The sequence below is a fragment of the Saccostrea echinata genome, unplaced genomic scaffold, assembly GCF_033153115.1.
Source record: "Saccostrea echinata isolate AGI-Se365-2 ecotype Australia unplaced genomic scaffold, CSIRO_AGI_Sech_v1 ptg000065l, whole genome shotgun sequence".
Taxonomy (NCBI): domain Eukaryota; kingdom Metazoa; phylum Mollusca; class Bivalvia; order Ostreida; family Ostreidae; genus Saccostrea; species Saccostrea echinata.
In genome coordinates, this window is record NW_026889814.1 from 460,197 (window position 1) to 604,375 (window position 144,179).

At 33.9% G+C, this 144,179-nt stretch overlaps 1 protein-coding gene across 1 annotated transcript; it reads left to right on the forward strand.

Annotated features, from left to right (window-relative positions):
* The first annotated feature begins 15,208 nt into the window (after nucleotides 1–15,208).
* Nucleotides 15,209–101,635, forward strand: LOC133176044 (uncharacterized). Its single transcript, XM_061311214.1, has 6 exons — nucleotides 15,209–15,627; nucleotides 20,450–20,587; nucleotides 42,865–42,982; nucleotides 43,092–43,115; nucleotides 71,404–71,604; nucleotides 97,503–101,635. The coding sequence occupies exons 1-6, from the start codon at nucleotides 15,209–15,211 to the stop codon at nucleotides 97,725–97,727; spliced, it is 1,125 nt and encodes a 374-aa protein (XP_061167198.1). The 3' UTR covers nucleotides 97,728–101,635.
* Nucleotides 101,636–144,179: the final 42,544 nt, after the last annotated feature.

The window sequence follows — 144,179 nt, forward strand, 5'->3', positions numbered from 1 at the left end:
GAGATGGTTAAAAATGAAGTTTGCTTTGTTGCCCAGTGAAAGCAAGCTGGGGAAGAGATGTGTTCTTAGTTGAGCAATTTGTTACGAAAGATTGCCAAGTTACAGTTAGAAAAATAGTAGAGTATCTGAACAATAATATAATTATTAAATCCCTAAAATATCGTTCACTTTAAACTTTAAACATATCAGATATGATAAAAAAAAAGAATGCGCCCATACGTTATCCACATTGGATAGACGACGCTCTTAAGACAGAAGACTCGAGTTGTGATCTTCACCATGCTCATTCCAGGAAAGGAAATTTTTATTCAACTATCATTATTACCAAGATTTAGCCATATCTGACAAATGGACTGTTCATGTTATAAAAAATAAATTGCATAATAAGAAATATAAGACTCGAAAAAATCTTTTAGCTTCTGTGAACAGAACGCTACGGAGTATGTCACCTGACCACCTGGATCATGTGATTCGCGCATGGGCAGAACGGTTTCAGATGTGTATTAAAATTGGAGAGGACTACTTTAAAAAATAATGAATACTGAAACCTAATTTTATTTCTTTTATGGAAGTAATTCAATTAGTTCGCGAACTTTTTGATCACCCCTCGTATGTGTCTACAAAAAAGGGGATGGTTTGAATATCTGAACACTTAATTTTATAACATAGACATTAGTTTGTGTATTTAAGTCATTTCATCTAGTTGTCTGTGTGTGCCTATACAAAAAAAAACTCTTTTTCAAAGTATGTGAAAATTTAGGGAAGATAATTGATAAGTTGATGCTGTAAAGCAATAAAGCAAATAACTATCAAGATATTTTTCTTCATCATACATATTTGTATGCAGTATTACAAAGCCTGGGTTCTCTTGTCAGGAATAAGATGCAAAAAGGAATTCAGATTTTTATATTGGTTCAAGGTTATATAGGGTGGCCAACTTGGCTGATGATCGATACATATGGATATTTTAACTATAATGCTTATATAATCCTTACAGCCTTACAGCCTTAACCCAAAGAAAAGTGTCAGTTTAATATATCCTGCAAATTGGGGGACCCAGAGCCAAGAGTGTCCAGTGATATCTATTTTTAGATCACCTGAATCTATTGCTATCCGTTTTGTCTGTTGTATAGTTCGTTGAATTGTTCTGTGATTGACATTTGAACATTTTCAGATTCTTCTCTGAAACTACTGAACCAAGTCTCCACAAAATTTGTAAAATTCATGGTCTGGCCCAGGGTCATGGGTTAATTCTGGTGCTAGGGCCTAAAAAGATTGTTTGTTTCCTGTAACCTGACTACCAAATCTGTGTTTGATCAATCAACGGATGCTATTTTTACCAAGAATCTTAAGTGTAGCTGCAGAACTGTAGCTCTATGATTGAGAAAATTGAGACAGGCAAACCAGAGAGCTACAGATGCAAGCATTGATAAACCTTTGGTTTAGGGCAACGTTTTTTAATTGTCATGTTTCTTCACTCGAGCATAATTTTCTTTAATTAGATATATATTTAACTTATATTCCCAATATTTAATTTACATTTAAATGGTTTCAAAATGCCCTATTTGGCCTTGGAATGTCAGCTTCAGACTTTGGCATTCCAACATCCATGTTGGGGTCTTGCTAGAATAACATGTCTTGAACACTGTTGGAGGTAAATAAAGTATCAGGAATAGGAGTAAAATATATGGTTAATTAACATGATTAACAGATACATATATCATGATTTAAATGAGGGAACTCACTTTATACTAAAATAATACCCGAGGCGAGTGACAAAAAAGTGTCACCATAAATCAAAGATTTTTACAATGCTTCGATCTTTAGCTCTCTGGTTTCAGGAAAGTGAAAATGAATGTTTTTAATTGTTTCTGTCTGAAAGCTGAAGATTTAATGATGCCGATTTTTATTTTAATTACCGTTAGACTTCAATGAAACCAGTTGAATTTGGGTTGAATGTCAATGATTGATAATTTTACAGAAATTTTCCAAATATTTCACTTCAATATTTGTATAATTTTCTTTAGAGTTATTTTTACTACAGGTAACTCTTGATGGCTCCAAATTTAATCTCTTGAAGTTCTTGATGGCTTGAAGTGAGTCTTCGGTCAAGATTTACTCTTGATCTCTCGAACTCTCAATCTCTCGAAACCCTTGATCACTTGAATTTAAGTCAAAATGCAGACCTGATATGCTTAATCTATTGGAGTTTAAAATTTACCCTTGATACCTCGAAGTGGCTATGTGTATGCAATTAAGCGTTACATACTTAACACTGTTATACCTGGACTTTTAAATGGCCCCAGGTATTAAGTATTAGACCCAGAACCCGAAGAAACTGGATGTTTATTCAAGTGACACTTGTAATGGAAGGTGTATGATAATTGATCATATTTTGGCCACCTGCTCTTGAAATAATTAATCGACTGCCTTAAGATATATATAATTTGAAGACGCTTTGAAATGTAGAAATTCATTATGAGGCTAATTAGACACTAATTTTCAGTCAGTGTCAACATGGTCAAGTTATATGAATAATAAAAATGCAGAAACTATGCATATATAACAGCATTTATGTTAATATGATGATTATTGCAGAACAAATACTTATAGAACTGTTTTTAATGTTTGGTATTATTAAACATATTTAAATTTAAAAGTCTTCGCTACAGTGCTATAAAATATCATTTTCATGTAACGAATGCATAGTTTGATGTTTGTATTACATAGAATAAATAAATATTATGATGATATACAATTTTGGCTTTATTCAGTTTAAAAATTATTCACAACAAAAGTACAATGAAGTATCATTGTTTTATTAAACATGATTAAAATCGTGTGTAAGATTAGCACTGGAAAAGCATTACATCTGGTGAGACTAATTTTAAAAACTGTCAACCAACCCGGAAAATTCTGAACTCTTGAAAACTTGAACTCTTGATCTCTCGAAGATAATTCCTCAGTCCCGTGGACTTCTAAGTATCGAGAGTTACTTAATTGTTGTATGTTTATTTTACCATACATTGGACTAAAATTAACTATCCATCGGACACTTTCCAATGGATTTTCACATAGATCCCAACTGACAGGTTTTTTTTTTGTTTTTTTTTTGCAGAAATAAAAAATAACTCTCAATCTAATTTTTTTGTTTGTAAAAATACAAGTTATTGATATATAATGACTAGAAGTGGATGTAATTTTTCTCTACAAACTAGATTCTGAAGATGATATCCCACGAGACAAAGGCGCAAGTTGCCATATAACTAGCAATGATTATAAAACCTTTGTAAGGTGACATGATGCAAATAAAATTTCTTCACATTAGTGGATCAATATCATCAATTAAATTTAACTAGAAAGCAAAAAGATTAAATTATTTAAAAGATATATAAGTCCGGATATTTCTCTGTGTATAGTATTTTCGTTTTGTATCAATAGTATAAGTAAGATATGGAAGGAAACTTTGGTTTTTAGCAGATGGTATGAATATCAGGAAATAGGATTTTATGCAAAACTTATGATGATATATCATTCATAAACCCTTTAAGGAACTGTTGCATGTTACTGTGCATTCAGACTTTGTTTTTGCTGTGCAGGATTACTATTTATCTTAATAGTCTACACAGGTAATTTGGATTTAGAATAGTGACCTTGAACAGTGTCAACATTAAGAAATGGTCTGAGAAATTTGACAGAGATTTCTTTCAGTCACTTCGAATGGTATATATATAATATTTTTAAGGCATCAATTAATTAAAGCTGCCACCCCAGAAAAAACCTTTAAGCTAATAGGAAAATCAGATACAAGAAGAGAAGAGAACTTGGTTCTATTTCAAAATAATGGGGCACACAAGTAGAAAAAACTAAAATACATAATTTTGTAATACATCAGTTTTTAATTTCAATGAACAATGTTGCCGTGGTTACTAAAAATAGAAATGTCTGTAAATTCTTTAAAAACACTTCTCTTCCTACAGCTATACTTCAATTTCAGTATACTTTGTATACAAGTACACTACACTAAGATACAGAATTCTCTATATCAATTTTTGATTTCAATGAGCAGTGTTACCATGGTTACTAAAAATAGAAGTTCTATGAAATTCTTTCAAAATGCTACTCCTCCTACAGTTTTAATCCAATTTCAATATTACTTAGTTCACAAGTAGACTACACAAAGATACATAATTCTGTATGCTGTAGATCACTATATTTTTGTGACACCTTATTTATGCGAGATAGTTATTTGTTATTTATAAGCAAAGAAAATTATTGAAAGCTGTGGTTATTGTGAAACATACAATCCTTTATATTTAAAATATATGCAAGAATGAAATATTTGTGAGCAGACAGACTCGCGTAATTATGCAAAAATAAAGTTCTTGCAAATAAAACATGATTTACAGTACATGGGGTGAGTTAACCATGCATCGGACACATACCTTGCTTCGGACAACTTTAAGCAATAAACTTTCAGTAAACTTGAGTCTCCCAGTGTTTTACTTGTTTCTGTCTTAAAGCTGAAGATTTAATTTTTTTTAATGATGCCGATTTTTACTATCATGTTGTGATAAAAATACCATGAGAATGGCCTTGAAGTTATGTCTTATTTTACATCATCAAACGGGAGTAACCAGAATTTTATGATTTTGGAAATTTTCAGAGTTGTCGTTCTTTTATTTAATTTTCATGGAACGAGTTGAACTTGGGTGAAATTTTTCAATGATTGATAATTATACAGAAATTTTATAGAAATCTCACTTCAATGTTTGTTTAAATATTTTTAGAGTTATTTTTTACTAGTGTGTTCATTTCACCATACATCGGACTAAAATTAACCAATCATCGGACACTTTCCGATGCATGGGTTATCACTTTCATTTTCATATAGAACCCAACTGGCTGCTGTTTTTTGTGGAAATAGAAAATAAAAACTAAATTTTCAGTTGAAATACATGTTATCGATATATGATGACTAGAAGTAGACTCATTGTATTTCTACAAACTAGAAGGTGATAACCCACGAGGCAAAGGTGTGAGTTGCGACATAATTAGCATTGTAAAGCCCTAATTTCTACAGCATGTGATGCAACTAATCTCTCCACATTTGTGTATCGATATACCGGTATTCAATCAAATTTAACAAGAAGATTAATTTTTAAATAAAAGATAAAAATATTTCCAAATCACTAATTTTAAAGCACCAAGATAAAGCTATGACATTTTTCCAGTTCAAATACCAGACCAGTAGAGCTACAGTCTCATCAGAGACTTCTGGTTTCTCAGTTTGGAATAGGAAACACACTTTTTATTTATCTTGGCCTATATTAAGGTCTTCTGTTCCAGACGGAAACTTTATAGTGATTCCACTGTTTATTATTAAGGTCTTCCATTCCAGATAAAAGACCTTATGGTGATTATACTGTATTTTTCCCCTTTTCCTTGTCGCCAAGATTTCTCAGAGATGTCTGGACCAATTATCTTCAAATTTTCAGGGATGATAGAGAATGAAAGTGCCCCGAGCCTTTTTTTCATATTTGTAAAATTCACTTCTGGTCATCAGATATGTCCAATTTCCATTTTTTTCAAAAATATTTTGTCTGAGTGAGATCTCAGAAACAGTAAGAGATTAAGACACCAAACTTTTATGAGTAATAGATCATGAGGAGTAGGCAAAGCCATTTGGGTTAATGGCATCAACCGTCACTTCCAGCCATCACAGGAAGGAATCGCAAAAATTGAGAATTTCAACTTTTCTTTTTAGCTCACCTAGACAAAGTTGAGATGAGCTTATGCTATACCCCCAGCATCGGCGTTAGCGTCAGCGTCCCGGTTAAAGTTTTAGGAGCAAGTCCATTCCCAAGTAACTATAAGCCCTACATAGACCACACTTGCATGGATGATACATCTAGGGATGGACACTACCAAACTTGCTTCGGATGCTGGATCTGACCTAGGTTTTCCAGATGAGTGACCAGGTTAAAGCTATTGGAGCAGTTATTATAGATATGATGTTTTTTACTGCCTTATGTAAATACAGGGATACTCTTTACAGGTTGTTGGATATTTAGGAATTATCTAGAAATTTTATAAAAACAGTTGTTATTGCATATTCTTCTTCATATATTTTAAAATTTTTGTAATCAATTAAAATTCTCATTCTGTAAGCTGCACTCTTATATTTTTTATAATTTTAATATAATATTTATTATATTTATATATAATAATTTATATATTATAATATTTCTTATATTTCTACCCCTCGGCGGGGCCCTTACTGACTGGTCAGTTTTCTAGTTATCCATATCGTTATTTACCATCCATTTTGCAAAATTTCGACATCTGGTATCTCTGTCTTTGATAACATACACTTTTAATGAGAATAAGGTAGCACAGTTGACACCTTGATGATTACCTGTTATCAGTGGCAATAAAACAGATTATCTACCAATAAACATTACATGACCTCCATTTTTGTGTTGACTTGTCAGTATTTTATGAACCGAAGTAGATAAGAAATCCAGATTTTTTTTCAAAATCAGTAGAAACAACAATTTAAAAAATGTTGGGAGACATGCGGTAGGAATGGTTCAAAATCGGCAGACTCCTGATAAAATTGTGAGAGTTGACAGGTATGGGAATCCATAAGATATGGTGCCAAAGTAGAACATTTTACAGAATTTCCTCAATTCTTATGTAATTTTATCAAATTTGAGATACCTTTCAGTTTGGGAAACAAAGAGCACAACCTTCCCTATTGAGATTTTTATAAATAAGATGCACCTGATACTAGTGCGTAACATTTTTAAATTATGTTGAGAGGCAAAATGCAAGCTTGTGCTCTGTATTTTCTTGAACAAAATGTGCTGTAAAATTGATAAAAATTTGCTTTAATATATGAGAAAGTTTGGAAATTGTCATATTTTGTGAACTTTCTGTGACCTTTATGTATCCAATAACCAAGTACTTAGAGACATCCTTAATCAGGGGCCTGTTACAACGCACTTTGAAAAATTATGCACCTTGAAAAAAAAATTTAAAGTGCATTAATTTTGGGACCATGTCAACGCACTTTGAAAAAAAATAATTTTTTTTTGAAAGTGCGTTAATATTGACCATATTAATACACGTTGAAAAAAAAAAGTGCACGGCTCGGTTAATATTCTTGCAAATTTTAGGTATGATAAATAATTACATGTATTTGTACCTAGTTGGATAACTTTTCGGTGATGACTTCAGGATCTGAGATATATAGACGTTTTAAAGATTTTTAGGAGTTGTCTTGTTTCCAAAGGTTCTCGTAACTGTTATAAAAGGAAAATGGGTCTTTTAGAAATAACGGAGGAATGATTGTTTAATAGCACAGTTTCGTTTCTTTTTTTTTTTCCTTTTCTTTTTTAAGTTTTATCCAGTCTCTAATAAGTTCGGTAGATGTAGGTGTCAATAAGTGCTTTTCGCATTTTTCTTAGGGAAAAGGGAGCAATTATGATTTTTCCATACCATGGAAATTCTCTCCTTCATCTATCTTTCTATCATATTCATCTATCTATCTATTGTGAACATATATGAAACAATGGTTGACTCATTTATTTGATAGTAAGAAAATAAACCTTTAGTTAGCCATATTACTCACTCGACTGAAATTTTTACCTCGTTCACAAATAACTTTTTCTCAAAAAAGTTATGCAGTCAGATTACTTCTAAATCAGCTGTGATTTGATATCATTAAAATGCTAGACATGTCAAATAGCATGTTTTAATTACCATGTAAATGCCCCTTTTTCCAAGGAATCATTGTGGATACATTTTGAATAAAAGTTATGCGGCTCATCTCATTTTTTTCATCTATTTTACGTTAACTCAAATTTACTGAGAGAAATAATATCAATGTCATACCAGTTATGCATATACATATATTTGTGAAGGAAAGAAAGAGAATTGGGGTGAGGGACTTTCTACCTGTCTTCTCCTCGATCTTGATGAGGGTAGATCAATTCATCAGCTTTTTGGACGAAATATAGCACAAATTAATGCTATCTATTACCAGTACTAAAAATATCTTAGTCCTGAATTTTTGTTTTATACGTATTTTTTCAAAGTGCATTAAGTGTCTCCACGGTAAAAAATCTTGATGTACACTCTTAACGCACTTTGAAAATTTTTTTCAAAGTGCGTTGATTTGTCCAAATTTAACGCACTTTGAAAAAAAATTTTCTCAGTGTGTTGATTTTGTCCCAATTTTAACGCACTTTGAAAAATTTTTTCAAAGTGCGTTGCCACAGGGGCCAAATAGGGGTCTTACTGTATCTTGTCCTTTGTGACTTTAATTTGAAAGCATGTTTCTTTGAATTTTAATGCTTGTTTTAATTTAAAACTATTTGCAGTCATTAGCTGAGCTTTGCAAAGTGGACACAGCAGGGACCAGATATCGTACATGGATTTCAAAGAAGGGAAGACAAAATGAAAACTGGTGGTATATTTACAGCATGTTAAGATTGTATCAAAACATTACTAAAGTTATTGCTTGTAGAATAGGGTAATGATTATATGTGAACTGTTTAAAAAATGAAAAGGATTAGGCAACTATATTTGTCCAATTAGTACTTCAACTTAATCTTGTAATGTTTGCACAATCATTAGACCATCTAAAAGGCTGCAATAAATATGCAGTATTCAAGTAAGTTTAGGGTCATTATTTTGGCCCTACATGATGACATTTTCACGCATAGCAAGATCCTGAAAATGCCTATATTGTGTAATTTTCATTTTATATTCAGTACACATATATTCTCAGTTAGTGTGCATTCATGTAATAAGGGGTTTAGGATTACATGGACACTCTGAACTGGGCTACAATGAGTCCAGTGGCACTGGATGATACCCCTGCCTTTGAGCAGATAATACAATTGATGGATACTTTAACTTGACACCTTTATGTAGATCTCTCAGAAAACTGTGTTTTAAATAGGTAAGCTTTTACAATTAATGTAGAGACATCTAAAACATCAGAGGTGGGATCAGGTGCCATGGAGAAGTGAGCATCCCCTGCCCACTGGTCACACCCTTTGTGTTCATTGTCATGGGAAAAACAAAAAATTCCATAGACAATCCAGTTTGAATGGCCTAAACAATTAGTTTAAAAAACGTCAGTCAGCATGTGATTTAATGATAGATTGTATTTGCTGAAAAGGTCACCGTATCGACCATAGTACTTTGAAATTATGAATTTAACTAAGACTGTCGATATTATTGTTTTACCAACTTGTTTGTCATCAGCTTGCCCCATTTTAGAAATTGTTTGTACTTAGACCATGCTCTTGCATATCGAATCAACTAAGAGACATAAGCCCCATATGATAAGGTGATAAGGGTATAGACATATACAGTGTATTGATGAACTAGTTAGTTATCAACTTCTTCAGCCAAATTAATGTGCTTGCAAAGGAGGTGGGTGAACAAGGTGTGCAAAATGCCTATAGCTTCAGATATTTAAAATTAATTTAATAATTTAGTATTTTGAGTAAAGTTCTCATTATTGAAATTTATGAAATTATCACAAACAAAACTTTTCTCAGGAAAATTTTCTCTGCAAAAATTATTCTATTATTGAAAAAAAAATGGTATTCGTGGGGTTCAAACAATAGCAATAAAAATCCTCAACATCATTTTCATTTGAGACTAACATGCTAACCACTACGCTACACAACTCCTGATGAATAGTAGCATTTAAATCATGTTTGTGATTTGATGTTTGACTAAATGAACGTATATGAATGTTGTGTCATAAAAGTGTATTTTTAAGGTATAGTGGGTCTTTGCTCCATATTTTTGTTAAACAAAAAATGTAGATTTTTATGCAAAAGAACTATATACAGTAAGGGTGTATTCCTGCCCCCATAATAGTCAAATTTTGAAAATCTCTTGAAATGAGAAAAAATATTGTACAAAATAATCCAAATTAAGACAATATATTATGAAATTGGAAAAATTAGCTGGCTTTTCTTGTCTCTGTGACATCACAAACTATTTGGATTTCCGTTATTTTTAAAGTAGAGGCCAAAATGCACAGAGTTTGTTTAATTTTGACTATAGTATTTATAGAGCGCAAGCTTGCTCAGGTACCATATTCACATATTTCATTGATATTATCATTCTACACATTATATCAAAAGATCTAGTCTGAGCAGACCTGCGCTCGATAATTTCCAATCAAAATACCGACGTAAAATACGCTATTTTCTCTCAAAATCATTGCAATTTGGAATTTACGTCATTTTATTGACGTCATATCTAACTAATGATGTCATAGTTGATAAAAATATTTAATGCTTTGAAGTCTGCAAATATCCACCTGGTTTAGAACATAATTAAAGATTTCTCCATCAAAGTTTTATTTTGGAGGCAGATACTGGCCGCTACAGAATATAGTCCTTTGAGGATAAACTTTCAAATAAATGGAGTGAAGAGCCACTCATATAGAAAAATTGTGTTATGATATGAGAAAATAATCATTTTTGTCCTGACATGTCTGGTGTCTGTATGGTATTTCATAGGCTAATAATTTCAATCTTAGACTTTGTGAGATTTTTGCAAATTTTGGAGACTTTACTTAAAGAAAACTTTAATGTTAGATAATATATTAAAGAAAATTTTGTTCTAATTGATATTTAATTTTTCACCTTCTTATTTGTCGTACCATTATAATAGGCACATTGCCCGCCTTGTTCGCCCATCTTCTTATAATAAAATTGCATTTCCAGATTTTTTACTTATTAACATATATGCAAAGATAGGTAATGTTAAAATAAAACAATTAGGCATGGGGGTTGTTTTATGACCGCAACATGGGGGGTTTGTACAAGATTAATTTATAATTTATAAATTGAACATGATGCAGTTAATTATGTATATATGTTCCTTCCTGCTCCCGATAACTCAGAAAGGTGCCAGTTTAATTTATTCTGCAAATTGGGGGACCCACAACCAAGAGTGTCCATCACTGTTAAATTAGGGCCCCACTCTATAGGTGTCCTACAGGTATCAGTCTGACTGTCTGTCTGATATCACTTGTCTTGAAAATATTTTCTCCCCCCTTGGCCCACTCTGACTTAAACTTATAAAAGTATCCTTGTAGAGTGGGTATGCAATGACCTTGAACAAATTTTCAGATCAAAGAAAAAACACCTTCATGTAAAATCCTTGTTAAAACCTTGTCTTAATTGCTCCCATTGAGCATATACTGATTAAATGAGCAATTAAAAAATTCATAATATTAACAATTATATCGGTAAGTATATATTTGGGGATCAAGTGTGTTGCTTTATATACCCAAAGTTATATATTTTATGATAAATAAGGACCCAAAAGGATTTGGGTTTCTTTTGGGTCCTTTTTGAATTGGGTCCTTTTTGGTTCCTTTTGAGTCCTTTCGGGTAAATCGACGTACCGTTAAATCTTTATTGCCTCATCGTGTCTCTGTCAACCTAAAGTTTTTTCATCCTTTTCCTTTTACTGAATTTCCCATTACACTTTCGTTGATGAAACCAACTTGTGCCAAAATCATTACCGGAGTTTTAAAACGCAGAGTAAAAGTCAAACCAATGTAGTTAAAAAAAATCACATCTCGGAAAAAGGAAGCGTGGTTCCAGTTTTACTATTTGGTAATGACATAGTGCGAGCATAAATCTACTTTAATTCATAATTTTCTCCTCTCATCTTGAAAGAAGATGTGGCGCCCCTCAATTGAACAGACTTGATTCCCCTTTACAGTTTGGTTGAAAAAAGCCCAGTTGTTCTGAAAAAGAAAAGTGAAAAGTTTATGACAACAATGAGGACAATTTAAATTTTGATCAGAAAAAACTCACTTGAGCCTTCCACTCAGGTGAAAATTAATGAACTTAAAACTTACATTATGGACAAAACCAATCCTAAATAACCAAATAAAACAAATTTTAAAAATCACTATTTTTTTGTCAGTAATTTTTTTTTTTTTCAACGGGGATATTTCAAAGAGGCATGAGGAATTCCAAACAATCAATGATTTATTTTGGTACAATATATGTATATGTATGACTTTGATAATATCTTCTTATCAACAGTTTTCTTTAAAATATTAAGCTAAATGTAAAGTGTGATGGAAGGACAGATGAAAGAATGGAAGACAGACATGACAAACACTATTCCCCTGCCACTATCCCTGTGGATATAAAAAGGTTAACATGTAAATATTTTAACCAATATGACTTCCTCATTTACATGAAATTCAAATTAGTGTTCCACATACACAAGCTAAACACAAAAGCATTCACATTTTATTTATTTTATCTTACATATAATTCTGACTTATTAGTCTGTTCTCAGTTTATGGTCTTGAGGCCAGATTCTTAGTTAAGGTAGCCTAATAAGGATCCCACACTGATGAGGCATATTCGATCAATGGTCTGATCATAGTACAGTACGCTGTTGCCTTTACTGATGGTGTACAATGGCCCAGGTTTCTCAGAAAGCCCAAGGTTCTTGTAGCCTTACCTATATTGGTGTAGGTGTGGTTGGTCCATTGTAAGTCTTGGGAGATGGTAACACCAAGATATTTCCCACTCTCCACCATTTCTAGCTGTTGTCCATGCAAAATGTATGATGTTTGCAGTGGCTGCCATTTGTTGGAGATCTGAATAACTGAGCACTTTTCTGGGTGGAAGCACATCTGCCACTTCTTTTCCCATCCCTCTAAGGCAGTGAGATCTTCCTGTAACTTGGTTGCACCTCTCTAATTTCGGATCTGACGATAAACCAGGCAATCATCTGCAAACAGTTTGGTGTCTGAATTGGTGGTAAGTCATTAATGTAGGTCAAGAATAGGAGAGATCCCAGGATGGTTCCTTGTGGTACTCCAGAGAGAACATCCAGTGGTGAAGATGTATGTCCATCCAGAACCACTGATTGGGTTCTACAACTTAGGAAGTCCTTAATCAAGCGTAGGGTGGTACCTGGCACTCCTTAGTGCTCCAATTTCAGTAGAGGACGTTGGCGAGGGACTTTATCAAAAGCCTTTGAAAAGTCCAATAGTATAATGTCTGTCTGGTACCCATGGTCCATATTTCTGGCTATCTTGTCCAGACTGTTTTGACAAGTTGTGTCTCGCATGATCGGTGGGCACGAAAGCCATGTTGCTCATCACGGAGGATGTTTTCCAATCAAACTGGTCCATAACTGTGCTGTGTACAACATGTCCCAGGAGCTTGCGGGCTATTGATGTTAGGGAGATAGGCCGTTTCTCCCCTTTCTTGTATATAGGGACGATGTTTGCTCTGACCATTCATCTGGTATCTGACCATGATCTAAGGAAAACTGGAGCATCCTTGTCAAATATGCATGGGGCTACGGACTCTGTGTGCTTTCCCAAATTTAGAATTGAAAGTACTTTTTATTCGAAAAACACCCAACTGCATGCTGTTTTAATAATGAGAAAACGGTTGTGTGTACAATGTAACGTGTATATGGCCCGGTTGTTTGATTTTAAATTAGTTACTATAAAATATTGTTTGCTCAAAACAGAAATGTATCTCAGATCATGCATACGAATGTCAGACACCTCGGCCCAACGACACCTCGGCCCATTGACATCTCGGCCCAATGACACCTCGGCCTCGACTGGTCGGCCCAAAACTTAAGACACCTCGGCCCATACATAAGACACCTCGGCCCAAGCAAATTTTTATTGTGAGGTATTATATATTTCCAATCTGCGACTTCAATAAAATTTTGACCGAAAAAAAATAAATGATCAAGATTATTTTTAGTAATAAAAAGACCTTCCACAAGCTACATGATTGACTTTAATCAAGGAATAAAAAACAATTAATTATAATTTGGAAGTACTAACCGATAAACAAACAAGATGCCGCGGCGCATCCTTTGAAATCTCCAGTGCGTGTCATATTGGTGACAATGAGGGAATAATTACGAGGAGAGTTAATTGTGAGACAGTCATTCAGAACATTTACATCTATTTATTTCTTAAGAATTCAACTTACATTAAAAACTAGTTCGAGCCCTGATTTTTAAAAAAAAATATATTATTTTTAGCTATCCGTATTAAACTATGATTTTAAATCAATGAACAAGATGAAACATACGATGAAGTTCAGATCAATGATGCAATTATTTTACGTACTTAAACTATTATTTTATACGATTATTTATACTGACATAAGAATAAACAATAAAATGTCCTTTTTTAAAATATCGATCGTTTAACCGTCAGAAAGAATAATTACATTGATAATAATAATAATTCAGACACTGGATTAATTTTTTATATCATAAAATTCCGCTTAAATTGGGCCGAGGTGTCTTTTATATGGGCCGACGTGTCAATAATTTTGGGCCGACCTGTCAGGGCCGAGGTGTCAGACGTCACGGGCCGAGGTGTCGTTGGGCCGAGATGTCTGTCTACCATGCATACAGACTAAATCCATTAAACAAAATATAAAAATGCATTGTGTGGCATGGTAATACTTTATGTCAACCCAAATCGAAAAAATCCTGAAAAAATATGTTTATTTTAAACATTTATGATATGCTGTCTGTCCTCCTTGATATATATATTTTCTCTTGGCCTTTTTTTTTTTTATATTTATTCATTTTCTGTCATCTTTTCGTATTGTTTATGTACCTCTGACCAGTTTATATGAAATGTATATGATTATGTTATTAATGTACCCCATGTACCATGTGTACTGTTCCAATATTTTGGTTTAATTGGGTGAATAATTTGAACTGAGTTGAACAAAGACAATATATACAAAAATAGTAATATATGGAATGGTTATTAAAATAATTAAAAATAATACAAAGTCAGTAAAAAGGAAATCATTACTAGTAGCAAGGGATAATTAAAGCTAGGATAAGGAAATTATTGGGTAAATCTGGTGCGAATCGTCTTGAAGCGAAACGTCTCAGCACAATGGTCTGTTGGGGCGAACTGTCCCGCATTCTTATAGATGTGCGGTGTTGGTATTTGTTTGCTTTTGACATATATGTGTCCTCATATACGAGTTTTATTTTATTTTAGGAAAAATAGCAACTTCACTTTTTATCAAAGGTATGTCAAAGATATTCAATAATTTTTCCTAAAATAAATATAGGGTGTGCGAACAATCTTGGGTGCGAATGAACTAGGCCTTGTCCACGCCATATTGTGATAATGGAGAGTACTAGTGGTGCTAGTCGTGAAACTACTCCCGAGTCTGTTACAGTAGTTGGTGTGATTGACACGTCTGAAAGCTCATGCGAAATAACATCTGACTCTGATGGTTCTGGAAGTTCGAACGAGTTTCCAAAGTGTACTTCTGCATGGGACTGTCATTTTGTCGACAAACTGGGGGTCAGATATAGACAATGTGACATCTTTGAAATAATCTTAAATCAATGGCGTTTATTTAATTTGTTTAAAGAGGACTATCTTGAAGTTGAAAGTTGTCTCAAAGCTTGTGATTTAGAGGCTAATTACGATTCTTTAGAAGATATACCTGTTGAAAAAGCTTTTGCGCCAGAGGTTCAATGGAGAACGCGCGTTCAAACCCAAGAGAACGACATTTTAAGAGAGCCCCTGGTTTCAAAATGGTAAGGTCTTGGGAGAAAACGGGGAGAAAGAGGTGTGTAAGTCTGACACTGAAATGAATTATTTTGTTTTAAAAAAATAACTCGGTATCTTGTGTTCATGCTAAAATGATGGGATTTATTACACCTGCTGCTTATGCAAAAATTATGGGGTTAATTTCTTTTCATGAAATTTTATTATATATCAAGAGTTCGGCAGTCAAACTATTTAAGACAGTTCTGACCAACTGAGTCCTCTATACAAAAGGTCTGGTGCGGTAAAATTTTGGTGCACACAGACCATGATCATCAGTCAGGGTTGAGACTAAAATCCATCATATTGAAGATATCCCCACACAAACAAAGTCTAGGGGGGTAGGGTATATCTGGGTAATTCCGGACAGTATATAACTTTTTATAAATAATGACATGCTTTCTTGTTGTCGGTTACATACCTATTCATAATCTCAATGTTATTCGAATCTTCTGTTTTTGTTTTGTTAATAGTTTAAAGAACACGACATGATCATCATGCATGTGCGCACAATTTGTTAAATGACTAATAAACTTTATATCACTGTAACTTTTACATTATATTATGAGTCCTTTGATACTGAGAATATAAAGATACATTAATAGTGTAAACAAGATTGACATGGTTTTCATGTGCATGCATGCACTTGCACGTGTGAAATGCATAAAACGACCAACACATTTGGTATAGCCATAATTTTTATATTTTTTGATAAAATGCTTTGATACTTAGAATATAAATATATATTAATAGTGTAGACAAAATGACATATGGTATGCATGCACATGCATACTCGTAAGCGCACGTGAAGTAAGTGAAAAGACTAGCTAGTATACTTGATAGATTCAGACTAGTAATTACTTGATAGAATGAATCTTATAGGGAAAAATTCACCAAAAGCGAGTTGGGGAGCATTTGGGGAACATCTGTAATGTCAGTCCCCATTACAATTAAAACTAGTTTCTCTTGCTTTTGGGCAACAAACATGGCCGTAGAAACCGGGGGGGGGCACAGGGGGGCTGTGCCCCCCCCAATAATTTTGCCGATATATAGATTACTATAGTAAACATAGATAATGTGTGCTTGTGCCCCATCAATAAAAACGTCTTTTTTTTTTGCTTGTCAGGAAATGTCAAAAAAAATTATGGCCTACCTATACTTACCCTTATATTTTTGGGCATGTTACTGGAAACAAATATTTTTTAATATTGCCTAATAAATCCTTTTTTACTCTAAAATGCTTTAATTAAATTGATATCAGATTATTATACCCCCGCAAAAGCAGTGATTGGGAAGGACATCGAGGTCAATGGGACAATGGCGCAACTGTCAAAGTTTTTAATGGGCCATTCTGAAAATGTATGGGCCATCTGTATATTCTGATGGGCCATTTTAAGAAAAAACAAAATGACAAACAAATGTCAAATACGAAAAGAAACACGTTTCTTCATTAACCAAATTTTATTTTTCACGTAAGCAGTGTAACACATTTAAAGGAACTCGGAAACAATATAATTTTCTTGCATTTTGGATAAATAACGTCAAAATTTCAATCAAACATTGGAAATGAGTAGGTAATGTACCTTTGTTGTTCATGTAACAGGAAGCAGTTTTGGCCAGGTTTTAACCTATGAGATTTGTTGTATTAAAATGACTGATTTTAAAAAGAAAGTAAAACAAGCAAGAAAGTCGTATGCAATATATTTCCAACTAACATCACTAAAATTTGAATGCACACTTTTGCGCCACCAATGGTTGATTTAATGCGCCAATTTTCACCTCAATGCGACTATGGCGCGTGGCGCAAGCCCTTCCCAATCACTGCGCAAAAGAAGTTTAGGGAGGTATATTGGAATCACCATGTCCATCTGTCTGTCGGTCTGTCTGTAGACGAGATTTTTTCCAGACCTGTTCTCGGAGACTATTGCATGGATTTGTCTGAAACTTTGTACACTTATTATTCACCATATGAAGGTGTGCACCTGGTATTTTCATCATAATTAGATAATTTTTCTGCATTTTACAGGTGTTTTTTTTTTTTCATTTTTAGCTCACCTGAGCTTAAAGTTCAAGTGAGCTATTCTGATCACCTGTCGTCCCTCCATCCGTCCGTCTGTAAACTTTACACATTTTCAACTTCTTCTCAAGAACCACCGGGCCAATTTTAACCAAACTTGGTACAAAGCATCCTTAGGTGAAAGGGAGTTTAAATTGTTAAAATGAAGGGCCAAGCCCCCTTCAAAGGGGAGATAAGCAAGAAAAGACAAAAAATGGGTGGGGTCATTAAAAAATCTTCTTCTCAAGAACCACTTGGCCAGAAAGGCTGAAACTTATGTGGAAGCATCCTGGGGAAGTGTAGATTTTAAATTGTTCAAATCATGACCCCCAGGGGTAGGGCGGGGCCACAATAGGGAATCCAAGTTTTACATTGAAATATGTAGAAAAAAATTTTAAAAATCTTCTTCTCAAGAACTACTGGGTCAGAAAAGCTGAAACTTATGTAGAAAGATCTTTGGGTAGTGTAGATTCTAAATTGTTCAAATCATGACCCCCGGGGGTAGGGTGGGGCCAGGATAGGGAATCCAAGTTTTACATTGAAATATGTAGAAAAAATCTTTAAAAATCTTCTTCTCAAGAACCACTGGGCCAGAAAAGCTGAAACTTATGTAGAAACATCCTGGGGTAGTGTAGATTCTAAATTGTTCAAATCATGACCCCCGGGGGTAGGGCGGGGCCACAATGAGGAATCCAAGTTTTACATTGAAATATGTAGAAAAATTTTTTAAAAAATCTTCTTCTCAAGAACTACTGGACCAGAAAAGCTGAAACTTATGTAGAAACATCCTGGGGTAGTATAGATTCTAAATTGTTCAAATCATGACCCCCGGGGGTAGGTCAAGGCCACAATAGGGAATCCAAGTTTTACATTGAAATATGTAGAAAAAATCTTTAAAAATCTTCTTCTCAAGAACCACTGGGCCAGAAAAGCTAAAACTTATGTAGAAACATCCTGGGGTAGTATAGATTCTAAATTGTTCAAATCATGACCCCCGGGGGTAGGGTGGGGCCACAATAGAGAATCCAAGTTTTACATTAAAATATGTACATGTAGTAAAATCTTCTTCTTAAGAACCACTGGGCCAGAAAAGCTGAAACTTATGTGGAAGCATTCTTGGGTAATGTAGATTCTAAATGTTCAAATCATGATCCCTGGGGGTAGGGCGGGGCCACAATAAGTACTACAAGGGGGGGGGGGGGAATCAGTTGAAAAACAGTAAGGCCAAAATTACTCAGGTGAGCGTTGTGGCCCATGGGCCTCTTGTTATTACATATTTTTGTCCGGTCCTGTTCTCAGAGACTATTTCATAGATTTGTCTGAAAATTTGTAAACTTATTATGCACCATATGAAAGTGTGCACCTGCTATTTTCATCATTATTGGATAATTTTTCTGCATTTTACAGGTGGTTTATTTTTTTCATTTTTATTGACAGTCATTTTGGGTTTATGTAGGTTTGAGACATAGAATCTAGAACTGCCAGTTGTTAAGGAAGCTCTAAACACTAACAAAAAGTACTTTTTGGACTTGGAGAAAAATATATCATACAAAGGTGTGCATACTGAGATTATTTAGTTCATTTTCAACATAGGGTACCTGCCTTATTTCCGCAGGAAAAATGTTCAAAGACAATGGACTATTCGTGAACAGAAATCACTGTTGTTTACTTAGATTGGGAATATTAATGGAAATGATGAATTCAATTACAATTTTGGGTTTAATATAATGCTAAGAATATTTAAATTTATTACAAATTCTGTAATTAACTGTAAACAACCATTTTTTTCTTTCTTTCTTCTAAGGGCAGATCACTCTAACTGCATAAAACTACCCTTCAAGTAGAACTCTTTAGTATGCAGTGTTTAGAGCATCCTTAAAGCTAAAAATAAAATCAAGTATGAAAAAAAGTTTTTTGATAGATAATCCCTACAAATCCAAGTGTCATACAGTAACCTTATTGAAAAATGTTGCAACAACATTACACAGTTTTTTTTTATTATATAAAGTTTTGTAACAAATTAAAAGAAAAAATTCTTTGTTTTGAACAGTCAGTGACATAGATATGCCTTTTCTATTGTACACAGTGCATTTACAAAGCAGTTAGCATAAATCTATTTGTCCCTTGGGATTAATGAGTGGACATGCATCCAATTAAAGACAAATTAATGAGTTCAGTGTGGGTTGCTGTTAGGGCATCTCTGATCAAGCAGGTGTTATCTATATCTTCTGGGAATTGGGCAGAAGAACTAAAGATCTCTGTTCTCTATCTCTCTTAATTGTAATTTATGTCTGTCAAAATACATAGTAACTGGATGACCAGCCTTTTGTTTTTAAAATGAATTTGATATAAAGTTATCAAGATTAATTTGATTTTGTATGATTAAATATAATGATTTTTTTTTCAACAATCAATTTGCAGAGTGTCATGTCTCACAAAGATGACGACTGCAATTTGTTTTTTCAATGTAATAAAATACAATGTAATTATTAGTATTGATGTTTCATTAAGCTGCACCATTGTTTCATTCATTAAAAATATATAATGAGTAATTATATTTCACTCTAAATGTTTACGCAAATTGTGAACACCTCTTAGATCCAGAAAACATAAGTGATTTGGTACCTTCTCTGAAAAACCCAGTGGGAGGTATTTGTCCCTTTTGGAAGTTCTAGTTTTATACTTGAAAGATATTTAAGGTTAGAAAATTAGATACCATAAGAGCTTCTTATATGTAATTTTTGTTATTCTTGCAGGTTTTTAGGGAAATTGACAGAAATAAACCGCTGCATAGCTTCCATAATTTCACAAATTAAGCCTGGTGGAGTTGTATCGGAATTAAAATATCAGGTTTTGTTTGAAAAAGTGCTGCAGGCTTTTGGTTTAACAACTTTGTAAGTATATATCTATCTTGTTTCTTGTTACAAATTTACATGGTGTTACATATTCATGAAAACAGAAATGAAATGGTTTCAAAATATATTAAGGATGGCAATGGATAACTCGTTAACTGGTTTCTTAATTTGGTCAAAATATAAGTAGTCAATTGCAAAATCTGTATTGGTTTGTAGGCCCCCAAAAATCTAAATTTCATATAAAAAAATGATTAGGTTCATAGACTCTCATTTTAGATATGAGTAGGTAGGTAGGTAGTTTTTTTTTCCAAAAAGGGGGGGGGGGTGCATAAAACTGAAGTTATAATTATAAAAGTTTTATAAACAAGAAACTGTACAGCATTAGAGAAAGCAAAAAAACTCTTCTTTTTTTTTTTTTTGAAAAATCAGACCTGACCAATGACCATATCTGATATCAAGATGCTTCATGAAACTTTGATTTATTAAATAAAATCCAATCGACGATCAAAGGTTTACATAGGGTTGACATAGAGGTACTAAACAAAAATCTGTAAAAATCCTCTTCTCAAGAACAGCAAAGTCATGATTGGTCATATCTATATGAAAGCGTCCTCAGGTAGTGTCATTTCAAGTTTGTTCAAATTATGACCTCTGTGGGTAGGGTGGGGCCACAATAGAAGATAAAACTTATAGGGAAAAAATATCTTTTGAAAATCTTCTAAGCCATGATTTGTCAACAGTCAGGGGCATGATGGAATCAAGTTATTTTTTTAGGTTACTTCACTTATTTATTACTAAACAAAGAAATAACTCATTTGAGTTAATTCTTAAAACGTAGAATGCCAATCAATTTTGCCAAAAAACATCAATATTTTGAGTTTGCTGCTGATTTAAGATGATGTAAGGCTGAGAAAGTTGTAAATATATGTACTTCTTTTAATAGGCTCAACAGACTTCATATCTCCTGAGCAGATATGATGATATAATTATTTATCAAAATATCATGATATTTTTCACGGAAAAATAATTCCATTTCATGATTTTTCAGAGGTCAATTACACAACTTCCGCCAATTTTGCCAACAGTGAGACTAATTTTCCTAAAATCCTTGGATATTACTGTACAATCTCTATGTCTTAAATTTTTTGTGCAAAGCTGTAGATTTTTGTGCAAGAGTTCTAAAGTGAGGTTGGTTAAGGTTTAAATAACTGAAATAAGTTATGATTTGTTGAATTTCAACTTTTTAAATCTTAAAGATAGATTACTTTTACTGTCATGAACCCTTTCCATCTACTTAATAACCCAAGTACAGCATGGATAAAGCTTTTCAGATACCAGTAAGTTTAAAATAATGAATAGTAAAGTATCAATAATGGGAATAAGTTACTGAAGAAAAGCATAATCAGGGAAAGATAGCCCAAAATAATGACATTTAATAACTTAAACAAATTATTTAAAAAATAACTTCCCCTGCGAGATGATCATGAATAATTCATGATTTTCCTTGAATTATTCATGAATTTTATTCATGAAATATTCATGAAATGTTCATGAAGATCCTATGAACTTATTATTGGACATTTTCAAATCATGAATTTTTATTCATGAAAGAAAGTTGATGAATATTCATGAATATATTTTTTCATGAATAATTCATGAAGAGTCATATTCATGAAGATTCATCATTTTAAGAATTGTCCAATAATAAGTTCATTGCATCTTCATGAACTGTTCATGAATAATTTTTAAAATTTATTCAGGAATGTTCATGAATGAATAAAATTCATGAACTATTCATGAATATTCTTGCTTATTTGTATACAAAAATGCAATTGTACTATTCACTTTTATTCATGAAAATGCAAGAAGTCTAATCAAGCAAAAAACTGTAAAAGAAGATATTTTATAATACAGCATCTTGAAAGATTTCACAAAATTTCTGTTTGTTTTCCAACAATGGCAACAAAATGTCTTTAAATGTTTTTTTTTTTTTTAAAGTAAACAACTCTGATAAGTTGATATCCATAATTATATATACATGTATATCTTATTTTACTCTTATTTAATATTTAAAGTGACAAACTAGAAAGAGTTGAAGTATCTTGAAACACTGTTTACAGACAGACATAAAGAACTGATATTAGCTGAATTTGAGCTCCCTCTTCTTTTAATAACAATTAAAAAAAAACAGCATTCAAATGGCAACACATTTTCATAGAATTGAAGGCTTTACAATTGCCTTACCACTTACTTGCAACTTTTTGAATGTTTTGAATTTCTCGTGTACATGTAGTTTATTCCTGGTAAAATTATGAAAAATTTCAAACACGACTCTTTGTAGAATCCTAAACCTTACTTGGTCAAGAGGAGGGCGGGGTCCTTCCTCAGCATAATTCAAAGTTTTTTTTTTTTTCGCCAGAAATGGAACAGTTTTTAATTCCAGTGTAGGAGAAAAGTCTGTTTAGCAATAGGGCAACAGCTTTGAGGGCTTTCAAGCGTTTTCGAGCAGAAATGGTCAATTCCAAGATTCTTCTTGGTTCTCCATTTGGAATTTCCAGAATTTCATCATTCGGATCCTTTGATCGAATATCATTCATATTTTCATTTCTTTCTTTTTGTTTTTTCAAGAGCCCAGATTTTTTTGCAGAGTTTCTTATCTTCTGATCTCAACACATCAACATTGCTTATGAACTGCTTCCCTTTTCCCTACAAGAACAAAGATTTTCTGAAAATGTCCATGAAGATTTCTGTTACATTTCTTAACTAATGAGAATCAACAAATCTTAAACTTTAACATTTTTACACTTGAACATGGTATTATAATGAAGTTTGCCAAGAACATTCACCTAAAAAAATTCATCTATAAATATATAGTATACTCTTTATTTAGCTGAAAAGTGTAGTATTAAAAGCAACTTTTGGTGTGTAATGCTAAAAAGTTACATTTACCAAAACAGATTGACATAAAGTTGCAAACGAAACTGCAAAGGGGAAACTGCAAAGGGGATCATAAATTTACCTAGGACTACAGGTCATCCAATATTAAAACAATGATTCTTAAAAGTTTATCATGGCTTAAACACTATAACATAATTAAATATGAAAAGTACTAATTTGTCTTTGTCTAAAGATTCCCTGGACCTAAATTTATGGTTTAAATCTTCAGTGTCACTTTCTGAAGAAAGTGTCCTATTAAAACAGAATTAAAAGAAATTTTCAGGCAATTTATAACAAAAATAAGATTTTTTTTCCCTTAAAAAAAAAAAGATATTAAAAAGGTAAGTGCAGAGAGATGCTGCAAACAGTTCAAAGGTTACTATTGCATTAACCTGCTTGATTTACCTGTAGTATTTAGTGATGTGGCAGGTGGTGACTGCCTTTCTGTTGCTGAATCAGATGATGAAGCTGGTGCTTTTTTTAAGGAGCAAATTTGTTTGCCTTGAAAATATTTGCTCGAACAGGATGCTATTTAGAAAAAAAATATTTCATTTTCAATGATAGACTATTTGTGTCTGTGTAATCATTTTAATTTGTGAAAGTATAATTATTCTAATAGATTAACTTAAGAGAGCTGAACTGTTTGGCTTACACTTTAAAAGAAACTTTTCATACGTACTGATGCATCCTGAAATGTATGGTTAAGTTCTCCAGTTCCTTCTTTTATTTTCTCAAGATGTTCCTTGTCATCTAGAAATTTACAATAAAACAATTATATGACTTTTAACTTAGAATTTTCATTTTACACAACTCTTATTAGCATCCAGTCTTGGGTCAAAACACTTTGTATGTGCCTTATCTAATCAATTAAAGCACCATTAGATTACAAGTGTAAAAGTGGTCAGGAACCCCACCCACCCACCCCCCCCCTTTCAAAAAAAAATCATACTCTAAATTTAAAAAGTTTGAATTCTTATTGTAAATTTACCAAAATTAGGTTTTATCCCCTTCCCTGCCATTAGCTAAAGATACAGAAAAAAACATATTTTTCTTGCAAGTTTTATTAATTTTAGTTTTATGCATCATAAGCAGATCTAGAAGGGCTAGCAGTTCTTCCATAGAGCAGTCTGAGAGGAAGTTTGCTTATTTCCCTCGGCTGTCATGTTGTAGGTCAATAGGCCTATGAATTTTTTGATAAACTAGCTTATCTATAATTAATGTATGTTACTTTGGTTGGATCCCCACTCAAAGCAAAGTTTGGCAAAGTCTTCATTTAAGAAAAGGCATAATAATTTAACAAATAGAGTAACATCTACCGACAGATATCTGATTAAATGATTAAATCAGTGATTGCCTACCGTTTTTTGTAACTCACCACTAATCTCTGAAGTTATGGCTGCAAAGTAGATTTATCCTCTGAATATATATATTCTTCCTTCTTCGTATTCTGATATTTCCTTAAGAGGCTGACAAAGAATGACTACACTAATTATAATACTTTAACATCGATCCTCCTACTCTATCATTCACATTTCCAACGTCTTGCGCGTTTCAAGTTTGCGCCTTTTGTCTTGACCAATGGAAACTTGGGTTCTTAAAAATGTAAGGCAGAGCTAGGATATAGTTTCGAATTCCCAATATTTTTATTTAAAAAAAATAACAAAAACTATCTGAATATTTTTTCACTGGAATTAAATTTTAAGAATGAATATAATTTTTATCAATTAATGAAATCAAAGAAAATTTTTATGTCATCAATGAGCGTCTTCGTTTCGTATTATCATAACAAATATGGCGGACGAGGGAACGGGAGGACAACAACTATGAAGACGTATGGGAGAATAGACGAAAAAAATACGAATGTGGATCATGTCATAGATACTTCACAACCATGCAATCTGTGTTGTATCATTTAGACACGATGCATGGAAAAAGTATGACTTTTTAACTACATCAATATTTTTGTATGGGGATAAAGCGTTTAACGTTTCGACCTACGAATAGTACGGTACAGTACGGATAAGACATATAATTTTTTAGTTGTAAATAAATATATGACGTACGTGTTTTAACGAAGATTACGAAGTTTTTTCTTAATTGTTTCAGTTTCTCACAGCTTGCTTTAATTTTGACATTAGAGAAAATTCGGTCGAACAAAGTACGTTGCGTCGTGAAAAATAAGATTATTTAAAGCACATTTTCAATGTAACTGGTTAATTAAAATAATAAAGGAACATAGGTAATTTAATAAAAAAAAAATTGCTGGCTATCATGATGCAGTGTTTGTTTAATTATAATCAAAACACGAAATGTATACAGATTTCATGATTTATATTTTTTAGATAGTAGATAAATGAAAAATTATCAGGTCCAGTACAAAGTCTATTAACTAATAGCTACGTAGGTATTTAAACCTACCCAAAGTAGCTATTTCTACCTACTTTTTGCATTACCTGCATTTTGTGGGCAAACGGCTGAATGGCGCAACATGGTGAGTACCAAATTTCTAAATGCAGTCACACTGATGATGAATACAACAAAATTTTGGCCACAAATTGATTACGTCGTAAATTAACAATTTTGCATTAATTACTATTAATAGCTACGTAGGTAGAAATAGTCTTTGGACTGGACCTGATTATACCATGGGCTTGTTCAACACTGCATTTGCATGCAAAAGTTGTATTATGGGAGTTATGAGTGTTTTCTGGCAATCGCTTGTGTCAATTAAGTCTTCATGAAAATTCATGAACATTCATTACCTTGAACTAAACGTTTTTTTCTGTTTTTAAACTGAAAATTACCTATATTCATATATATTCATCATTTGTTCATGAACTACATTTTATGAATATATTCATGAATAAAATTCATGAACCATCTTTATGAACCAGTCATGAACCAGTCATGAATACATCATGAATTTTCATGAACGATTCATCAAAGTTCCTGAAATTATGAATTTCATCTCGCAGGGGTTGTTTCCATGATGCCCTTGGCTGGTCAAAGAAATATGGTAGCATCCTCAGTTAGTGTGGTTCAAGTTTGTTCAAATCGTGCCCCCCCCCCCTCTTTTAGGAATAGGTTGATACCATTCCCTAGCCAAATGCTCAAGTGAGCAGTGTAGCCCATGGGCCTCTTGTTTAACTGCTTTTTAGCTCACCTGAGCCGAAGGCTCAAGTGAGCTTTTCTGATCAAAATTTGTCTGTTGTCTGTCGGCGGCGGCGGCGTTGTTGTCGTTGTCGTTGTAAACTTTTCACAATTTCATCTTCTTCTCCAGAACTACTGGGCCAATTTCAACCAAACTTGGCACAGAGTATCCTTTGGTGAAGGGGGTTCAAGTTTGTTCAAATGAAGGGCCACGCCCTCTTTCAAGCTTGAAAGAGGGCGTGGCGGAGATAATAAAGAATTAGTGAAAAATTAATAGCATCTTTTAAAAATCTTCTCAAGAACCAGAGGGCCAGGAAAGATGAAACTCATGTGGAAGGGGAGATAATCATGAATTCATGAAAAATTAATGGCATCATTTAAAAATCTTCTTCTCAAGAACTGTGCTTGAAAATATGAAACTTATATGGAAGCATCCTCAGGTAGTGTAGATTCAAGTTTGTTCAAATCATGACCCCCGGGGGTAGCGTGGGGCCACAATGGGCGATCAAAGTTTTACATAGGAATATATAGGAAAATTCTTTAAAAATCTTCTTCTCAAGAACAGCAAAGCCATGATTGGTCATATTTATATGGAAGCATCCTCAGGTAGTGTAGATTCAAGTTTGTTCAAATCATGACCCCCGGGGATAGGGTGGGGCCACAATGGGCGATCAAAGCTTTACATAGGAATATATAGGAAAACTCTCTAAAAATCTTCTTCTCAAGAACAGCAAAGCCATGATTGGTCATATTTATATGGAAGTATCCTCAGATAGTGTAGATTCAAGTTTGTTCAAATCATGACCCCCGGGGGTAGCGTGGGGCCACAATGGGCGATCAAAGTTTTACATAGAAATATATAGGAAAACTCTTTAAAAATCTTCTTCTCAAGAACAGCAAAGCCATGATTGGTCATATTTATATGGAAGCATCCTCAGGTAGTGTAGATTCAAGTTTGTTCAAATCATGACCCCCGGGGATAGGGTGGGGCCACAATGGGCGATCAAAGCTTTACATAGGAATATATAGGAAAACTCTTTAAAAATCTTCTTCTCAAGAACAGCAAAGCCATGATCAGTCATATTTATATGGAAGCATCCTCAGATAGTGTAGAATTCAAGTTTGTTCAAATCATGACCCCTGGGGGGTAGGGTGGGGCCACAATGGGCGATCAAAGTTTTACATAGGAATATATAGGAAAAATCTTTAAAAATCTTCTTCTCAGGAACAGCAAAGCCATGATCGGTCATATTTATGTGGAAGCATCCTCAGGTAGTGTAGATTCAAGTTTGTTCAAATCATGACCCCTGGGGGTAGGGTGGGGCCACAATGGGCGATCAAAGTTTTACATAGGAATATATAGGAAAATTGTTTAAAAATCTTCTTCTCAAGAACAGCAAAGCCATGAATGGTTATATTTATTTGGAAGCATCCTCAGGTAGTGTAGATTCAAGTTTGTTCCAATCATGACCCCCAGGGGGAAGGGTGGAGCCACAATGGGCGATCCAAATTTTAAATAAGAATACATAGGAAAAATCTGTAAAAATCTTCTTCTCAAGAACAGCAAAGCCATGAATGGTTATATTTATATGGAAGCATCCTCAGGTAGTGTAGATTCAAGTTTGTTCAAATCATGACCCCCAGGGGGAAGGGTGGAGCCACAATGGGCGATCCAAATTTTAAATAAGAATACATAGGAAAAATCTGTAAAAATCTTTTTCACAAGAACAACAAAGCCATGATTGGTCATATTTACATGGAAGCATCCTCAGGTAGTGTAGATTCAAGTTTGTTCAAATCATGACCCCCTGGGGTCGGGTGGGGCCACAATGGGCGATCAAAGTTTTACGTAAGACACATAGTAAAAACCTTTAAAAAAAAACTGTTTTTTAAGAACAGCAAAGCCATAATTGGTCGTATTTATATGGAAGCATTCTTAGATAGTGTACATTCAAGTTTGTTAAAACATGACCCCTGTAGGTCGAGTGGGGTCACAATGGGTGATGAAAGTTTTACATAGGAATACGTAGGTTAAATCTTTAAAAATCTTCTACTCAGGAACAGCAAAGCCATGATTGGTCATATTTAAATGGAAGCATCCTCAGATAATGTAGATTCAAATTTGTTCAATTCATGACCCCCCCCCCCCCCCCCCAAACCACTTTTATATTAAACTTTTCAACCTTTCAAGACTGAACTGATTTCTGCTTTTTCCTAGCCATAGTGCTCAGGTGAGCGATGTGGCCCCTGGGCCTCTTGTTCTTGTATGTTTCTGCATTCTTATGCATCTTTCTTTCATAGGACACCTGAGTCACTACAGTGACCTATTGTTATCTGTTTTTGTCCATCGTTGTGAGGGTGTGCATCACGCATATAATTTTCAGGGGTGTGCAATTACAGAAATTAAGCACTAGCCCACGGGCTAGTGGCAGCAATAAAGTTACTAGCCCTAAGTAAAAAGTTACAGGCCCAAATGTAGGGGGAATAACAACTAATATTGAAAAAATAGTTTATTGTTGAAAATGTCATTCTTTTTAAAATCAAAGTTTAATTCTCACAAATATATTATGTGTAAAGCACATAACATTTATCTTTCATTTGATTGAGTGTTCGTAAATAATTTAATGAGATATCTGCATGTATTTACTATAAACAGAGGAATGGAGGAAATTCGGATTAGAAAAAAACGATCGTTTTTGGAAGTATGTCAGGTAGTACTGCAAAATGGATAAGATTATGGAGATTTATGAACTAGAGGAGCATGCTGCCTGGAAATTTTTCATTGGTTGGGAATTTAATGCAAAAAATGAGTGAAAACACCGATAGTGATTTTCATGTTTTGCATTGGTAGTTTTAATTTTTACTAGCCCAAGGGGCTACCTCCGTTCAGAAAACTACTAGCCCGACCCCAAAAAATGATAGCCCCGGGCGTCGGGCGATGCTAATTGCACATCCCTGCATTATCGACTTTTTCTCAAAAATCACGGGGCCAATTTTATCCAAACTTGTCACAAAGTATCCTTGGGTGATGTGGATTCAATTTTTTTTCAGATGAAGGGCTACACCTCTTTCCAAGGGGAGATAATAAGAAATAAGTGAAAAATTAATGGCATCTTTAAAAAATCTTCTTGTCCAGAACCACTGGGCCAAGAAAGATGAAATTTATGTGGAAACATCCTTAGGTAGTGTAGATTCAACTTTGTTCAAATCATGACCCACGGGGGTAGGGTGGGGCAACAATGGACTTGCGTAAAGATTTACATATGAATACATAGAAAAAATCTTTTATAATCTTCTCAAGAATAGCAGAGCCATGATTTGTCATATATATATGGAAGCATCCTCTGGAAATATAGATTCAAATTTGTTTAAATTATGACATGACCGTATTGGGTAGGAAGGGGACACAACAGGTGATCAAAGTTTTGGTTAGGAATGTGCAGGAAAGATCATTAAAAATCTTCATCTCAAGAACAAAAATACCATGATTAGTCATTTTAATACAGAAGCATCTGCAGATAGTGTAAATTCAAGATTGTTCAAATCATGACCTCCGGGGGTAGAGTGGGGCCATAATAGAAAATGAAACTTATAGGAAACAAATTAGATCAAATTAAATCTAAATCTAAATGGGGGACATATTAGAGCTTAATTTATGAGTTGTTACTCAATACTAGACTAATTATTTCATTGATCCTGATCATCCAACTTCTCCTGCTTTTGGGCAACAAAGCTTCATCTATCAGTTAATTTTATACTCTATGAATCCTTTTAATTGTTCTTTTATATTCTGGTGACCGTTAAGGCCCTTGGGACTATTATTTGCTTTTAGTATAATCTTATTGTTAAGCCCCTTAGAGTGATTTTTATGCCCCGCCATGAATATGGCCGGGGCATATAGTGTTTGTCATGTCCGTCTTCCGTCCTTCCGTCCTACTGTCCTTCCGTCACACTTTGCGTTTAGCTCTGTTCAAAGCTCAGTTTCAAAGAAACTATCCAAGATATTTTTATCAAACTTCATATGCTGATAGATATTGATGAGGGCTATGCAACTGCATCAACATTTTTTGACCTTGACCTTTCCTTTGACCTTGACCTCACTTTTCTTAAATTAGTGTTTAGCTCAGTTTTAAAGATACCATTCAAGATAGTGTAATGAAACTTCATATGTTGATACCTACTGACGTAAGCTATTCAACTGCATCAACATTTTTTGACCTTGACCTTTCTTTTGACCTTGACCTCATTTTTCTTAAATTAGTGTTTATCTCAGTTTTAAAGATACCATTCAAGAAAGTGTAATCAAACTTCATATGTTGATACATACTGATGTAAGCTATTCAACTGCATCAACAATTTTTGACCTTGACCTTACTTTTGACCTTGACCTCACTTTTCTTAAATTGGTGTTTAGCTCAGTTTTAAAGATACCATTCAAGATAGTGTAATCAAACTTCATATGTTGATACATACTGATGTATGCTATTCAATTGCATCAACATTTTTTTGACCTTGACCTTTCTTTTGACCTCGACCTCACTTTCCTTAAATTAGTGTTAAGCTCAGTTTTAATGAAACCATTCAAGATATTTTTAACAAACTTCATATCCTGATACATACTGATGTAACCTTTTCAACTGCATCAACATTTTTTGACCTTGACCTTTCCTCTGACCTTGACCTCACTTTTCTTAAATTAGTGTCAAACTTCATATGGTGATACATACCAATAAGAGCTATTCAACTGCATCAATATATTTTGACCTTGACCTTTTCTTTGACCTTGACCTCACTTTTCTTAAATTAGTGTTTAGCTCATTTTTAAAGAAACCATTCATGATATTTTCATCAAACTTCATATGCTTATACATACTGATGTAACCTTTTCAACTGCATCAACATTTTTTGACCTTGACCTTTCCTCTGACCTTGACCTCACTTTTCTTAAATTAGTGTCAAACTTCATATGCTGATACATACCGATGAGAGCTATTCAACTGCATCAATGTTTTTTGACCTTTACCTTTCCTTTGACCTTGACCTCACTTTTCTCAATTTGTGTTAAAATGTTGCATTACTAATATACCCTCGGCGGGGCATTCATGTCCTATGGACATATTTCTAGTTATTGTATAGGGTGCTCTACAAATGTTTTATTTATTATATATTTATATTGATGAGAGCTGTTCAACTGCATGAACATTTTTAGCTCACCTCAACAAAGTTAGGGGAGCTTATGTAATACCCTCGGCATCAGCATCCCAGGTTAAAGTTTTTGATGCAGATTTCTTTTCAAGCACTCCTATGCCCTATTTTAATCAGAGATGCATGGAGGATCAGGGTTGGCTTGGAAATACCAGTGGTGGGAATTACCATTGGTAAATACCAGTATTTACCATCCCAGAAAATACTATAGATTTTCTCTAAACTGGAAAATATTGAGAAAAACTGGGAAATACAAAGTTATAAAAGGTTTTTTTTATTTCTCTAATTCATTCAATCTTATACAAAATTTAAAAATAAAATAAACATAAAAACAGAAGATGAATAATATGGAATATGTCAAAATTGCAATTTAACATATTCAGAATGTATCACTTCTCCAGATCCCATTACCATAAGGCCAAACAAAAAAATATGTGTGGTTCCGGTTACACCTCCAAAAAAAATTAGGGTAGGTAGGTAGGGAATTTTTTTTTTTTTTTTTTTTTTTTTTTTTTTTTTTTTACAAAATGATTTTCTAAATTTTTTGCCTGCATGGCGCAGTGGTTAGAGCGTCTGCTATAGAGTCGCGGAGTAAGGAGTTGATCCTTACGTCACAGATTTGAATCCCACTGCGGGACGTGGAGACCTGTCCTTCGGATGAGACCCTGTAAACCAAGGTTCTGTGTCGCAGTAGGTGCTGGCACGAAAAAGATCCCTCACTGCTCAATGGCCCTGAGTGCTGAGTATAGGTCAAAATTTGTAGCCCTCCACCGGCAAGTGGTGGCCTCTCCATATGAGTGAAAAATTCTTGAGAGGGACATTAAACAACAAACAATCAATCAATCTAAATTTTTCTAGATAATACTTATCACTGCTTTGCAAGTGGCATTTAGATGTGCCATGATAATATACTAGTCAACACTGGTAGGGGACAAATATTTTTTTTTCTTTTTTCTTTGGTAAAAAAAAGTTTGAGGTGAACATCCTTTTTTTAAATCCATGTTTTATGAACTTAATGACTTTTATCCAGAGTAATTCTTATTTATTCAAGAATAAATTTAGAACAATAAAATAGAAAATGGAGATAGAATACTGCTAAGAGCTGTCAGAGGAAAGTGACACCTGTACTTTGTACAGTAATGTTTAAAACAAAATAAACCACATAAACAAAGTGACATAGAATCATTCATGTGTGAGAATTAAAAGAAATTAAATATTGTTAAAATTTTAAATTTTTTACAATGAACACTTTTTGCCTCATTGAAGATTTAATACTTTCAAGCTCATTTCTCTTCTATAGGTACTATGTATGTTGACTTAATTTATTCAGATAAAACCAGCGGTCTTGTTTGTCACTTATCCTCATCAACTTTTTTTTCTACTTTCGAAACTTTCTACTTTTGAAACGATCCTGATATAATTTTTATACGTCCGTCTGTCCATCTGTCTGTCTGTTAGCTTTTCTCGTGTCCGGCTCATAACTTTAATACTATTAGGCCTAGGATTATCAAACTTTGTCAGCTGATACTTCTTGCGTAGAAGGTGTGTCGTGCACTAAAAGTAGGTCGTTCTGACCTTTAATTAAGATGCTATGACCTAATATGGAAAAATCCTGTCCGGCTCATAACTAGAAAACTATAAGACTTAGAATCATCAAACTTGGCCAGTTTATGCATCTTAGGTAGAAGGTGTGTCTCGACCTATTTCAAGGTCACTGTGACCTTTAATTTAAGTGAAATTTTAAAAAAAAAACTGTCTTTTTACTATTAAATTACACAATCCCAAAAAATGTAAAAGTGTTGCAGTATCCTTATTAAAAAAATTTTAAAATCAAGAAATACTTATTTTTTTCATTATATACTTCACAGCAATCTATAACAAATATAATGTTACAAGAGAAATTCCACCTCTCCCATGGGTGTAATTATCAAGCTAACTGGTAGAGCATCTCTGATCAAGCAGGTGTTATCTATATCTCTTGGGAATTGGGCAGAGGAATCAGCCATGTTGGATTAAATAGTTTTTGTGGGCTAGCTTAACTTTTAAAATGAATTTAGTGAGAAGTAATTAAAACTAATTTGATATTGTATAATAAATTCATTTGATATTGTATCATAAACTAATTAATTAAAACTAATCATACTCGGGGGGGGGGGGGGGGGGGGGGTATGATATTGGAATTGGAATTAGCATGCTTGTTGTCCATATGAATTGCAGCTTAAAACCACTCTGACATTGAATCTAAAAAAAAAAAAAAAACAAGTATTTAAAAAAAAAGTTTTAATTATGGTAGATAGTCCCTACAAATCTAAGAGTCAAGCAGAAACCTTATTAAAAATGTTGCATCAAGATTACAATTTTTTTTTTCTTTTTATAAATCTTTGTAACAAATTGAAAAAAAAAATCTTCGTTTTCAAATTTAAATTCAGAATGACATAAATATGCATTTTAATTGCACTACAAAGCAGATAGCGCAGATCCATTCATCCCTTGGGAGTAATGAGTGGACATGCATCCAGTTAAAGATTAATTAATGAGTTCAGTGTAGGAAGGCTAGCTGTCTCAATCATTTCAGTTAGAGGATCTCTGATCAAGCAGCTCTTATCTGTATCCTTTGGGAATTAGACAGAAGAACTGCTGGTCAGTTTACAGCATATGTCATTTGATGGCCAGTCTTTTATTTTAAAATTAAATTGGTATAGATTAAGTTGTTAAGACTAAATTGATATTGTTTAATATGATATTCTTATTTAATTTTTTGAAAATATCAACTAGTAAATTTCAGAGCATCATGTCTCACAAATATGAAAGATGTGTGTGTGTGTCACTGTGTGTGTGTGGGGGGGGGGGGGGGGGGGGGCTGCAGATGGGTATTTGTCAAGCTCTAACACTACCAGTTGAGGATCTATAATGTAATATTTGTTATAATGCCTACACCACAGGAAATGTATAAACAAAAATTATAAGAAATGGAAAAATCTTGGAAATCCTTGTATCAAGGTTGACTTGATTTTCTTGCACTCTAAACTGTTCGTGATTATTGAACAATATTTGACGGGCGTATCATGCTGTGGCGGGGCACTTTATTTTAAATAATTTACTAATTAATCTATCTTAAACATTAGGCTAATTCTTGCGTAATCAATGCAATCAAATGATGTTTTCTCATGTTATCTTCCCCCAACTCCCAAAGGCATGTTACCTGGCCAGCTGTCTGTGTGCGTGCAAGCGAGAAGTGATTGTCTATCCTGACTTCACAACTTTATGTGTATTAAACAAAGAGGGCTAATCAGCATCTGCATGTGCTGGTTAAACTGAGCAACTATTAGTGAATCTCGCCACTGTTAGGCATATTTATTTAATTTTGGCTAACAAAAAACAAAAAAAAACAAAACATAACACTGGGAAAAAAGCATGCTGCCACGCCATGCTAGCTTGCTTTAAATTTAAGACTATTAAACACTTGCACTACTTGTTGAAACGATGTTTTGCAAGGAGGCTGCCATTGCTGAAACTAAAACTAATAACGGAGCCGATGATGGAAATTGTAGAAAATTCTGGAAAAAAATAAAAAATTGCCGAAAAAAAGTTTAGGGTCGGGAGTGTAAAATAGGGACGGTCGGGTAACCGGAACCACACATATTTTTTTATTTGGCTTAAGCATTCTGAAACACTTCCCTGGCTGTATAAGACTGAAGTTTTCCAATTCAAGTTTCTTTTCAGTTTTGTAAAATTATTAATTTTGAATATTAAAATTTTATTAACCCAAGAACAAAAAAAACTTGTTTTAATCCTTCTATAAACACTGTAGTTATAACAAACAAGCATGTTGTTTTAACAAATTTCTCTGGATAGATTTGTGCTCCTGTTTTGAGAAATATTTACCTTTTAAGAATTTTCTAAGATCCTTCTTTAGTTACATAAAAACCCAATTGGGATCTTTGGGTTCATTTCATGGATGACTGGTACATGAACATACTGTGTTTAACTTTAAGTGTGTTATGATTATATAAAATGAATTACCTGGAAACCAGAATTTTTTAATTAGGGAGAGTCATGCCTGAGGTATATATCTCAGCCAATACGGTGTACTACATGTCAATATGAATGAAGTATGTAGCTATTTCTTATTTCCCTGTATTTCCCGAGAACAACTAGTAAATCCCGGTAATTACCAGTATTTCCCACCGTCCTGGGAAATATGGGCATTTCCCAGTTTTTAGCTCACCTGAGCTGAAAGCTCAAGTGAGCTTTTCTGATCACATTTTGTCTGTAGTCCGTCTGTCTGTCCGTCCGTCTGTAAACTTTTCACATTTTCAACTTCTTCTCCAGAACCACTGGGCCAATTTCAACCAAACTTGCCACAAAGTATCATTGGGTGAAGGGGGTTCAAATTTGTTCAAATGAAGGGCCACACCCTCTTCCAAGGGGAGATAATTAAGAATTGGTGAAAATTTGGTGTCATCTTTTAAAAATCTTCTTCTCAAGAACCATTGAGCCAGAAAAGTTTATACTTATGTGAAACCTTCATTACATAGTGTAGATTCAATTTTGTTCAAATCATGACCCCTGGGAGTAGGATGGGGCCACAATGGGTGATCAAACTTTTACATAGGAATATATAGTGAAAATCTTTAAAAATCTTCTTCTCAAGAACAACAAAGCCACAATTAGTCATATTGATATGGAATCATCCTCAGATAGTGTAGATTCAAGTTTGTTCAGATCATGACCCCCAGGGGTACGTTGGGGCCACAATGGGGGATCAAATTTTTACATAGGAATATATAGGAAAATCTTAAAAAATCTTCTTCTCAAGAACAACAAAGCCACAGTTAGTGGTCATATTGATATGGAATCATCCTCAGGTAGTGAGATTCAAGTTTGTTCAAATAATGACCCTCGGGGGTAGGGTGGGGCCACAATGGGGGAACAAAGTTTTACATAGAAATATATTGGAAAATATCTTTAAAAATCTTCTTCTTAAGAACAGCAAAGCCCTGATTGGTCATATTTATATGGAAGCATCCTCAGGTAGTGTAGATTCAAATTTGTTCAAATCATGACCCCTGGGGGTAGGGTGGGGCCACAATGGGGGATCAAATTTTTACATAGAAATATATAGGAAAATATCTTTAAAAATCTTCTTCTTAAGAACAGGAAAGCCATAATTGGTCATATTTATATGGAAGCATCCTCAGGTAGTGTAGATTCAAGTTTGTTCAAGTCATGACATCCCTCCTCCCCCTGGGATAGGATTGGGTCACAATGGGGGATCAAAGTTTACAAAGGATTATATAGGAAAAAATCTTTTTGTCAAGAACAGAAAAGCCATGATTAGTCAAATTAATATGGGGGCATCTTTGGGAGTGTAGAATGAAATTTGTTTAAATGAGGGCCCCCGGAGGTATGGTGGGGCCACAATGGGGGATCAAAGTTTTACGTAGAAATATATAGGAAAATATCTTTAAAAATCTTCTTCTTAAGCACAGCAAAGCCATGATTGGTCATATTCATATGGAAGCATCCTCAGGTAGTGTAGATTCAAATTTGTTCAAATCATGAACCCCGGGGGTAGGGTGGGGCCACAATGGGGGATCAAAGTTTTACATAGAAATATTTAGGAAAATATCTTTAAAAGTCTTCTTCTTAAGAACAGCAAAACCATGATTGGTCATATTTATATGGAAGCATCCTCAGGCAGTGATTTTTCTACATCCTCTTTAGGTCCGAATATCGGCCCTTTCCCCTCTTAAAAATTACCGATTTTTTCCCAATTTCTATTGCTTTTTTCCCAAAACAAAACCGATGTTGTTTTTGTTATATTGAATTTTTTTTACGTACGACTTATCTAAAATGGAACGCTATTGTTCTCGGTCATTCAGACTCTTAAATTAATAGTAAGAAACAGCAGATTACGTCGTGTGTTTACAAGACTTAGAAAAACACATGGTCATGTCAAACCTGTTGTATAAATACATCGTAAGAAAGTGTAATGTGCATGTGAACGGTGTAGCATAATATTTTGATACCGCGATATATTGAACCCGGGTTCAATATATCGCATAATATTTTGAACCCGGGTTCATTTTTCGCTGCGATATAATGAACCTCCTTATAAAATATTGAAGCCGGTGGGTTCAAGATATTATGACCATAAAATATTGAGTCCCCTACCTTTTCAATTTAAGAGGAAGGGGGTTCAAGATATTATGACCATAAAATATTGAGTCCCCTACCTTTTCAATTTAAGAGGGAGGGGGTTCAAGATATTATGACCATAAAATATTGAGTCCCCCTACCCTTATAATTTAAGAGGAAGGGGGTTCAAGATATTATGACCATAAAATATTGAGTCCCCTACCTTTTCAATTTAAGAGGGAGGGGGTTCAAGATATTATGACCATAAAATATTGAGTCCCCTACCCTTATAATTTAAGAGGGAGGGGGTTCAAGATATTATGACCATAAAATATTGAGTCCCCCTACCCTTATAATTTAAAAGGGAGGGGGGTTCAAGATATTATGGCCATAAAATATTGAGTCCCCTACCCTTATAATTTAAGAGGGAGGGGGTTCAAGATATTATGACCATAAAATATTGAGTCCCCTACCCTTATAATTTAAGAGGGAGGGGGTTCAAGATATTATGACCATAAAATATTGAGTCCCCCTACCCTTATAATTTAAAAGGGAGGGGGGTTCAAGATATTATGACCATAAAATATTGAGTCCCCTACCCTTATAATTTAAGAGGGAGGGGGTTCAAGATATTACGACCATAAAATATTGAGTCCCCCTACCCTTATAATTTAAAAGGGAAGGGGGTTCAAGATATTATGACCATAAAATATTGAGTCCCCCTACCCTTTTAATTTAAGAGGGGGTGTTCAAGATATTATGACCATAAAATATCGAGTCCCCCTACCCTTTCAATTTAAGAGGGGGGGGGTTCAAGATATTATGACCATAAAACATCGAGTCCCCTATATACCCTTTCAATCTAAGAGGGGGGTTCATGATATTATGGCCATAAAATATTGAGTCCCCTACCCTTATAATTTAAGAGGGAGGGGGTTCAAGATATTATGACCATAAAATATTGAGTCCCCCTACCCTTATAATTTAAAAGGGAGGGGGGTTCAAGATATTATGGCCATAAAATATTGAGTCCCCTACCCTTATAATTTAAGAGGGAGGGGGTTCAAGATATTATGACCATAAAATATTGAGTCCCCTACCCTTATAATTTAAGAGGGGGGGTTCAAGGTATTATGACCATAAAACATCGAGTCCCCTATATACCCTTTCAATCTAAGAGGGGGGTTCATGATATTATGGCCATAAAATATTGAGTCCCCTACCCTTATAATTTAAGAGGGAGGGGGTTCAAGATATTATGACCATAAAATATTGAGTCCCCCTACCCTTATAATTTAAAAGTAAGCAGTAAGCATCCCTGATTCCATAAAAATCAAACTGTTTCTACATCCGGCAGATGCAGCTAGTATTGCAGAGAAATGGCAGCATTATGATTAGCTAGGGTCATAAAAAAGCTTTAATAATTAGTTTGAAAAAAAAAATGATTTGTCATTTATCATGTCAGATTAGTCTATCTTCAATGGCTATTACGAGAAAGATTTTCTCTTATGTCTACCATTATGGCCAAAAAAAAATAAAATGGAAATATAGGTTGGTCACAATTAATGACATCTTTCAAAGATTAAAAAAAGGGTTAAGAATTTAGAACTGTGTCTAATTTGTTACTTTTTAGCAAATAAATTGAATAAATGATGTTACATTTACTTATATACCAGTATTTCATTTTACCTGCCTATTAAGGTTAAATTTCAATCTTTTTGATTTTCCCCAATTTGATACAAATGTCGATGATTTTTCCCAATTGTAAAGGCCCAGGCCCCTTTTAAAAAATGTAGAAAAATCACTGTCAGGTAGTGTAGATTCAAATTTGTTCAAATCATGACCCCCGGGGGTAGGGTGGGGCCACAATAGGGGATCAAAGTTTTATATAGAAATATATAGGAAAATATCTTTAAAAATCTTCTCCTTAAGAACAGCAAAGCCATGATTGGTCATATTTATATAGAAGCATCCTCAGGTAGTGTAGATTCAAGTTTGTTCAAATCATGACCCCCGGGGGTAGGGTGGGGCCACAATAGGGGATCAAAGTTTTATATAGAAATATATAGGAAAATATCTTTAAAAATCTTCTCCTTAAGAACAGCAAAGCCATGATTGGTCATATTTATATGGAAGCATCCTCAGGTAGTGTAGATTCAAGTTTGTTCAAATCATGACCCCCGGGGGTAGGGTGGGGCCACAATAGGGGACCAAAAGTTTTACATAGAAATATACAGGAAAATATCTTTAAAAATCTTCTTTAAGAACAGCAAAACCATGATTGGTCATATTTATATGGAAGCATCCTCAGGTAGTGTAGATTCAATTTTGTTCAAGTCATGACAATCCCCCTCCCTCTGGGATAGGATGGGGTCACAATGGGGGATCAAAGTTTACAGAGGATTATATAGGAAAAAATCTTTTTGTCAAGAACAGAAAAGCCATGATTAGTCAAATTAATATGGGGGCATCCTTGGGAGTGTAGAATGAAATTTGTTCAAATGAGGGCCCCCGGAGGTATGGTGGGGCCACAATGGGGATCAAAGTTTTACAAATGAATATATGGGAAAAAAATCTGCTGCTCAAGAACAGCAAAGCCATTTGTTATTGTGATATGAAAGCATCATTAGGTAGTTTAAAATTCAACCACCCCCTCCCCACCCCCTGTAAACTTTTCAATACTGAACTGATATTTTGCTTTTTTTCCTAGCCAATGTGCTCAGGTGAGCAATGTGGCCCATGGGCCTCTTGTTAAATTTTGCAGCCATTCTTTTTCAAAATGATTAGAGGCATATTTTGAACAATTTTAGGCCTATGATCATCATACTTTGTCAGTTGATGTATCTTGGGTCCTTGGAGTAAGTCAACTAAGAAGTAGGTCACCATGACCTACTTTTTGAATTTTATGGCTAATCTTTTTCAAAAGTAGGTCATGGTGACAATTAAGGTCATTAATTCAAATACTGACATGTTTAGAATCATTAAATCTTGTAAGATGATGCATCTTGGGGCCATAAAACGTATTAATTAAAAAGTAGGTCACAGTGACCTACTTTTTGAACTTTGTCAACTTTGTCATCAAACTTTGTCATTTGATGCATTTTGGGTCTTCGGAGTAGGTCGACTAAAAAGTACATCACCGTGACCTACTTTTCAAAATTTATGGCTCTAATGAAATATTTCAGGTACTATTTGACTTAGAATCTCAAAATTTGTCAGTTCATGCATCTTTGGTCCAAAGAGTAGTTTGTCATTGTGACCTACTTTTCAATTTATATGACTATAATTAAATATTTCAGGTACTAATTGGCTTAGAATCATCAAATTTTATCAGTTGATGCATCTTGGGTCCTTGGAGTACAACAACTGAAAAGTAGGCCACCATGACCTACTTTTGAAAATTTATGGCTTTAATTAGATATTTCAGATACTGATTGGCTTAGAATCATCAAACTTAGTTGATGCATCATGGGTCCTCAGAGAATGACAAGTGATAAGTAGGTCACCATGACCTACTCTCAGGTACTAATCAGAGTGTTTCATCTAAAATGTAGTCTTGACGACCTACCTTTGGAATTTCAAGGCTTTATCTAAATATACAGAATACTTAGAGGCTTCAAATAGAAGTGATATGTTGTACAGTTTATCAGAAGAGTGATTCAAGGCCCTTGGGTCTCATGTTTATGAATGAAATGTTGGAATGAAATCTGTCTTACAAATACCTGTTTGACTAAAATCACATAATGTATGAATAACATGACAATTGCTTATGTTACTCGTTTTCCCTAACCTGGCATTTACCACCCAGTAAAAATCTCTGCCTTTAACTTATAAATAAATAGGGATATAAAAAACAATTCAAATCTGGAAAAATATTCAGTCTTTATAGTATCTGGTATTATTTTGCCAAGTATATTAAGTATTCGCTGGTAGGAATTGCTGAAAACAATGCACAATATTACTTTACCGTCTTCTCAAACTTCTGTCACAATCAACAACCTCATTTTTGGAACATTTTAGTGCAGCATGAACCTGATCGTGAACCCAATCATAAAAAAGAGGAATGCTTAAAACTGATTTACTCTAGCACCTGTTGGTCAAATGTGACAGAATTCAAACTTGATCTATAGTTTGTCACTATAAAGCTACCTAGCAAGTTTGAAATCAATAATTTTAAACCTGACAACATCGTTTTGTAACTTTAATATAGTGCAGTACGAACTCTATCTTGAACTATTATAAAACAAAGGAATATTTAAAACTGATTTACTCTGGAACCTTTTGGTTAAACGTGATAAAATTCAAACTTGATCTGTAGTTTATCACTATAAAGGTACATAGCAAGTTTCAAATCAATTCTCAAAAGCATAAAGAAAAAAAGTGCGGAAAACGAAGTGGGGCAGACAGACAGATGGACGGACAGACTCAGAGGAAACCTATATAGTTCCCTCCGGTTTCACCGGTAGGGGACTAATAAATGAAATGTAGCAGACTTGTGCAGATTCTCATGCAATGTACTGTAATTGGATGTTTATTGTAATTGATTTCTTTTAATAAACTCGAAAAGTTTTGCTAGCTCATCCTGAAATTTATTAAGTTTATCAAGAAAACTATCTTTCCCGAGATGAAATTTTCACTTGCCCCTGGCAATGGGAAAGCATAGTTCTAGACCCTGAGGATGTACACACAACCAGGCTTGCTTCGGATGCTGGATTTGACCTACATGACAAGGTTAATTTTCTGGAGCAGATCTCATTTCCAAGTAACTTTAAGCCCTATATTGACCAAACTTGCAGGGATGATACATCTAAGGATGCACACTACTGGACTTGCTTCGGATGCTGAATCTGACCTACAATTTACAATTTGCATTTGTTTTCCAGGAGCGATCCATTTATAGTTACACAAAAAGCTCAAATCCTGGGTAGAACTACATCATCAAAAGCTGATATTTTGTGTTGTCGAGATGATTTGGTACACCCAGTTATCTTTGTCTGTGAGGTATGTTCCTAACTTTTAGAAGGCAAGAAAATAATATGCATGAGATGTATGAACATGATTGAATTTTAGGATTGTTTGTATATTGTACTTATTAAATATAATTTTTCAGTCAGTACATGAAAACTGTTCAGAGGTGAGATTTAGGACATTTTTAACGATAGTTTTGATTTTATGATGTTGCTTACAGACTAGATGACATAAGCTTAAACTATAGCTTATTAAGAGAAAATAAATTGTTTGCCCACTTTAAGCTTTTTGAAACATATATATACTCAACTTTTCCTATGCCAATGCTTATTGTACAGCTTTATTCTCTGAAAGATCAGTGTGATGCAAATGTCATTACCCACTGAAGTCAAAACTATCGATGAAAGTGTCAACTTTTCTTTTTTGCACATTCTTAACAGAATTTCTGTTATGTGGTTCAAAGGGACTTTGGCTTGTATTTTTATCTCAAGTTTTAAGCAACTTTCTTTAGAATTCATAATGTACAACATTATCATACGCTGATTATACAAGCATATTGTATGATAATTATTCACTACTGATGAACTGCAATGCAAGTGAGGTTCCATTACTGGTAAAGGTATTTTCAACATACAAGTATGGTAGCAATTGGTCCCGTTTTTTCACCCAAATTTTACCGATTTGAGATATGGAATTACTTTTATTAGCTCACCTGAGCTGAAAGCTCAAGTGAGCTTTTCTGATCACATTTTGTCCAGCGTCCGTCTGTCTGTCCGTCTGTCTGTCTGCCTGTCTGTAAACTTTTCACATTTTCGACTTCTTCTCAAGAACCACTGGGCCAATTTCAACCAAACTTGGCACAAAGTATCCTTGGGTAAAGGGGATACAAGTTTGTTCAAATGAAGGGCCACGCCCTCTTTCAAGGGGAGATAATTAGGAATTAGTGAAAAAATAATGGCATCATTTAACAATCTTCTTCTCAAGAACCACAGGGCCAGGAAAGATGAAACTCATGTGGAAGCATCCTCAGGTAGTGTAGATTCAAGTTTGTTCAAACCATGACCGCGGGGGGTAAGGCAGGGCCACAATGGAGGATCAAAGTTTTACATAGAAATATATAGGAAAAATCTTCTTCTCAAGAACAGCAAAGCCATGATGAGTCATATTTATATGGAAGCATCCTCAGGTAGTGTAGATTCAAGTTTGTTCAAATCTTGACTCCCGGGGCGTAGGGTGGGGCCACTTTGGAGGATCAAAATTTTACATAGAAATATATAGGAAAAATCTTTAAAAATCTTCTTCTCAAGAACAGCAAAGCCATTATGAGTCATATTTATATAGAAGCATCCTCAGGTAGTGTATATTCAAGTTTGTTCAAACCATGACCCCCCAGGGTAGGGCAGAGCCGCAATGGACTATCAAAGTTTTACATAGAAATATATAGGAAAAATCTTCTTCCCAGGAACAGCAAAGCCCAGATTTGTCATATTTATACGGAAGCATCCTCAGGTAGTGTAGATTCAAATTTATTAAAATCATGACCCCCGGGGGAAGGGTGGGGCCACAATGGAGGATCAAAGTTTTACATAGAAATGTATAGGAAAAATTTTAAAAAATCTTCTTCTCAGAACAGCAAAGCCCTGATTGATCATATTTATTTGGAAGCATCCTCAGGTAGTGTAGATTCTATTTTGTTCAAATCATGACCCCCGTGGGTAGGGTGGGGCCACAATGGAGGATCAAAGTCTTAAATAGAAATATACAGGGAAAATTTTTCAAAATCTTCTTCTCAAGAACTACAAACCATGATTAGTCATTTTATTCAATTTTGTTCAAATGATGACCCCCAGGGGTAGGGTGGGGCCCAATGGGGGATCGAAATTTTTACATAAGAACATATAGAAAAAATATTTCTTCTCAAGAACAGAAAAGCTATGTTTAGTCATATTGATATGGAAGCATCCTCAGGTAGTGTAGATTCAAGTTTGTTCAAATGATGACCCCTGGGATAGGGAGGAGCCACAATGGGGGATCAAATTTTTACAAAGGAATATATGGGAAATTTTTTTTAAAATCATCGCAAGTACAAGAAAGCCATTTGTTATATTAACATGGAAGCATCATCAGGTTGTTAAGAATTCATGCCCCCCTTACCCCCAGTGGTAATCTTTTCAATTCTGAACTGATTTGTGCTTTTGCCTAGCCAATGTGCTCAGGTGAGCGATGTGGCCCATGGGCCTCTTGTTTTCAATGTACCATATATCAGGTATTTAGTAGCTTTAAAATGATATTTTGTCACCCTTTTTTTTCAAGAATGGCTAAAGATACGAACTGGAGACTAATTGAACAAATTGTTTTAAATATAACTTGTTTCCATCATGCCCTGACTGATAAAAAATAACCTGCAAGTTTAAGATATTCTATTGAGCATGCGCAACCAATGGCAGCAACTTCTCTCAGCTCCTGAAATTTTTCACTTATCTCTGGTATTCTTGGTAAAACTGACCGAGTCTGTTCATACTTCTATTACTAATAACCATCTGATCCACGATCTTTCAAAAAGATCATAATTCCCTCATTTAACATATATGTAATATAATATAATGTATAACTCCCGTGGTGAGCCTCTCACCGGAAGTGAAGAAGCTACTTTCATTTTGTGATTTGGCGATGGAAATAGAATGTGTTTTCGTGAAAGATCTCCAAGATGATGCAGATTAACTTCACGGTAACTTTATTGACACTTTTCCTATTGATTAAATGCCAAATATCCAACTATGAACATTTGTACAATGAAGGAAAAACACAAAATGATAACAATGAGCCGAAGTTACAAAACATCTTGCGATTGTGTTCATCAAAGTGCACACAATTTATATCTACACTTGCAATATCCTGTAACAAACAACAAGGTCCAGTATGTAGAGACAAACAAACACTCATTTATTTATGCAGCCTATTACTGGCGGAATCGTATGCGCCAGAACCGAATTCGGGACCACGACCACCAAAATTTCCATGTGCTATTTGTCATAAAGCAGTAAGATGGAACACACCAGGTGTATGTTGCGATAAGTGTGATCAATGGTACCATCAAGTCTGTATGGCCATGCCAGATCAAGTGTATAATGCATTGTCAAATATCACTTGGGAATGCTGTACTTGCGGTCTTCCAAATTTCTCCAGTTGTTTATTTAATAATTCCACATTCGAGACATCAAACACTTTCTCGTTTATTGACAACTCTGCTCTTGATTCAGAATTAAGCTTCGCCATCAAAGACCAGGGATGCTAAACATAGTGATCTACCACTCAGAGTGCTCGTTATTAACTGTCAATCTATCAAGTCATCTGGAAAACCCGCCCAGCTATATAACATCATTGAATCAACACAGGCTGACATTGTCATAGGAAACGAATCCTGGCTAAATTCGTCAATCAAATCGTCAGAAGTGTTTCCGTCAAACTTTAAAAGTTACAGAAAAGATAGAGATAAAGGAGAAGGAGGCGGCGTGTTTATCTTAATTTCTGATAAATACGATAGTGAACAACCAGAAGAGTTAAAGTGCGATCAAAACTGTGAACTTTTTTGGGTTAAACTCAAAATCACAGGTGCTAAAGACCTATATGTGGGATCTTTTTACAGACCACCGAATAACAATGACCCCGAGTATTTAAATACTCTAAAAGCCTACCTCTCAAGAATACCAACCCAGGGATCACATGTATGGATAGGAGGTGATTTCAACTTACCTGGAATAAACTGGCAGACTGAAAGCGTACATCCAAATTCAGCAAATAAAACAATCAGCGACCAATTTCTTACCATCAGCAAAAACTTCTTCCTAGATCAACTAGTTCATGAGCCTACAAGAATATCCGAACACCATTCAAATATCCTGGACTTATTCTTAACCAACAATGAGACTCTAGTGAACCAAGTAAAAGTTATTCCCGGCATCTCAGACCAAGAAGCAGTATTCATTGAATCAAGTTTAAGACCAATGAAAAAGAAAGTGACATCACGTAAAGTTTGGAAATATAAGAATGCAAACTATACATCATTTAGAGAAGATTTATCATTATACTGTGATGACTAAAGACAATAACAACATCGAAGAAATCTGGACACTATTTAAAGACAAACTCCAATCGCTTATGAAAGAACATATACCACAGAAGACAATAAAGAACAATAAAGACAATAAAAAATGGATAAATAAAGAAGTGAAATCAAAATAAGAAAGAGAAATAAGCTATTCGGTAGAGCAAGATCCACCCATAAAAAGAAAGATAAAAGAGAGGTATAAAGAAGCCAGAGCAGTAGCGCAGAAAACTCAGAGAAAGGCATACTGGGATTATGTAAACAATCTGATTGAGGTGGGAGATCCCGACAGCGAACAGAACCCGGGGAAACAAAAACGTTTTTGGAATTATATTAAGAGCCTTAGAAAAGACAACAGTGGTATAGCACCCCTTAAAGAAGATGGCAAAATGCACGACGATCCAAAAGATAAAGCAAACATCCTAAATAGACAATATGAATCAGTTTTTACTCATGAGGATACACAGAATACTGTAAATTCCTTATTTTACGCGAGTACTTAATTTCGCGAAAGGGCTCTTGGACGCCAAATCGCGAGAACAATAATTCGCGAATGGACGGTTTACAATGAGATTTAACATTAATTTCAACACCATAAAAATAAAAGCGAGTAACTTTATTTCGCGAGTGGTGCTCCTCGCGCAATTACGCGTTAATTAATTCCTCGCGTATATTTAGGAATCTACAGTATTCCAAAACCATCTGGGAATCCTTTCCATCAATGTCTGATATACATGTCAATAAAACCAGTCTCCTCAAACTCCTCAGAAAAATTAACCCAAATAAAGCTTGCGGGCCAGACTCGATCACAGCCAGAATCTTAAAAGACTTGTCTGATAACATCGCTCCATACTTGACAACTATTTTTCAGAAAACACTCAATCTTGACAATATACCTACAGACTGGAAAAATGCAATTGTAACTGCGGTATTCAAAAAAGGAGACAGATTAAAAGCCAGTAATTACCGCCCTGTATCTCTAACGTGCCTATGCTGTAAACTTCAAGAGCATATTATAACTACGAACATCCTTAATCATCTGGACACTTACAGCATACTCACCGATTGCCAGCATGGTTTCAGAGCACGCAGAAGTTGTGAAACACAGCTACTCACACTTACTCATGAACTAGGGCTGTGCGGTGCACCGAAAATTTCGGTACACCGCGGTTCATACTGTTCGATTCGGTGCACCGATCCAGAATTCCGGAGTTCGGTTCGGTTCAAAATTTACATACAGTCCCTGAAACGTTCTACTTTCCCACTTGAACGGTGAGCGAACGCTGAACGAACGCTGAACGAATGCTGAACGAACGCAGAGCGAACGGTGAGTGAACGATGTGTGAACGCTGAACGCAACTTGGTGAACGATGTGTGAACGGTGAACGGTGAGCGAACGCAGAAGGCGAACGGAGCGCAAACGCGAACGCAAAGTGAACGGTGAACGAACGGTGAACGCAAGATGAACGATAAATTCGGAATGCCTCTGATCTTTTCCTTGCATTGATTATTTTATTGTATTATAATGTCAGGTGCCAAAAAAAAAAATTAAATAAATAAATAAGTAAACCAATAAATGAATGAATAAATAAGTAAATAAAATAAATTCTCCAAAATTGTCCTAAGAAAGACGATTCATGCACATTAAGTTTTTAATCATACGATTTTTAACGCATTAAAACATTGCAATTGTTGCAGAACGCTGAAGTATAAAAGATATATAAAAGATATTTTTTTTAGTTGGAAAATAAAAATGTTTATTCTTATTTGATAACAAATCAGAGAAAACTTCTGACTTACAGAATGAATTAAAGCGATTGTAACATCCATTCATATATCTCCGTGTCAAGGCGATTTCATGTAAAGTAATGAAAAAAATTAATTACAAAGGTCAGTGGACGTTTTGCATTTATACGCTCGTATTTTAAATTTTTAATACAATAATATATTATGTGTCATTTCTATTTTTCATGACGATTTATTGAGCAGACTTCTACATGTATCTGTAGATGGCCGTGATTATACTCGGACAAGAAAATACAAAGATACATATTCATTTTATTTGTTATAAATTCAATTTTCAGAACTTGATATTTAAGTAATATGCTGTTATAATTTTTATTAAACAGACAAATGAGAGAGAGAGAGAGAGAGAGATTCCGTTTTAGCCCCCCCCCCCCCCTTCCTTTCAGGCTTCACTAAATGTTTGTACCTATATCAAACAATAACTCTGAAATTTTTTTCTAAATATATTAGACAATGAAAGTAACTTTTTTTTTTAATCAACAAATCATATCCATCTGTTTGACAGTATTACTCGTTTTTATTTTCCTGCTTCAAGTTCACACGAAGTCCACGTGCTTGTCCTGTCAATCAAAATCATTCGACCCTGTGCAGGTGTGAAAGTTTCGTCACATCGAAGACGAAGTGCGAGTATTTCCAACAAGTTATAACATTTATTTTTATCATTTCTAGATTTGATACCAACATTTGAATAATAAATGAATAAAATATATTGGCCATTAACACTTGAATTTGAAACATACTCTCTGCCAATTTCAAATACCACCGCCGACACTTGTACATTGTGAACTACTATTGTTTTGTGACTTTTTTAGATGCATGTTTGTTTTGAGACTGAAATTTTTGTTCTAAAAAAGACCTTAACTTTTTTTTAACAGGTTAATTAAAATTTTCTGGAAATACAGTACTGACTAAGTAACCGATTTAGGGGAAAAAAGGGGGGGGGTTAATCATATCGAATGGCAAACATATAAAGTTACGGTGAAGAAAGAATTTTTTTCTCTATAACTATAGACTTTACATACATGTATTATAGTAGCGAAAATTCTGTAGTGCATTACATTTTAAATAAATATTTCCTTTAAATACACTATCAATTTAATTCGCTCCAAAGATAATAAATTAACAGGATATCCGCAGTACTATGTATAACTCTCAGAACTAATTCTATCATATTTTCTGAAGTAATTGAATTAAAAAACGCGTTAGAAATAAATATTTTTGTAATTTTGCTGCGTAATTATTTGACTTGGATAATTATATCTCCATTAACGATTTGTCGTCTTTAAGAAAACAACAAAATTGCCCTTAGTTAAATTTAATATTTCAGCATCGTTCTACATAGGTACAGAATGTGCTTATAACAACATTTATTTTCCAGAGTAATTTAATAAATAACCTAATAGCTAAGTTAGAATAATAAAAATATATATCTTAGATATTTTCCCTCATGAAATAATGATTCTTCAAACACGATATGTTAGTTATTAAATTAAAAAAATCTGTAACTCCTTACCTACAAAAAGATAAGTCCTTTCACTTGGGAGTTCCAAATGGCAATGAAAACTGAACGATAGGTGAACGCTGAACGCAAGGTGAACGCAAAGTGAACGGAACGAAGAGCGAACGCTGAACGCTTTGTGAACGGTGAACGCGAGCGCACGGTGAACGGTGAACGCAAAACTGTGAACGGAGAGCGAACGGTGAACGCACGGTGAACGAACGGTGAACGCACGCTGAACGAACGGTGAACGAACGGAAAAATGGGAAAGTAGAACGTTTCAGGGACTGTAACACATATAAACAAAAATGGCCGCCAATTGGAGACCGAAAGAATTTGTTTTTATGATTTTAATACTTTTTAAAATGATTGTGCCAGTTTGAAGTCAGTGATTTAGTTTTTTGATTCCACAAATGTCTTTTCCTTTTACAATAGAGGTTAGTTTACATTGGTATGGGCTAGTAAATAGTCTGACGGGCTAGTGAAAAAGTAGCAGGTATTTTCCAAGTTTTGCTTTTAAATCCAAAATCAATGAAAAAAAATCAAAGTGTGGTTCTCTTGTTCATAAATCTCATCTATCTAATTCTTTTAGCACTTCTACGTTATTCATTTCTAAAGATCATGAAAAAGATCTTTTTTTTACTAATCCGAATTTCCTCCATCCCGATTTTATGGGAAATGCATGAAGGTATCACATTAATTGATTAAATTATTTACAACTACTCAACTGGTTAACCGAAGAGTAAATATTTACAAGGGTTATTAAAAATATATTAACATTATATTTGATAATTTGAATCTAAAAAAAAAAAAATCACTAGCTTTCACTTCATTTTGGAAGAGGAAGTCCAATGATCAGAAAAAAAATGTATACTTCTTTGTTAGAATGTATCCAAAACATGATTGTTCATTATATTAAATTCAGCATTAAATAATTTCTCTGATTATTTACTCATTAATGACTCAGAAGAAAAATGCAAATAGAGAAAATAAGCAGAAGAAAAATGAAAAGAATAGTAATTCATTATGAAATGTAAATGGAATAAAATAATACAACAAAAGTTTCAGATTTTATTATGTTTCTGGGTTAGTACTTTTGCCGGTAAAAATATAAAATCCACTAGCCCCACTTGTTAGTGTCTCAGAAAAGTTTTAGTGAGGACTGAAGTAAAGGAGTTTAATCAGTTTATAAAGCAGAGATTATTATTTACATTAATGATGAGAAATATTTGGACTGTTTAAGGTTAAATCGAACCGAATCGAAAAAAACCGAACCGTATCATTCTGAACCGAAACCGAACCGAATCGATTAAACCCTGAATCGTCCCAGCCCTATCATGAACTAGCATCATCACTAGACAAAGGAGGGCAACAAGACCTGATTATATTAGATTTCTCAAAAGCTTTTGATAAAGTTCCGCACCAAAGGCTACTCACCAAACTAGATTTCTACGGAATTAGGGGAACAACTTACCATTGGATTGAAGCCTTCCTCAATGAAAGATCACAGCATGTTATAGTAGAGGGTGCAACATCGGAGAAGGGGAGTGTAATAAGCGGCGTGCCCCAGGGCACTGTCCTTGGGCCGTTACTCTTTCTGCTCTTCATTAATGATCTGCCGGATTGTGTTACATCAAGAACGAGGTTATTTGCTGACGATGCAGTTGTATACAGACAAATAAACACAAAGAAAGACACCGAACTCCTTCAAAAAGACCTTATTGAACTAGCAAAATAGGAAGAAATCTGGGGTATGTCATTCCATCCTGATAAATGCAACATCCTTAGAGTCACAAGAGTTAGATTCCCCATCATACACAACTACCATCTTAAAGGACAACTACTAGAAACAGCAGATACAACCAAATACTTAGGCGTTGACATCACAAAAGACTTAAATTGGAATAATCACATCGACAGGGTAGTGAAGAAAGCCAACAGCATGCTAGGCTTCCTGCGCAGAAACTTGAACATCACGAGCCAGGACACTAAATCAGCAGCCTACTTCACATTAGTAAGATCAAATCTTGAATACTGTGCTTCGATCTGGAATCCCCACAACAAGAAACAGATAAAGAAAATTGAAATGGTACAACGAAGAGCAGCCAGATTTACCACCAGGCGTTATCGCAATACCAGCAGCGTAACAGATATGTTAGACACTTTGGAATGGGAATCTCTATCATCCAGAAGATGCAAAATTCAGCTTACCATGCTATATAAGATAATCAACAACCTAGTAGATATACCATCAGACAATTACATCTCATTTACAACTAGAGCTACTAGATCAGCACATACCCGGAAGATAAATCAGCATCAGACTAGGACAGACAACATGAAATACAGCTTTTTCCCTAGGACAATCCCAGAATGGAACAGACTACCAGCATCCATTGCTGAGGCTCCTGACTTGGTATCCTTCAAGCAGGGGCTCACCACACTCCACTTCTAAACAGCTATCATCCAGCTTGTAAGTAGACCCCAGCGAAGATGGGAGCTATGCCAATTGGGATCATTAGATCCCAGGGCCGCTACGGTAGTCAGATTGGTCTAATCTGAGGAGTTGAAAACAAGCTGGTACACACACTTTTATCTCTCTTATTCTGTTTTTAATCACTAATTTTTACCGCCAGCCCCGCTTACCGAAACGTAAAGGTCTAAGAAGACGGTGTTTTCGTAACCTATAGATGTAGAGATGTAGAGATATTCCCAACACTTTTACAAGCATCTTCAGTATATTAGGATTTACATGCACAGAAAAAATAAACACGTTATTGTGGAAGAAGTCGAGCATAATTTTATTGCTGAAAGCAAGTTAAGAAAATTATACATGGGAAAATCTTTGGGCTGACAGTATCAAATGACCGTCTAGACCACATGTTTCGTGCATGGGCAGAACGGTGGGATATATGCATAAAAACAGGAGAAGACTACTTAAAAAAATAATAAACACTAAAACCCCATTTGATTTCTTTTATTAAAGTTATTCAATTAGTTCACAAACTTTTTGATCACCTCTCATACATACGAATCCTGACTTTTCCCCCAAATTCCTTCATAGGTTTAACAATCCTGAATTATATTTTCACTATGTCTTTGAAATAGTGAAAATTTGATTTGCATAAATTTAAATATTTTTAGGTTCTTATTTGTGAAAAAAAAAACATGACCTGGAAATAACTTGAAATAACCTGATATATGGTATATTACAAAGTATTTGTAAAGTATTGTACATCTATAATGAATAATCTTACAATATTTAATGTATCATGTGTATTAAAAATCACAAGCCAATTTCCAACACCTATCGCACGTAAAAGTTTTTCATATTTTCATGACTTCAAAATATTATTATTTGCTTATTTAATATATGTTTAAAATACATGTTTAGTGATGAAAACTATTTTGTGAATTGACTGTAAATGTCCAAACAGTATTCATGGTTACCGTATTGGTAAATTGTTGGTAGGCATAATGAATTCAACTACAAATAGTATCAAACATTTTCTGCAATTTATTTTTTAGTACAGATCTATAGATGAAGTTCAGTAATAATTTAGTATAAAATGGTTTTGTTGCATTCCTGACTGCAGGAAAATTAAATGCCAAAGCATGAAAAAAATGATAATCTCTAAACAATGACTATTAATTCCTGTATTAATTATCAATCATTGAAAGTATATGCTGACAAACATTCATGAACATCAATACTGTTAATTACATTCCAACTGCTGTAAGGTTTTATGATTTGACAAGTATATAATACAGTCCATCTAAAAGTAAGGAAAAAATATAGAATTTATTTATTTTGTAATAGCACATATTATTAGCTCATCTGAGCCGAAGGCTCAAGTGAGCTTTTCTGATCAAAATTTGTCCGTTGTCTGTCGTCGGCATTGTCGTAAACTTTTCACATTTTCATCTTTTTCTAAAGAACCACTGTAAAAATTTTTCCACATATATACAGATGGTCATCATCTTTTATGGAAAGTTCCAACAACAATGCCCCAGCCATCTGCGAGAAATTTCCCGGACATCGTTTTCATGCGTACAATAGCAATATGTCGCCTGACATATATATATATACATCCAGCTGAGTTCAACAAATTCCATACAAATGTACCATTGAAATTACTTTTTAGGTCACCTGAGTCACTCAGGTGACCTATTGCTATCCGTTTTTGTCCGTCGGCGTGCGTCGTGCGATGTGCGTTAACATTTGAACATTTTTAGCTTCTTCTCTGAAACCGCTCAACCAATTTCAACCAAATTTGGCATATAGCATCTATGGGTGAAGGGAAACAAAAATTGTGAATTTCATGATCCCTGCCCCCCTGGGGCCTGAGGGGTGGGGCTAAAACCACCAAAATTAATGCAATCTTTAAAAATCTTCTTCTTTACTCCTGGACATCAAGCAGTCAAACTGTTGGCATGATTGTAATAAGCATTGACCCCTCTACCAAAATTGTGAAATTCATGGCCCCAGGGTCAGGGGTTCTGGTGCTAGGGAGGGGTTATATAGATTATATAGTGAAAGTGCATTATTTCTTTGTAAATCTTCTTCTCTGCTCCTGGGTATTAACTACAGTAACTAAGTACATAGTTATGATAAGCAAAAGTGCCTCTTCTAAAATTGTGAATTTCATGGCCCCAGGGTCAGGGGTTCTGGTGTAAGGGCGGGGCTCTATTGATTATATAGTGAAAATGCATTAATTCATTGAAAGGCTTCTTCTCTACTCCTGGGTATTAAATACAGTAACTAAGTACATAGTTTTGATGAGCAAGAGTGCCTCTTCCAAAATTGTGAATTTCATGGCCCCAGGGGCAGGAGGATCAAAGTCTGAAATAGAAATATATAGGAAAAATCTTCTTCTCAGGAACCGCAAAGCCCTGATTGATCATATTTATGTGTAAGTATCCTCAGGTAGAGTAGATTCAAGTTTGTTCAAATCATGACCCCCTGGGGTAGGTTGGGGCCACAGTGGAGGATAAAAGTCTGAAATAGAAATATATAGGAAGATATCTTCTGATGAAGAACTGCAAAGGCATGGTTAGTCATTTTGATATGGAAGCATCCTCAGGTAGTGTAGATTCAAGTTTGTTAAAATGATGACTCCAGGGGATAAGGATGGGCCATAATGGGGGATCGAAAATTTTACATAGGAACATATAGGAAAATATCTTCTTCTCAAGAAATGAAAATCATGTTAAGTCATTTTGATATGGAAGCATCCTCAGGTAGTGGAAATTCAATTTTGTTCAAATGATGACCCCCGAGGGTAGGGTGGGGCCCAGTAGGGGGATCGAAAGTTTTACATAAGAACATATAGAAAACAATTTCTTCTCAAGAACAGAAAAGCTATGTTTAGTCATATTGATATGGAAGCATCCTCAGGTAGTGTAGATTCAAGTTTGTTCAAGTGATGACCCCTGGGATAGGGAGGAGCCACAATTGGTGATCAAATTTTTACAAAGGGATATATGGGAAATTTTTTTTAAAATCCTTTCAAGTACAAGAAAGCCATTTGTTATATTGACATGGAAGCATCATCAGGTAGTTTAAAATTCAGCCCCCCCCCCTCCCCCTGTAATCTTTTCAATACTGAACTGATTTGTGCTTTTGCCTTGCCAATGTGCTCAGGTGAGCGATGTGGCCCATGGGCCTCTTGTTTAAAAATATTAGTAATAAAGAATCTGTCCTTGAAATGTTTAAAGAGTAAACAAAATCTGTCCCCCAATAATGTTCAAATAAACCCTAGTGTTGTACCGATAATCAGAAAACATGATTGTAGACGAAAAAATGCTACCGATTCCGATGATCGATTATAATTTTTCATAATCGATCATCGGAAACATACTTCTAATACAATACATTCCGGAATTATCCATTTCTGGTTTAAAATTTATTTTTTCCTAATGAAAGAAAATGGTGTCTGCATCTGATACTAGCCAACTAGCATGAAGCAGAGGTGATTAAGAACCGAAAGGTGCATATATAGGGCCTAAAAAAATTATGTTTGTTTCCTGTAACCCTACCGACCCATTCAATTTACCCCCGGGTGGATTTTTTTTTCTCTGCTAAATCTATGTTTGCTCTTTGGTTTGATCAATCAGCTGATTCTTTTTATTCAAAAATATTAATTGTATCTTTTATTTGAGATATAAAATACCCTACCGACCCTTGATTTCTTGGGAATGTTACAGGAAACAAACAAACATAATTTCTTTTTAGGCCTAGAAAGTGTAAAAGAAGCAAAACAACAAAGAAAATAATATATATTTTATATATTCATGTTAAAGAAATAATACGAAATAATTGTAATAGTCTGCTTTCTGTATACAAAACTATGAAATACGATTATAATCGGTAAAATCGCATCGGAAGCAGTAACCGATTCCAACCGATGATCGATCATGAAATTTAACCGATGTCCCATCACTAATAAACCCCCACCCACCCATCCAACCTAACCCCCCCCCCCCCCCTCCCCCGAAAAATTTTGAGTTTATACAAATTACAGAATTGTTTTTTAAAAGGAAAAGAATTCATCTCTGGTAAACTTGAAAAGGAATAAATTAGATCTATGAAACTGAAGGCTTGAAAATTACCCCCACCTTCCACCCGTTCCTCTCCCAGTCAGAATTCATCACAAAAACCCTTGTTCCCCATATAGCCAAAAACCGTTCGATTTTATCTTTCTACAATACTACAAAATGGGTATAAACGCATTCTTTGTTCCTCTATCTTTATACTAAGTTATTATTTTAAAAAACTGAAACTTAAATGTGCTATATTATGTATAATCTTACCGCAGTTGGTGTTGTTTACACCAGAAAAGCCTGGACAGGATGCTTAAAAAATGCCTGTCTCCTTATGTATTCGCTTTTCTTGGTTAATAAATATGATCTTGGGTATCATGATTATGCTGAACTTCTGTTTTTCGATCCATTTTACTAGCGAGCAAATGCTTGTTTATTCAAAATCACATCTAGCTTTCTCAACACGTCCTGGGAAGAATTTTCAAAATGGCGTGGGTGAAATATTGTTGACCAATCAGGGAACAGTATGGAAGAGTTTTAAGATCTGACCAATCATATTGTGTCATATATACGAAAATTACCCATGTTGCGATCGGAACAGTTAGAGAAAACATATTTTACACGGTTGTAAATATGTTGAATCAATTAAGATTTATTTTTTAAAAAAAACGATGTTCAATTTAATCACCAGAATCATTCTTTTATTCCTTGCGGAATTTACTAATTACAAACATCGTTATTACCAGTCATCATTTCCACTGAGAGCAGCCATTTTTATATTCAAGTTGACCTGTGAAATAGACCGTAAAGTTCAAATATAATGATCAAAACGAGCTGGAGATGCATAAGATATAGCCTTTTTGACGGACAACTTAACTCATACGTACGATACCAGAGATTGAAATAATGTTTAACAACAGTTACTATTCTTTACACCAATTTCACATTTTCTATATTATTTTATGAAATTCCTTTGTAATAATTTCTAATTTTTTTTTTAAAAAGTGGATAATAGTTCTGTTCCATGTAATTGTAATAGGTACTGAATTAAAAATAATGTATACTAAATTGAGTTGTATAGTCAAAAAAACATCGTAGGTACTGTAATTAGTGGAACTCTCCATGATTTTTCTTGGATTTGTTTACATGGGTAAATCGTTATTTCTATGAGTAGTATAACATGTACTCGTCTATTGTTAGCCTGCAGGTGGCCACCTGTGCTGTTGGCGATAGCTATAAACACTCGGTTGTAAACACGCTGTAAAATTTTCAACACTAAGAAAGTATTAAACTCTGAAACTTCAAAATTTACCACGTGTTTACAAGTATCATGTACAAGACATGTTTTAAAAAAAAGGAAGAAATATGAAATTGTTTAGATAACAAATTTAAACTATCGAAGTTTTCTGTTCTAAATAGCATTTAAATGTAAAAAAGTATAAAAGCAACCTTTTATAGCAGTGGCCTTAATTAATAAAATCTGAGAAAAAATATAAATTCCAACAGACTTATTGCAAGGACATTCTGTAAATTTTCGTAAGTTCAAAGAAATACAAATTTCAGTAAAAGAAAATACTAAGTCCAAATTAAAAACAAAAAAATACATACTACAGTCCCTGAAATGTTCTACTTTTCAATTATTGCGTTCGTTCAGCATGCGATCACCGTGCGTTCACTGTTCGCTCTCCATTCACAGTTTTGCGTTCAGGGCTTGTCCAATACCAGTGAAAAAAAAAATATGGACAAGTGAATATTGCTGGGTACGTGTCCGATTGGACAAGTGCATTTTAATATAAAGGAGTCTCTAAATAATTAAAAAAAACAACTGTTGAAAGTTAATCGGTAGTTTCAAGATGGAAGCTGTACATAAAAACCGGACTTTGATCCCGATAGGAATCGCTAAATTGAGTTCACATTCGATCGGGATTGAAGTTCAGTAATTGCATACTTCTGAAAGGCATGGAACTTACGAACTTAACGAAGTTTGGTTCACTTGTGGACATTTATGTTGTTGTCAGACCAGAAAGACTAGATAAAATTTTGTTTTATGTGTTTGTTGTATTTATCAATAACATCACGAATCAATCAAGCACATGTCATGTGTAATGGACTTTATTTTAGTTTTCAAGTAGACAGTATTAGATATTTATTGAAATTTTTCGGACAAGTGAAGTTGAAGTTAGGACAAGTAAATGTCTTGGTCACTTGTCCGAATGGACAAGTAGGAAAAAAAGTTAATGTCGAGCCCTGGCATTCTGCGTTCACCGTGCGCTCACATTCACCATTCACAAAGCGTTCAGCATTCACTCTCCATTATTCCCTTTGCATTCACCTTGCGTTCAGCATTCACTTATCGTTCAGTCTTCACTGTCATTCGGAACTCTGAAGTGAAAGGACTTATCTTTTTTGTAAGTAAGGAAACATCTCCAGGTAATGCAGATTCAAATTTGTTAAAATCATGATCCCCGGGGAATAGGGTGGGGCTACAATGGACAATGAAAGTTTTACATTTGAATACGTAGAAAAAATCTTGAAAAAATTCTTTTTTCAAGACCAGCAAAGCCATAGTTGGTTATATATACCATGTATACATGGAAGCATCTCAGGTGGTAGAGATGTAAGTTTGTTCAAATCATGACTCTTGGGATAGGGTGGGGCCAGTGTCAATGGATGATCAAAGATTAACATATGAATACATAGGAAAAATCTTTAACAATCTTCTTCTCAAGAATAGCAAGCCATGATTTGTCATATTAGGTCACCTGAGTTTACTCAGTTTACTCTGAATAGGCCCTTGTGACCCCCCCCCCCCCTTTCTTTTTATTTAATTCATTTTTTTATGTCCCTACTTTTACAGTCATATTTAAACAAAAAGGGTCACATTATGTAGCACCAATGCTAACATGTAAATATTGTAACAACATATAAAATTTACATTGGTGTCTGATTTTTTTTTCTTTCGACGTAAGCTGTAGACTGTAGGTCATTGTGCAATTGTGTATTCATGTAGCGTGTTCGCTTCATCCGAAGTATTTACACACAGTCCACAGAGTATATAACATGATAATATTTATTGGATAGTTTATTTTAAGCATGTTAATGCTGAAAGATGACTTAAAAATTATGTTTTTAAATTAGTTTATCTAATAAATCATTTTTGATGTCAGAACATCAATGCTCTATATAGAATGACCTGTGAATTTTGGAAAATCCCACGTGTGCATTAACAAGTGTATTGCTTTCAATGCGCGTACTATCTGACAGCAATTAACTATTTTTTTCCTAGTAATAAATATATATTGTTATAACAGTAACTTGATCCGAAGAGCCATATCACATCAAGTTGACAGGCGTGGATCATCAGATCAAACAAGATCTGATCTGAGTTTGATCGGATGATCCGCGCCTGTCTACTGCCTCTTCGGATCAAGTTACTGTTATAATGATAAATTTATTATATACCCTTTTACAACTAGCAAAATATAACGAAAGGAAACTTTTGGATCAATTACTTAACTTTTATCCATTAAACAAACCATTTTGTCAAAGAACTTTTTGATGCCCTAGAATAAAAATGTCATTTATCTGTGTTTTATGTCATCAGTTTTAGAGAAGGGTGATATGGATTTAGAAAACCACAGTATGGTGATCTGGAACGTCGGATCACACCGTCACATGATTGCAAAATTCAACAGTAAAACTGAGTAAAAAACACTTAGTATATAATAAATATTTTTATCAAACAAAAGCTTAATACATAGTGACATACCAGTAAATTGTAATAAGCATAAATTGACAGCCATTGCATCATACCGGTACCCCGTACCGTGATAAGCATCGAGTTCACCACAGGTGCGCAACATGTACATGTGAGTGATTTGAATTATTTTATTGATAGATTAATAACTGATAACATTTAATAATCTTCTTAAAAAAGGTATACTTTTAATAAGTCATGCAAAGCGGGAAGCATAGCGGCAATGTGTGATGCATGGCGGGGGATCATAATGAATGGCGGCGGTACAGCCATGCAAAAACGGCGTGGGGAAAACACTAGATAAGACCCTTCTTAATTGGAGAAAACAAACACGTATACATATTGCACGATTCTCATGTTCCCTGAGCGAGGTTGAAAATCGGTATGCATAAGTGCTGGTAATAAAGCTATGCTTATAAAATGAAAAAAAAAATTAACTCTTTGAATCTTTATGTGTGTTTCTGTGAAAATGTATACATTTAATTTTATATACGTATTGAAATGAAATACCTGAAGAATTAACAAATAAGCATTTCATAAAAATAAATCTGATAAATGGTATTTCAGTCTTTTGCAGTTGTTTACATACATGTCCTAAAACATGGTGAACAAAATTCAGTGAATAAATAAATTATAAATAAATACAGACATAAATTTGTTTAAAGTAGACTGATACTCGCACTAGATCACTAACAAATAGTAAGACCGGAACCACACTTCTTATTTCTAAAATGTGATTTTTGAACTATATTGGTTTGACTTTTACTTAACGTTTTAAATATCTGGTAACGATTTTGCTCTAAGTCGGTCACGTCAACAAACTTACAAACGGTTTAAGGAGAAATTAATAAAAAAAAAAAAAAAAAAAGAGAAGGCTGGAAATAACTTTCGGTTGACATAGAGATGATTAGGTAATAAAGATATAATATAAATGGATTTTCAGTGGATGAGAATATGCTGATAACATGGATAACGAGTATGCTATAATGTATCTAATCGATGCGACAGACAGTCTGTTGTCGGCGGACAAGTTGAAGCTAACACTGAAAGTTCGCAAGAATAGGAGTTTTTACGATTTGACAATGACAAATTTTATCATTTCAAAGATTACAGTATTTGTCTTGAACAATAATTATCACTTTAGAAGCATACCCCCCCCCCCCCCCCCCCCCCAGGCCACACAAACCGATCACATTTAATCACAATGCAAAATTATCTGTAGAATTTTAGTATATGAAAATAGTTGATTCACTTGCAGCACACTTAATTTCTTTAACCAGGTCTGATGCATGATCCAGTTTGTGAGAATCAGTCAATCACATTCTGATTCATTGTCTCTAATTTACTCACAAGTGTTTTTTTTATGCCCCGCCATGAATATGGCTGGGGCCTATAGTGTTTGTCATGTCCGTCTTCCGTCCTTCTGTCTGTCCTTCTGTCACACTTTGCATTTAGCTCTGTTCAAAGCTCTGTTTCAAAGAAACTATACAAGATATTTTTATCAAACTTCATATGCTGACAGATATTGATGAGAGCTATGCAACTGCATCAACATTTTTTGACCTTGACCTTTCATTTGACCTTGACCTCACTTTCCTTAAATTAGTGTTTAGCTCAGTTTTAAAGATACCATTCAAGGTCGTGTAACCAAACTTCATATGTTGATACATACTGATGTAAACTATTCAACTGCATCAATATTTTTGACCTTGACCTTTCATTTTACGTTGACCTCACTTTTCTTAAATTAGTGTTTAGCTCAGTTTTAAAGATACCATTCAAGATAGTGTAATAAAAAACTTCATATGTTGCATTTTAATGAAATCATTCAAGATATTTTTATCAAACTTCATATGCGGATACATACTGATGAGAGCTTTTCGACTGCATCAATATTTTTTTAACCTTGACCTTTCCTTTGACCCTGACCTCACTTTTCTTAAATTAGTGTTTAGCCCAGTTTAAAGACATTCAATACAGTGTTATCAAACTTCATATGTTAATACATACTGATAAGAGCTATTCAACTGCATCAACATTTTTTGACCTTGACCATACCTTTGACTTGACCTCACTTTTCTTAAATTAGTGTCAAACTTTGTATGCTGATACATACTGATGTAAGCTATTCAACTGCATCAATATTTTTTTACCTTGATCTTTCCTTTGATATTGACCTCACTTTTCTCAATTTGTGTTTAACTCAGTTTTAAAGAAAACATTCATAATATTTTTATCAAACTTCATATGCTAGTACATACTGATGTATCATTTTCAACTGCACCAACAGTTTTTGACCTTGACCTTTCCTTTGACCTTAACTTCATTTATTTTAGATTAGTGTTTAGCTCACTTTTATATAAACCATTCAAAATATATTTATCAAACTTAAATATGCTGATACGTATTTGTGAGAAGTATTCAACTGCATCAAAAACATTTGACCTTGAACTTTCCTGTGACCTTGACCTCACTTTTCTTAGATTTGCATTTTGCTTCATTTTAAAGAAACCATTTAAGATATATTTATGTAAGTTTATGCACTTACACATAATTCGGCGAGAATTTATCATCTATATTCAACTGTTTAGATTTCAATTTTAAAGAAACTATTCAAGATATTCTCATCAAATTTCATACACTAATACAAATTTTCATGTTGCGTTACTAATATACCCTCGGCAGGGCATTCATGTCATATGGACATATTTCTAGTTTTTTATGAAAAACAAGGTAAATTTTAGGGACATTAGGTATTGGGAATGTATTATTATTGTATTAAATATGTACAACTTTGTAAATACAAATGTACACTCAAGCTTTAACTGTATTAATCTATAGATTAATCACTTTATCTTCAAGTTAGAAGCAAGAATGAGACCATGGTTTGGGTGAACACATGATTTATTTTTTCAGCAAAGACATCTTGATGTTTCAGTGTTACATAATAAACAATAATAGACATAGAAACTGCAGATTACATAATAAGCAATAATTAACATAATAAACTGCTAATTTATAGTGAAATGTTGCAGTATATTACTTTTCGAAGAGAAATTTCATGGGGGTACCTTTAGTGCAGAGCTTATATTATGAAAAGTAATGCGTCAACATGTAATTTTTTTCTAGCATATTCTTTTTCTTAGATGTTATTTAGTAAAAATAAAGCAAATTTTCGAGGATTGAGTCCATAGAAATATTTTAAAAATGACCAAGATTGACCTGTGAAAGATATTTTCTCGTACTAAATTTTGATACGTTAGCCTACCAAAGTCCACATATTTGCCGTATATACTCACCTATAAGTCGGTTTTGGGGAGTTAAATTTTGGTCCAAAACTCTATGTCCGACTTATAGGTGAATCATAAAAAGATTGGTAATTTTCTGGACATCAAATGTATGTATTCTTCAAACATTTCCAGTGATTATTGTTGAACAAAGTCTGGATATATTATATCATTTACATATTCTAAGATTATGCATAAAGTACAAGTGTTTATATATTTTAATAATTTTATTTTTATCTTTAGTGTGTAATACTTTCTTTAACGATTTAAAATAAAATATCAGTGTCATTTCTAAAAAAAATTAAAACCAGGTAAAAACATATAAGCATTGAACTGAAATTTTCAACCGATTCTGGCAAAAAGTTATCGAAGATGCCGACTTATTTAAGCAGGTCAGTGGCAAACCCCTCCAAAATAACCTCAAAAATACAACCAACTTAAAGGTGGACCGACTTATAAGCGAGTATATACTGTATAATAATTCATGCAAAACAATGATTAGATATTATTCTGTTTTGTTTATCACAATTGACTGTTTAGAGTTTAATTTTCTTATATATATATATAGACAAATTTGTATTTTCATAAATTTCAGTATTTTGCATTTAGGGGTATATAGCCTGAGAGGCAATAGCAAAAAAAACATGTTGACATATAATTTTTTATGTTTTTCTATTGCTGGGATGTATGTCTATCTTATAAAAGCAGATTTTTCGAGATTGAGCCCATTTAGTGCCGAGTATAGAACTACCTTAGGCACACCAATTTGCAATATAGTTCATCAGATTCGCCTCTTCTATTTGAAACATATCCAAATTATAATATTATCAAAAAAATGTGTCCGCCCGCGCATCCAAAAATATCCAAGTATATTTTTTTTTACTTTTTACACCAAACGCACAAAAGACTTTGGAACACGTGGTTGAGGAATGACAGAAGCGGGGATTGAGAAAGTATGTACTTAGTAACTCATTATGTGTAATAAATAGCAGTTCTATCATTAAAATGATATTGTCCTACAGACCCGGTTTAACAATGGAATTTGTTTCGTGTTGAGCGTGTATTGGCAATGTAGCAAAATAAACACGGGCCATAACTCGAATTCAGTGCATTTACTAAGAAAAATCCAGAGAGTTCTGAGTTGTAAAAATGGCAAGTAATTTGAATCAAGAAAAAAACGTTGAGAAAATTAGTTGAATTTTCATCTTTATATGGATAAAAGGCATTTACAACCTCAGAAAAGGTTTGTTTTGATTAATTAGGTAGTTATTTTCAGCGCAACCCCTTTTGTATTCTTCAAAATCATTTCAGAGGGATCCACTCTGATTTGCTACATTGCAAGTATATGAGATGTATTCTAACTGTGGTGAGGGCTTGTCCTGAGACATGGTTAGATTATTCTAACTATAATTAAAGACAAGATTGGTGTAGCCCGTCTGTATCGTACAAAAATATATGCATTTCCTGCATATCAGACAGGCAAGGTCAGTCTAATCAAAACATGACAAACAGAAAGTAGACACATTTTCATGTTTAATGAATGCTTCCAAAAATTATCCCTGGAAAAATTACAAGCAAACGAGACCACAGAATTTATTAAATGGTTTGATAAAATGGGCAACAAATTGGAGAAGTTCGTCAAAAAGGCCTTATTTAATGTAGTAAAGTAAAACATTACTTGTTATGAAAATAAAGTCTTTGAAACCTGAAACCTTTTTTTTTTTTTGAAAAAAATATCGAAAAAGTTAAAAACCATAAGTTCATGTGGTATACAAATAATATCTAATTTTTTAATTTTTTTTTAATCGCTCCCTCTGTGAAATTATGCTTTATTCATTAAAAAAATTATATTACTTGTATTTACTCGCCTCATAGTTTTTAATCCCAAAATGAAAAATAACATTTGTAAAATTATTTTGCCCTCTTGCCTCACTTTTTATTTTTGAAAATCCAAAGAACTATTTTACAAATTGGTATGGCCTTAATTATGAATTAAAATAGTAAGATCATGTGGCTTCATGTAATGTATAGTTTTGTACAAAATTGTCTGTAATTTAAACATGCTATTATTATCAATTATATCCTATCAGGTTTTGAGTTTATTGTGTTTTTGCATTTATCAGGTTTCGTGTTTATCAAGTTTTGCATTCACAGGTTTTGCATTTATCGTGAAGACCTTCGTATTGTGCATGTATCCTATCATATCATGCGTGTATCCCATTGTGTATCATGTCAAGAATAACTTTGCGGGCACTGTACCCATCTTAAAGAAAAAGTGATGGGAATCAGTAAGAGTTTCATAATTGATGATCGAACTGTAACAAACTAATTATCAATTATAATCGGACATTTACAAAGTCTGTCAATTAAGTTTATTAAATGGTAAGAATGGGTGAATAACTACGTTCTGTGGTGGTCCAGCTGTAGTTAGAATAACCTAACTGTGTCTCGGGACAAGCCCTAGTCCTAGGGACAATATGATTTTAATGATAGATAGATAGATAGCTGGTTCTTCGTTCATTTTGTAGAATCCAAAGTACGTCCATACCTGGAAATGAGCATTGTTACCCGGGTATGAATACAATGTCTGTTTGTCTATGCCATTATGATACATAAATAAGTTAAAAGACATGTTGCAGCTGGAATATTCAACTTAAAAACTATTATGCTTGTAAATTAAAATAAATAACCTGATTAATCGAAATGAAAATTTTGTAATTGAGTGCTTGGATTATGCCAGCAATCAACTGATTTTTTATTATAATGGATGATTGGAACACCAGGAAATACAAATATGTCTGCCATTGAATGTTACTTTCCTTGGGCCTTGATAATGAATTAAATATAAAGCGCTAAAGTTTTTTGAATAAACAGAAAAAAGAATATAACAGGATCTGGTAAAATACCAGGTGAAATAATCTCAGATTTCATTAAATTCCCATTAACAGATACTCTTTTAAGTATGTGACTATTCGGCACTCAAGGGTCCATCAATCTTGTCTGGCAAAACTTCATCCTGTCTGACCCTGAAATTTTTCAGACCCAATGTCTGAGAGTGATTTCAAAATTTTGACAGACAACTCGGAAACTTTAGAAAGACGACTTTTACACAGAAATCTCAATCCCCTTTGTTAATCACGTGGATCAAAGTGGTAGCTTTCAGTTTAATTCTTAATGAAAGAATAACATGACTGCAACAGTCCCAGTTCTGTCAGCCTGTTTTCACCTTGTGTTAGCAGATGCTCACCATTTATAGTTTTATACACACCATTCATCAGCTCACGCTCACCGTTCACGAAGCATTTAACTTTTGTTCACCATGCATTAACCATTCATTAAGCATCTACTCATGGTTCAGTCTCTGTTTGTCTTCATTGACATACAGAACTACAAAGTGAAATTAACAGTCTTTCTAAAATGGAAAAGGATCAATGTGTAAGCATGGGTTAAGAGGTTTTGATACTGGACATACCATGTTTAAAAAAGCAAATTATGTTTTAAAAAGTATTATCTACAACATTGTTCATTTCAAGTTTTTTATTAGCTCACCCGAGCTAAAGGCTTTTCTAATCAGAATTTGTCCATTGTCTGTTGTTGTCATCGTAAACTTTTTACAATTTCATCTTTTTCTTCAGAACCACTCAGCCAATTTCAACCAAACTTGGCACAGAGTATCCTTGGATAAAGAGGATTCAAGTTTGTTCAAATGAAGGGCCATGTCCACTTCGAAAGGGAGACAATTAAGAAAAAGGCAAAATTTGGTGAGGTCATTTAAAAATCTTCTTCTCAAGAACCACTGGGCCAGAAAAGATTAAACAAGAAAGGCTCCTGACATATTGTAGATTCAAATCATTACCTAGGGGGTAGGTTGGGGCCACTACTTGCAAAGAAAACCAATAGAAACTTGTGTTTTATAAGCCACTTATAATTTATCTATAAGTTTTGAAATTTACTTTTTAAGTGAGGAACAGATTTCATTAATACTTCACTTATAAGTGAAGATTAGTCACATATCGGTGAATATTTCACTTATACGAGGGTTGTCCCAGAAAAACGCAAACTTTTCAAATATTTTATAAACTACCAGACCAAAATTACTCATTTTTGGCACAATTATATATCTGGAAATGATATTTTCATCATTTTGGATAAATAATATAAGGTTGTAATGTTATAAGCATTGAGAAATGACATGTAAAGGGTGTTAAATATTGGTAGTCGGCGCACTGCAATTTTTTTAAATTTCAAAAATTGCATTGACTGTGATGTTTTCTTTATTATCAGGCTGTACAGAAATTTAATGTGACCAATATTACATCCATAGAAACTGTATGATCTAGAGTACTTGTGTGTAAAAAAAAAAAAATCAATACTCTGACATTATAAATAAGAAAAATATGATGTTATATGCACAAACAATATAAGTTAGATATTGTCAAAAACGATGATGTCGTTTTACTGAAATTTCTGTGAATTATGTAAAATTGTTGATTATGGTGCATACCAATTTGTAAGTTTATAATATAAGTGAACCCAAAAATATTGAAAATGTTCTTGTTATTCTGGGACAACCCTTGCAAGTGAAGATCAGTATGGTTATAATTAGCCAGAATAAGTGTGGACTTATAATTTTTACATTATGCTAGACTTCTCTTGGAGTCATGTTGAATTTTCAATTGAAAAAAAAAAAAGAATATTGGGCCATCTTTAAAAAAAGTTTGCTTGCCCTTTCTGGACTCAGGATTAAAGAAAATTGGGTAGGTAGGTAGGGCAAAAATTTTGTTTATTCAAAAAAACTTTAAGATCATGAAATTAAAATAGTGTAATGGTTTGGGCCGTGGATATCAGCCTGGGTAGCTCAGTCGATAGAGCCCCTGACTAGTGATGAAGGGGTCCCGCGTTCAATTACTGGTCCAGCCTTACATTTTCTCCTTCCCTGTTACAGATTTGATGCCGTTCACCACCTGCCAGAGGCAAATAAGAACTTGGATTGTGTCTTCGAGGGTGAAGACATTTTATGGAGGGAGGAATGTAATGGTCTGGGCCTTGGATATTGGCCAGAGTAGCTCAGTCGGTAGAGCACCTGACTAGTGATGCAGGGGTCCTGGGTTCCATTCCCAGTCCAACCATACATTTTCTCCTTCCCTGTTACAATAGTTATTAATAGGATGAAAAAATTTTGGAATGATTAAAAAAAAATAATTGTTTTCTGATGGGTAAAAAAAGTTCTGAGTTGGGCCCTTTTTTAGTCAGTCAGGAGGGGCAAACAAACAATTTCAGCCAAATTTAAGGCTCAAGTGAGCTTTTCTGATCAAAATTTGTCCATTGTCTGCCGTAGTCATCTTCATCCTTAACTTTTCACAATTTCATCTTCTTCTCCAGAACCACTGGACCAATTTTGACCAAACTTGCCACAAAGCATCCTTGGGTGAAGGGAATTCAAGTTTTTTTTTTTTTCAAATGAAGGGCCACACCCTTTTTCAATAGGAGATTATTAAGAAATAAAGAAAATTTAGTGGCATGTTTTAAAATTCTTCTCAAGAAACACTGGGTCAGGGAAGATGAAATTTATATGAAAGCATCCTCAGGTAGTGTAGATGCAAGTTTTTTTGAAATCATGACCCCTGGGGGTAGAGCAGGGCCACAATGGATGATCAAAGTTTTACATAGGAATACAGAGGGAAAAAACTTTAAAAATCTTCTTCAGAACCACTGGGCCAGGAAAGATGAAACTTGTGTGGAAAGATCCTCACATAGTGTAGATTCAATTTTTTTTTCAAATCATGACCCCTTGGGGTTGGGCAGGGCCACACGGGATGATCAAAGTTTTACGTAGGAATACATAAGAAAAATCTTTTAACAATCTTTCAATAATATTAAAGCCAGGAAATATGAAACTAATGTGGAAACATCTTCAGATAGTGCAGATTCAAGTTTGTTCAAATCATTACCCCTGGGGTAGGGTGGGGCCACATTGGATGATCAAAGTTTTACATAGGAATACATTGGAAAATTCTGTAAAAATCTTCTTCTCTAGAACAGCAAAGCCATGATTGGTCATATTTATATGGAAGTATTCTCATGTAGTGAAGATTCAAGTTTGTTCAAATCATGACCTCCAGTTTTAGGGTGGGGTTACAATGGACAATCAAAGGTTTACATAGATATACATAGGAAAAATCTTTAAAGATCTTCTTCTCAAGAACAGCAAAGTCATGATTGGTCATATTTATATGGAAGCATCCTTAGGTAGTGAAGATTCATGTTTGTTCAAATCATGGCCCCCAGGGGTAGGTTTGGACCACAATGGACGATCAAGGTTTGACATTGATAAACATTGGGAAAGTCTTAAAAAATCTCCTCAAGAACAGCAAAGATTATATCCCCTGTGGGTAGGGAGTTTCCACAATAGAAGACAAAACTTATGGGGAAAAAATCTTTAAAAATCTGACTACTTAAGCCATAATTTGTGAACAGAATATGAAAGCATCCTCAGTGAATGTAGATTCAAGTTTAAATTATCCCCCCTCCCCTTAGGTGTAGGTTGATACCACTTATAAAATACTGAACTCCTAGCCAAATGCTCAGGTGAGCTATGTGGCCCATAGACCTTTTGTTCAAAGATGGCCTTGCTTTCTTGGAAAAGTAATTTGAAAAAGCTAGGATCAATTCAATAGTGTATTGAAATCAAAACTTTTAAAATTACTGCATATATTTAATTAAGTAGGAAAAATTATTTTATTTTAGGAAAAAAGAAAAGCAAACAAATATAATGTATGTTTCCACATACCCGGTAATTTTATTTTGTTGCTCTCATATTTTTAGCTCTACTGGTTCAGAAGGGCTTATGTGAAAGTAAGGTGTCAGTCTGTCTGTCTGTAAACAATTTTTCAAAATGCTATTCTTCCTATAATTTTGGTCTGATTTCAGAATATCTTAACCTGCAAGTTGACCATTCTAAGATACATAATTCTGTATGTCAGTTTTTGATTTCGTCGAATGTTGTTGCCATGGTTACTAAAAATAGAAATTTTTGTGAAATACTTTCAAAATCTGCTCCTCCTATAGTTTTGGTCTGATTTCTATATTACTTTTGGCACACAAATAAACTAGAAAAGGTCTACTGCTGCTTTAAAACAGCAATGCTATAGTAAGTCATATTTATATGCAACCATCCTCAGATAGCACCGATACAGATTTAGAAATGTACACATCATGGCCCTCGGCGATAGATAGGGCCACAATAGAAATAGGGGATCAAAGTTTTACATGGGAATATATATTGGAAAAAAAAATTATTCAACGTTCACTCAATTGGGAAAAGAGATTTCAGAGACTGAAGAAATAAAAAATATGCCATTGGACATGAATGTCTCACTAAATGGTATATTTTGTAGCATGCATCATGAAAAGAAAAATACTTTGTTTCTGTTTAAAGATACATTTATGTACTTTTAGGTAAAGAAAACCTTATCCAAAGAAGATGATGATTTGTCCCCTCCCAAAAAGAAACTCAGAGCTAGCTCCTTACATGATGCTGAGACTTCCTACATTGGAGACCAAAGGATTTGGTCTCAGCATATTGGTGAACTGTTTGTTTACCTAGAATTATCACCAATATCTGATAGAATACTTGGCTTTACCATTGAGAAGACTTGGGTATGCAGTTATTTATAGTAATCTTGATAATCATGATAATAGCAAACAGAAAAGATCAGCTAACCTTGCAAGTCATATTTTAAACATTTATTAAGTTTTCAGATAAAATTAATTTTTGATTTATAGCACTTTTTGCTAAAAACTTTTTAGTAAAAGTGTTTATCAATAGCAACAGGGCTGTCACAGCCCTTTTTATATGCTTTATCTTTAAATGGGTCGTATTATGGCTGGCATTCATGTTAGCTTTTTCATGTCCTGCTCATAGCTTTAATACTGTGAGGCCTAGAATAAACTTTATTTCCTATGTAGCTTGCATCATGAGATTTGATTGGTGTGTAAGCCGGTTGTAAATTTCTGTACCCCTGACTTGAGCCAGGTAAAGAACATGACGTCACTTTGCATAGTTTCTCCATCACAAAATGCAAATAACATGATGTCACAATGCATTGTAGCACATAGTAAATCTTACAGATAGTTTGAAATACCATAGTTTGGATTTGGGTTTGCAAGAAATTTATTTGGTTACGTAGGAAATAAGTTTGTTATCCAGGTACAATCAAGGCTGAATGGGGATTTGCCATGGGTTGTATTCCTTGCACCCTTCGGTGTTCAGCCTCCAGTGTATTCCATACACCCTTCGGTGTTCAGCCTCCAGTGTATGGAATAAAACCCAGGGTAAATCCCCATACACCCTTGATTGAACCTGGTTAAATAGTATTGTCAGCTGATACATCTTGTGAACAAGGATGTTGCACATTAAAACTAAGTCACTGTGACCTTTATAGAGGATGATGTTGCAAACTATGGTAAAAATTTTGTCAGACTCATAACTGGAAAACTGTTAGACCTAGGATGTTCAAACTTTGTCAGTTAAGGCATCTTAGGTAGAAGATTCGTGGCACCCTACAGTAAGGTCAATGTGACCTTTAATTAAGGTGATTTTCTTCTTTTTTTTAAAATTATGTTTAAAAGGAGGCAACTGGGGATTATTTGTGAAAAAAAAAACTACAATAGAAAAACATTTACTTTTATTCTATGTGTTGTGTCCATTGACTTCAGTGTACAGGTAAAGTTTCAGGAAAATTGATCTTCTAGGTATTTTTAGAGACCATCTCAAAATGCATTTTTCAAATATTTAGCTCACCTGAGCTGAAGGTTCAAGTGAGCTTTTCTGATCACATTTTGTTCGACGTTCATCTGTCTAGCTGTCCATCTAGCTGTCTGTCTGTAAACTTTTCACATTTTCAATTTCTCAAGAACCACTGGGCCAATTTCAACCAAACCTGCCTCAAAGTATTCTTAGAAGAAGGGGTTTCAAATTTGTTCAATTGAAGGGCCACACCCTCTTTCTAGGGGAGATAATTAGGAATTAAATAAAAATAATAGCATCATTTAGAAATATTCTTCTCAAGAACCACTGGGCCAGGAAAGATGAAATTTATGTGGAAACATCATCAGGTAGTGTAAATTCAAGTTTGTTCAGATCATGACCCCAGGAGTAGGGTGGTGCCACTATGTGCAATTAAAGTTTTACATAGCAATACATAGAAAATTCTTAAAAACTCTTCTCAAAAACAGCAAAGCCATGATTGGTCATAATTACATGGAAGCATCCTCAGGTAGTGTAGCTTCAAATTTGTTCAAATTATGCCCCCCCTGGGGTAGGGTGGGGCCACAATGGGGGATCAAAGTTTTACATAGGAATATATAGGAGAAAATCTTTTTCTCAAGAACAGCAAAGCCGTAATTAGTCATATTGATATGTTAGCTTCTTTAAGTAGTGTAGATTCAAGTTTGTTCAATTCATGAGCCCTGGGGGTAGGGTGGGGCCACAATGGGGGATCAAATTTTTAGAAATGAATATAAAGGACAAAATCTGCTGCTTGAGAACAGCAAAGCCATTTGTTATACTGATATGAAAGCATCATTAGGAAGTTTAAAATTCAAGTCCCCCCCTAAACTTTTCAATACTGAACTGATTTTTGCTTTTTTAGCTCACCTGAGCTGAAAGCTCAAGTGAGCTTTTCTGATCACATTTTGTCTGTAGCCCATCTGTCCATCCATCTGTCTGTAAACTTTTCACGTGTTCAACTTCTTCTACAGAACCACTAAGCCAGTTGCAACCAAACTTGCCACAAATCATCTTTTATCGAAGGGGGTTAAAGTTTTTTTCAAATGAAGGACCATGCCCTCTTTCAAGGGGAGATAATTAAAAATTAGTGAAAAATTAATAGCATCTTTTAAAAATCTTCTCAAGAACAACAGGGCCAGGAAAGATGAAATTCATGTGGAAACATCCTCAGGTAGTGTAGATTCAAGTTTGTTCAAATCATGGCTCGCAGGGGTAGCTTGGGGCCACAATTGAGGATCAAAAATAAATAGAAAAATATAGGAAAAATTTTAAAAAGCAAAGCCCTGATTGGTCATATTATGTGGAAGCATCCTCAGGTAGTGTAGATTCTATTTTGTTTCAAATCATGACCCATGTGGGGAGGGTGGGGTCACAATGGAGGATCAAAGTCTTAAATAGAAATATATAAATAGGAAAATATCTTCTTCAATCTGAAGAACTGCAAAGCTATGATTTGTCATATAGATATGGAAGCATCCTCAGGTAGTGTAGATTCAAGTTTGTTAAAATGATGACCCCTGGGGATAGGGTTGGGCCACAATAGTGGATCACAAATTTTACATAGGAACATATAGAAAAATATCTTATTCTCAAGAACAGAAAATCATGTTTAGTCATTTTCATATGGAAGCATCCTCAGGTAGTGTAGATTCAATTTTGTTCAAATGATGACCCCCGAGGGTAGGGTGGGGCCACAATGGGGAATCAAAAGTTCTACATAAGAACATATAGAAAAAAAATCTTCTCAAGAACAGAAAAGCTGTTTAGCCATATTGATATGGAAGCATCCTCGGGTAATGTAGATTCAAGTTTGTTCAAAGGATGACTCTTTGGATAGGGAGGAGCCACAATGGGGGATCAAATTTTTACAAAGGAATATATGGGAATTTTTCTTAGAAATCTTCCAGGTAAACAAAGCCATATGTTGATATGGAAGCATCATCAGGTAGTTTAAAAATCAACACACCCCCCCCCCCCCCCCCCCCCGCCATGTAATTTTTTCAATGCCGAACTGATTTGTGCTTGTGCCTAGCTTAAAAAAATATTTTAAGATGAACAAGAGGCCCATGGACCACATCACTCATCTGAGCACATTGGCTAGGAAGTAGCAGAAATCAGATCACTATGAAAAGTTTATGGGGTAGAAGGCAAACCAGACTTTAAATTTACTCTACCTCAGGATACTTCAGTATCAATATTACTAATCATAGCTTTGCTGTTCTTAAGTAGAATTGTAAAGATTTGTTTTCCTATTTATTCTTTTGCTCGCTTGGCACAGTGGTTAGAGTCTCTAGAGTCGCTGAGTCCTAAAATTTGAACAAATTTAAATCTACACTACCTGAGGATGCTTCTATGATAATGTGACTAATCATGGCTTTTCTGTTCTTGAGCAGATATTTTCAAGATGATTCCTGTATGTAAAACTTTGACCTTTGTTGTGCCCCCCCCCCCCAACCCCTGGGGGGGTCATAATTTGAACAAATATGATTCTAATATACCTAAGCAGTGATTCATTTTGAAAATGGTTATCATGGGTCCAAAGGACCCCTTTTACTGACAACAATGAGTCCCATGCCAAAATACACAATGGTCCTGTATATTAGATATTGCAGAGGAAATTCTGGTGAAATAGAAAAGGGTTTTGTCCGAAAGTGCAGTTGTTTTGTTGAAGCTGTGAGTGGTTTATACTATAATTACTATCAATTGGAAGTAAGAATTAATGATTTTGTGGCATGTAAATAATATATTGTCAACTATGCACTGTGGTTTTATTTTAAGATCGTACATACAATTTCATACATAATTTTTATCTGTCATAAAATGCACAGAAGCAGACCAGTTGTTCTGTTGAATGAAGTAAAGAAAGATTTGTTAAAAAAAGAAAGAAAAATAGCCAGAACATGTGTGGATCTAGAGGGGGAGTTAGGGGGGTCTGGACACCCCCCCCCCACCCTCTGGAATTTGCAGAGTTACTAAAAGTATTAAAAATGACTTTGGACTCCCCACCCCCTAGAAAACATGGACCCCACCATCACAACTAGGAAATATGTGTTTTTCATGTTTTGGAAATGGATTTTAGGTTGTTGTTTTTTTTCTTGTCACCAAATTTTTTGGGATTGGAAATTTTTTTTGACTGGGGTGGACCCCCCCCCCCCCCCCCCTGAAAAAAATTCCTGGATCCTCGCCTGCAGAAAGAAGAATGATCAAATACCTATTAGCTTCTAAGGAAAAAATTAAAATGATTCAGGTTACAGCTAAAATTCAGATGTATAGTATACACTTCGGAAATGTTCCACAGCAGACAAAATTGAATTTTCTTTTTCTGATAATTGTTTCATTGTTAATTGTAATTTAACTTACAGTGAAGTGTAAAATCTGACCTGTTATTGGCAACCTTATACCAGTTAAAATCGCTCATGCATATCGCTTAGCACGTGGATATGATGCAATCGGCCAAGTTTTGAAGCAGATTATGTTGAAATAATTTAAAATGATACCTTTCATTTTATAGTTTAATGTGTCCATTGGGATGCACATTAATTGAAATAATGTGTCCTGAGCAAAATTCATGTGTAATTTACACAGGATGCAGACCAAAATGAATCACTGCCTAAGGTTACTTCGTATAGATATAACTAATAATGGCTAAGTTGTTCTTGAGAAGAAGATTTTTTCCAATGTAACATGTATGATAAGGTTCATATAAGGGATATATAGGTTTTCCTTTTACTCTGTCCAGGGTTGTGGTTAACTTTTGAAACCTTAGGGGCCATGTGGGCTCCTAACTTTTCAAATTTTACGGGCCCACAATGTGATCCACGGGCCCATATTATATGTAAATTAAAAATAATAACAAAAATCCTAAATTTTTCTAATTGATTTGTTTTATACGCAGTATCTATACATGTATGTTCGCAGTATATGAATTTTTGTCATGTTTTCTCTTTTCTAAAAACTTTGATCTGATAATATGTTCATTACATTTTGTAGTATTTAACCTTATACAACTGAAGCGTCTATGGTTTAACAAGGGGGCACATTAAATAATAAATTACATACAACCTGTGACGAAGTTTGATCCCGATTTTTTATTGTGTGCATTCGACACAGTAAATTCAAATTCTGTCTGTGAATAACTAGTTGAATGGAGTGTGTGACAATCATAGCCAGTTGTTACAATATTTCTATTAGAACAATTTCAAACATTTGCACTTGTATCATCAGATTTAACAAGGATTTAATCGCCTCGATAAATTGCCATTTTTGATCTCAGTCACATACATGTTTGAGTAATATGCTTGTATGCAACACAAATAATCTAGGTTAGTAGAGCGTTTTCTTAAAAACTGAAAGTACAAAAAATATAAAACTGAAATGTGATTATGTTCCTGACCAGTAAAAAATCATTCGCCATGTGGGCGACCAGATTTTTAATAACTAGTCGCTCACAGCAAAAAAGAAAGTACATTTTGTACCAAAATCGGCCCTGTCCCCAAATCTGACAAAGACTTTTTTGAAACATGTCTAAGATGTCCTCTTTTTAATTAAGCTCAATTTTTGTAATTATCCCAAATCAATTTTCCTACAAAGCTATCTGAATATAGATAGTTTCTTTGGAAAATAACACTATGATGTTATGACGTCAATCTAGCGAGGCTACGCAAATACAAGGGTTGTTGGAAAGTTAGTCATATTTAACTTTCAAGAAATATTTAAAAAGAACACATTTTCTTATATAAAAAATATTTATTTTGTTGATGTATGAAGTTTCATTCCATTCGATGTAACAGAAATCAATTTACTTAATTTTAAAATCAACATGTTTGGTAACCCCGGAGCTGCATTGTAACGTCAAAAAACATTGCGTCCTGGTGTTTTCATAAAAAAAATTCGGCCTTTACATATCACACAGTTTAGTCCAATAGCCAATTATTAAAAAACGTTTCTCTATCAAATTTAATTTATTTTGCTAACAATCGTACCAGAAGCATAATTTAATTTTGTTTGTCCATGTTTTATTTTGTTTTTAATTTTACCGCGTAACTGTGCACTTACAAGATCAGCAACTGTGAAGCGTCTTTCTCTTTCCATGACTTTACCAACTCAAAGTTTCTGTTCAGATTTTTTTTTTATAGATAATCCATTTTCTCACAGACCGCCCTTGTCTGATACAGAGTTTTAATCGTAATACAGTCTCTATCAATTACAGTCCCTGAAACGTTCTACTTTCCCATTTTTCCGTTCGCTCACCGTTCGTTCACCTTTCGTTCAGCGTGCGTTCACCGTTCGTTCACCGTTCGCTCTCCGTTCACAGTTTTGCGTTCACCGTGCGCTCGCGTTCACCATTCACAAAGCGTTCACCGTTCACTCTTCGTTCCGTTTACTTTCCGTTCACCTTGCGTTCACTGTTCACCTATCGTTCAGTTTTCATTGTCATTCGGAACTCCGAAGTGAAAGGACTTATCTTTTTGTAGTTATGGAGTTACAGGTTTTTTTAAAATTTATTAACTAACATATCGTGTTTGAAGAATCATTATTTCATGAGGAAAAATATCTACGATATATTATTTTATTATATTAACTTAGGTGTTAGGTTATTTATTAAATTACTCTGGAAAATAAATGTTGTTACAAGCACATTCTGTACCTATGTAGAACGATGCTGAAATATTAAATTTAACTAAGGGCAATGTGCAAATACTTCAAGCACTGCAACATTTTGTTGTTTTGTTAAAGACGACAAATCGTTAATGGAGATATAATTATTCAAGTCAAATAATTACGCAGCAAAATTACGAAAATATTTATTTCTACTACGTTTTTTTTTCAATTACAACAGAAAATATAATAGAACTAGTTCTGAGAGTTATACATAGTACTGAGGATATCCTGTTAATTTATTATCTTTAGAACGAATTAAAATGATAGTGTGGTTAAAGGAAATATTTATTTAGAATGTAATGCACTACAGAATTTCTCTACTGTAATATGTCAAGTCTATAGTTATAGAGAAAAAAATCCTTCTTCACCGTAACTTTATATATTGCCATTCGATATGATTAATACCCCCCCCCCCCCCCTTTCCCCCTAAATCGGTGACTTAGTCAGTACCATATTTCCAGAATATTTTAATTAACATTTAAAAAGAAAAAGCTACGGTCTTTTTTAGAACAAAAATTTCAGTCTCAAAACAAACATGCATCTAAAAGAGTCACAAAACAATAGTAGATCAAAATGTACACGTGTCGGCGGTGGTATTTGAAATTGGCAGAGAGTATGTTTCACATTCAAGTGTTAATGCCCAATGTATTTTACTAATTTATTATTCAAATGTTGGAATCAAATCTAGAAATGATAAAAATAAATGTTATAACTTGTTGGAAATACTCGCACTTCGTCTTCGATGTGACAAAACTTTCACACCTGCACAGTGTCGAATGATTTTGATTGACAGGACAAGCACATGGACTTCGTATGAACTAAAAACGAGTATGACTGTCAAACAAATGGATATGATTTGTTGATAAAAAAAAAAAAAGTTACTTTCACTGTCTGATATATTTAGAAAAAAAATTCAAAGTTTTTGTTTGATATAGGTACAAACATTTGGTGAAGCCTGAAAGGAGGGGGGGGGGGGCTAAAACTGAATAGTACTCTCTCTCTCTCTCTCTCTCTCTCTCTCTCTCATTTGTCTGTTTAATAAAAACTAACACCATATTTCTTAAATATCATGTTCTGAAAATTGAATTTATAACAAATTATATGAATATGTATCTTTGTATCATCTTGTCCGAGTACATGTATAATCACGGCCATCTAGAGATACATGTAGACGTCTGCTCAATAAATCATAATGAAAAATAGAAATGACACATAATATATTATTGTATTAAAAATCTAAAATACGAGCGTATAAATGTAATTAATTTTTTTTTCATTACTTTACACGAAATCGCCTTGACACCGAGATATATATATATGAATATAAGTTACAACCACTTTAATTCATTCTATAAAACAAAAGTTTTCTCTGATTTGTTATCAAATAAGAATAAACATTTTAATTTTCCAACTAAAAACAATATCTTTTATACTTCAGCGTTCGGCAACAATTGCAATGTTTTAATGCGATAAAAATCGTGTGATTAAAAACTTAATGTGCATGCATCGGCTTTCTTAGGACAATTTTGGAGAATTTATTTTATTGACTTATTTATTCATTCATTAATTTGTTTAATTATTTATTATTATTATTTATTTTTTTTTTTGGCACCTGACATTATAATACAATAAAATAGTTTCAATGCAAGGAAAAGATCAGAGGCATTCCGAATATATCGTTCATCTTGCGTTCACCGTTCGTTCACCGTTCACTTTGCGTTCGCGTTTGCGCTCCGTTCGCGTTCTGCGTTCGCTCACCGTTCAGCGTTCACACATCGTTCACCATGTTGCGTTCAGCGTTCACACATCGTTCACCATGTTGCGTTCAGCGTTCACACATCGTTCACTCACCGTTCGCTCTGCGTTCGTTCAGCGTTCGTTCACCGTTCGTTCACCGTTCGCTCACCGTTCAAGTGGGAAAGTAGAACGTTTCAGGGACTGTATATACATATGCACAAATCGCTTTTGACATTCTGAAGATTTCCAGAGTACAGCACAGAATTTTGTTATACCTTTAAAAATTGGTTTCTATATAAATCTATACACATTCCCAATGTTGTACTGAGCGGTCCTAAAAGAAATCGATGTTTAGCGGAGTAAGATATTTGACCTGTTGATGAGAAATTAGACAGCTTACGTCAAAATTGTGGGCAGGATCAGCTAAATCTCATATGCATTTGTTGGTATTCAACAGTGATGAAATTGACCAATTTTAACCGCAGTGGTTTAAGTAAATTTACATCATGGAATCTAGCACAAGATACAAAGGTATAACAAAACATTTAATGACTATGTTCTGTTCTCAGGCAAAATGCATTTTGTTGACCCATCGATCGGTTAAATAAAGGCCTCAGACAAACAGTTTGGTTCTTGGGTCCGACAATATATGTACAAATGAAAGATTAATTCATATGATATTAAAACAAGAGAGAGAGAGAGGAAGGGAGGGAGTATTTAATAGTACTTTTATTATAAGTATTTGATTATTCTAATTCAAGAAAAAGAGTGTTTTTTTAAAAGCTAGACTATTTTTTATGCGAATTCCTTGGTTTGTTTTTAAGATTGCATTAAAACTTTTAACACTAATTTATAGAATGTCAGATTACCTATAAAATTTTATGAGAAAGCATTAAAGATATTTTTGAAAAGGTATTTGAAATTTCAATTAATAGAAAACATCGAAAGGGCAAATTCCCCAGCCAATCCTTTCCAACGAGTCGCGGTGTCATACAAGAATTTATCTAAACAAAATGTGTTTAAAACGTTTCTGTCGTCATCTAAAAAAGTCCCCCCACCCAAAAAAAAAACTGAAAAAGTACTGTCTTTCTATTAATAATTTTATATGTCACCGGATGGTCCCTCTCAAATGCACAAATGAAGTATCAACACCCCCCCCCCCCACCCCTCTACAAGCTGGTAGAGATGCAGCACTTCTCTTGAATAGTTTGCATAGGCAACTTTCTATCGCATTTTCTTTAGCAACTTATTGAGGCTTTTTTCACCAATTCATTATAGCTTTTCAAAAGAAATAAATAAATAAAAAAATAAATAAAATAAAAATAAACATGTATAAATGTATAAACATTTACTTTCTTTGAAGAAAACTTTTACAATCTTTTTTTAAATACATGTATGTACATATAATTATAGATAAATACTGTTGCTTGAAGTTTCGCTCAATATGAGAGCCTATCTTTAAGTAAGTATTGTAAGCCTTCGATACCAAACCTATGGAGAGAAAGATCACAGGCATTTATGCCTGCTTTTCAATCCATTTCAGGTAGAGCATTTGCTCTGTGTTCGAATCACGACCGCGACCAACTTAAGTCGATAAAAAATAGGTAGCAGCTGTTCCTTCTTCAAGCGCTGGGCACTTTGGAGTGAAAGTTGCGAGTCTTAAAATCAGAGGCCCCATGTCCTGGTAGTGTCAAACTTTTTTCACATTTTTTTTTTTTTCACAACCAAGTTTTCCCCCAATATACTAAATTCCTAAACTTTACCTATGCTACAGCAAACAGATGGGGGGGGGGGGGGGGGGGGGCAGTCTGTCAATGAACATTTTCAAAGTTTGGAAAAAAAGTGGGAAGTGGCCCTGTGTCCCTGATGCTTCGTGCCTGATGAATAACTTTTTTCAGACTTGTCCACACTGACAGATAATTTTGTTCCACAGTATGTACTTATATTAAATTGTGTGATACACATACACCGCCATAATGGGGTGAAAGAATTTAGTGACAGGTAACCTTGCTGAAAAGTGAACCCCTCATCCCATACAGTTTCTTATTGTTTTGTCCGAAATTCTTTTTTGGACCTTTCTGTCGCTTTCTCATTCCAGTCTTCTTTTAACTTCACTGGATCCTCGACAGTTAAGAAATTACAACTCTGGTATATGTGGAATGATCTTAACAAGGATCAACAATAACGGTTGTCCGATTGCCCGGGGCAAGTAAATTCCCAGTTTGGGCAAGTGAAACTGCCAATGAACTTGTCCGATCGGGCAAACGAATATTTTAAATAGAAACTCCTTTTTTAATTCTTGCATTAGTTTTAAACAGACAAAAAAATAACACTTGATTTCTGCCAAGAACATGACATTGCAATGTTTTTGCATTTGGAAGCACTTCGTAGTGTTTCTACATTTTATTCAGAAATTGGGCTCGTTATTCCATTTTCTTTCCTAGTAGTTGACAAGAATACGCTCTCCGTCTGACATCTTAGTTACATTCTTATTATGAAATTAGAATAGTTTATTTATTCACTATTCATTATTCATTCACAGAAGAACACTGTCCAGTTTTTCACGACACACAATGTATCCTGATCAGGATATGTATGTTTCAAAATATGGCAACTGTTTTCCTTTAGCGTGGCCACAGTTTTCCAAAGGAAAAAAAATCAAAATTCACAATAAAAATCGTAATAAAATAATTTTTTAAAAATATGAGTTTTATTTTAAAGGAAATATATATTGCTGCATGGCCAGTTTACAAAATAAATGACAGGAAAGTGGTATACATGTATTTACAACGTAGGATCACCAGTATATCAACATTTTTTCTTGGCAGTTAACTTGCCGATAAAAAGTACTTTTTATGCCCCGCCATGAATATGTCGGGGGCATATAGTGTTTGTCATGTCCGTCTACCCTCCTTCCGTCTGTCCTTCCGTCACACTTTGCGTTTAGCTCTGTTCAAAGCTCAGTTTCAAAGAAACTATCCAAGATATTTTTATCAAACGTCATATGCTGATAGATATTGATGAGAGCTATGCAACTGCATCAACATTTTTTGACCTTGACCTTTCCTTTGACTTGACCTCACTTTTCTTAAATTAGTGTTTAGCTCAGTTTTAAAGATACCATTCAAGATAGTGTAATCAAACTTCATATGCTGATACATACTGATGTAAGCTATTCAACTACATCAACATTTTTTGACCTTGACCTTTCTTTTGACCTTGACCTCACTTTTCTTAAATTAGTGTTTAGCTCAGTTTTAAAGATACCATTCAAGATAGTGTAATCAAACTTCATATGTTGATACATACTGATGTAAGCTATTCAACTGCATCAACATTTTTTGACCTTGACCTTTCTTTTGACCTTGACCTCACTTTTTAGCTCACCTGAGCCGAAGGCTCAAGTGAGCTTTTCTGATCAAAATTTGTCCGTTGTCTGTCGGCGGCGGCGGCGGCGTTGTTGTCGTAAACTTTTCACATTTTCATCTTCTTCTCCAGAACTACTGGGCCAATTTCAATCAAACTTGGCACAAAGTATCCTTGGGTGAAGGGGTTTTAAGTTTGTTCAAATGAAGGGCCACGCCCTCCTCCAAGGGGAGATAATTATGAAATAGCAAAAAATTAATGGCATTATTGAAAAATCTTCTTCTCAAGAACCAGTGGGCCAGGAAAGATGAAACTCGTGTGGAATTATTGTCAGGTAGTGTAGATTCAAGCTTGTTCAAATCATGACCCCCGGGGATAGGGTGGGGCCACAATGGACAATCAAAGTTTTACATAGGAATATATAGGAAAAATCTTCTTCTCAAGAACAGCAAAGCTATGATTGGTCATATTTATTTGGAAGCATCCTCAGGTGGTGTAGATTTAAATTTGTACAAATCATGACCCCCTTGGGTAGGGTGGGGCCACGATGAACGATCAAAGTTTTACATTGGAATATATAGGAAAAATCTTCTTCTCAAGAACAGCAAAGCTAAGATTGGTCATATTTATGCGGAAGCATCCTCAGGTGGTGTAGATTCAAGTTTGTTCAAATCATGACCCCCGAGGGTAGGGTGGGGCCAAAATGGACGATCAATGTTTAACATAGGTGTACAAAGGAAAAATCTTCAAAAATCTTCTTCTCAAGAACAGCAAAGCTATGTTTGGTCATATTTATTTGGAAGCATCCTCAGGTGGTGTAGATTCAAGTTTGTACAAATCATGACCCCCGGGGATAGGGTGGGGCCACATTGGACAATGAAAGTTTTACATTGGAATATATAGGAAAAATCTTCAAAAATCTTCTTCTCAAGAACAGCAATGCTATGATTGGTCATCTTTATGTGGAAGCATCCTCAGGTGGTGTAGATTCAAGTTTGTTCAAATCATGACCCCCAGGGGTAGGGTGGGGCCAAAATGGTTGATCAATGTTTAACATAGGTGTACATAGGAAAAATCTTCAAAAATCTTCTTCTCAAGAACAGCAAAGCTATGATTGGTCATATTTATGTGGAAGCATCCTCAGGTGGTGTAGATTCAAGTTTGTTCAAATCATGACCCCCAGGGGTAGGGTGGAGCCAAAATGGACGATCAATGTTTAACATAGGTGTACATAGGAAAAATCTTCAAAAATCTTCTTCTCAAGAACAGCAAAGCTATGATTGGTCATATTTATGTGGAAGCATCCTCAGGTAATGTAGATTCAAGTTTGTTCAAATTATGACCCCGGGGTTAGGGTGGGGCCACAATGGACGATCAAAGTTTTACATAGGAATATATAGGAAAAATCTTCAAAAATCTTCTTCTCAAGAACAGCAAAGCTATGATTGGTCATATTTATGTGGAAGCATCCTCAGGTGGTGTAGATTCAAGTTTGTTCAAATCATGACCCCCGAGGGTAGGGTGGGGCAACAATGTATGATCAAAGTTTTACATAGGAATATATAGGAAAAATCTTTAAAAATCTCAAGAACAGCAAAGCCACGGTTTGTCATATTTATATGGAAGCATCCTCAGATAGAAGTGTAGATTCAAGTTTGTTCAAATCATAACCCCCCCCCCCCCACTCCCTTTTTAGGGGTAGGTTGGGACTACTTATGCATTTGTGCTTTTCAATACTAAACTGATTTTTCCTTTTTTCTTAGCCACAGTGCTCAGGTGAGCGATCTGGCCCTTGGGCCTCTTGTTTAAATAAGTGTTTAGCTCAGTTTTAATGAAACCATTCAAGATATTTTTAACAAACTTCATATACTGATACATACTGATGAGAGCTATTCAACTGCATCAATATTTTTTACCTTGACCTTTCCTTTGACCTTGACCTCACTTTTCTTAAATAAGTTTTTAGCTCAGTTTTAAAGATACCATTCAAGATAGTGTAATCAAACTTCATATGCTGATACATACTGATGAGAGCTATTCAACTGCATCAACATTTTTTTACCTTGACCTTTCTTTTGACCTTGACCTCACTTTTCTTAAATTAGTGTCAAACTTTATATGCTGATACATACTGATGAGAGCTATTCAACTGCATCAATATTTTTTGACTTTGACCCTTCCTTTGACGTTGACCTCACTTTTCTTTAATTATTGTTTAGCTCAGTTTTAAAACCATTTATAATATTTTTATCAAACTTCATATGCTAATACATACCATGTAACCTTTCAACTGCTATTCAACTGCATCAATATTTTTTCACCTTGACCTTTCCTTTGACCTCACTTTTCTCAATTTGTGTTAAAATGTTGCATTACTAATATACCCTCGGAGGGGTATTCATGTCCTATGGACATATTTCTAGTTTACACTTTATTTGCAATAATAAATAATTACCGGTATTTTATTCCATGGGTTCCTATTAAGAACCAGGTGTCTCAATCTTCTTCAGATTTACTACACCCAGAACTTTTAAGCTAAAAGGTTACCGGTCTTGTAAACTCAATTCTTTTGATAGTCAAATGGTCACACTCAGCCCCTTCCTCTGTAAAAAGATGGAGGTCTAAATATGGGATTCAGGATGTTAGCCAGCCCCTCGAACTATATACTTTTATAACAGTATTATACGCAATATTCCAATTTTGATGGGCTAGCTAAATAGGTTACCAGTTTTGTAAACTCAATTTATTTTGAAAGTTAAACAGTCTATCAAAGACCCCTCTCCTGTAAAAAGATTAAGTTTTAAATATGGGATCCAGGGTATTAGCTTGGCTCTTGCTCAAGGTGTACCTTTTAATGGTATTATATCCATTTTCATCATTTTAGTCAGGCTAGCTACATTGGTTTGGAGTCCTCTCTCTTCTTTTTTTAAGTGGTGTCTTTGATTCACTTCTTCAACATGTATTAAAGTGAGTCATTCATTAGCTCTTCTGAGCCAAAGGCTCAAAGAGCTAATGCTATGGCCATTTGTGCGGTGTGCGTAAACTTTTTAGAATATGGGCCATAACTCAAGAACCCCTTGGCCAATTATTGTCAAATTTGTCACAGGGTATCCTTGGCCTAAGGGCTCCCTTTATACTAAAACTGGGGTTGTGACCCTTTAACAAGGGGAGATAATTAGGAAAATAGAAACAAAAGTACTGGTTGCTAAAAAATCTTCTCAAGAACCACTGGGCAGATTATCACCAAACTTACACAAAAGGATGAGGATATGTTGTAGATTAAAATTTGCATGGGGATTTACTCTGGGGCAAAGGGCATGGTCTCAAGGTCACTTCAAAGTTGACCAAAAATTACATTTTATTAAAATGTTGATATTTTGCTTACTATAAGGACTAGGATCATCAAATCTTGTCAGTTGGTGCATCTAAGGACCTCATATCATGCTGACTCAAAAGTAGGTCACGGTGACCTACTTTTTAAATTTTGCGGCCATTCTTTTTCAAAATGATTTAGAGGCATATTTTGAACAATTTAAGGCCTATGATCATCATACTTTGTCAGTTGATGCATCTTGGGTCCTCAAAGTACGTCAACTAAAAAGTAGGTCACCTTGACCTACTTTTTGAATTTTATGGCTAATCTTTTTTAAAACAATTAAGGTCATTAATTCGAATATGGGGAGGCTTAGAATCATTAAATCTTGTAAGATGCTGCATCTTGGGGCCATAAAACATATTTATTTAAAAATAGGTCACAGTGACTTACTTTTTGAACTTTGCAGCCATTCGATTTCAAAGCGTTTTAGAGGCTTAATTTGGACATTTTAAGTCCTATGATCATAAAACTTTGTAAGTAGATGCATCTTGGGTCCTCAAAAAAGGTCAACTGAAAAGTAGGTCACCGTGAACTAGTTTTCAATTTATATGACTATAATTAAATATTTCAGGTACTTATTGGCTTAGAATCATCAAACTTTGTCAGTTGATGCATCTTGGGTCTTCGGAGTAGTTCGACTAAAAAGTAGGTCACAGTGACCTACTTTTGAAAATTTATGGCGTTAATTAAATATCACGGGTACTAATTGGCTTAGAATCATCAAACTTTGTCAGTTGATGCATCTTGGGTCTTCAGAGTAGGTCGACTAAAAAGTAGGTCACCGTGACCTACTTTAAAAAATTTATGGCTGTAATTAAATATTTCGGGTACTAATTGGCTTAGAATCATCAAACTTTGTCAGTTGATGCGTCATGGGTCTTCGGAGTAGGTCAACTAAAAAGTAGGTCACCGTGACCTACTTTCGGAAAATTTATGGCTTTAATAAAATATTTCGGGTACTAATTGGCTTAGAATAATAAAACTTTGTCAGTTGATGCATCTTGGGTCCTCGGAGTACAACAGCTGAAAAGTAGGTCACGGTGACCTACTTTTGAAATTTTATGGCTGTATTTAATATTTTCAGGAATTATTTGGCTTAGAATCATCAAAATTTGTCAGTTGATGCATCTTTGGTCCTCGGAGTAGGTTGACTGAAAAGTAGGTCACTGTGACCTACTTTTGAAAATTTATTGCTGTAATTAAACATTTTGGGTACTTATTGGCTAGAATCATCAAACTTTGTCAATTGATGTATCTTTGGTCCTCGGAGTACAGCAACTGAAAATTGGTCACGGTGACCTACTTTTGAAAATTTATGGCTTTAATTAAATATTACGGGTACTAATTGGCTTAGAATCATCAAACTTTGTCAGTTGATGCATCTTGGGTCCTTGGAGTAAAACAATTGAAAAGTAGGTCACTTTGACCTACTTATAATATTTTATGGTTATAATTTTAAAAAATATTTTAGGTATTAATTGGCTTAGAATCATCAAACTTAGTTGATGGGTCCTCAGAGAATGACAAGTGATAAGTAGGTCACCATGACCAACTCTCAGGTACTAATTGGCTTAGAATCATCTTGGGTTCTCAGAGTGTGAATTGGAATTTCAAGGGTTTATCTAAATATACAGGATACTTCGAGGCTTCAAATAGAAGTGATAGATTGTACAGTTTATCAGAAGAGCGATTCAAGGCCCATGGGCCTCTTGTTTTTGTTTTTTTTTTAATTATTAGGACACAGTAATTTGAATAGCAAACCGGCCACAAAATGCGGTTTGCCATTCAAATAGGGAATATAGTAGGGAATAACCTTTTAACTTCTGATTGCCAAAGTGGCATCGCAGCCAGTTACAGTATTTCACATATAAATGAGCTTTACACCCATTTGAAAGAAATATTTCAAGATGTCCAGTATTTAGAAAATAAAATAAAGCTGGATCAAATTGAAAATAATTTAAAACATGGCTAGCCACACAAGACTTAGCAGAAACTTATATTGGTATTTTGGGATTTGCGTCTGTGTAGTGCAAAAATGTTTTAAAAAATCATGCAAATGATTGGTCCGATGGTCATTTTCATGTACCCAATCAGTTCATATCCTAAAATAGAAATATCATGTAACAAAAACAAAACAATTAAACATTGGAGTTATCCATGCAAACAGTAATTAATTAGCAATGTAGAATAATTTATAGTATTGAAAAAGATGAATTAAAGCAAGCAATTTTCAACCTCACAAATTTTTAATATTTGAAATAAAATACAGTTTTTACCATTATGATACATTGGAAGCACTAGAAAATTCCAACATTTGAAAAAAATGTAGGGAAAAGTGTTAAAAAAAAAAAAAAAAGATATAACCCCACCCACCCCCTATGTAATAGGTTGTTAAATTGTTTTTAGTTCACCTGAGCAGAAGGCTCAAGTGAGCTTCTCTGATCACTTTTTGTCTGGCATCCGTCTGTCTGTCTGTCTGTAAACTTTTAACATTTTCGACTTCTCAAGAACCACTGGGCCAATTTCAACCAAACTTGCCACAAAGTATCCTTGGGTGAAGGGGATTCAAGTTTGTTCAAATGAAGGGCCACGCCCTCTTTCAAGCTTGAAAGAGGGCGTGGCGGAGATAATAAAGAATTAGTGAAAAATTAATAGCATCTTTTAAAAATCTTCTCAAGAACCAGAGGGCCAGGAAAGATGAAACTCATGTGGAAGCATCCTCAGGTAGTGTAGATTCAAGTTTGTTCAAATCATGACCCCTGGGGGTAGGGCGGGGCCACAATGGAGGATCAAAGTTTTACATAGAAATATATAGGAAAAATCTTTAAAAATCTTCTTCTCAAGAACAGCAAGGCCATAATGAGTCATATTTATATGGAAGCATCCTCAGTTAGGGTAGATTCAAGTTTGTTCAAATCATGACCCCAGGGGGTAGGGCGGGGCCACAATGGAGGATTAAAGTTTTACATAGAAATATATGGGAAAAATCTTTAAAAATCTTCTTCTCAAGAACAGCAAAGCCATAATGAGTCATATTTATATGGAAGCATCCTTAGTTAGGGTAGATTCAAGTTTGTTCAAATCATGACCCCCGGGGGTAGGGCAGGGCCACAATGGAGGATCTAAGTTTTACATAGAAATATATGGGAAAAATCTTTAAAAATCTTCTTCTCAAGAACAGCAAAGCCATAATGAGTCATATTTATATGGAAGCATCCTCAGTTAGGGTAGATTCAAGTTTGTTCAAATCATAACTCCCGGGGGTAGGGCAGGGCCACAATGGAGGATCAAAGTTTTACATAGAAATGTATAGGAAAAATCTTTAAAAATCTTCTTCTCATGAACAGCAAAGCACTGATTGGTCATATTTATATGGAAGCATCCTCAGGTAGTGTAAATTAAAATTTATTCAAATCATGACCCCCGGGGGTAGGATGAGGCCACTATGGAGGATCAAAGTCTTAAACAGAAATATATAGGAAAATATCTACTTCTGAAGAACTGCGAAGCTATGATTAGTCATTTTGATATGGAAGCTTCCTCAGTTAGTGGAGATTTCAAGTTTTTTAAAATGATGACCCCTGGGAATAGAGTCGGGCCACAATGGGGGATCGAAAATTTAACATAGGAACATATAGGAAAATATCTTCTTCTCAAGAACTGAAAATCATATTTAGTCATTTTGATAAGAAAGCATCTTCAGGTAGTGTAAATTCAATTTTTTTCAAAAGATGACCCCCGGGGGTAGGGTGGGGCCCAATGGGGGTTTGAAAGTTTTACTTAAGAACATGTAGAAAAAATATTTCTTCTCAAGAACAGAAAAGCTATGTTTAGTCATACTGATATAAATCTTCTCGGGTAGTGTAGATTCAAGTTTGTTCAAATGATGACCCCTGGGATACGAAGGAATATATGGGAAATTTTTTTTAAAATCTTCTCAAGTACAACAAAGCCAATTGTTATATTGACACGGAAGCATCATCAGGTAGTTTAAAATTCAAGCCCCCCGACCCCCCATTGGTAATCGTTTTCAATACTGAACTGACTTGTGCTTTTGCCTAGCCAATGTGCTGAGGTGAGCGTTGTGGCCCATGGACCTCTTGTAGGAGGTTGACCCCACTACTTTGATACACGTTGCTATGGGCCTGTTCCCTGGGTAATAACATTTGAAGCTCCTAGAGCTACAGATTCCATGTGAACTGAATGTACGTCAGTTCCTCAACTGCAAGGAATAGATGCAAATTTATATCAGTGATCTTTTGAAAAATAGAAATTATCGCAAATGAAAACAATATATGCTAGATCAACATAACCATGGTTAAGGGTTTTATTAGGTGTATAGAGTATAATTTTGTGTGCTCACTCACTTAATCTCTACATTTTCTTTCACATTGAAACCATACCCATAATACCATGCACGATGACATGAATTTAATCCATAATACACACTAATGTGTATGTACAAGTTACATAAGAAAAAATTATATGGAATACATTATTATTTTGGTAATAGCTAGATCAGAGATAATTTGTATGATTAATTTGATGAATCTTGATCAGTGCATTTTTTGAGAGGTTTAAATAATTTACACTTCTGAGAGCTCTAAATAAATTTACACACAGGGCTAAAATGGTACATGCACTGGTCTAAGTGGAGGTAAAAAAAAAAGAGATTTGTTGTGACATGCATTCTTAATAAAATCAACTTTTTTATTTTTTCAAGTGTTGTTACTATAGGTGTGTGAAGCATGAAAATATTTTGAAAGGACTGGCTACATGCGTTATTTGTCAGTATTGCATAATTTGTTTTACATCTTATTTGGCATCATTCGTAACTACTTTAAACTGGAATGTTTTTTTTCGGTGAAATATGAATTTTTATGCTTAGTTGCAAAGGAGATTGCATGTTGTCATGGCTTTGTTACTTGGGATATCGCATGTTGCCATGACAACAACTGATAGGAAATTGAATGCTGCCATGACAACAACTGATAGTACATTTTATATTCTTTCCACACTCTCAAAATACACAATTATCAACACATTAATTGAATATTCATTCCCGTGATAAACAATATGATTCCAAAGTCAAATCTATTTTACAGGAGGCATAGGGTACATTGATTTATATGTACTGGGAATTGTTGCCATGGTTTGATTAATTAAGTACCCCCCCCCCCCCAAAAAAAAAAAAACTTTTATTAGACCAACATTTCATTGTCAATTTTGCCCTATCACATATTTCTGACTTGAATAAGTCTTAATGAGATTACATGAAAGCATGTCAAAATTTATTTTCTTTGCCTCGTTGCTATGGAAAATTTGTTGTTGCTATGGAAATAAATGATTATACAATATTCAGTAATTTGCTAGGAAGTCCAAGTTTAATTGTACTATTTAAAAATTTGTTTCTTGTTTTCATAGATAAAAATTCATTTGATTTTTCCATAATATTTTTTTATATTGTTTCTCTTTTTATCTATCAAAATGCCCATATTTGTTGCTAGGCAACAGTTTCGATTTTCAAAAAGGTCCATGGACTTGACTTTAAATTCTAAAAGAGAAATTCCTCTACTTTTAAATGAAATACACAAAACAAATGTATTAATCTGGCTTCTTTTTAGCTCACCTGAGCTGAAAGCTCAAGTGAACTTTTCTGATCACCTGTCATCTGTCTGTCCATTTGTAAACTTCTCACATTTTCAACTTCTTCCAAAGAACCACTGGGCCAAAACCAAAATTGGTACAAAGCGTCCTTTGGTGAAGGGGAGTTTAAATTGTCAAAAGAAAGGGCCAAGCCCCCTTCCAAGGGGAGATAATCAAAAAAAGACAAAAAAAGAGGGTGGGGTCATTAAAAAATCTTCTCATTGACAAGAACCACTGGGCCAGAAAAGTTGAAACTTATATGGAAGCATGTTGGGGTAGTGTAGATTCGGCCTGACTTTACCAAAGTTTTGCCTTATATACACTTTTGTTGGTCTATTCCACAGGTTTTCAGGTCATTCCACTATTTGAAGTCTTCAATGTGTTTAATGCAATTGCCCCTCAAACATTACACCTGTATATTCCCTAGATTAAACTTTGGCCCCCTGTTGTGTCTGCGCCCAACCCCCAGGGGTCATGATTTGAATTTAGAATGACTTATCATGGCTCAGCTTTTCTTGTGAAGAAGATTTTTAAAGATGTTTCCTAAATATTCCTGTAGTAAACTTTGACTCCCTGTTGTGGCTGTGCCCTACCCCCAGGGTCATGATTGGAAAAAAACTTGAATCTACACTACCTGAGGGTACTTTATAATTATATGAATAATCATGGCTTTGCTGTTCTTGAGAAGATTTTTAGCGACATTTCCTGTATATTTCCTGTGTAAAACTTTGACCCCTCTTGTGGCCCCACCCTACCCCCTGGGGTTATTTTATAAAAACTTGAATATAGAGTATGCAATGAAGCTTTCACATAACTTTCATCTTTTCTGCCCAGTGGTTCTTGATAAGCAGATTTTTATACGCCCGTCTTTAGACGGGACGTATTATGTTATGGCGTTCATGTCCGTCCGTCTGTCTGTCTGTTAGCTTTTCTCGTGTCCTGCTCATAACTTTAATACTATTAGGCCTAGGATTATCAAACTTTGTCAGCTGATACTTCTTGGGTATAAAGTGTTTCGCGCACTATAAGTAGGTAGCTCTGACTTTTAATTAAGATGCTATGGCCAAATATGGAAAAATCCTGTCCGGCTTGTAACTAAAAAACTATTGGACTTAGAATCATCAAACTTGGCCAATTTATGCATCTTAGGTAGAAGGTGTGTCACGACCTATTTCAAGGTCACTGTGACCTTTAGTTTAAGTGAAATTTAAAAAAAAAAGACTTTTTTACTGTCTTTTTACTATTAGATTACACAATCCCAAAAAATGCAAGAGTGTTGCAGTATCCTTTTTAAAAAAAATGTTAAATCAAGAAAATACTTATTATACCCCTGCTCCGAAGGAGAGGGGGGTATACTGTTTTACCCTTGTGTGTCTGTCTGTCTGTCTGTCTGTGTGTCTAGCTATCTGTCCGTCCATAGCAAATTTTTTGTCAGTTTTTCAGCAACTACTCATCGCAGAGGCTTGAAATTTAAGCACACACTTTGTTGAGGCATGTCATATGGTGGGATTCATTTTTGTACGAATTTGCTGTCAACTTCCTGTTTATCTGTGCATCTGTCTGTACCATACATAACAAATTTTGGTTGCAGTTTTCTAAGCAACTACTCATTGCAGAGGCTTGGAAATTTAGCACACTTTTTGTTTAGGCATGCCATATGGTGGGATTCATTTTTGTACAAATCCGATGTCAACTTCCTGTTTATCTGTATGTCTCTGCATACCATACGTAACTAATTTTTGTCACATTTTTCTCAGCAACTACTGATTGCAGAGGCTTGAAATTTTAGCACACTGTTTAGGCATGTCATATGGTGGGATTCATTTTTGTACGAATCTGATGTCAACTTCCTGTTTATCTGTTGTGTCCGTCTGTACCATACATACAAATTTTTGTCGCACTTTTCTCAGCAACTACTCATTGCAGAGGCTTGAAATTTTAGCACACTGTTTGTTTAGGCATGCTATATGGTGGGATTTGTTTTTGTTTGAATCCGATGACAATCTGATGTCAACTTCCTGTTTATCCCTGTGTCTGTCCGTAACTGAACTTGTGTACATTCATATTCACATCAAAGGGGGGGGGGGGATTACTAGTGAGCATTGGCTCACAAACATTTTGTTTTTCTATTATATACTTTACACAGCAATTTATAACAAATGTAATGTTACAAGAGAAATTCCACCTCTCCCATGGGTGTGATTTTCAATCACTGGTCAAGGAGAATTTGATAACAGAAAATTGCATGTCAAATTAGAGAGAAATTAATGTGTTTAGTGTGAGGAGCTAACTGGTAGAGCATCTCTGATCAAGCAGGTGTTATCTAATTTTCTCTTGGGAACTGGGCAAAAAGAATCAGCTGTGTTGAATTAAATAGTTGGCTAGCCTAACTTTTAAAATGAATTTGGTGAAAAGTAATTAAAACTTATTTGATATTGTATAATAAATTAATTTGATATTGTATAATAAACTAATTTGATATTGTATGATATAATTAAAACTAATTATAGTCAAAGGGGGGGGGGGGGTGTTATTGGAATCAGCATGCCCGTTGTCCATATGAATTGCAGCTTTAAACAAGTCTGACATTAAATCTAAAAGAAATCAAGTATTTAAAAAAAATGTTTTAATTATGGTAGATAGTCCCTACAAATCTAAGAGTAATGCAGGAACCTTATTAAAAATTTTGCATCAAGATTACACAAGTTTTTTTTTTCTCCTTTTTTAAATTTTTGTAACAAATTAAAAAAAATCATTGTTTTCAAATTTAATTTCAGAATGACATAAATATGCATTTTTATTGCACTACAAAGCAGATAGTATGTATAGATCCATACATCCATTGGGAGTAATGAGTGGACATGCATCCATGCAGTTAAAGATTAATTAATGAGTTCAGTGTAGGAAGGCTAGCTGTTTCAATCATTTCTTTTAGAGGATCTCAGATCAAGCAGTTCTTATCTGTTTCCTTTGGGAATTAGACAGAAGAACTGCTGGTTGGTTTATAGCATATGTCATTTGATGGCCAGACTTTTATTTTTAATATTAATTTGATATAGATTAAGTTGTCAAGACTAAATTGATATTGTTTAATATGATATTTTTATTTAATTTTTTGAAAATATCAACTAATTTAGAGCATCATGTCTCACAAATCAGTTGAGGATTTATAATGTAATATTTGTTAAAATTAATGCCTACACCACAGGAGATGTGTAAACAAATATTATAAGGAATGGAAAAATCATTGAAATCCTTGTATCAAGGTTGACTTGATTTTCTTGCACTTTTTTTATGACAATTGAACAATATTTGACGGGTGTATCATGCAGTGGCGGGCCACTTTATTTAAAGATGCCACCAAATTTTCACAAATTCTTAATTATCTCTCCTTGAAAGGGGGTGCTGCACTTCCTGTGAACAAACTTAAATCCCCTCCACCCAAGGATGCTTTATGGCAAGTTTGGTTAAAATTGACCCAGTGGTTTTTAAAAACGGAGGCCCTGTGTCATGGCAGGTGCTGGCATGATAAAGATCCCTCACTGCTCAATGGCCCTGAGTGCCGAATAAAGGACTAAATTTGAAGCCCTTCACAGGTATATGGTGATGTCTCTATATGAGTGAAAAATTCTCAAATGGGATGCAAAACAATTAACATACATCTTGAGAAGTCAAAAAAGTGTAAAGTTTGCAGACGGCTAACATACCCCAGACACTCTTTGATAAGAAAAGCTCACATGAGCCTTCAGCTCAGGTGAGATAAAAAGGGCTTAGATTCCACAAACTTTTTCAGTTGCTGTGTCTAGGGTTCTAAGAATGTGTTTACTAAAATGTTGGTCATCAGGACCTACTTTTGAAATTTCAAGGCTTTATCTAAATTTACTGAAAGGAAAAAGAAACGCAGAGTAAAACTATATGCCAAATATTTTTGACTGTGAGGCCAAAAATTATATGAAAACTTGTCAGAGGTGTATATTGTTTACTGTGCACATAAATCAGTGTTCAAAATTACTCAGCCATGAAATGTATGACTTCACATTTGAAAAGTGGAAAAAAGCCAAAAACACATGTATTTTGATGATGACAGGTTTGGTAACACAATTTGTAGTACTACTGGATGCACTAGAGGTTTAGCAACACTACATGAAGATGGGACTTTCCATCTTGCCACTTGTGTAATCGCCACAGCAGTACCACTGAAAATGATATTAATACAGTAGGCAATCGTAATCATACATTCACCCTAAAGCTAAAAGAAACAGATTGCTCCTTTTTGGTCTGTGAGTTTGTCATTTTTTTCGTCAGTGTTACTTTCACTTGCATATGTGTGCATTGTATGCCCAATTTTTCAGTTTGTTCAACCCCAGGAGAAAGTAAACATTCACATTTACCTGTTGTCTAGCTTTCATGAATTTTATCATTTTCTCTAATCAAAAACCTGTGGGACTAACTTGACAATAGGATTTGACAGCATCAGAATGCCCCAGCAACTCTTTACCAACTAAGGGCTGCCCTGTCCGAAGAGTTGAATGGTATCCCAATGAGAAAGATTAATGCACTGGTGAACTCCATGCAGTGGAGATTTAAGGCTGTGACAGATGCGCAAGGGAGATAATGACAATTGTTATTTTCACTTTTGGGGGTTTGTGTCATATGAATTTCAATAACTCATGAATTATCAGTCAAAATCAAATGAGATTTTGGGAACTTGTTGAGTAGAGACGAGTTTCAATGTTAGTTAACAATACTGGAAAAAACATTTTAAAAAAATAGCATGAATTCACTTCAAAAGTTTACCCTGCATTTATTTTTCTTTTCTTATATATAGGATACTAAGAGGCTTAAAATAAAAGTGATAGGTTGTAGTCAGTTTATCAGAAGAGCGATTCTAGGCCCTTGGGCCTCCTGTTTCTTTTATTGTAAATATAATGTATCTATTTTATCCTAGTAATCAATTAAAAATAATTTTTTTTCTTACAGATACGAGTAACCTTTCTCAAAGTTCATCCCACTGGTGTGCAGAAAATTCAAAATACACCTGTAAATAGACCTGGATCATTGAAGCTGAATGATGGAGAGTATCCTGAATTTTACTTCAGCAGACGCTACAATTTTTTAAAAAGACAAGATCGCAAGGATCTGTTTAAAGCTCTTTTGCTCATAAAGATAATGGGAGTAAGAAGAGAGGCAGCTCGAAAGAGTTGAGAATTAATGGCAGTTAAGTAATAAACTGGAAATGAAAAAAAGGTTCATACAGCTAATGATGTTTTTCTGGAGAACAGCCACAGCGTAATAAAAAGAATAAAATTTCAGGTGCAGTTTACCCTAAATTACCAGAGATTTTGCAGAAAACCTAAATACATGTATTCTGAATTTATTTAAGAAAAAAAGGTGAAAAATCAAATGATTTTTCATGCAAATATACATAGATGTTATGCTTACAAGTAAAAGTGCACACATATATATGGTTTTATTTTCTTTCAAAAAGGGAACTGATAGTTTGGAAATATTTAGAAAAACTGTAAATTACGTATCAAAACTTTGAGATAACAAATATGTTTATATATTTTTAGCTGACCTGAGCCTTCGGCGCAGGTGAGGTTTTCGGATCACATTTTGTCCAACGTCAGTCTGTTTGTCCACCATCACAGTAGCTCAGTCGGTAGAGCACTCGATCCGTACAGGCAAAGGCCGTGAGTTCGAATCTCGGCTGTGACTGACCTAAGTCGATAAAAATTAGGAAGCAACTGTTCCTTCGCCAGGTGCTTTGAAAGTGTAAGTTGCGGGTCCTTTGGATGAGACCTTAAAAACCTAGGCCCCGTGTCCCACAGGCATTGGCACTATAAAGATCATCCCACACTGCTCAATGGCCCTGAGTGCCGAGTAAAGGTCTTAATTTGAAGCCCTTCACTGGTATATCGTGAAGTCTCTATAGGAGTGAAAAATTCTTAAATGGGACATAAAACGACATACAATCAATCAATTGTCTGTCCATCAAGCTATCCCTCTGAAACTTTTCACATTTTTGACTTCTTCTCAAGAATCAGCAGGCCAATTTTAACCAAACTTGCTACAAAGTATCTTTGGATAAAGGGGATTCAAGATTGTTCAGATGAATAGCCATGCCTTCTTTTAATTGGAGCTAATTATGAGTTGAAGAAAAATTAATGGCATCTTTTAAAATTCTCAACCACTGAGCAAAAAAGCTGAACTTATTTGAAACCAATCTCAGGAACAGTAGATCCAAATTTGTTAAAATCATTACCCCCGGGGTATACAAGGGCCACAATGGGCCATCACATTTTTATATAAGAATCTTATGGGAAAACTTTGCTTGGTCTTATTTGTATGGAAGCTTCCTCAGGAAGTGTAGATTCAAGTTTGTTCAAATCATGACCCCAAGGGTAGGATGGGGCCAGAATGGGTGATGAAAGTTATTGTATAATAGAAGATGAACTTACAGGAAAAAATCTTGAAAAATCTACATAAGCCAAGATTAGTCTTAGAAATTTGGAAGAAATATATTTTTATTTTTTTTTCCTTTTTAACTTTAAAAAGGTTTTTTAAATCCGTTTTGTTACCTTATGGTGGTCCTCCAGAAAATTGCTCTCAGCTTTATGAAACTTGAATTGTTTATATCTGTTTTATTATGTTGTGGCTGTGCAGCTTTAGAAATGCCTGAATGTTGAAAGGATAATTTGCTTGCATGACTGTTTTTTGTTTTTAAACATGCATTCATCTATTTTCTCATATTTTCTTTTTCTTTGTGTTCAAACTTATAACTTTTTACCATTTCAAATACATATAATCACTGACAGCCAGAGAGAACTTTCATGAATGAATGTATTAAGTATGATCCCCCTCCATTTTAAACACAAAAGATGGAAAACTTATCTTTTGTTTTGTTTACATCTTTGAAATGATGAATCCTTAAATATTCAAATCCAAATAGTTTGTTATTAGACCTTTTGAGTCGCTTGAATGTCATGATTATTTGTTTCAGTCCATCATTTGTTGTCTTATTGCAAAGTTCTTTAAATTTTAACCATGGACTTCTACTTTAGACCCACTTTACAAGTATTATTGAACTGTGCTTCAGAGCATTTTATAGCATTTACAATGAAATTTTAATCCATTGTGAAGAGGGATATATGTGTTTACTAATGAATTTTTATCAGCTGTTATTTAACTCAGTAGAACTATAAGCTTAAGTTTTATGAGCTTTTCTGATCATCTGTTGTCTCTCGTTCATACGTCTACCAATTGAGCTCTAAACTTAAGCCAGTTTCGATATTTCTATAACCAAAACATGAATTTCAACAAGAAGGGTTATTTTTCAAATAAGAGCCACACTTTCTTTCAAGAGAAGATAATTTAGAAGTGGAAAAATTCGTTTCATTTTTTACAGATCTTTTTTTTTCAAAAACCATTAGACTGCAGAAAACAAAACTTCAGAAAAAGATTCTTTGGTAGAGTAAGTGAAACCTTTCACAAAAGAAGCCAGGATTAATCAAATCAGTATGTGCATTCTTAGACAATGCATAGATATTTTTTTCAAATCTTGGCTTCTAAATAAGAGAGGAGCTACAAAGGGATTTCTGTAGTTAGAGATTTACTAGGGGAATGTATCTATAGGGAAATCTATTAAAATATTTCCAATAAAAAAAACGATTTTTTCTAACTTTAACTTAAATCATGGCCACAGAGGGTAGTATGAGGCTAGAAAAATCATTCAGTGTTTCATAAAAACATTATAAAATGCAAAAATCTTTTCAAGAGTTGCCAAGGCACTCATTATCTTGCTAACATTCCCAAATTGTGCAAGCTGTGTGGATTCAATTTAGGGGCTAAAATTGAAAAATACATATTAAGCAATGCATTTGTTAAAAAAAAAAAAATATTTTTCTTCTAGAACAGCAAGGCCATCTTTGACACATTGATAAAGATTGGTAAAATCATGACCCCTCAGAGCTAAGGCTGGGGCATAATATGGCAATATCATTTAATTTTTTTTTACAAATAATGTGTGAAAAGCAATGTTCTAAATAGGTGAGTTTTTGGGGTCCCTTGTTGAAATTATATCTGTTATCTTAATGCTTTATTGATTTAAAGATATTTGGAATTATCCATTATTATTTTGTTATTACCTTGATTTAAAAAAAATGTTCAGATTTATATTTTGTTGAAACTTGATATACTGATACAAATTGGTGAGAACATTTCAACTGTCATAAGTTTTTAAAGCATTAAAACTGTGCCTACTCATATTTTTATTTATTATACATGTATTTCTTTTGTAATTAAATTATATCTTTTGATTTGATCAATGTAGTTGTTCCACATCACCAATATGTTAAAAGTTACAGTTGAGAAATTTTAACAGTAGAGACAAAATTGGTGCATCTTATTGCTATCAAGCTACAAAGATTAAATTTCTGTTGTAATATTTAAAGATTAAAACTTTATTTAAACTGGATTTACCATGACAATTACATCATATCATCATTATATATATTATATTTATGTATATATTTATGTACATTAAAAATTGCTTTTATGTAACAAGTTTATGTCTTTTATTTTTATTTTTGCATATAAGGCCCCGCAATTTGTGTGTGCCTTCAAGAGATCTTTTTACTTTCTTCTCAGGGGATGTTATTACCAGTTAAATGAAATTTCTGTGTAAGGTTATCAATTGCAATTGCTTGATTTTCTGAAAACTTATTATCAGAGATTTTAACAAGTGTTATTTCAAAGACAAAGGTGCAAAAAAATGGATTTTTTTTTTAATTTACACATAGTGTAATTGGCACTACTAGCTATAATGAGCAATGGGTAGATTGCACCTTGTAAGTTATCAGCAAGCATCCATTTGTCCATTAAGTGCTCATTCATGTCTCTTAATTTTATTTGCATATTTTACTCAGTAAAAATAAACCTGTTATTTTTAGCTCTCATGAGCTGTATATAGAGTGGTCTTTTTTCAATTCAGTTTTTGGTTAACGAAAGGCATGTGGTTAGACTTGTAAACATTGCTGAATGTGTTTAAGAAAAAGGTTAAACTTGTATGACTCATTACTTGAAACCATAATAAATACAATGCAAACGTGTAATCTTTCTTATTTTGCAAAAGCATACTTGCATGTTACAGATAAAAAGATCAAGTTAGCTGAGAATGTGATGGATGAAACATCTCTTCAATAAGGGAATGGGTGAATTTTTCTAAGATTAAATATTGGGCAACATTGGCTTGCTCAATGTCTCTTGTAACAGTGGAAAGTGTGCAGAATATTCATATGAACTATTTGAGGCCACCTTTAAAAAATGTTTGTTTACACTCTCCCGACTCAGGATGAAGAATAATTGGTTCGGTAGGTAGGAGGGACATTTTTTCCTCAGAAATTTTCAACAATAATGATGAATTTTCAAAATCTCTTGAAATTGAAGGTATTAACAGAATTAAAATAATTGTTTCCGGCATGAGAAAAATATGGAATGAATTTAAAAAAAAATATCTTTTCCTGGATATTTTAAAAAAGGTTTGAGTCGGGCCAGTTTTAACCAGTCTTTCGGGAGAGGGCAAACAAAAAATTTTAAAGTCTGCAGTAGGCAAAAGCGGAAAATACCTCAAAGCATAAGTGAGAATGTAGGGACAAGCAGTTTATGTGAAGAGGCAGGCATTTTCATAGATGTTGAAGTAAATGGAGTGAAAACCAAAGTTTTGATTGATACTGGCGCTTCCTTAACTTTACTGTCTAAGAGAATACTTAGTATATGACTAGAAGACTAATTGTTCTCGAACAATTAGAGGTCTTTCCACCTTCTTTAAATTTCATATATTCTTCACATTTAACTCTCTACTGCTTATTTTTATACAAAAGAAACCAGAAATGGCTTGAGAGATGGAAAAAATGAAAATTTTAAAATTATTGAAATGACCTTGACCAGTGACCTTGAACAAATATTCAAGGTCAAAGGTCAAGGGTCACATTGCAATTAACCCCATGCTTCTACGACTTTAAGTTTTAAAGTTATAAGGTTTACTAGTAAGCGCAAAGACGTTAAAGGGCGATAACTCATATAAGGGGTCACCGGATACTTTCACACTGATAGATTAAAGTTGTGCCTTAAGACCCTTAAGACATTAGTGAAGGTTTCATGTCTCTGCGGTTTACGGTTTCGGAGGAGTAGCGATTACAAGGTTTTTCGCACAAGGGGCAATAACTTTTAAAAGGGTTAAGCTTAGGGGACAAGATTGAAATCTTTGAAATAGTTTTAAAAGTACATATAAAAGATGCAAAGATATAGTGTATATGTTGAAAGACAAAAAAGCTCTAAAAAGAGCTTTATTTCTCATATTTGGAGTGACCTTGACCTTTGACCTTGACATAATCTTCAAGGTCTAGGGTTAAAGAATCTAATGCAGTTGGTTTCATGTCTCTAAGACTTATATCGTTTTGAAAATTTTTCATTATTTGTAAACTTCAAAAAATTTTCAGGGGCAATAACTCATAAAAGGGCTGAACAAATCCTTTCGTAATGAATAGATTGAAAAGTCTCCTCAATTAGTTGAAGACATTGGTGAAGGTTTCGTACCTCTATGGTTTACGGTTTCGGAGGAGTAGCGATAACAAGGTTTCTAGTGAAAGGGGCAATAACTGCGTAAGGGGTCATAGGTTATACGCGTTGGGTCAAATTTGTTCATAACTTTTTATGACCTTTACGATGAACAAAAAATCTTTTCGATAAATGTCGAAACAAAAAATCAGCGGAAGAAAAATAATAATAAGAAGAAGAATAATAACTAGTAAACTAATTGTTCTCGAACAATTAGAGGTCTTTCCACCTTCTTTAAATTTCATATATTTTTCACATTTTACTCTATAAAGTTAATTTTTATACCAAAAGAATCCATAAATGGCTTGAAAGATAGAAAAAATGAAAAATTTAACAAATTTGAAATGACCTTGACCTTTGACCTTGGACAAATTTTCAAGGTCAAAGGTCAAGGGTCACATTGCACTTGACCCCATGCTTCTATGCCTTTTAGTTTTGAAGTTATAAGGTTTAATAGTAAGCGCAAATACATTAAAGGGCAATAACTCATATAAGGGGTCAATGGATACTTTCGCACTGAATAGATTGAAGTTGTGTCTAAAGACCCTGAAGACATTAGTGAAGGTTTTGTGTCTCTACGGTTTACGGTTTCGGAGGAGTAGCGATAACAAGGTTTTCAGTAAAAGGGGCAATAACTTTTAAAGGGGTAAATCTTAGGGGACAAGTATGAAATCTTTGAAATAGTTTTAAGAGGACATATTAATGATGCAAAGATATTTAGTATATGTTGAAAGACAAAAGAGATATAAAAAGAGCTTAATTTCTTATATTTTGAATGACCTTGACCTTTGCATATATTATATGGTCAAAGGTCATTGAATCTTATTCAGTTGGTCCCATGTCTCTATAACTTATTGTTTTGAAAATTTTTAATTATTTGTAAACATCAAAAACTTTCAGGGGCAATAACTCATAAAAGGGGTTGACGAATACTTTCGCAATGAAAAGATTGAAGAGTCCCCTCAATTAGTCGAAGTCATTTGTGAAGGTTCCGTACCTCTACGGTTTATGGTTTCGGAGGAGTAGCGATAACAAGGTTTCTATCAAAAGGGGCAATAACTGCGAAAGGGGTCATAGGTTATACGCGTTGGGTCAAATTTGTTCCTAACTTTTTATGACCTTTACGGTCAACGAATAATCTTTTCGATAAACATCGAAACAAAAAATCAGCGGAAGAAGAATAATAATAATAACTAGTAGACTGATTGTTCTCGAACAATTAGAGGTCTTTCCACCTTTAAATTTCATATATTCTTCATATTTAACTCTCTACTCTTTATTTTTATACAAAAGAAACCAGAAATGGCTTGAGTGATGGACAAAATGTAAATTTAAAAATTTTGAAATGACCTTGACTTTTGACCTTGAACAAATATTCAAGGTCAAAGGCCAAGGGTCACATTACAATTAACCTCATGTTTCTACGACTTTTAGCTTTAAAGTTATAAGGTTTACTAGTAAGCGCAAAGACGTTAAAGGGCGATAACTCATATAAGGGGTCATCGGATACTTTCGCACTGAATAGATTGAAGTTGTGTCTAAAGACACTGAATACATTAGTGAAGGTTTCGTGTCTCTGCGGTTTACGGTTTCAGAGGAGTAGCGATAACAAGGTTTTTCGCACAAGGGGCAATAACTTTTAAAAGGGTTAAGCTAAGGGGACAAGATTGAAATCTTTGAAATAGTTTTAAAAGTACATATAAAAGATGCAAAGATATAGTGTATATGTTGAAAGACAAAAAAGCTCTAAAAAGAGCTTTATTTCTCATATTTGGAGTGACCTTGACCTTTGACCTTGACATAATCTTCAAGGTCTAGGGTTAAAGAATCTAATACAGTTGGTTTCATGTCTCTAGGACTTATCGTTTTGAAAATTTTTCATTATTTGTAAACTTCAAAAACTTTCAGGGGCAATAACTCATAAAAGGGCTCAATAAATCCTTTTGTAATGATAGATTGAAGAGTCTTTTCAATTAGTCGAAGACATTGGTGAAGGTTTCGTAACTCTACGGTTTACGGTTTCGGAGGAGTAGCGATAACAAGGTTTTTCGCACAAGGGGCAATAACTTTTAAAAGGTTTAAGCTTAGGGGACAAGATTGAAATCTTTGAAATAGTTTTAAAAGTACATATAAAAGATGCAAAGATATAGTGTATATGTTGAAAGACAAAAAAGCTCTAAAAAGAGCTTTATTTCTCATATTTGGAGTGACCTTGACCTTTGACCTTGACATAATCTTCAAGGTCTAGGGTTAAAGAATCTAATGCAGTTGGTTTCATGTCTCTAAGACTTATATCGTTTTGAAAATTTTTCATTATTTGTAAACTTCAAAAAATTTTCAGGGGCAATAACTCATAAAAGGGCTCAACAAATCGTTTCGTAATGAATAGGTTGAAGAGTCTTCTCAATTAGTCGAACACATTGGTGAAGGTTTCGTAACTCTACGGTTTACGGTTTCGGAGGAGTAGCGATAACAAGGTTTCTAGTGAAAGGGGCAATAACTGCGAAAGGGGTCATAGGTTATACGCGTTGGGTCAAATTTGTTCATAACTTTTTATGACCTTTACGATGAACAAAAAGTCTTTTCGATAAATGTCGAAACAAAAAATCAGCGGAAGAAAAATAATAATAAGAAGAATAAGAAGAAGAAGAATAATAACTAGTAGACTAATTGTTCTCGAACAATTAGAGGTCTTTCCACCTTCTTTAAATTTCATATATTTTTCATATTTTACTCTCTGAAGTTAATTTTTATAGAAAAAGAATCCATAAATGGCTTGAAAAATAGAAAAAATGAAAAATTTAAAATTTTGAAATGACCTTGACCTTTGACCTTGAACAAATATTCAAGGTCAAAGGTCAAGGGTCACATTGCACTTGACCCCATGCTTCTATGTCTTTTACTTTTAGAGTTATAAGGTTTAATAGTAAGCGCAAAGACGTTAAAGGGCGATAACTCATATAAGGGGTCATCAGATACTTTTGCACTGAATAGATTGAAGTTGTGTCTAAAGACCCTGAAGACATTGGTGAAGGTTTTGTGTCTCTACGGTTTACGGTTTCAGAGGAGTAGCGATAACAAGGTTTTCAGTAAAAGGGGCAATAACTCTTAAAGGGGTAAATCTTAGGGGACAAGCATGAAATATTTGAAATAGTTTTAAGAGGACATATAAATGGTACAAAGATACTTAGTATACATTGAAAGACAAAAGAGATATAAAAAGAGCTTAATTTCTCATATTTTGAATGACCTTGACCTTTGACCTTGACATAAATTTCAAGGTCTGAGGTCAAAGAATCTTATCCAGTTGGTTTCATGTCTCTACGACTTATCGTTTTGAAAAAAAATTATTATTTGTAAACTTCAAAAACTTTCAGGGGCAATAACTCATAAAAGGGCTCCACGAGTACTTTCGCAATGAAAAGATTGAAGAGTCTCCTCAATTAGTCGAAGACATTGGTGAAGGTTTCGTACCTCTACGGTTTACGGTTTCGAAGGAGTAGCGATAACAAGCTTTTATTGCAAAAGGGGTAATAACTCTTAGAGGGGTCAAAGTTCATATACGCAGGGTCAACTGTAAAAATCTTTTAAAGAGTACATTCTTATAGACTATAAATCTTTTCGATATATCTTGAAACATAGAATCACATCAGGGGGTGGAAAAATAATAATAATAATAATAATAATAATAATAATAATAAACAGAAGAATATCAATAGGTCTTTCCACAGAAAGGTGGAAAGACCTAACTAGTAGACTAATTGTTCTCGAACAATTAGAGGTCTTTCCACCTTCTTTAAATTTCATATATTTTTCATATTTTACTCTCTGAAGTTAATTTTTATAGAAAAAGAATCCATAAATGGCTTGAAAGATAGAAAAAAATGAAAATTTAAAAATTTTGAAATGACCTTGACCTTTGACCTTGAACAAATATTCAAGGTCAAAGGTCAAGGGTCACATTGCACTTGACCCTATGCTTCTATGACTTTTAGTTTTAAAGTTATAAGGTTTAATAGTAAGCGCAAAGACGTTAAAGGGCTATAACTCATATAAGGGGTCATGGGATACTTTCGCACTGAATAGACTGAAGTTGTGTCTAAAGATCCTGAAGACGTTGGTAAAGGTTTTGTGTCTCTACGGTTTACGGTTTAGGAGGAGTAGCGATAACAAGGTTTTCAGTAAAAGGGGCAATAACTTTTAAAGGGGTAAATCTTAGGGGACAAGTATGAAATCTTTGAAATAGTTTTAAGAGGACATATTAATGATGCAAAGATACTTAGTATAAATTGAAAGACAAAAGAGATATAAAAAGAGCTTAATTTCTCATATTTTGAATGACCTTGACCTTTGACCTTGACATAAATTTCAAGGTCTGAGGTCAAAGAATCTTATCCAGTTGGTTTCATGTCTCTAAGACTTATCGTTTTGAAAAAAAATTATTATTTGTAAACTTCAAAAACTTTCAGGGGCAATAACTCATAAAAGGGGTCCACAAATACTTTCGCAATGAAAAGATTGAAGAGTCTCCTCAATTAGTCGAAGACATTGGTGAAGGTTTCGTACCTCTACGGTTTACGGTTTCGAAGGAGTAGCGATAACAAGCTTTTATTGCAAAAGGGGTAATAACTCTTAGAGGGGTCAAAGTTCATATACGCAGGGTCAACTGTAACAACCTTTTAAAGAGTACATTCTTATAGACTATAAATCTTTTCGATATATCTTGAAACATAAAATCACATCAGGGTGTGGAAAAATAATAATAATAATAATAATAACTAGTAGACTAATTGTTCTTGAACAATTAGAGGTCTTTCCACCTTCTTTAAATTTCTTGAATTTTCTACATTTTACTCTCTAAGTTAATTTTTATACAAAAAGAATCCATAAATGGCTTAAAAGGTAGAAAAAATGAAAATTTTAAAAATTCTGAAATGACCTTGACCTTTGAGCTTGAACAAATATTCAAGGTCAAAGGTCAAGGGTCACATTGCACTTAACCCCATGCTTCTACGACTTTTACTTTTAAAGTTATAAGGTTTATTAATAAGCGCAAAGACATTAAAGGGTGATAACTCATATAAGGGGTCCTCAGATTCTTTTGCACAGAATAGATTGAAGTTGTGTCTAAAAACCCTGAAGACATTAGTGAAGGTTTTGTGTCTCTACGATTTACGGTTTCAGAGGAGTAGTGATAACAAGGTTTTCATTAAAAGGGGCAATAACTTTTAAAGGGGTAAATCTTAGGGGATAAGTATGAAATCTTTGAAAAAGTTTTAAGAGGCCATATTAATGATGCAAAGATATTTAGTATATGTTGAAAGACAAAAGAGATATAAAAAGAGCTTAATTTCTCATATTTTGAATGACCTTGACCTTTGACCTTTGCATATATTTTAAGGTCAAAGGTCAGTAAATCTTACGCAGTTGGTCACATGTCTCTACGACTTATCGTTTTAAAAAATTTAAATTATTTTTAAAAATCAAAAACTTGGAGGGGCAATAACTCCTTGAAGGGGTCGACGAACACTTTTGCAATGAATAGATTGAAGAGTCCCCTAAATTAGTCGAGGACATTGGTGAAGGTTTCGTATCTCTAAGGTTTACGGTTTCAAAGGAGTAGCGATAACAAGCTTTTATTGCAAAAGGGGATGTAACTCCTCGAGGGGTCAAAGTTCATATACGCAGGGTCAACTGCAAAAATCTTTTACGGAGTACATTCTCATGAACTATAAATCTTTTCGATAGATCTTGAAACTCAAAATCACACGGCGGAAAAATAATAAAAAATAATAATAATAAGAAACAGAAGAATATCAATAGGTCTTTCCACAGAAAGGTGGAAAGACCTAATAATAATAATAATAAACAGAAGAATATCAATAGGTCTTTCCACAGAAAGGTGGAAAGACCTAATAATAAACAGAAGAAAATCAATAGGTCTTTCCACAGAAAGGTGGAAAGACCTAATAATAATAATAATAATAATAATAAACAGAAGAATATCAATAGGTCTTTCCACAGAAAGGTGGAAAGACCTAATAATAAAAGTGAAAAAGAAACAATAGAATAATAGAAGGGTCTTCCGTTGGAGACGGAAGACCCTAACTAGTAGACTAATTGTTCTCAAACAATTAGAGGTCTTTCCACCTTCTTTAAGTTTCATATATTTTTCATATTTTACTCTCTAAACTCTTCTAAAAAGAATCAATAAATGGCTTGAGAGATGGAAAAAATGAAAATTTTAAAAATTTTGAAATGACCTTGACATTTGACCTTGAACAAATATTCAAGTTCAAAAGTCAATGGTCACATTGCACTTAACCCCATGCTTCTATGACTTTTAGTTTTAAAGTTATAAGGTTTAATAGTTATCACAGAGATGTTAAGGGGTGATAACTCATATAAGGGGTCATCGGATACTTTCGCACTGAATAGATTGAAGTTGTGTTTGAAGACCCTGAAGACATTAGTGAAGGTTTCGTGTCTCTACGGTTTACGGTTTCGGAGGAGTAGCGATAACAAGGTTTTCAGTAAAAGGGGCAATAACTTTTAAAGGGGTAAATCTTAGGGGACAAGTATGAAATCTTTGAAACAGTTTTAAGAGTACATATTAATGATGCAAAGATATTTAGTATATGTTAAAAGACAAAAGAGATATAAAAAGAGCTTAATTTCTCATATTTTGAATGACCTTGACCTTTGACCTCTGCATATATTTTAAGGTCAAAGGTCAATGAATCTTATGCAGTTGGTCCCATGTCTCTACAACTTATTGTTTTAAAAATTTTAAATTATTTCTAAAAATCAAAAACTTGGAGGGGCAATAACTCCTTGAAGGGGTCGACGAATACTTTCGCAATGAATAGATTGAAGAGTCCCCTAAATTAGTCGAGCACATTGGTGAAGGTTTCGTATCTCTACGGTTTAAGGTTTCAAAGGAGTAGCGATAACAAGCTTTTATTGTGAAAGGGGATGTAATTCCTCGAGGGGTCAAAGTTCATATAGCAGGGTCAACTGCAAAAATCTTTTACGGAGTACATTCTCATGAACTATAAATCTTTTCGATAAATCTTGAAACTCAAAATCTTGTGGCGGAAAAATAAGAAGAAGAACTAGGAGACTAATTGTTCAGAGAACAATTAGAGGCCTTTCCACCTTTTTAAGTGTTTCCGTGTCATCTGGGCTGAAAAAAAAAGAAGAAAAATGCAAAAAATGAAAAAAAAAAAAAAAAAAAATGCTCCTCCAGCTGGGCTCGAACTCAAAACCCTTGGATTGAAAGGCAGGTGCGCTAACCATTCGGCCACGCATTCCGATAACATACATAAGTTAATTGTTTAAGACTATAGAAGAAATGCAAGCGTATTTTTAGAATCGGTAGGGGAAGAAAGAAGTTCCGTAAAAGGAAATAGTTCTTGAACTTGCAAGCAGTATATAAAATAACAAAGGACGGGCTGCGTGAGAAAACGTTAACACTGTTCCCTAATGAAAAAGTATTAATGGACTGTAGCCCGATTCATCGATATTGTGAGCATGCTGAATTTTTTGTAAATAGCTTTGTTGTAAGCTTAAAAGATCGGGTTCGGATTTTAACATTTCTGACTGAATATCCTGAAATAAATATGAAACATTTAAATAAGCATTTCTTTAGGTTAAATTAAATATGTGTAGCACAAATTAAACTCCCAGCATGCAGTTTTAGAAGGGAAACACGACAATGAAAGCGAGAATTGTTTTTTTTATACCAAAAATCGCTATGTCTGGAAACTGATTAATTCTAAATAAAAATCAAATAAATTCCAAATGTAAAAGAAAGAGAGAATGCTTGATATTAAAATGTCGTATCATATCAGGAGAATTGAATGCTACTAACGACATCTGAGGAAATAGCCGATAAAAGGTTTAGATCATTTCTTCGTTCACCTGCACTTAAATTTCAAACACAACAGAACTTGTAGTTTTTGCCGTGAAACTTCATGACTTCTATAAACTTATAAGACTCACCGTAAAACTCTCCAGAAAGTTTCTCTGAGGTCTATACTACATTTTGAACCGAATTTGGTGTCGATCCGAGGTCTGGTTTGAATTCTAGAGTAATATTCTACATTGTTGTTGATGTGATTTTTTTTTTTTTTAAGAAGGGGGGGGTGAATTATTTATTTTATGCCTCTTTTAAACTAAGAATTGTAACTACTTCCACATCCTTAGGCCTTATTGTGACCTTTGGGTCAAGGTCAAAGGTCAAGGTCATTACCAAAAAAAAAAAAAAGAAATCTTTACTTTCTAGGTTTCTACCTGATACTGGAGCTGAATGCATGTTGCATGTCCTTACTTTTCCATTTGACCCAAAGTCAAGGTCAAAGTTCAAGGTCAAAGTTCAAGGTCATTTGGTGAATTGCTATATTTTACACATATATAAGGGATTTCTTATGTTTTTAAATGACCTTGACCTTTGACCTTGACCTATATTTCAAGGTCAAAGGTCAAATATGCCGATGCAGTTGGTCCCATGTCTCTAGGATACACCGTTTTAAAAATAAGTTCATTAAATGTAAGTAGCGTAAACTTTTAGGGGCAGTAACTCATACAAGGGACCAAAGAATGCTTTCTCAATGATAGAATGAAGAGAGTACTAAATGAGTCGAAGACACTGATGAAGGTTTGGAATCTCTACGGTTTACGGTTTGGGAGGAGTAGCGATAACAAGGTTTTGTTGCAAAAGGGGTGACAACTTTTGAATGGGTCAAGCTCGGGGGACAAGAATGAAATCTTTGAAATAGTTTTAGAAGGACATATGATAGATGCAAAGATATTCAGTATATGTTGAAAGACAAAAGAGATATTAAAAAAGCTAATTTTCTCATATTTTGAATGACCTTGACCTTTGACCTTCACAAAAAATTCAAGGTCAGAGGTCACAAAATCTAATGCAGTTGGTCCCATGTCTTTACGACTTATCGTTTAGAGGATTTTGTCATTATTCCTAAACATCAAAAACTCTCAGGGGCAGTAATTTATTAAAGGGCTCGACAAATCGTTTCGCAATGAAAAGATTGAAAAGTCCTCTCGAGTAGTCGAAAACATTGGTGAAGGTTCTGTATCTCTACGGTTTATGGTTTCGAAGGAGTAGCGATAACAAGCTATTCTTGCGAAAGGGGCAATAACTTCGTAAGAGGTCATGGGTCAAACACGGGGGGTCGTTTTTCGAAATAACTTTTAATGTCCAGTATCATGAAATATAAAGTTTTTCGATAAGTCTTGCGGTTTCAAAAGTCCGGGAAGAAAAAAAATAATAACTAGTAGACTAATTGTTCTCGAACAATTAGAGGTCTTTCCACCTTCTTTAAATTTCATATATTTTTCATATTTTACTCTCTGAAGTTAATTTTTATAGAAAAAGAATCCATAAATGGCTTAAAAGATAGAAAAAATGAAAATTTAAAAATTTTGAAATGACCTTGACCTTTGACCTTGAACAAATATTCAAGGTCAAAGGTCAAGGGTCACATTGCACTTGACCCCATGCTTCTATGACTTTTAGTTTTAAAGTTATAAGGTTTAATAGTAAGCGCAAAGACGTTAAAGGGCGATAACTCATATAAGGGGTCATCGGATACTTTAGCACTGAATAGATTGAAGTTGTGTCTAAAGACCCTGAAGACATTGGTAAAGGTTTTGTGTCTCTACGGTTTATGGTTTCGTCGGAGTAGCGATAACAAGGTTTTCAGTAAAAGGGGCAATAACTCTTAAAGGGGTAAATCTTAGGGGACAAGCATGAAATATTTGAAATAGTTTTAAGAGGACATATTAATGATGCAAAGATACTTAGTATACGTTGAAAGACAAAAAAGATATAAAAAGAGCTTAATTTCTCATATTTTGAATGACCTTGACCTTTGACCTTGACATAAATTTCAAGATCTGTGGTCAAAGAATCTTATCCAGTTGGTTTCATGTCTCTACGACTTATCGTTTTGAAAAAAAATTATTATTTGTAAACTTCAAAAACTTTCAGGGGCAATAACTCATAAAAGGGGTCCATGAATACTTTCACAATGAAAAGATTGAAGAGTCTACTCAATCAGTCGAAGACATTGGTGAAGGTTTCGTACCTCTACAGTTTACGGTTTCGAAGGAGTAGCGATAACAAGCTTTTATTGCAAAAGGGGTAATAACTCTTAGAGGGGTCAAAGTTCATATACGCAGGGTCAACTGTAACAATCTTTTAAAGAGTACATTCTTATAGACTATAAATCTTTTCGATATATCTTGAAACATAGAATCACATCAGGGGGTGGAAAAATAATAATAATAACTAGTAGACTAATTGTTCTCGAACAATTAGAGGTCTTTCCACCTTCTTTAAATTTCATATATTTTTCATATTTTACTCTCTAAAGTTAATTTTTATACAAAAAGAATCCATAAATGGCTTGAAAGATAGAAAAAATGAAAATTTTCAAAATTTTGAAATGACCTTGACCTTTGACCTTTACCACAAATTGAAGGTCAAAGGTCACATTGCACTTGACCCCATGCTTCTACGACTTTTAGTTTTAAAGTTATAAGGTTTAATAGTAAGCGCAAAGATGTTAAAGGGCGATAACTCATATAAGGGGTCATCGGATTCTTTTGCACCGAATAGATTGAAGTTGTATCTAAAGATCCTGAAGACATTAGTGAAGGTTTTGTGCCTCTACAGTTTACGGTTTTGGAGGAGTAGCGATAACAAGGTTTTCAGTAAAAGGGGCAATAACTTTTAAAGGAGTAAATCTTAGTGGACAAGTATGAAATCTTTGAAATAGTTTTAAGAGGACATATTAATGATGCAAAGATGTTTAGTATATGTTGAAAGATAAAAGAGATATAAAAACAGCTTAATTTCTCATATTTTGAATGACCTTGACCTTTGACCTTTGCATATATTTTAAGGTCAAAGGTCAATGAATCTTATGCAGTTGGTCCCATGTCTCTACGACTTATCGTTTTGAAAATTTTTAATTATTCGTAAACATCAAAAACTTTCAGGGGCAATAACTCATAAAAGGGGTTGACGAATACTTTCGCAATGAAAAGATTGAAGAGTCCCCTCAATTAGTCGAAGACATTTGTGAAGATTCCATACCTCTACGGTTTACGGTTTCAAAGGAGTAGCGATAACAAGCTATTCTTGCGAAAGGGGCAATAACTTTGTAAGAGGTCATAGGTCAAACATGGGGGGTCGTTTTTCGGAATAACTTTTGATATCCAGTATCATGAACTATAAAGTTTTTTGATAAGTCTTGCGGTTTCAAAAGTCCGGGAAGAAAAAGAAGAAGAAGAATAATAATAATAAACATAAGCATTTCAAGAGGTCTTTCCACAGAAAGGTGGAAAGACCTAACTAGTAGACTAATTGTTCACAGAACAATTAGAGGTCTTTCCACCTTTTTAAGTGTTTCCATGTAATTTGGGCTGTAAAAAAAGAAGAAAACTGAAGGAAAAAAAAAAAAAAATTGTTCTTCCAGCAGGGATCGAACTCGGAACCCTTAGCTTGAAAGGCAGGCGCGCTAACCACTACGCCACCAATTCCGATGAAGATTTATGCAGTAAACTACCTATTCAAGAATAAAAAATTGTTGTACAACGTAGTTATCGGAATTGAATAGTTTTGAGAAACATGTTTCCATATCATTTGGCTTACAAAAGAACAGAAGAAAGAAAGAAAGAAGAAGAAGAAGAAAAAAGCAACAAAATAAATAAAAAATCAAAAATTCGTATTTTGCTATAGATTTATTGTCGGGCTCGTTTCTCTATAGAGTTCAAAAGGTCTTTGCGCATCTCCAAAAAAAGATGTTTTTTTTTTTTTTTTTTTTTTTTGCGATTTAGGGGCCAATTTTTCTCTCTTTCCCCTTCTCTCTTCCTTTCTCTTCTCTCTCTCTCTCTCTCTCTCTCTCTCTCTCTCTCTCTCTCTCTCTCTCTCTCTCTCTCTTTTTTCTTTTTGCTTCCGTGTTGATGGCATTTGTTTACATATAGTTACCATGGAAGTACAATGCATGGATGACATGTGTTTTACTGTGCATATCGTAATTCTATTTTTGTGCACTGTGCATTCGAAGGTTTAATTTGAGGTGTTAAATGTTCTGATTTAGTTAGACTACTTAGAAAAGTGCCGATGAAATAAATCGGACTCGAGGCTAATGGTATGTAGGTCGTCATATAGGAAAACATGGATTGGACTCAAAGCGACCTGACTGCGGATCCTAAGATTGTTGCAGGCTCAGTAAGAAGATTCCTGAATGAAACAAGCTTCCATGTGGGTTATATTAAATGCAGCTATGATAAATAAAATGTTCTACATGCATTTTAAGAAGAAAACAAGATAATTAAAGCGTGGAATAGTTTATTTCATACATTTATATTGGTTTAACCCCCCCCCCCTTTTCATATATTCCGTATTTCTCATATTTTGGATGACCTTGACCTAAATTTTAAGGTCAAAGTTTCTAAAGTAGTCGAAGACACTGTTGAAGGTTTCGCATCTCTACGCTCAATGGTTGTGGAGGAGTAGCGATAACAAGGCTTTTGGCACAAGGGGCAAGAAATTTTTAATGCGTCAGGCTAAGGGGTTGAAAAGTGAAATCTGAAAATAGTTTTAAAAGGACATATGATGTATTTAATGTTATGTAATATATGTTGTCAGACAAAAGAGATTTTAAAAGAGCTAAATTTCTCATATTTAGAGTGACCTTGACCTTTGACCTTGAACAAATTTTGAAGTCAAACGACGAAAAATCCAATGCAGTTAGTTTCGTGTCTCTACGATGAATCGTTTTAATTTTTTTCATCATACGTAAAGAAGAAAAACTTTCAGGGGGCAATAACTCATCAAAGTGCTGGATCTATCATTTCGCAATGCAAGATCGAAAAGTCTTCTCAAGTAGTCGAAGACATCGGTGAAGGTTTCGTAACTCTAGGGTTTATGGTTTCGGAGGAGTAGCGATAACAAGGTTTTATTGCGAAAGGGGTTATAACTCCTCGAGGGTTCAAAGTTCATATACGCAGGGTCAACTGCAAAAATCTTTTACGAAGTACATTCTTATGGACCATGAATCTTTTCGATAAATCTTGAAACTCAAAAACACGTGGCGGAAAAATAATAATAATAATAAACAGAACAATTTCAATAGGACTTTCCACAGAAAGGTGGAAAGCCCTAATAATAATAATAATAATAATAAACAGAAGAATATCAATAGGTCTTTCCACAGAAAGGTGGAAAGACCTAATAATAAGAAACAGAAGAAAACCAATAGGTCTTTCCACGGAAAGGTGGAAAGACCTAATAATAAACAGAAGAAAATCAATAGGTCTTTCCACAGAAAGGTGGAAAGACCTAATAAACGGAAGCATTTCAAGAGGTCTTTCCACAGAAAGGTGGAAAGACCTAATAATAAACAGAACAATTTCAATAGGTCTTTCCACAGAAAGGTGAAAAGACCTAATAATAATAAGAAACAGAAGAAAACCAATAGGTCTTTCCACAGAAAGGTGGAAAGACCTAATAATAAACGGAAGCATTTCAAGAGGTCTTTCCACAGAAAGGTGGAAAGACCTAATAATAAACAGAAGAAAATCAATAGGTCTTTCCACAGAAAGGTGGAAAGACCTAATAAGCTGACAGACAAACCCAGATTAGAAGATAATGGGCAAATGATAATGAATGCTGGTGGATCAAGACTTCGTCAGTTTGGGAAAGGCCAATTCATCATACAAATAAGAAAATCGAAGAAAAATGCAAAAGTGATAGTAGCAGATATCATTGTCTATGGAATACTTGGACTTGATTTCTTAAAGCTTGCAATGAAGAAATAGACCTTCATTCAAGTTCTTTAAAATTGAATAATGAAGAATGTCGATTTTCATGAGAAGGTACGCTAGGCTGCTACAGAGTTACAGCAAGCTCCGACGCGTGTATTCCACCAAGAAGTGAAGTAGTTATTCAAGCAAACGTCCCGGGAGAAAATAAATTCGGTAGTGCAGACTACTTGGTGAAGGCAGAGAAAAAAATCTAGAGAGTGGGCTTGCTCTTGTATGTCGCACTTTAGTGAAGGGAAATAATACTGTACCTATTCGCCTCCTGAATGTCACAGACGATGTTCAACAAATTCGTATTGGCACTCTTATTGCAAAAATGACTGCAGTTGAAGCGCAAAAAATTCCCGATCAGAAGAAGTTTGCTGCTATTTCAGACCCAAAGACTCTATTTTGCATATTTCTGAGCACCTGGATGTTGTATTTCTTTACACATAATTGGTTTATCTACAAATCTCTGCTGATATATCTGTCATAAATGCATGTTTGTACATGTATTGCATGGTTCTGAGTATCTGGAATTTGTTTTCGTTGCACATAAATATTGTTTAATAAGTTGGCATAAAAGTGATCAAGGTTTGGAATAAAGACCTTGATCACGGGGAATCTTAAATAATTGTTCAGAGAAATTTGATAAATAATTTTTTTTAAATCATATTCAAAGAGACATTTTCATAGAACAGAAAAATTCTCATCAGAATAAAATCTTTCGAGTAAGCTAATGCAGAAATATGTTAGTGAACTAAATATGTTAGAAAACTAAAAAAAAAACAATTCAAATTTAACATGTTTAATATTAATTATTTTAAGAAATATTGTTCATCAACTAACTTTTGCTAATATCAAATGATTCAGTGACATATGAATGATTTATTTTTTGTGAACACATTGTATTTTAAATGTGTTACACAATTACTTAATCACATTGACATCAATGTAATCCAGTTTTAGAATACTGATATTGAAGAGAGTAAATATTCAGAATCAGTTCATAGAGATTTGAAAGAAATTTTGAATGATTACTTTAAATTATGTCAGGAATATTTCTATGGACAGAATGTTTAAAGTGTGTAGCATATAAGCTCTCTTGATAACAAGAGCAATATTCATATAGGGAAGTTATTTTTTTTTTTTTTGTTTTGTTTTTGTTTTTGTTTTTTTTTTTTTTTGGCGTTGCACAGAACTACTATTTAATAAGTTTGCATGAAAGATATCAAGAGACCTTAATGATAGGAAATCTTAAATAATTGATCATGGAAAGTTGCAAAAAAAAATTTGCTGATATCTCTGTCATTACTGCATATTTTTTATATGTTGGAGAGTACATGAGTATTGGATTTTGTTTGTGTAGCAAATATAATGTTGTAAATCACATTGGATTTACTTTGTTTAGATTTGATTCAAATATCTAATGATAACTTTGAATAAGGTCAGGAATACTTCTACGAGCAGCATGAGAAAAGTGTTAAGCAAAGCATACACATTTTCTTTAAAACTAAAGGAATAGTGAGAGACAGAAACCCTTCGTATTGCTCTGCTCCTATTTTGTATTGTTTTATGGACTTTTGAGCTTGAATACTGTTCGTTATCTCCATATATTTCATTCAAAAAGGAACAGAGTGACATTTGACGAAATATTCTTAAAAAATGGACTAAGACTCCTATACTTACGTCATATGAATTGTGTGACGTTTAAACCAGAAAAAAGTGCCCTTACAGAATAAAACGTAAGTTTAGATGAAGTGAAGTTTCAGCAGGAGAAGTCTGGAAAACATAAGACAGATTTGTTTGAGGATAAATGACTGTCAATAAATGTGAACTCATGTACGTCAGTAACATCATCCCTTGATGAGAAATTGTATTTTGTTTAGATTGTACATGAATGTTGTTAACCACCATGACATCAAGGTGATCCAGTTTTTGAATAGTGACATCGAGCAGTGTATGTATTGAGAACATTGTTCCCTGAAATTCAATAAGATTTTCTTTAGAGCACCATGAATCATGTCAGGGACATTTATTTAAAAAAAAACAATGGTTGTATTAGTTATACTACTCTCTTCTAAGGTAGATCAATAGTAAGATTGAATAAAAAACAAGTTTGAAATTCAACTTAGGGTATGATTACAAGAAAGGTGATTCTGCAAAGCACTATCGCAGATATCTCTATGAGATATATGTAGTTGCAGGTTTCTGAAATCATTTGCGGATTCCACTTGCATAGCACGTAATTACTTTTGTTCAAAATGACATAAAGGTGAAGAAGTTTTTGGGGAAAAAACCTTGAAAAAGAAGGATATTAGAAAGAGATTCATGAAAATTGACACTCTTTATTTCATTCGCATTAAGAGAGGCAAGAGATATCTTTAAAAACACATAAGGTCTTTTTGTAGATTAGACGTTCTCTAGCAAGCTACTGCAAACGTTGGAGAAAATAAGGATTTTGTTGTTAAAGAAAGAGTATTATTTCAGAAAATCTGATTTATGACGAACCTTTTGCTAGTATATCACTCAAAGATGCATTATTATCGGGTTTTGTTTGTCCTGTACAATACAATCGTTAATCACATTGGTATCCAAGTGATCCAGTTTTGCAATAGTAATCTTCAACATTGTGAAAATTTTAAAACATTTCAAAATTTCATTCAAACATTTTTTTGCAGAAGATTTAATGTTGCCATCGATGTTCCATTAAGCATAATATATTCTATCAGCCTGTTTTCACTTTGTGTTAGCAGATGCTCAGCGTTTACAATTTTATACACACCGTTCATCAGCTCACGCTCACTGTTCACGAAGCATTTAACTTTTGTTCACCATGCATTAACCATTCATTGAACATTCACTCATGGTTCAGTCTCTGTTTGTCTTCATTGACATACTGAACTACAAAGTGAAAGGATCAGTCTTTTTAAAATGGAAAAGGACCAATGTGTAAGCATGGGTTAAGTGGTTTTGATACTGGACACACCATGTTTAAGAAAAACAAATTATGTTATAAAAAGTATTATCTACAACATTGTTCATTTCAAGTTTTTATTAGCTCACCCGAGCTAAAGGCTTTTCTAATTATTCATAATCATACATATTCATAACTTGGTCCAATTAATCAAACAGATTAATTATACCTCCGCTCCCAAGGAGAGGGGGTAAACTGTTCTGTTTTACCCTTGTGTATCTGTCTGTCTAACAGTCTGTCTAGCTGCCTGGCTTGTTTGTAACAAATTTTTGCAGCTTTCTAGGCAACTACTCAATAGATGCTTGATGCTTTTAGGACACTCTTTGTTCAGGTATGCCATATGTTGGGATTCATTTTTGTATGAACACAATGTCAACATCCTGTTTATCTGTGCGTCTGTCTATACCAACTTTCCTTGCAGTTTTCTCAGCAATTACTCGTTTCAGATGCATGAAATTTTAGCGCAATCTTTGTTTAGGCATGTAATATAGTGGAATTAATGAGAGCCTATCAGAGCGGGGGTATTACTACAGTAGTGAGCATTGGCTTACAGACTTTTTATTATATAAGAATACTGTGCGTTATGATGTCAAACATGAAAGAGAAATTTGTCATTTTTATTTTAACATGCCTGTCTCTGTCTGTGAGGAAAACCACAACTTTGACATTAGAGACAGTAGTTGCAATATGTAAAGATCAAGCTCAGACTTATCGTTTCACAGTAAACAAAATAATTGTTTAATGAAAATCTAGGTCAGTTTCTTGATTTGAGTATGTTGAAGCATCACAGATTTAACGTACGTCTTTTTTCTGTTACCAAAACAAATGCAGTCAGTATTGCCGGCTCTTTGCAACTTAATGTTAATTTGAATTTTACAAGATGTTGTTGATGATGTAGTTTGTACCTCTATCAATCTAAAAGCTATCACTCATATGACAGTGGTGTTATCAATTCTTGAATCAGTTGTAGCTTAAAAAAAAAAATTGCTGAAAGTCCCTACCATAACCTGTTTATCTCTCCTTGGTGGTGAATTCGCGAGAAACGCAGGACAGTTAAGGCAACATTTTCTATAAAAACACACTGAAAACAAGACACTTGAAGTTTAACCGTCTTATTTTCTAGCATGAAACTCTACTTGAAATATCTTTGTGTCTTCTAGAAGAGTTTGTCCTTCACTTTTAATATTGATATTTTTTGTCATCATGTGACCCTCGATAGTCACGTGGGTTCATATTTAAGCTCAAATATAAAATATCAAATTTAACTAAAAAGTTCAAGGGCAAGGCAAAGAAATATAACACTGCACAAGGGTTCAATGTGTCCCTAAATATCTATCCTATCTCAAAAATAATGCTTATTCAGTTAGATTTCTGGTATTATTTAATTATTAAGTAAAAACAAAGACCGGTATTAAAAAAAAAAATACGGTACTCTCCACATTTCATGTGAAATAATAAATTACCTAGTGAATATTACAGAGAAATGAGTATCACTTTTAAAAAAGTTTGCAGAAAAAAAGTAAAATTTAATTTTAAAAAAACCCTACCTCTTCAAATGTCGCCTTGCCCTTGAACTTGTTAGTTTAAAATCGAAATCTTGAAACATTCATTCTAAATTTAGTTTTCAAACGCACTGGCGACCCGACATGGGAGATAACTCTTTGGTATTTATAGAGTTTGTTTACCTCGCGAATTTGAACATGTAACATCTATACAGACTTTCCTAGACTTTATTTTACCTAATCAAAACGGTTTGCATATAAAAATCTTGACTTTTATTACTTTCTTTTGTATGTCTTCGTCCTTTTCATACACCAGACAAGACATTGTTGACACCTTCCGCATTTTCTCGAAGATCTAGGCCTAAGTATCCGTATATATTGATATGACAATTTGTCGGCACTGCCGCATAGTAAATTATATAATAAAATGGAAAGGAAACAAACATTAGAAAGATTAGTTTCATTACAAATGTAATCAGAAAATAGATACTTCTTTGACACAAGTGATCATGGTAAATATATAATTATGCCAATATTAGGATTTATTTGGTACAATGGACCTAAAACACCATGTTCATGCAAGTCTGGATTTTCAAATCTTTACAGCCTTCCAAGCTGATATTCATATCACTGTTGCCATTGAAAAGATAACAGTCAAAGTATCATTTATCTAGTAAATTTATTTAATTACTAAAGCATACTTTTTTACTTGGTCCATACACTTGCTGCCTGTGTCAACACTGGAATGGGTTCAAATTCTTTCTGAGCAGCTGCTATAACATACAATATACAAATGTAATGAGTGAAATACATAATAACGAAAATTGAATGGCATTGCAATGTGCAAAGCAAACCATGTAATATTATTTATTTTCTAAAATTCATGAAATCTAATTATCTTGTAATTGTTACAAAGCTTTTCTGGGAATTTTAAATCTATGACATTTGCAACAGCAATTTAATCTTGGGAAATACTGATTAAAGGAAAACAAATTCATAAATGAAATCTTTGCATCTGTTTAAAATTATAATATTGGCATACTAAAAAAAAAGTTAATGAAATATTTTAAAAGTGAACATACCATCTTTAGAAATTGTTGCATAATCATGTTTTCTGTAGATAACTCTTGGTAATATTCATACACACCTATCAGCTACAATGATGAAAGAGTTGTACATGTAAATAAAATTTATCATTCAATTTTAAATTTAGAAATATCATTCTACAGATTTGACTTCAATAATACAGATATAGAAATATGAAACACTAGCTGGTGAAAATTGAAACTTTAAATCCTTTTTTTTTGATTGACAGGATTGGGGTATAAAATGCATGCATGTCTGTATATTACAAACATGTACACTACACAGTTTCACTTTACAAAAATGTACACTATATGGATGTACTAAATTATCATTTGATATCCTGCTCTCCTTTTCAAACTTCATAACATAATTCTGTTTGTCAACATCATTACATGTACATGATTAGTGAATCTTTTATCAATGATTGAAATTAAAATTGTAAAAATGTAGTCAGGACTGAATTAATTTAATAAATCTAACAGCATGCCTTTGCATGCCTGCAGATCTCCATGCTACATGTATTCCCTAAAAATTAGTTGAATGACAAGGAATTGCATATTCAGTGCAAAAAGAACCGTTGGTGTGCAACTTCATATCATGTTTCTGTGTGTTGTGTAGGGGGAGGGGGGGGGGGGGCATAGACACAGTTCCTAGGAACTGCCAATACATCTTGCTATACACATTATACACTCGATTCTTTCATATTGATGTTAACAATAGTATATCTACATCTTGATACCTATGCGTACATAACATTACTGTACAAATCTAATATGAATACCCCTGCAGCTGCACAGTGTACAGAGATGGGGTGCGATCGTCTCAGTACTCCATGATTTCTCTAAATATCTGCATCATCTGATATACAAACCCTAAATGTGTTATTTTATTACTGTTCTCTTTAAAAGATTACCTGTTTTCTGTATACTTTCCACCGCAAATCTCAGCTGCTGTCGCCACGTCCTTTATGTAAACAACATTCCGTGTCATGGAGTGCAAGCGCTTGGCTGAAGCCGAGTGCAGCCAAACGACACAATAAAAAGCGAATTGTTTCGACAACATGATGTTCTAAACAAGAGAAAATCACTAAGCCTACTTCTAATTTATTTAAACACAAGAATACGGACATTTGTTACAAATACTTGCAATTGTCGTTAAATAGCAATTTTGAGCTCAATTTCCTTATAGAGATATATTAGGGCGGAGCGACTGTCTTGACGTCAAACCTCATTATGACCTCATTACCATAAAAATTTCATGGGTAGCCTTTAACTGTACTGCGAAGAAATATTTTCTGTACATTTTACACCTGGATATTGAAGATAAATGTTAATCTCATATAAGTAAAAGCAGTAATGAAATCCGAAGGTATTCAAGGTAAGATGAAAGATCAGGACATAGAGTACTACACCAACATATATGCCGTTATGTCATTTACAAATGCACTGTTCAAAACAACAACTTTTGCAGATATATTAATACCAAAGGCATAATTACATTCTTTGAATTATAAGATTATGTTTGTGTTTTATATCATTAAGTTTATCACAAAATTATTGTGATGATCCAGTTATGTAATAGTCCTTTTCAACAGCCTAACTATTGAATTAATTATTACAGGTGTTTAATGAAGATGCGTTTCCTTCACATTGAATGCTGCAATTAATATTTCTAAAAAGAGAAAAAGTACCAATGCAAAATTAAGTTTAGTTTTTAATTAGAATAATAGTCAGATGGAGGAAGAGGACCTTAAATTTCTCGAGAGGTATGTAATCAGGAAAGTTAAAAAAAAATACAAATACTATTGCTATTAATTTGTTTCGAATGCATTGTTGCATGTTTTAACAACAAATTTGAGGTTATGTAATTCATAAATGCAATGTTCACCAAAAACTTCTGCAGATTTACTAGTCCCAGAGGCCTTATTGCATGTATTTGAATAATTATATTTGTCTTTCATATTATTAAGTTACTCAAATAGACATTATAATGGTGGTCCATTATAATGGAGTTCCTACAGTCTGTTTTCTTTTATGTGATACTGAACCTCTACTGTGGCTTTTAAGTATTTTTCATAGAAATGAAAACAGACCATAGAGGAACTCTTTAGTGCGAGGAGATAAACAATTACGTCAGGGGAGCCATATTTTGAACGGAGATTTTAGTAAATATTTATATGGTGGGATTTACATGCCTATACGGTAAGCAATGTGAAAGTAATAGTGACAGAGAGTTAATTAAACAACTAAATGACTTAATTGAAGCGAATGACAGTGTCGCCTAGGTGAATTATTCTTGATATAGCCGGCCGAAGTTGGGGCTGAACTCCCAGATATGAATTATGAAGGACTGTCCCGAGATTCGTTGGGCGTCAGACCAAATATCTAGCCCAGTCGAATCTCCACCGAGATTAACGGCAGGTGTGACCGGTCGGCAGGGGATGCTCACTCCTCCATGGCATCTGATCCCACCTCTGATGTTTTGGAGGTCCGTGTTTGCTCTGCTCCTATTTTGTAAAGTTTAATGGACTTTTAAGCTTGAATACTGTTCGTTATCTCCATATATTTCACTTGATCCCTCACTGCTCAATGGCCCTAAGTGCCGAGTACACGTAAAAAATTTGCAGCTCTCCATCGGCAAGTAGTGGCGTCTCCATATGAGTGAAAAATTATCGAGAGGGACGTTAAACAATAAAAACAAATAAACAAAGACATTATGAATGTCCAGTTTTGGAATAGTCATCTTGTACAGCCTAGATTTTGAATTGATAATTATAGGAATTTGAGAAGATGCATTTCCATCACATTGAATGCTGTAAATAATATTTTTAAAAATAAAAAAAAGTACCAATGCAAAATGAAATTAAGCTTTTAAGCTAGTTTATTGGTAAAACAGAGTAATAGACTTTGACTTTTGGTAGAGGTATGTTCTCGGGACAGATGACTATATGGATATTTTTGCTGATTATCTGTTACAGTACATTATTGCATTATTTTTAGCATTTTGAATTGTGTTTGCACTATATTTGATAACTTTTGATCACAATGCCTTCAAAATGATCCAGTTTTAGAATATTGATTATGAATGCGGTAAATGTTGATGAAATGTTATTAAAATGTGATATATTTAATAAGTGATTTAATTTATAACTCCCATTTAAGTGAGAGTCAGTCAGGTGACCCCTCCCCCCCCCCCCAAAAAAACCCCTTTTTTTCTGAACGTAAATTTTTACTTTAATTTAGAATAAAAACATCATTGAAAGGCTGGTCCCCTACTAATGGACCTTAATCACCTACCCCTAACCCCATCACAACCTCAAAAACAGAATTTGAAGTTGAAAGAATTCACTTTTCGTGGGGGTTAGTCAAAGAATTTTTCAGCTGTCATTTTTTTCCTGATAATCCGACCTTTTCAAAATCGATCCAACAAAAGAGCCTGACTTTATTTTATTTTCATAGCAACTTAAATAGATTTAAAAATTCCAAATGAATACGACTTTTACTGTTTATTTAACCCTGCTTCTCTCATTAAGTGTGGCTAGGACTTCGGCAAATGTAAACATGTAAGATGGCATGAACTGCTTAATGAGTTTGTATCATTTAATCATTGAATCATATAATAAAAAAAAATATTGCTGTTTTTCAGTGAATACGATGATTTAGCTACCTTCGAAGACAATATTCAAGCTCAAAAGCCCACTCAAACAATACAAATCAGGAGCAGGGCAAATACGAACCTTTTAAACATCAGAGGTGGGATAAGGTGCCATGGAGGAGTGAGCATCCCCTGCCGACCGGTCACATCCGCCTAGCGTGCTCCTTGTTATGATCGGGAAAAACGAGAAAAAGAAGACAATTCAGTGTGTAAATAATGGACTTACGATGATTATGAAAAACAACAGTCAACATTTGACTCAATGATTGGTGTCAGAGAGAAAGAAAAGGAGAGAGAGAAAATACCGAAGTTTATAGCATTTGTGAAAACTAAAATATAATGATTGCATGTGCTCGGAAAGAGCTACAATATTTGAAAAGCATTTTTTTCATGCATCGTTTCTGAATAGTTCAAAGCTAAAATTATATGTCTTTTATCCGTGATGAAAAACTGCCCATTTTAGAAAACAGTATGATTATAAATAGCTACATGTATATATATGATCAAAATGTGATGAACAGTAAAATTAAGCTAAACCGGTTACTAAATTTCAGTAAAATATATTGATACCAGTATATTTCAGTAAGCTGTGATAAAAAGAAATAGGACATGCATGGCCCAGGAATTGAAAATTCACATGCAAATACTCTACAGTTTAAGTTCACTTAAGAGAAAGTATGTGCATGTAATTCAATTTTTACAAAAAATCAACAGAATTATTAAGACGGAACTCAGAATAAAATTTGTCAGAATGTGGAAAAGTGAACTGACAGTTTCAGATATTTTGGCAATTTTAAAGAAATTCAATGCAAAAAATTAAAAGAATCGGTACATGATGTCACAATATTTGACTTAGACCCTTATTTTGTATAAAAAATGGAGACATGTAAATAAGTCCAAATATCAGGTCTCTACTATAAGTGGCTTAAATCGCATGTAGATGGCACAAATACAATGTTAAAATATGCTGCCTGCCGAATGACCAATTAATAGGCCAATTTATAGGATATCTAATTTTTTACAAAATATGACAAAAACATGTTATAGCTTATTATCTTTCTTACAATAATTTTTGATTTTTTGATTTTTAACATTATAGTGATTTAATCTAACTTTGGTTATACCGAGGAATGTGATAAAAAAAATTACTTTATATCGAATAAATTGGGTTGCCTACGTCACAATGACTTTCGTCAAAAACGTATCGGTCCGCCTGAGGTTAAAGAATGAGTGCACTTTAGAGCGTCATTTGGAACCTTTTCGGCCACCCATTTTAAGCCTTAAATTAGACTATATTGCTAAAGTAATCTATGATTATTGTGCATACATAGGCTTTTGAAATTTATACTTCGAATTTTTTGTTAAACATATTGCTATAATTCCACACAACGTCATTGAAAAGAACATGTATAAGCCCTAAATTCCGGAAATTTGACCTGGACCACTTTCGAATTTAAGGTAACCGCAAATGGGCGGAGATATTTAAATCGCATGGAAGTGGACACATAAGGTAAACATTTGCACCTTATTTCAAGATTGATTCCACAGTATGAATTTAAATGGAGGAGAGAGAGTTGTGTAGTTGTATGATTCACACAAATAATAAATGATTCATGACCATACATATTGATAATTTTTATGATCCGTATCCATATGTTTGCTGCCTAGCACCGAATCAGCTCAATATCTTAAGTTTTCGTATATATCTGTATAAAAAATCCCCCCCCCCCCCTTTAATGTATGTTCTAGGAAAGATTCACATTTACATGACTTCGATGTCACACTACATTTAATCGTAATTCACTGTACATGTTGTATGTAGTAATACAAACATGTGTAGTGAAACAATTAAAGTATTACATGTATGTAGTACTCACGGCGATACATATTTTATTATATGCATGTATAGATAATAACATTTGGAAATGAAATATAATTAAGTTTTAACTGAAAATTTGAGTTGCTAGGTTAACATGAAAATTCCAAGAAATACAAACTATCTGTGAAGATCATGCACTTCATGTTATGCTATTGATGATGAATTTCATTTCTTTTTACAATGTCAGTGTAATATACAAGCAAGGAATATACTTATAAAAGATAATTATTGTTCCTCATTCTATCTCGAATCACCCATACAGAAACTTGAATATATATACTTAGTCCAACTCGTGAAGTTATACTGACTGTTTGCAATCATTAGAGTTAAGAAATAAAAGGTTCACATCGGTGTAACATATATTGAGTAAATTACTTAAATTGTGCCTATTGTTATTATATATTATTCATTGTTCTCTCTCTCTCTCTTTTTTTTTTTTTTTTTTTTTAATTTTGCAATAAAGAAATTATAAATGTAATTTAAATTAACATTTTGTTGACGGAACAAGTGTATTTGATATTTAAAAAAACATGGTCAAAGAAAATTCTACAACGTTACTATGTCGATAATCACTCGCAAATGTCTTCAATATCTGTTTCATTTCGGCAATCTAAATATTGTCAGCTGGATGTACCTACATGCACTAATTGTGCACCTGATTTGCACTGGCAATACCAGAATTTCTTTCAAAATTCCAAACGAAAAACACAATTTAGTGAAAGAAGATGAGGTAAACTTTAAGACCTTAATAAAATTTTCGCAAAATTCTTCAATATTTTGAAGTTGTTCAGGCCGGTACACACGGCGAGATTTGTAATATAATACAAGTATTATATTTATATTATTGTACTTCCCTGTACACACGCTTATACATGTCTTATTAGATTGTTAATAGACTTTAGGTATTTCTACGTGTTTCCCTCGCATTATCTCTCTCTCTCTCTCTCTGCACTGCATTAAAACTGAAAAGACCACCATTATGGAAACAGCGGCGGAACACTCGTACGTATACTTGGTGCACATAATGTATCGCTAGATGAGGTGCAAAGAGAAGGCCCCAGAAGTTATAAAAACTTCTTTAGAATAGATAATGCAGCATTTGAGCAACTTTTACAACATTTAATCACATGTTCCTTTTGATCTCCTTCCCATAAAACATATGTTTACTGCTAAAGTCGACCATTATTTACCATGTGCTTTTTTTGTTATGATAAAAATAGGATGACCCCAATGTGAGTACTTTTGATTGTATTAAAAATGAAAGGTAAGTTAAAATTTGTATAAGAAATACAGCATTGCCCTTTTCTTAATAGTTTTATAAGATTCGAAAAATCTTATGATTAACTGTATTAAAAGTCTATCCATAGTAAGATTTTGTACTTAAATACATATTCGTGTGTACAGCCATGAAGTCGATTGACAGACACAATGAAAGCATATCGAACAGTGAAATGTCACGTGAGTAAAGTGATTATAATATCAAACGGGTCAAAATAGGTTGACACTCGGTGACCTGTTAATTAAGTAGCTAACTCGACTGACGTTTGGATAATTTTTCAAAGAATTACATATGAGCCGCAAATTGTCCAACATTGCCCTTTGGATATGTATAAGTTTAGATCATAATACACATTCTGTGCAAATGAGACGAATGGACAAGTTGCGGCTCGATGTAAACAATGTCGTTGAAAACTGGTATGCATATGAATAACAATAGAAATGTGACAAAACTGCTAGACCCCTGTCGCAAAAACCAGTGTCGCTCGGCATTATTTAATATTTCCATGTGATATAATATATCAAATCCTGCTCTTAAGATATTGTTTAATAATACTGATTCAAAAAGTTTATAAATTTCGGTAATTTATTTTTGGCAAAGCATCGGGACCCAACTCTCATAGCTTAAGTGCACTGATCCTTTAAATTTTGTACAATTTGAAGTCTAATTAAAGGGCAATCATCTTTTTCTCTAATACTAAATGGATGAATATTAAATTATAAAGACTGAATTTAATAGCTACTCAATTTATACGGTAGAAACCGGGTTGGAACAGTTAACGCTTTTGTATAAACCGCTTGGTGGTTTATAAAGCGTAAACTGCCACAACCCAGTTTATATCGCATAAATTGGGTAGCTATTAAATTCATTGCTGAAACATATCTTTTTTATGTACTTCTGGTAACAGAATTTATGGGTGTTTTGTACTACCTTTTATTTCGAAAAATTTATCTAACTGTATGATTTTACCGTGCCCATGCTTCTAGAATCGTGTAATAACTAATTTATTCATAGGCGTCGGAACCCGGGGGGGGGGGGGGGAGGGAGCTAAGCTTCGCCCACTTTTGTGGCAAAGATAGACATAATATAGGCTTTGACAATTGGGGCTCTTTTGCTTTGTTGGTTTAGCCCCCTCCCTCTACTTTCAATTTGCTTCCGACGCCTTTGTTTTTTTAACAGAATAATTTCAGATATACGAGGGTTGTTCGAAAAGTTCATGGCCTATGCCAATCTTCGTTATACTATCTTCAAGAAATTTAGAATGAACACATTATCATATGTAAAATTACTTATTTTATTTAAAAGTGAAGTTTCATTCCATATGATTTAATAGAATTTATGTTATTTAATTTTAAAATCAACACGTTTTGTAACCCCGGAGCAAACTCAACAACACTGTAACGTCAAAAACATACTGACACAAGGTTCTCAAAAATACTACCCCTATACATTTCACACAGTATTGACCAATACCAGTGCACTCATTAAAAACGTTTCTCTATCACTTGAAATCTATTTTGCTAACAATTGTTCCAGTAGCATCATTTTGTTTGTCAATGTTATGTTTTTTTCACTGCATAAGTGTGCTATCAGAAGATCAGCATCTGTAAAGCTCCAAATTCTTAGCATGACGTTACTAATTTTTCAATGTTTTTGATAAGATTTAATTTTACAGATAATCCGTTTTCTCACAGACCACCATCGTCTGAGCAGAGTAGTCTATCATTCAAATACCGCTTGTACCATGCACACCTCACATGCATGGCTCGCTTTTGAGTTTTGACATATTTCCTACTTCCTCTGGCATTTTCAGAGTTTTTGTCTTGAGTTTTCCAGAGTACAACTCAAAATTGTATGGTTAACTGCTGCTCCGTGACGTTCTACGACATCATCTTTTTTGCCTTTTTCAATGAGGACTACCTATCTTCTGAAACTGATTTCTTTTCAATGAAGCAAAATATTAAGTCATAATTTGGAATCAGAAACGATGAAACAATACTTAATTTGAAGCTGTAGAATATTGTCCTTTTTTATGTTATTTTACAGAAGTCATTATTTAGTGTCTATATTGTAAATTACAAAATTTTGATCTGCTCCGTGATCCGATTTTCGCATTTTTAAAGTCTAAATAAGTATGAAATAAACCACGATATTTTAAAAAAAAAATTAATACACATCATTTGAATTTACTTTTGAAATATTTCTTCCAGATTTGCATATAATATGACGTTCAGTATAAAGGTTATGACGATAGTCCACGAACTTTTCGAACAACCCTCGTATATTAAGGATATTTTTTAGCAAAAAAAAAAAAAAAAAAAAAAAAAAAAAAAAAAAAAAATAATGGTAGAACTTCAAATTTAATAATTATTAAGAAGTATATCAGTATTCATTACATTTCCCACATAAGTGCGGATTTTCCGCATATATATAATCACGCTCTTCAAAGCGGGATAATTCTTTAAATGCGAAACTAAGACTGAAAAAAAAATGTTCCTCCTTTTTCGTTTATATCAAGAAGAAAATGCGATATTCAGTTAATTTTATCTCTTCATAACTTATTTTAAAGGTATTCTGATTAAAATATATATAAATTACATAAAATGTAATGTGTAATCTATTTGCCGTAAAATTCCCAGATAAGTGCGGATATTCTGTAAACATATATACATGACAAGAAAAGCGACGTAACTCTTTATAACAACTAGATAATTATTTCTTGCTTCGGCCGTCACAAATCATATTCCATAAAATTCTTGGCGAAACAGTCCAATTTAATTATAAATAATTGAATATAGATAGAGAGAGAAGAGTATTTTTTTCTGAAGATTTAAATCAATCTCTTTCATCGTTGACCTACTTCTCGTCTTCAAAATTCAGCAAGACACTACCAGTAATTTCCCTTTCTCAAATATATACATATTTTCACTCCCAGATAAGTACTCTCGGATTTAACTGGGATATATATATGAACCTTTTTTTCATTTTTTAAAAATTAATGATTATTCTAATTTTTTTCCAATATGTATACCACTGACTTCGGATGACATTACAATTTCATGTTAATGATCTACATTAAACAGTTTATTTTACTCAAAAATCACATTCATATTGGTTTCCCAGTTAAGTGTGCTGTTTATCGAGACTCCCAGTTAACGGCGGATTTTCGGTTATATATATATATATATATATATATATATATATATATATATATATATATATATATATATATATATATATTCTCTGTACAAGGTCACTTCTAAATTTATTAAATGAATGTTGTAAGAAAAGAACGGTATATATGATCCGATTTTAAAAATTTAAGAAGCAACATCTACATGTGATAAAGATTTTAAATGGACATACAAATACATGTACATGTTAAGATTTTTACAAATGTTTCAAGTTTAACAATATGCCAACATTACCGGCAATATGTAACTGAAAGATTTTTTTTTTCAACTGCCTGACTGCGAAGGAAGTGGGGACGGGAGGGGTCTATTATTATTTTTTTCTGTAACCGGTTATTATCGTATACTTACATGTAAAAAGAAAGAAAGACATGATGATTGTATAATCCATTGATTGCAAATTACATTTCAAAAGAAATCTAGTTTATTGATGGCTTAAAAATAAAATAATAAGAAACACAGCGAAAGTAAGAAACTTCGATGTCATATAAAATGTATAAGTATTCGGAGATTACAGAGCTCATGCATCTCAACGACTGTTGTCTTTAAGTAAAGCAAAGTCCCACATGTAACTCATAACGTAGTAGTGTGCATCCCTAGATCCATTAACCGTGCAAGTTTGGTTCAGGTAGGTCTTAAAGATACTTGGGAATGGCCCTGCTCTAAAAAATATTCTGGTCATTAGTCAGGAAAATCTAGGTCAGATCTAGCATCTGAAGCAATTCTGGTAGTGTTCATCCCTAGATGCATCATTAAAGCAAGTTTTGTCAAGGTAGTTCTTATAGTTGTTGGGAATAAACAACTCCAAAAAACATTATCCTACTCATTTTTCTAGAAAATGTAGGTCGAATCAAGCATCTGAAGCAATTCTGGTAGCGAGCCTCAATAAATGTATCTTTAGTGCAAGTTGGTTAGCATGGGATTTATAGTCACATTAAAGGGAAACTGCTCCAAAAACTTTAACTTGGTCACTCATCTGGATAATGTTGGTCGAATTCAGCATCCGGAAAAAGTACAATAAGTTGCATTCTTACACTATCATCCACGCAAGTTTAGTCCATATAGGGCAAAAAGTTACTTTAGAATGAACCTGCTCCAAAAACTTTAATCTAGTCACTTATCTAGAAAATATTAGTCAGATCCAGCATCCGAAAGCAAGCGTGGTGGTGTGCTTCCTTACATGAATCATCCATTCAAGTTTGGTCAATACAGAGCTTATATTCACCTGGGAATGAGATCTGCTCCAAAAAATAACCTATTCACTCCTGCTGCAGATTTAGGTCTGATTCAGCGTCTGAAACAAGCCTGGTACTGTACATCCCTAGATGTATCATCCAAGCAAGTTTAAACAAAATAGGACTTATAGTTACTTAGATATTAGATCTGCTTCATAAATTTAAACCCGCTCCAAAAACAATAACCTGCTCCAAAAACATTAACTTTGTAATTCTTTAGCTGAAATTGCAGCATCTGAAACCTTGCCTGGTACAATGAAAAATAATACATTGTAGAAGTATTTTCTATGCATCTGTGATTAATGTAGGGCATAGATATATTTGAAAAGAAATTTGCTCCAAAATCTTTAACCTTGGACACCGACGCCTACGCCGAGTGTATTAAATAAGCTCCCCCAAACTTCGTTCAGGTGAGTGAAAAATTTGGTGGCGGACATAAATTAGAAGTAGCTCATACATGTAGGCTCCCCTTCAATTCAACAAATCATACACTAATACACGGAGGGTCTTGATTAAAATATGTTTGCTTTCAATGTCTCAACTGACCCCAATTTGATGATTAAATTTTATCATATGATTATTTAAACATGTACAATTAAGAACAACCTTCAAAAAAAGGGTATAGTTAAGGTATGTCACTCGTTAGCTTTTTAGAAAATTTCAGTCAGAACCTTTAACTTCAAAACTATTTAATACAATTCAATTTTTATAACATATTTAAATTAAACGATGCAAATTATTCAAAATTCAACTAAAATACCGCTCACAAATTCATAAAGAAACAAGATTTATGAGGGACTATTTCTTGAGGTGGAAGGATATTTAGAAGAAACTTCTTTAAATCTACACATTTGTCAAATTTAATATCTTGGAACTTTAGCCCAGCATATTTTTACTTATTTTCCGTTATGAAATGCTAGGAATATTAAACATAGGTCCCAATTTATATTTTTAGAACGAATTTTACACATCCACGCAACAGACTTTGCCAAGAAATGAAGATATATTAAAGAAGTCAATATAAAATTTACACCGTTTTTTGCTTGAAAATCGGACATTTTGATCAATCTCTCAAAATCTACATCACTGACCCAACTTTTTCTTTCATTATTTTAAACAACACGATACTCCAAACCAATCTGCACCTAAGTCATAAAAGTTTGATACAAGAAAATATTTTATTGCATACTTAGATTTTTTATACCTAAAATATGATACTTTTTTGTTATAATTATACATGTAATTGAAAAATTAACAGTATATTACATTTCCAAATAATATTTTATTTCATAAAAAATAGAGTTATAGAACTTTCAAATCAATATTGAATTTTTCTTTTCTTTTCTTTCTTTCTTTCTTTTTTTTTTTTTTTTTTTTTTTTTGGACATGCGAAGGAATTTCTAATCTGTGCATTTTTGCTTGTGTCCCAAACTGAAAATGCTTTTTTTATGGTATTGCTTTATACAGTGAATCTCTTGTACTCGTATCTATGACCTTTTATTTGCAAGCTGAGTCGTTATTTTGTATAAATAGAAAGAATTCGAGTAGAACTAGGAATAAATTTAAGTATCAAGCTAGGATATTTCCATATTGATATGACATCATTAACTTGTTCATCTTAAGAAGATTTTAAAGACTTTCCTCTTTGCATCCCCTTGTCGAACATTGAATCGTACTCCTGGGGGTCAAGTAAATAAATATTAAACAATATTTGAATAGCCAAATTTCTAATTCAGTTTAAAGAAAGAAAACACTTATAACTTCATTACATTTTAACGGATTTCTTTTTAGCAGTTATTTAATCAAAACGGATTTTTTGAATGCGGATGCTTATTTCTAATTTTCTTTGTTTCCAGTTATAATTACAACTTATGTTTTCAAACCGCCATCTGTTTTATTGAAAAATGAATGTGTTAAACATTTATTGAATTTTTTCAGTTGATTGTCACATTATCTGGTTAGCAATTAATAGCTGTATTTTCTTTCTTTGTGAGAGAAAAAGAGAAAGAGAGACAGAAAGAGGGAGAGAGAGGGAGTGTGTGTATGTATGTGTATGTTTTTTGATATTCTCTCATTTTTTTTTTAAATAAAATACATTTGTTTATTCTACGGTTTATTGTTTTCTCTACTACCTGCACAAAATTCAAAAGAGCTTCATTAAAATAGCAAACAGTGATCTATGTCATAAGACCTACAAACAGTACAATTTTTTAACAGGTCAAAAAAATACAGACCTGGAAATTCCAGAAGACTTTGAGTTGCATGTAATGCAGACGAATCAATAAATTAAATGAAACTAATATAAATTAAATGAAACTATTATAAATCGCAATTTGATAAAATGTGTGGTACACATTAAAAAAAAAAAAACGGAGATAAATTACTTTCAGAATTCTCTGTTCCCAAATAGCTTAATCAAGAGAACCTTCTGCCCTGCAAAAATCACAAAAAGAATCATACGACCCTAAGGCCCACTGTTCTGTACAGTTGATTAAAAAGAACACTACATGTTATTCAAGATTCGGTATGATCTTAAGAAACTTTGATTTGAAATTGTCATTTATACGAAATTGGATTGCTGTTATATCAGGCATCATGAATTTTATCAAATCTGTAATTGAATATTTATCATGTTTGATTTAAATGATATTAAGTTATTAAATATTTCGCTCAGAATTCAAAAAGCCGCTCATAGAGCAGTCACATTTACCTTTTTTTTCTAGGGAGGGTGGGAGTGCATGTTGCAGCATTTTAAAATCAACTCTAGCAGAGAGGGGAAAAAAATATCACACTTCTATATTTCCTATCTTATTACATTTCTATTACTGTAACTGTCAATTGAATTGATTGATTGATTGTATGTTGTTTTACGTCCCGTTCGAGAATTTTTCACTCATATAGAGACGTAACCATATACGGGTGAAGGGCTTCAAATTTAGATCTTTACTCGGCACTCAGTGTCATTGAGCAGTGAGGGTTCTTTATCGTACCAAAGCCTACCATGACAGGGGGCCTCGGTTTTTAAGGTCTCATCCGCAGGACCCGCAAATTTTAACTTCAAAGTGCCGAGCGCTTGGCGACGGAACAGTTGCTACCTTTTTTATCGACTTGGGTCTGTTGCGGCCACGATTTGAACACACGATCTTCCGATCAAGGAGCGAGCGCTGTACCGAATGAGCTACCGTGACGGTAACTGTCATTTGGAAGCATGGAATCGATTAATGTGATGCATATGAAACGACAACAAATATAACAATCATTGATAATTAAATTTTTCTTCAAAATAATAACTGATTACGTTTCACTGTTAAATAAAAAAGAGAAAACAGCATGAGTAGTTGCACATCATCTTTTGAGTTCAATGACGCCTTAATGTTGTAAGCATTTTGAGTGGTTAGTTTTCTCAATACACCTGAAAAGGAAATAAAATAATAAGGACAAAAAGAACGAAAATAATTTATTCTTTTTTTTTAAGTAAATGAACCCGATTTTGTGTAGCCATTAAACCACTGTCAATTAACAAAACACATGTCATTCCTCGCATTAACAATAAATTAATGCAACCATTGACAGGAAAACTTTTTAAACAACCGTGGTAGACACAACCAATATTGAAGATAATTAAGTTTGCCCAATTGTACGAAGTAGGAGACAAATCTACACATAATTAAACAGTAGATGTAGGCCTACTATTTTCCTCTTAAAAACCTTCAACATATATATCGAACCATATGTGTACTGCACAAATACTTGTACATGTAGGTGCCTCTCATTGCCATTGAATATCAAAAGTTAAAGTTATTTTGTTATTCACAGAACTTACCAATACATGTTATATGAAGAGAAAATTCGGGATTTATTCCTTCTCGCATTTAATGTTCCGAATGACATAACACTTAATGATGATACCCGAAAATACCGGGCACTTCCGTCCCAGCTGGTGCACATCAACAAAAGTTACCCTAGATGCGGATGATTTAATCGAAATATTTACAAATCGGGGGCACATAAAAATTTAATGGAAATATGAAAAGAAAGAAGAATGTATAACAAATTTATTGATGTAAGCATATTCCATGTTTTCTTATTCTTTTGATAAATAATCAGGCGAAGTTTAAGCGAGGTGAGGCAGACGATGATAAAAGAGTTGCAAGCCTTCTCTCTTTTTATGTATCAGTCGAAAACGATATACTTAAAAACAGCTTATAGAGACAAAAGAGTTACATTATTGATAACATACAGTGCATATTAGAATACAAAAATAGGAAAAAGGTGACTCGACCCCAGATTTAAAAAGAAAAAAATGGAAAAGGGGGGGGGGCATACCCCAAGTGCCTGTGATTTATACGTGAAATGTTTACTGTGACACAAATACAGCAATTCCTCACAATAATAGAAAATGAAACAAGCATTCTGAGAGTATTGCATTAGCAATACTAGTCCCCTACCGGCAAGTGTAATCTGGTTCCCGTTAAAAATTTAAAATGTCATAATTCCGCCAAAAATCAATGAAGCGGGACGAAATGCAAACTTGATCTATAACTAATCAAGGTAAAGTCACATACCAAAGATCAGCTCAATATCTGTAAGCGTTTAGGAAAAAAGTGCGGAAAACCAAGTGGGACAGACTGACAGACAGACAGAGGGACAGACAGACAGACAGACGGACAGACAGACAGACAGACAAACGGACGGACAGACTCAGAGGAAACCTATAGTCCCCTCCGGTTTCACCGGTAGGGGACTAATAATTTGCGAGTTTAAACTGCAAAAGAGTAATGAACTACGTCAAAACTTATATTACCACACAGCAAGATATAAACACGACACTGATCACAATACACCTGTCGACAGGACGTCATCATTATAAAATTTAAAGCATTTTATGTGCAGTGAGAGGCGGATAAAAAAAAAATTTTCCATAGTGAAAAATGCATTTTATTATCAATCAGAAAATCATTTGCGGACTTTAGGTAGACCATTAGTACAAATCTGAAACCTTTGTTTATTGTCATTATTTTAAAAGTATCAAAAGAATGCATTGAATTAATTCTGTTAAAGTCACGACGAGGTGCCTCATTAAATCGCCTTTTTGCAAGGGCATACACTTAATAGATCTTGAATATATATAAAGGAAACATTCCTTAACATGAAAAGTGCTGCTGTTTTCCTAAAATCGAGAGCACAACTTAATAAATACATAATATAGTTAGAACCCAGGTTAAATTACAATGCACCGCGGTTTTAATTTATAAAGAATGCGCTGGTCATCATGCCCGTGGTATTAAGATAAAATAATATTTAGAAAAAAAAAATTAAATAAAAACAATGTCTAAAATTCATACATTAATGAACAACATATCATAATGACGTTTAAGTGCAATTGCCTTCATCCTAAGCTGAATCAAATGGGGATAAAATTTCAATTCCACTGACAACATTTATAATAGGGAGGGGTTTAAGCTGTTCTATCTGTTCTCTTCTTATTTCGACGTCTGCCAATTCAGAACGATTCAAACACTTTTTTCGCTGCATTTCAAATGAACACTATCAATTCTTACGTGTTGCTCGTGATTAAGAAGACAGGATTGTGAACTGATTGGTCTGTGTTCCATTAAAGTTAATAAAATGAAACAAAAGAAAGTTATGCTTAATAAATTCAGATTAAAACACTGTAATTATGATTAGCAGCGAACCTTTTTCAATTTATATGCTTTGAATAATCAAGGTGGTAAATGTGAATAAAAAAGATATTAAATAATAGTGTAATATATGTCTAGATTTAAATCAGATAACACAATCCATGCATAAATTTAATAGGACCTACGTTGTTGTAAAAGCTGTGACCTAAATATACATATTTGCATTACATTTTCAATTTAAATGACAAAGTTATATTGTATTTATATCCCAATGTACGGACAACTGACATAGACAGATAACGTATTCTCCTAGAATTACTGCAGTTTTTATCTGTTTTGTTCGGCTGATAGATAACGTAGAAGGGTTGAAGAATTAACTAATTATTTTTCATCACCTGAAAACTTTATTTTATCATGCAAATTATCCAATATTTCTTAGATGTCACCCCTGATTTTTAAATACTGTGAAACGTGCAGGGGGTTTCAAAGCGGATATCATTTACTGAAAACCAAGAACTTTACATAATGTCTGGTTTTGTTATTTTTTTTTTTACTTCTTGCGTTGCAATTCGAAGTGTGCATTGTTTGAGGCTGGGGAAAATGTTTTCAAAAATATTGAATACTTCCATATCCGTAATTTATCTGAGTAAATCAAATGTGAAAAATAATTGCTATTTTTAAGAAGCTACCTACGTCTGAGAATTGAAACATAACAGGTCGACCCATCAGGTCATATTCCTCAAAGAAATTTAAAGTCTTTTCAGCTATTCACAGAGCCTTCAAGACTTTCAAATTCTTAAAACTAAATTTAGAAACATTATATATATCCATTTTATAAGGATTAAAAGTTTCGCTAATTTTGCAAACATTTTTATAGAACTTTTTTTCGTTATCTAGTGTACCAAATAGGCTATGGATATTTGATTCATCTTTATTTTCTTCATTCGAAGTAATTTTACTGAAATAATCTCTTAATTCAGGACTAATATACTATTTTGATATTGTTTTCTTCTTTTGAATTTAACTCAGACCATGACCCTAAGACATTTTTTTTCTATACTATCTGTTCGTTCTTCTGTAGATTCTTTCATAAAAATCTTTTCCAAATACTGTAGATTCCTAAATATACGCGAGGAATTAATTAACGCGTAATTACGCAAGGAGCACCATTCGCGAAATAAAATTACTCGCTTTTATTTTTATGGTGTTGAAATTAATGTTAAATCTCATTGTAAACCCTCTATTCGCGAATCATTGTTCTCGCGATTTGGCGTCTAAGGGCCCTTTCGCGATTTTAAGTACTCGCGTAAAATAAGGAAATTGATTTTCGTCTTATTTCCATTAGTAATGTTACTCAAGGTCGAAATTTGTAGCTCTCCACCGGCAAGTGGTGGCGTCTCCATATGAGTGAAAATTCTCGAGAGGGAAGATAAAGAAATAAACAAACAAACAATAAAAAAAAAAAAAAAAAAAAACACAAAGTAATTGATCGCTTTAAATTGGTGACAGTACCGACCAGACACACCCTAACAGAATATGGACCCTAACCAAACCTTTTCCGTGTTAGCTTAGGGTCCGCTAGGGCTGACCCCGAGCGAACCCGAGCGCACCCAAAGCACAACCCGGGCGGACCCTGAGCGAACGCTGATAGAGACCCCGAATTTAGAAACACATCCAGAAAGCGAACTCCCGAATTGGCTTTACTTAACAGTGCTGTCATTCAATTACGCGCTGACCAATCAGCACGTCGCCCAATCAGCATGCCGGTTGGCATCTCGATTTAAATGAAAACATTTGTATACGTAGAGTATAAGTAATGTATGTTTATGTACAATTTAGATTTACTTGTATTTATGTAACAAATTTTTATAAATTATTCTCCAGATAACATTGAATGTTAAAATAATTTCAAAATTATTTATTTTTTTTTTAATTAATTCCGTTAAAAATCGATATAAACATGTACAGATTTTTAAATCCTTTTCTGCGTATTTTTTTTTCGGACAGGTTGTAAGGGGAAAAATGATTACTATGGTGATTAAGAGAAGATAATTTCATATTTTAAGAAACAAGTTTTCATTCAAAGAAATATTAATATAAAGAACAGTAATTAAGCTCAAAAGTCCATTAAAAAAATACAAATTTAGAGCAGAGCAAACACGGACCTCTAAAAACATCAATGATAGGATTAGTTGCCATTGATTAGAAAGCATCTCCTGTCGACCAGTCACACCCGCCGCGTGCTCCATGTCATCATCGGGTAAACGGGAAAATCTGTAGACGATTCAGTGAGAAAATAAATGTCTACCAATTTGTATGAAAAACGCCATGCATTCAACTTAATGAGAGATTGTATTTGTTGACAAGGTCATTGTATCGACTATAGAATTTGCGAAATGTTAACTTTGAAAGAGACTGTTGATATCCTTGTTTCATCAACATATTTGTCAATAGCTTCAATTATTTGTTATTTCTTTTTTCATTAACGTTTATTTCAAATCGATTTTTTTTCTTCTTTGAACATAAAAAATATTTCCTTCTGTCTAAATACATGCACCTAGAAATCAGAAAAAGAAATCTTTAGAATTATTATTATTTGAAATTTATGTTGAATGTGTCTTACCTTTACAAAAATACATTATTAAGAAAACATATTTTCATCATTACGTTGACAGCTACAATCTGAAATTTGTACGCCTTGACATTTTCTTTTTTGTTCATTACCTTAATTGATCAATTATTTAACTATGAACCTTTAAGTTGTCGAAATGATAAACAATGGCCATATTGTATCTATAATCGTCAGCCTGTTATTTTGAGTTATTTTGAAATGCAAGGGGCATTGATGGTTTCGTATTGTTTTCTTTACCGAGACTTGCTTGAGGGTTGTAATTATCTAGTACTATGGTCAGCGTGTACCTAGTAAGTATAAGCCCCCCTTACATTCGAACCCTCCATTCTCCCAACCTCTAATAATAACTGGTCTGGACACGTTTTTTTCGAAAATTTAAAATTGTAATGCCGATTTACAACGTTTAATTTATCAGTCGCGAAAGAAATGTTGACACCATGGTGCCACGAAGTAAAAGAAGAATTACAGGTACACAGTAAAATAGTTTTGTCACATGTAAGACTTAAGAGAGCGATGGGGTGCGGATGGGGGTATAAAATGTATATCGCTTGGGTATAAAATGTATATCGCTATATATTTTAATTGAATATGTTCATAAAAATGGTATACTTATATGATTATTAATTTTTTTTTTTTTTAGTTGCATGAACTGTATGTATCAATGATGAAAATCACATAACACAGTAGTGCATAAGGTAATCAAAAATCAGATCACAAAACAGTTGTTTCAGAAATTAAGAATTAATGTAAATCTAATGTAGGTAGCCCCTGTGATATATGTATTAATTTTGAATCACCCCTTAGTTAATTTTACGTAGGTTAAGAATTCAATGTTCCATACATTTCTTCTTTGTCATTCTCGTCTGACAAGTTCAAAATAATTATATTGTCAATTTAAAAAGAAAAAAAAAGAAGTGTAATTTGATATACTGCGAATAGTGCATAAAGGGCGAAATGTCATTTAATCGATTGTATATATATAGTGAATGGACAGGAAAAAAATATCAAATTAAGGGTTAAATTGAAAAAAAAAAAAAGATAGCCATGTTTTGTATTTAAACAACCACTTTTTAGTGACACAAATCTGACGAATTCGGAATAATTTTCTTTCATTTTGAACACTTCATTGTACTCTTTTCGTAAGTACTTACACCATTATATATATATATATATATATATATATATATATATATATATATATATATATATATATATATATATATATATATATATATATATATATAGGTGACTCTCGATGGCTCGAACTCCGATCTCTCGAAGTGAACCTCCGGTCCCGTTTTTTCCCTCTATATAACTAAGCAAATTTACCTCCGATCTCTCGAACTTCCAATCTCTCGAAGTTCTCTATCTCTCGAACCAAGACCTGGGTCCCGTTACACACATTTCATTGTTTTTTACTCTCTATCTCTCGAAGTTTTGATTGCGCGTGTGTACACGCCAATCAAGCGTAAAATTAATGCAGCTTGGACTTACCTGGATAACAGTGAACGCCTGGGGTTGGCATGGAGGTGTTAATTGGGTGTTTACATAGATGACACTATACCTGTGAGCATCCGAGTGTTGATATAAATAATTAATTGGTTATAATTGGTAAATTAGACAGGAATTGCTTCACAACTTATTTTGACTTGACAGCGAGACGAAATTTTTTAGAAAATAATTTAAGAGGCGTGTCAATAATTTTCCATAGATTATGAAGTTTTATTAGAGTGTACATAGTCCCAGTATGACAAACATTGCACAAGAAATCCTATCTCAAGAATTTAATACCGATTTAATACGAGAAATCTGGTAAAGGACCCGATCAAGCCCGGGGGGTAGCCACACCGACGATTGCAATTCATGTTTTATGCAATCATGAAATGAGAACAAATAAATATTGAAACTTAAAGAGATCGTTTTATTTACTAAAATACGATCATTGTTGTTGAAATCAAGTGAATTACCTGTAAAATACGCATGAAAACGTGCAATGATATTATCAACATATTCTTCCGGTATTTATAATAGTAGAACAATGATGATAGGAACTGAAAATTCTGGATTTTATTCACTTTCTATCTCTCGAACCCCTCGATGTCTCGAACTTTTCTTGCGGTCCCTTGA

Bases quoted from the DNA above. Each gene is read 5' to 3' on its own strand.
- LOC133176044 (XM_061311214.1), top strand. From the start codon at position 15,209: ATGGAGAGTACTAGTGGTGCTAGTCGTGAAACTACTCCCGAGTCTGTT. The intron at 20,588-42,864 runs GTAAGTATATAT...TTTGTTTTCCAG, and splicing joins GCTTTTGGTTTAACAACTTT to GAGCGATCCATTTATAGTTA. The intron at 71,605-97,502 runs GTATGCAGTTAT...TTTTTCTTACAG, and splicing joins TTACCATTGAGAAGACTTGG to ATACGAGTAACCTTTCTCAA.